Below are 144,179 nucleotides of genomic sequence, written 5' to 3'. Positions count from 1 at the left end.
TAAATAATGGAAGGTCAAATAGAAAGTAAGTATATGAACCAGCTGGAAAACCCATGATTGTCTGTCAACATATTTAAGTGTAAGCATAAGCAACAACGTTCTCATGACCAGAATATACAATATGATTAGAAAAATCTGTGTCCATTTAAGAAAAGAGCTATACAGGGCAGAAAAACCAGTTTTGCACAGAAATCAAATAATTATGGCGGTAACATTGACAATAATTAGAAGTGATCATTGATAATAATTAACTTTGCTAGGAATAATCAATAAAGTGTTAAAGAGCAGAGATACATCTAACTGGAACTTTAATAATGGGTAGATTGTATAAGAATCTTCAAAGACACAATAGACAGCATGTGGATCAATGGTCTTTGACACCCTCATTAAAACTGATCTCAACTGAGGCACAATTTCATCTCTGTGAATCTATGTTTTATTGCAATTATATATCTCCTTATTTTCTTACCAAAATTATTCATTTGTCCTTGACAAACTAGAGAGTGATTATAATCTTGCAAAATTGAGATTTTCAAAGTAGATACAAAAATATTCTCTTCATTTCTAGCTATGCCTTATTTTGTGGAGCTCAGTGCAATTTAGTAAATCATACAGAATGTTTTGGGTCAAAATAATCATCAGTAATGGATTGCGATAATCATAACATACAACTTGCTATTTAAAGCAGTTTATATCAGGTCAGTAATAAGCTATAGCATTTAGTAATAAAAGGTTTGATTCTGATATTTTTATGAGTAAGAGTGCTTTCAAAGTTGAGAATACTTTCCTATGCCTTTGTCTTCACAACTACCTGACAGCTGATTTGTGAGTTTGTGTCACAGTTGGATGGTGTGCACCCATCTAAGAAATAACAAACATAGGGACCTGTTGGAACAGATGGAAGGCACTCATGGATGGTTTCACCTACTTAGGGGATTGGTAAATTAACTGAGGAATTTGGGTTCTGATAGTGAAATAGTTGCTTGCTAGCATCACGGCAGAAGTCATCAATGACAGCTGCTATCTCTAAGTATTTTAACTCTCAGTGATGCCTGAGTTCTCCAAACTCTTCATTTTACATTTGGAAAATAAATCCCTGTAATAATTATCCAGGTTTTCCTGCATGCTTTTTGTTTTGTTTTTTTAAAATTTTCTTAAATGTTCTTATACTGAAGACACAAAATGTTGGGCTATGAGTGGGAATAGAGAGACTGTATTATAGATAAGGAAAAGAGGGGTTATTTACAAAATAAATACCAAAATTTCCATGAAAAGTTCTCATCATATACAATTTCCTTTCATTAAAAAAAGACTGACAATATGAACACCTACTTGACCCATATTCCTAGTTTTATGGAGCCCACAATATGTGATTTGGCTTCTTTCTGCCTCCCACTCTGTTTTTCCATTTTTCTCAAGAACGTCAAGGATTTTTTTTTTCTATAATGGGACAAATTATGTTATGAAGCATCATCTATGATTTTTTTCTAAAAAATTTCCTAACCCTCTGATTACATTCTGACTTTCCTTCTTGATTATTTTCCCCCTAAATTAAGAAGAGTAATCCTTTCAAATTTGAATATATATTTTTAAGATCACTATTTCCACTTTCTTGAATTATTTTTCGTATGAGCCACATTTATACTTCATATGCACTTGAACTACGTAAAAAAAAACTGAGATAGAAGATTTTCATATTTTGGCTCTCTACTGTTTGCTTTTAAAGTTACTAGTGAACTAGGATGTTGATAAGTTTAAACACTTTAAAAATAGTTGTTCTGCCACAGCTGCTTCTTTTTTACCTCCCAATTAATAATATGTAAAGCTATATTTCATGCTAATTAAATTCATGGATAATGCTCAATTGGGAGTAGTTGTTAACCCGAGAAAGGGCAGTAACACAAAAGTGTTATTATGATATGGAAATATGGAAAAGAGAAAACAAGTTTAGAGAATGTTCAACTTGAGCAAATGTGTTTCTTTTAGGTAGAGAAAGTTATTGGACTGTTACCTGCCTTTGCCTTTAGTAAATATGTTTGTTGTGTAAATACTGATTAGAAGCCTACACAGTAAAGAACAGGCAGTGATTGTTTACCAGAAGCTTTTGAAAGTATTATGTACCTTTTGAAAGATACTAGAAGCTTTTGAAAGTATTATGTACCCTCAACCAAAAGTTGGGGGTACATAATACTTTATCTGCATAAGAGACCATGAGGGGTAAATTACAACTATCGTTCACTATGCTGATTGTTAGTTTGCTTTTAGGTTGCATTTAAGGTACAATTTATTTCTTTTTTGAATTGTATTTTAATTCTATTTATTTTATTTAATTTATTCTCAAGTTAGCTAACATACAGTGTAGTCTTTCCTTCAGTAGATTCCAGCAATTCATCCCTTACATATAACACCCAGTGCTAATCCCAGCAAGTGCCCTCCTTAATGCTCATTACCCATTTCCCCACCCCCAACAACCTTCAGTTTGTTCTCTGTATTTAAGAGTCTCTTATGGCTTGCATCTCTGTGTTTTTATGTTAATTTTCCTACCCTTCCCCTATGATCATCTGTTAAGTTTCTCAAATTCCACATATAAATGAAATCATTTGATATCTGTCTTTCTCTGACTGGCTTATTTCACTTAGCTAACACCCTCCAGTTCCATCCATGTTGTTGCAAATGGCAATATTTCATTCTATTTCTTCACCAAGTATACCACATCTTCTTTATCCATTCATCAGTTGAACCACATTGGGCTCTTTCCATACTTTGGCTATTGTTGATAGTGCTGCTGTAAACATTTGGGGTACATATGCCCCTTCAAATCAGCACTCCTGTATCCTTTGGATAAATTTATAATAGTGCTACTGCTAGGTGGTAGGGTAATTCTACTTTTAATTATTTGAGGAACCTCCACACTGTTCTCCAGAGTGGCTGCACCAGTTTGCATTTCCACCAACAACGTAAAACGGTTCCCCTTTCTCCACATCCTTGGCAACATCTATTGTTTCCTGAGTTGTTAATTTTAGCTACTATGACTGGTGTGAGATGCTTTCTCAATGTGGTTCAATTTGTATTTCCCTGATGATCACCAATGTTGAGCTTCTTTTCATGTCTGCCATCTGGATGTCTTCTTTGGAAAAGTGTCTATTCATGTCTTCTGCCTATCACTGGATTATTTGTTTTGTGGGTGTTGAAATTGGTAAGTTCTTTATAGATTTTGGGTACTAACCCTTTATCTGATATGTCATTTGCAAACATCTTCTCCCATTCTGTCAGTTGCCTTTAAGTTTTGTTAATTGTTTCCTTTGCTGTTCAGAAACTTTTTATTTTGATGAGGTCCCAATAGTTCATTTTGCCTTTATTTCCCTTGCCTTTGGAACACATGTCAAGTAAGAAGTTGTTGCGGCCTAGGTCAAAGAGGTTGCTGCCTGTTTCTTCTGTAGGATTTTGATGGTTTCCTGTCTCACATTTAGGTCTTTCATCCATTTTGAATTTATTTTTGTGTATGATGTAAGAGAGTGGTCCAGTTTCATTCTTCTGCGTGTTGCTATCCAGTTCTCCCAGCACAATTTGCTAAAGACACTGTCCTTTTTTCCATTGATACTCTTTACTGCTTTGTCAAAGAGTAGTTGGCCATACATTTGTGGGTCCATTTGTGCGCTCTCTATTCTATTCCATTGGTCTATGTGTCTGTTTTTGTGCCAATACTATCCTGTCTTGATGATTACAGCTTTGTAATACAGGCTAAAGTCCAGGATTGTGATGCTTCCCACTTTGGTTTTCTTTTGCAACATTACTCTAGCTATTTGGGGTCTTTTTTGGTTCCATACAAATTTTAGGATTGTTCGTTATAGCTCTGTGAAGAACGCTCATGCTATTTTGAGTGGGAGTGCATTGTATGTGCAGATTGCTTTTGTTAGTATTGACATTTTAACAATATTTGTTCTTCCAACCCATGAGCATGGACTGTTTTTCCATTTTTTATGGGTGTCTCCTTCAATTTCTTTTATAAGCTTTCTAAAGTTTTCAGCATAGACTTTTACCTCTTTGATTAGGTTTATACTAGGTATTTCATGGTTTTTGATGCAAGTGTAAATGGGATCAATTCCCTGATAATCTCTTTCTGTTGCCTTATTATTAGTGTATGGAAGTGCAACTGATTTCTGTACATTGATTTTATACCCTGTGACTTTGCTGAATTCATGGATCAGTTCTAGCAGTTTCTTGGTGGAGTCTTTGGGTTTTCCATGTAGAGTATCATGTCATCTGTGAAGAGTAAAAGTTTGACTTCTTTGTCAGTTTAGATGCCTTTTATTTCATTTTGTTGTCTGATTGCTGAAGCTAGGACTTCCAACATAATGTTAAACAACTGTGGTGAGAGAGGATGTCCTTGTCATGTTCCTGATCTCAGGGGAAAAGCTCTTAGTTTTTTTTCTCATTGAGGATGATATTAGCTGTGGGCCTTCCATATATGGCTTTTATGATGTTAAGGCATGTTCTTAACGTCCTTCTATCCTGACTTTCTTGAGGGTTTTTATTAACAAAAGATGCTGTATTTTGTCAAATGCTTTGTCTCTGCATCTATTGACAGGATCATATAGCTCTTATCCTTTCTTCTATTAATGTGATGTATCACGTTCATTGATTTGTGAATATTGAACAAGCCCTGAAGCCCAGGAATGAATCCCATTTGATCATGGTGAATAATTGTTTTAACGTACTGTTGAATTTGATTTGCTACTATCTTGTTGAGAATTTTAGCATCCCTGTTCATCAGGGATATTGGCACGTAATTCTCCTTTTTATTGGGGTCTTTGTCTGATTTTGGAGTCAAAGTAATGCTGACTTCGTAGAATGAGTCTAGAAGCTCTCCTTCCATTTCTATTTTTTGGAACAATTTGAGAAGAATAAGTGTTAACTCTGCTTTAAATGTCTGGTGGAATTCCCCTGGGAAGCCATCTGGCCCAGGACTCTTATTTGTTGGAAAGTTTTTGATATCCGATTCAATTATTCTTCCCCAAATTAGGGAAGTTCTCATCTATAATTCATTCAAATAAACCTTCTGTCCCTTTCTCTCTCTTTTTCTTCTTCTGGAAATCCTATGATACAAATATTATTTCATTTCATTGAATCATTTAGGTCTCTAATTCTCCCCTTGTGGTCCAGTAATTTCTGTACCCTCTTTCTTTCAGCTTCACCATTTTCCATAATTTTATTTTCTATTTCACCTATTCTCCCCTTTGCTTCTTCCATCCTTGCTGTCAATGCATCTAGTGTCTTCTGCATCTCATTTAGACCATTTCTTAACTCATCATGACTATATCATAGATCTTTGATCTCTGCAGCAATACATTTTCTGCTGTCTTCTATGTTTTTTTTTCAAGCCAAGCTATTAGTCTTATGACTGTTAGTCTAAATTTTTGTTCCTCAATACCTCAATATGTCAATATACAAACAACGTATCTGTTTTGAGCAATTCTCTGGCTGTCATTTCTTCCTGGATTTTCTTTTGAGGAGAATTCTTTCATTTTGTCATTTTGGCTAGGTTTCTGTCTTTTACGTGTTTTAATATTTTGTTATGTGTCCTGCACCTGTGTGTACTACTATATTAAAAAAAGGGTCATACACTGTCCAGCACCTGGCACCTCAGGAAGTGTTTTTGGAATGTGTTGAGTGTACTCTGTTATTGCATTTTGGTGGCTCATTCCCCTGGTTAGTTTTTTTGCAAAGCTCCTTCCTCCTTTCTTATAGTGGTGGAGTGTTTGTATTTTCCACCTGATGTGCTTTGGTTTGTTCATTGCAATAATGCTGGAAAAAAGGAAAGTGGGGGGGGGGCAAATGGGAGCCTGATCCCATAAAAAAAGAAAAATGAAAGGGAGGGGGAAGACCAAGAAGAGAATCAAAAAAACTATATGGTTTAGTCCAGAGAGAGATAAAGGAAAATAAAGAAGGAGATACAGAAAATGTGTAAAAAAGAATAGAGTAAAAATGCCTGATTAAGAATTGACCAAAAACCAAATCAGAAAATATGAACCCGATTCCAATAGAAAAAACACCCATGTTGGGGTGACTGGGTGGCTCAGTAGGTTAAGCTTCCAACTCTGGCTCAGGTCATGATCTCATGGTTTGTGAGTTTGAGCCCTACATCGTGCTCTGTGCTGACAGCTCGGACCTGGAGGCTGCTTCAGATTCTGTGTCTCCCTCTCTTTCTGCTCCTCCCCCACTTGAACTCTCTCTCTCTCTCTCTTCAAAATAAGTAAACATTAAAAAGAAAGAAAAAAAAAGAAGGTAGGAAAAAAAAGAGAAATGAAGAAAAGAAAAGAAAAGGAAAGAAAAGAAAAGAAAAAAGAAACGGACAGAAAAGACAAAAAGACAAAAAAACAAATAGACAAAAACATAGAACAGTCATCTGGTGGTGCCTAGGACTGGTGGTTGTGCTGGTCTGGAGGAGATGCCTTCTGGTTTGATCAGTGTCAGTCCCAGTCCAGGAGATAAGCAGTTACCAGGCACAGAGGGACAGGGTTTGGTGTAAGCGGGTCCTGCCTCCACTGGAGGTCACTGTGATGCTCCCTGAAGTCACACCCTGTTGGTGATGGGGAGAAAAATAGCGACACCCCAATCTCTTTTCCACAGACTAGGTGTCTCAAACCACGCTGTTGGGCAGCCCTCACAGAGTAGCGTGTGCAGGTTGCTTGTCCGTCCCACAGTCTCCCATATCTTTCAGGTGCTAGGCTAAGTCTCAAAACCTGACTTCTTAAGGGCTCTGCACTGCATGGACCCTGTTCTGGAGTAGCCACTCCACCCTGCTGATAAAAGGCCTTTGGCTAGCACCTACCTGCAGGGTCTTTTGTCCTTGGGGAGGCAATAAACCCTCTTCCCACACTACTCAAGGAAGAGGACTGTTCTCTTCCAGTGTGACCCTGAGCTTGCTACTGTGCCCAGGGCTGGTTCCCCTCCCCGCCAGGTGCACACACATGATGACAGCTCTGGTTCAGAGAAAGTAGTACACTATTGAAAACTCTAATCTTCAGCTCCTGATGCTGTTTGCAAAATTGAAACTGGCACTTTCTATATTTCTTGTTCCCCAGTCCATAGTCCAGAGAGGTTTTCCTCTTGTACTAACTCAATACCTCAATCCACAGCCTCTCTGTCTTTTCCCTTTGTCTCTCAATAGAAGAGGTTCCCTCCCTTCTGTGTCTATGTGTTTTATCTCCTCCCAATTCACATACATGCACCTTGGTCCACCAAGCCGTCTCCCTCCACCTGTGGAGATCTTTCTGCCACTTCACAGAGAGATTTCCTGGGTGTTCTAAGTGATCGGACCTCAACACAGCTGTTTTTGAGGGACAAAGGAAATCCCTGTCCCCATACTTCTTCACTATCTTAACTTCTCAGCTATGGCATTCTTGTTACAACAGCTCCAACTAAGACACTAGCTCAGGGCTCTGTCCCTATTTCTCCTCCTTCTGGGTCTCAAGCTGAAGGGACAAGCTGTACCACTCGTGGTACAATTTATTTCTAAGCATAACTCTTTTTTTTTTTTTTTAATTTTTTTTTCAAACGTTTATTTATTTTTGGGACAGAGAGAGACAGAGCATGACGGGAGAGGGGCAGAGAGAGAGGGAGACACAGAATCGGAAACAGGCTCCAGGCTCTGAGCCATCAGCCCAGAGCCCGATGCGGGGCTCGAACTCACGGACCGCGAGATCTTGACCTGGCTGAAGTCGGACGCTCAACCGACTGCGCCACCCAGGCGCCCCTAAGCATAACTCTTTCTTTTTGGGATGATGAATAAGATCTTTAAGACAGTATATGGAGCTTGTAGCATTTTAAGTTAACTTGATTTGTCTTAATACTCATGACATTTATTTTTGCCTAAACTTCCCTATGATAGTTGCTGTAAGGAAATAGTGGGGGATATCATGTTTTATTTGCTAATTTTCCCATGAGAGTTATTTCAATCAAAAGCATTAATAGACATCTAAATGAGTGGCATAATTTCCTATGGTTATTGGGATTATGAAATAAGTAATAGTATCAGAACATAGTAGGAACATAGTAAGTGATTACGAGAGAGAAAATGAATGTGTACAGCAAACAGTAAATGCATACTAATTGAGATGATTATGAATCATTCTTCATTTAAATATGAATAAAAAAAGTAAGTTCAGGTAATAAAATGATAAGAAAGTCATGGCATTTTACAAATGAAATAGCTTATTTTTAAAACAAAGAAATTTGAGAGCTGAAAAAGATGTAGGGATAATATAGTCATAGAATAATAAAATCTTATATCAGTAAGTAATCCGTCTCAAGAGATATGTAGCAGGGGCACCCTGGGTGGTCAGTCGGTTAATTGTCTTACTCTTGATTTCAGCTCATGTCATGATCTCGTGGTTTGTGGGATTGAGCCCCATGTCAGGCTTTGTGCTGTCTCTTTCTTTCAAAATAAATGAATAAACGTTTTAAAAAAAAGATTTGTGGCAAAGAAAGAAGTAACTCATAGTTTATGCCTAGAACTAAAACCAGAACTTAAGTATTTTGATTTGCATTTTGATGCTATTATGACTGTACCCTGTGACCATTATACTGCATTTCTCAGGGTTAGGATTTTCCTTATTCCTAGATATTGGCAACCTTCAGTAAAACATGCATTGCTCTTTAAAACACTGGAAGAGGGATTAATCTGTCGACCATAAAAATATCAACTTTTTCTCAGCAACTCCCGACAGACTACAATGAACATTATCTAAGGGATGGAGACACGTAAGATGGCGTTTCAGTTTTGAGAAACGTGCAACTAAGCTTTGTAGATAAAAAATACTCAAAAAAGTACAATAATAGGAAACACTTTTAATGCTGTTTGAGTATTAAAAATAAAATATTCTATTGCATTTCAGAAGATGAAGAAATCACTGAAATAGGTCCATTAGATAAATGGGCTTCAACGCATAAACCTTATGAGTCAATAGAAAACAAGAGAACAGCATTATTTGTGGAGGGATTCTTAATTATAAAATGTTTGGATATTGGAAGAATGATTTGTTCGGTATGGATAATTTCATTAAAATAGACATTGTTTTAGATATAGCACTAGAATAGTTCATAAGACACTTCTAATTATAGAACCATTTATTTAAACATTCAGATTACTCTTAGTAAGTTTTGAAATGTATAATGCAATGTTCTAAGTATTGAAAGGAACTTTTCTATGTAGGAAGAATTTATGAGTAAATTTTATATCTTGGTCAATCATACTACATGGACCTTTAGCATTATGAATGATTTCAACAGCAATGACTTTGAACGTTGACCCATGAAAGAAAATGATCTCTTAATTAGGTAGTGGCATTACCACAGAAAAACATTCTTGTAGAGCACGGTGAGTTAAGCAGATATATACCTTTGGTATTTAATCTGATGGATTGCCAAGCATTAAACCAAACAGAGCTCCCTAAAATGAGACTTTCAAAGGAATCCCATGTTGCATCAATTATTTGTGGCCTTTAAGAGCAAGTCTCAATCAGTACAACACACCTTTGGAACATTTAGGAACCAATGTTTCTTATCATAATGTCACTAACTCTTCATTTTCTATTTTTCTTCAGTATCATCCTTGACTTGATTACCATGCTCCACTTATCTGGCTCTTTTTTTACTGACATTTTTGGCTCTCACCATCCTGAATTAACTTATTGTTACAAGTCCTTTATGTATAACTATTAAATTTCAAAACCTGGTCCCACAGGCCAAGACCAAAAATTGCATTTGACATATTTATTACTTGCTTTCTTCACCTGCCTCATGTTCAAGTACAGCTAAATCTGCAACCATTATTCATTATTCAGCCACTAAACCTGATTTAATAACATGGAGCCCTTTCTTATTTACAACCAGCCAACTTCTAGCTTCGATTAGTAAATTGTCCTAGTTTGAACCTTGACATTTAATATAGGCATTAAACTTTTGTAGGCATGAGTGTGGAACAAAGAAAGTTACGTCTTATAAGATGAATGTATCTAAACATACAGAATGGATTAGAGAAGAGTGGAAAAGGAACAAAGTAAACTATTACAATCGTTCAAAACCAGGGTGACATTGGCCTGAGGTAGAGAAAATACAGTGACTACACTAGGAAAGGAATAGATGTAGATGCATAATAATTTAGAGAGAAAAATCAACAGGATCCAGTGACTAATTAAATGGAAAACAAAAAAAGAAAAATGCTGCATCGTTTTAGAACCCAGCAATTAAAAGACAAGAGTATCATGAAAAGAAATTAGAAAGCCCAGAGAAGAATGTGATTATGGTAAAACATGGAGTTGATTTTATGCTTGCTTAATTTGAGGCTAAAACATCCAGATGGAGAATTCTGTATGAAAATTCAAAATCAGAATTCTGAATAAAAGTTCATGACTAGATATTTATATTTGGAAGTTATAAATACAGGAGTGATTGATAAATCCATTATGGTAGATGAGACCTAAAAGTAAAAGAGAGAATAATGAAGGGGGATAAAATATAAGGATTTCATCGATATTAGGAGGAAGAATGGAACCAGTAAAATAAAGAGAGAAAAGGCCAAAAGCACAAGAGGAAACAAAAATAGTGGGACCTCCAGAAGACAGAGAGCTAGAGGGAGAGAGGGAGGGAGGGGGCAAGAGAGAGAGTGAGCCAGAGAAAGAAATGAGATACATCAACGGCAGGGATGTTTTTAGGGAATGAGGGCTAAGGAAGACCAGTGTCTGTCTATCTAGACACCAAGAATAACACTGTAACTTTGAGTGTAACAGTTAAAGTTGACCCTTGAACATGCCAGGATTAGGATTGCTGACACTGTGCAGCTGAAAATATTTGTATAACTGTTGACTCCCCCTAAACTTAACTACTAATAGCCTACTGTTGACCAGAAGTCTTACCGATAACAGATATTGTATGTTGTATTATATACTGTATTCATACAATAATATAAGCTAGAGAAAAGAAAATGTCATCAAGAAAATCATAAGGAAAAGAATATACATTTACAGTACTGTACTGTATTTATCAAAAGCAACATGTAAATGGACCCGTGCAGTTCTAAAACACATTGTTCAACGGTCAACTGTATATAATTAAATCTCCATGTTGGTTAGTGATCATGCCTAGAAAAAATGAACAGCTAGCATTAATACAAAAAGAAAGAAAGAAAGAAAGAAAGAAAGAAAAAGAAGCTCTATGAGACATAAAAACAATCCTCAGCAGTTACATTGGTTGGTTTTCATCTTAAAATCTCTAGGTCTGCTTATTTAAGAAGTTCAAGGATGTCCACTCTTTACAATCCAAACACCACTAGATTTATTTACATTTTTTTCTATTAATGTTTTTATTTTTAAGTGATTCTTAATAACAAGATTGTAGCTTACAAATTTTGAAATTAAATGTAGTAAATTGGGATTTTAAAACAAGTGCATGGACTGCTAGGAATTTATCCAAGGGATACAGGAGTACTGATGCATAGGGGCACTTGTACCCCAATGTTCACAGCAGCACTCTCAACAATAGCCAAATTATGGAAAGAGCCTAAATGTCCATCAACTGATGAATGGATAAAGAAATTGTGGTATATATACACAATGGAATACTACGTGGCAATGAGAAAAAATGAAATATGGCCTTTTGTAGCAACGTGGATGGAACTGGAGAGTGTAATGCTAAGTGAAATAAGCCATACAGAGAAAGACAGATACCATATGGTTTCACTCTTATGTGGATCCTGAGAAACTTAACAGGAACCCATGGGGGAGGGGAAGGAAAAAAAAAAAAAAAAGAGGTTAGAGTGGGAGAGAGCCAAAGCATAAGAGACTGTTAAAAACTGAGAACAAACTGAGGGTTGATGGGGGGTGGGAGGGAGGGGAGGGTGGGTGATGGGTACTGAGGAGGGCACCTTTTGGGATGAGCATTGGGTGTTGTATGGAAACCAATTTGTCAATAAATTTCATATATATAAAAAAAAAATAAAACAAGTGCATGGAAATACAAATACATTAAATAACAAAAGATATCTTCTCACGGGAAGTAGCTAACCAGTTTGATATTAGTTTAATATGAGAGTCTCTGAAATATTTTGAAACAAAGAAGTCACTAAACTCTTACTATTTAATTTTTTTAAGTTTTTATTTAAATTCTAGTTAGTTAATGTATGTGGTAAAAAGGGTTTCAGGTGTAGATTTTAGTGATTCATCACATATATAACACCCAGTGCTCATCAAAAGTGAACTCCTTAATGGCCATCACCCATGTAGCCCATCCTCCCACCCACCTCCTTTCATCCACCCTCTTGTTCTCTATCCTTAAGAGCCTCTTATTGAACTCAAAACCATATGGTCAATTAATGAATGAATTAAGGAATGAAAATGGACCATTTTTTTAATTCCATACACAAAAATAAATTCAAAATGGATGAAATACCTAAATGACAGGAAACCATCAAAATCTTAGAGAAAAACATAGGAAGTAACCTCTTTGATCTAGGCCATAGCAACTTCTTACTAGACATGTCTCAGGAGGCAAGGGAAACAAAAGTAAAAACGAACTACTGAGATTTATCCAGATAAAAAGCTTCTGCACAGTAAAGGAAAAAATCAACAAAACTAAAAATGGCCTATGGAATAGGAGAAGATATTCGCAAATGACATATCAGATAAAGGGTTAGTATCCAAAATCTATAAAGAACTTACCAAACTCAATACTCAAAAAATGAGTAATCCAGTTAAGAAATGGGCAGAAGACATGAACAGATGTCTTTACAAAGATATACAGGTGGTTAACAAACACATGGAAAGGTGCTCAACATCACTCATCATCAGAGAAATACAAATCAAAACCACAATGAGATACCACTTCACATCTGTCAAAATGGCTAAAATTAACACAGGAAACAACAGATGTTGGTGAGAATGTGGAGACAGGAGAACTCGCTTACACTGTTGGTAGGATCGCAAACTGATTCAGTGTGGGGGACAGGCTTAGGAATCCTCCAGGCTTACACCAACGGGTTAACAAGGCCTAAAGAAATACAAAGCCATGGAATGCTCACACCCGAGTTTGGGTAAACCAGATTGGCACCCCAAGAATAGGGGTATGCAAAGGCACCCCAGAATAGAGAGGGGGTGCAGAGCCCCCATAATAGAGAGGGAGGGGCAAAGGCCCAAAATAGGAATGGGCACAAAGGCTCGCAATAAAAAGGTATATGAGGTAAGCAAGATCAGGCATGCAGGGCAAAAATGCTCCCCAATTTAGTACTATAGTAGAAAAGCTGCTTTCACAGGAGGAAAGGGCCAAGGTGGTAAACTGGTGAATTGGACTAGGGACCGCTGTGCTGCAGGCAAAGCAGCCCAGAGCAGAGATGGAAATGGTTAACAAAAGAAAAGGTGCCTTATTAACCCTGAGGTTATTCCCTCTATCTGTCTCATCACCTAGGCTAGCTAAGGTAAACAGACACGGGGCCTCCCGTCTGCCATTAACAACCATCTGCCCATCTGCCCGGCAGCAGGATTTGGTTTTATACTGACCCAAACCCCAAACACCGTCTATCTTCAAAAACCCCCTTTCCCTCACATCCCCAAGTTAATGTTCACTGTTCCTTTGTCTCTTTGCGCATGCCTATCACGTCTGTAAGCCTTCTGATCTGAATAAATACAGGCAAGTACCCTTACTCAGCCTCTTGTCTTTTCCCAAACATTAGTCACCTCTCACTTTAATCCTGAGTCCCACTTTTTTGCCAGCCAAAAGAGAACTTTAGACTTAGAGTCTACGACAATTCAGCCACTGTAGAAAACAGTATGGAGATTCCTCAAAAAGTTAAAAATAGAACTACCCTACAACCCAGCAATTGCACTATGGAATTCCACCAGAGATTTAAAGAAGAGTTAATACCTATTCTTCTCAAATTGTTCCAAAAAATAGAAATGGAAGGAAAGCTTCCAAACTCATTCTGTGAGGTCAGCATTACCTTGATTCCAAAACCAGACAAAGACCCCACTAAAAAAGAGAATTACAGGCCAATATCCCTGATGAACGTGGATGCAAAAATTCTCAACAAGATCCTAGCAAATCAAATGCAATAGTACAGTAAAAGAATTATTCACCACGATCTATTCCTGGATGCAGGGGTGGTTTAATATTTGCAAATCAATCAACATGATATACCCATTCATAAAAGAAAGGATAAGAACCATATCATCCTCTCAATAGATGCAGAAAAGCATTTGACAAAAAAAAAAGCATCCATCCTTGACAAAAACCCTCAACAAAGTAGGGACAGATGGAACAAGCCTTTAATATTTTAAATAAAAATATGTTGTCCTTAGCTTGAGAAAATGTGTATTATATTTTGAAAATTGTATAAGATGATTAAAAAATAGTTCCAGGTTCAACAAAATAAGCACATAATAAGGAAAAGATTTTATATTTTCTAGTGACGATAGCTTACATGCTGTTATTTATATCTCAAAAAGATCCATCCCCTGATTCACTCTCAAACCTGCTTTGAGCATCAAGCACACTCACAAAAACATAGGTAAGATTTTTAAAGAGCAGAACAATAGAAAAGGCTAAAGTCACATCAGAAGTTGTAAATTTGATTAAGAAATGATCCTATATAATTTTTTGGTAGTAAAAGAAGAATCCTATTTCTGCATTGACCAGAGCATGTGTTAATCTTAAACACATTATGCTAGATGAAAGAAGCTGGACCCAAGAGGCTACCTGCTGCATAGCTGCATTTAAATGATATTCTAGAGAAGAAAAATCATTAGGTATAATGAACAGAATGGTCATTGAGAAATGATGGGTTTGGGGGTCATGGGATAAAATGCAAAGGTGCTAAGGAATTTTTTGAGGCAATAGGCTTATTCTATATCTGGATTTTGGTGGTGGCCACGTGCCTATATACAGGTGTCAGAACCCAGTGAAACCTCCCTTTAAAAAGCAGTAAGGTCTATTGAATGTAAAATCTAGTTCCATAAAGCTGATTTCATTTTTTTAAAAAAGTTTTCATTTTAATTCCAGTTAACATACTTTATATTAGTTTCACATGTATAATATAGTGATTCAACAACATAAATCTGATTCTATAAAAAATAAAGATCATGTACTATCAGGTATGAATAAGAATGGCTTATCTGAGTGTTAATTGTGGGAGATATTTATTAGTGGTTACCCTTATCGGTGACCTTGTACTCATTAAATTTTTGATTATCATATAAAAAGATAGAGATGAGATACATATGCACTGTTTTATATGTAAAATTTGAACAATCCTTTTAAGATTAGAAGCTAGACTTCATTTTATAATCATTTTTCTTCATGGCTTATATGGTGAAAAGAACTAATCTGTAAATTGGACCCATATTCTAAACTATTAGCTGATTTCCCAGGTTAACACAAATGACTAAACATGAAGCTCAATATAAAATTCTGCGTTTCCTTTAAAAACTGTTTTTTTCTTTTCTGCATGCACTAAAGCTTCATTAATTTAATTTTCCTGTAATGTCTTATAAGTACGAAATGCTATTCATCTATTTTCTTTTAAAGATGAGTAATTTGGTATTGAAAATAGATTTGCCATTTGTCCAGGGATTGTTACATGGTTAAACATCATTAATATTATTACAATAGCTTCATAAAGCAGATCAAGACTGGGTTTATTACCATCCACCTAATTATATCAAAGACACTTCATTTAGCGCCTTTTTCCACTGTGGGGGTTCTTTTATTATTGAGGCAGTGTGAGAAAGGTTTTCTCCTAATTTATTCCACATTTTATTTTCAACATGAAGTGCTAAACCTATTGAACCATAGACCTTTGGTGAATTGATCTCTTCACTTGCAGTATTTACCGCTCCGGTAAATTAGGTGTACATAATAACCAGCTGTCGACCTCCAGATGCAATCGAGTCAAGCTGCATAAATTCCCGTCCTTTCAGACACACACATTTCAATGACTTTATCTGAGAACTGGTCTACTGCTGCTGTAAATAATTTCATACTGTGGAAACTAATTTCATGCCATCTTTGTTTTTATTTATTTTAAAATAAGGAATGTTTGTGATAAAAGTTCAACTATAGTAGCAATCAAAGTTTTTTAGAGAGGATATTTTGTCCAACCACAGTTCACATTTAAAATTACTTCCACTGAAATTATATAATATCTCAAAGACCACCTTTTCTGGATAAAATTAACTCTATCCTAAAAAGCATATTGTCCAGTCACTGAGTCGCAGCATTGTTTATAAAACTTTGGCAAGGAATATATGACTGGAAGAACCTTTTTAAAAGTTGGAAAAGTCAGTGTCCGAATAGAGTTGATTGGGGAAGTAGATACTATAGAATAAAATAGATGATTATGGCAAGTAAAGTCAATGACCAGGGAAATAAAATTTTCTAACATTAAACTTTCTGTACATTTCTAGGTATGCTTAGAAGAAAAACAATACATTAGACACACACACACACACACACACACACACACGCATACACACATACATACATACAACAAATAGTTTGAACGGCCACTTAGGTACAAGGAATAAAATAAGAGAGTAAGCACACAGTTTGATTAAATCAAAAGCTGTCAGAAGATATATTCACTTCAAAAGAAGAGCACCACTTAATCTGTTGTAGCTCTGTTGAGAAAGAACCTACATCGGCAAAACATTAACAACACAAAAGACAAAGGTCAGCAGAAAAGACATAAGTAATTATTAAAAAGTCCAAACTTGGCATTTTGGAACTGTATCTTAATTTGAAAAATTGATGATATTACAGTTATAAATAGATTAATCAATAAATAGCAAAAGCTGACTGAGACAGTCAAGGGCCAGCCAGTTAGTCTTTTCTCAGTCAGAATGATAAATGCAACCTAAAACCTTATTGGCAATCGCTCCAGGAGGTTTTATGATTGACAATGAAGACATGATATAAAATGCTGTATGAGGTAGATATTCTTGATGATTAGTGAAACATTTTTTAAAGTTATTATTGTGCTAATCATTTGGTAAAAACTGAATTCTCAGCATAGCCGCGATTAGCTGTGTCATTTTAAATAAGGGGTTCTAAAATGAGGGCATTTTACAAAATTCCTAACATCAATTTGAAAGTCACAAAGCTGAATAAAAGGCAACGATGACATAATATCTTCATCTATTTCAGACTGCTAATGGAAGAGGAGAGGCAGGCCACGGGCACAGTAGTGCTAAGAGACCTTCGTTTCCAGCACATTGTGTTCTTCCTACAAGCGCCTCCCAGCATCGCTGCCTGCATCCTGGAGTACAAAGTACATAACTGACTTTATGCATGGATTGAATGGTATGTTGGGGGGCTATTCCTGTCACGGGACAAAACAAGAACAACACAGAACAACAGGAACAAAAACCAAGACAAATAATCATTTCTTGAATGTGCAGAGCCAATTTTTCTAGTTAAGCCAGAATTTTCTCTCCAAGCGACTGATAATTGGAAACTTACAGTGACAGATATAGACTGATTGTGGCAATGATAAACTCCGATTGAGTATGTGTGCAAGTTTAGCCAGAGAGAGGCTAGTAGCCAATGATTAAGTTTTATGCAAATCATATCAGATGTTTGATTACCACTAAGGCTGTGTCACAAATGTCAAACTAATCTTGCAGGGATGGTGAACTCAAAACGCCCGGTGTGGATACAGAATAATGTAGCACCTCCTTTCTCATTTATACAACACCTAATTTTTTAAAAGTACACTAACAAATTATAACATTATATACAAGACATCTCCTTCAGTCCACATTTCTCAACAGACAGGCTTTCACAGGTTCTGTATTAAAATACACCATATAAATTAAAGAACCATCACATTCTTATATGTTCAGATTCTAATTAGGTACTACTGAGATCTTGGTAAAATCTTGTAAGGGCAGGAAATGTTTACTCTCACCAAAAATACTTCCCCTTAACTAAAAATATAATGTCTAAAATAGTTTCAATTTTTAAAATTATAGCAATCCAGATTTTCTCTGATGTTATGTAAGCATGCACACATTGTACAAGTCAATGTAACACTTTATTTCTATTCTATTAATAACTTGTTGTGTTCTAAGATTTCAGATAAACACTGAAACAGATATTTTCAGCACACCTAAGATAAAGTGACTCTGATGAGAAATAGAACAATTAGATTAGCATGATACCACTCATCTGATGAATAGCCGCCCTTGTTGTAACAAACCCTTGGGGCGCCTACATGGCTCAGTCTGTTAAGTGACCATCTTTGGCTCAGGTCATGATCTCAGGGCTCGTTGAGTTCAAGCCCCGTGTTGGACTCTGTGCTGCTTTGGATTCTGTGTCTCCCTCTCTCTCTCTGCCCCTCCCCTGCTTGTGCTTGCTTTCACTCTCAAAAATAAACTTAAAAAAACTATAAAAATCAACAAACCCTTTGGATGAATAGTATCAGGAGTTATGGTACAAAGGGGGTCAGACCTTGAAATCTCGGTCCTTCTAAATAAACTATGTACAGTATTTGGGTCATGCATGGCCTTCTGGGTTCTGTTAGAGATGTTGACAAATATGTTTCCACTTTACATTTCTTTACATCATGGCTACAGCAAGCCAGAAGAGCTTAAATATGTGAAACCACTTTGTTTGTAGTTGGATAAGGGTATGTACCATTTGAATTTCGTTATTCCTCAGAACCTTAATATATGGATTAATATTAGGAAATTGGAAATGACCTTATAAATGGATCTTGGAATGTCTGGTTAGTCCAAAGTCCTTATCATATAACTAGTTAAACTCCATAGCCTCTGTTAAAGTGTTTGTGTGTCGGGGGTGGGGGGTGGATTATGGAGAGAGGATTCTAGCCTCTATGTTACTACCACATGACCATGATTCAAAAATCAAAGGGTGCCTAGGTGGCTCAGTCAGTTTAGCATATGACTCCTGATTTCGGCTCAGTTCACGATCTCACGGTTTGTGAGATGGAGCCCATGTCGGGTTCTGCACTGACAGTGTGGAGCCTGCTTGGGATTCTCTCTCTCCCTGTCTCCACCTCACTCCACTCATGCATGAAACTCATGATAGTTTCTTAAAGTCTGGGCTTGTACTGGTACAGTTTTATTTCTTCCTTGTGCTATTAATCAAAGCTGTTATTAGATACAGCCAATTCAATTGGAAGACAATTTCTATTTCACTTCTCAAGGGGAGAAAAGACAAAGAACTTGAAGTCATTTTTAATCTACTATAGACATCAGTTAAATTAACCTAAAACTTAATTCCAGGATCCCAGGTCACAATGGTCCTATTCTTAATGGGTACTGCAGATTCACAGTGACCAGTATTGTTGGACAAGAGGACCTAGGAAGTGTTGATGTGAACTCCATAAATTCTAGGTAAGTACTTCTTACTCTATGAGGCATCAATTCAAATTATTCTTCATCTTTGGAATCAAGCAACCAGCCAGTGGATTAAACCCTTTACTCTATTGGATACTATGCATAAAGAATTCAGAATGGCTGTGTAATGTTAGCTTCTAAATCAATAGAGCCATAGCTGTGTTCTCTGGTATAAGCATTTCTTCCTTGAATACTACTAGGTCATCAAAACCTGTTGATTCAAAATCACAGGAACAGGAAACAAAATATCCTTAAAGGAATTATTAGGCTTAATTGTGAAAGGGAATGCTGCCATTCCTTTCTTTCTTCTCAAGGTTGTGGAGAAGCGTTAGATCATGTATTTGTCAATAGTTAAGAGAAAAAATACTCATATCCTGTAGGAAATTACCCTGACTTTGCACATGTCATATCTCAGCTGGCATGTTATTCCATTATTCCCTCAAGTCAGTTACTTCTTGTTGATGGACACATGTTAATCTCTGTAAATTTCTTGTGGTTCTATATCATCATGAAATGAGTTTGTGGGGTCAAGGGTATTATTGTGAAGGATATCAAACAAGAAATGTATCAGAGTGCAAGAAAATTGATATATTCTTTGCCCCACGAATATATATTGCTTCTGATTACGCTTGCTGTTAGTAAGGTCAAGAGGTACACACCAAATGTCTGTTATCTATTGTGTTTTGCTCCAGCAAATATACCACATATAGAACCATGGCTGGAATTGGTGTAATTTCAGGTTTAGTTTATAATAATGCATAGTCATTTTCATTACCTGTTTGACTTTTGCACAGGCAAAAGGTGAGGTAGAGAGTTATGGGATATAAATGGTCAATCCTGCAAGTTTTAAAGTCCTTGGTTTTGGCACTAATTTCTGTAGTTATTTTTTTTGGAGATACTGTATTGACTTTTTTTTCTTTTGTGATCTAAGGGGACATAGATGGGAGGGAGTTCTAAGGACTTATTATTTGGCCCTTTCTGTTATAATATCACTCCTGAATTAGGGTTCGATATCAGAAAATTTCCAGTTTTTTTAATTATACTTTTTCTGACAATACCTTCTGGAACTAAATAAGTATCCTTAGTAGTAGTATAAATCATGGCTCCACTGGACCAACTGGGAAACAGTCTCAGACTAACACTCCATAAATTATGAAACTTCACTTGTGGCTGGTGTTAGAGTTTTCAGGGATTGACATCAATTTTGAGTTATTACTTTATAATTCCATGGGAATTCAAAATATTTTATTTTTTATAATAAATACTTTGGTAAATGGTTGCAGGTCTTACCAGGGGAAACTTGAAGAGAGATTCATTGTGGCTACATGGCAGAGTACTTCTTCAAATGATGATCTATCCCCGCAATCAAGGAAACCCAGTTCTATAAGCTGGCTTCAATTTGAAAATGTGATAAGAAAATAGGAAATTTCTGTACAGTCAACTGAGTCGAGTTCCTCCAATAGACCTAAAATTTATGTGTGTTAAATGGCACTTTAACATACTACCAACTATTTCTTTCCTATGGACCCTATGACAAATTATACACTGCTTAAGATTTCTGAGCAAGACCAAGAACCAACCTCTCTACTCTTACTCCCTCAGAACTTCAGTGTTCCCGTTGACCATACTAACCAGAAGACAAGAAAATCTGCTTGGTGCAGAATAAAGAGACTTGTTTCTCAGGCCACATAACACTGAAAGATGGAATATAGAAATGCAAAAAAATACTACCCATCCCAGTTAAGGGTAAGATTTATCTTTATAACTACAATTCCCAATTTAAATAAGCACTTTTTTTTTTACAGTTATCCTTTCATACTTTCTTCACTATTTTGCTTTTATTATGGTGGAAAAGGTGAAAACAAATCATTTCTTTCATGTCCTATCCTGAGAGTTATTCTATTCAGATAATAGATCTAAAAAGATCCGTTTGACAGGAATGGACATTACACCAAAATGCTAATATCATAGCTACATATTCCCTCCTGAATATGGTTTTAAATTAGGTTATCTGGGACATTTTTTATTTGAATGCGAGAGGGAAAAAATTATGATTCTGTGCATGTATGTGTGTCTATATGCCTGACCAAAGGGTAAACAGTAACAGACATCTTTATTTTGATTGGTTTTCAAAAATTTAAACTCATACAAAATGGGGAACCCTGATCTGGTATAAAGACATAGAAAATATGAAGCTGTTAGTAGTATGGCTTCTACCATGTTGAGATGCTCAATTGATAAGTGAATAAAAGTACAATACAAATGAGGAACAACAGATGGGGAGAATATGCCCCTTTACCTTGCAAGTGCCTATTTCCAGTAATAACTGTGACCCAACTATCCCCATGCCCTCACTTGGGAGCAGCAAGCATTCTAAATTAAGTCACCTGTTCACCTAAGCTTGTTCAAAGTAGATATCTTCCATTTACATATGGACAGTAATAAATAATTTGTAGAAGGCAATTTAATCAACATTCCTCATTATAATTATTCAATATTCTTTGACACTTCCAGGGAACTCACAAATTTATATCCCTTCTAATAGATCTCCAAGAGGTTAAGTAACAATTAATGAGGCTTTGCTTCTGATAATTGAATCTTTGACTTATTTTTCATCTTTGACTTGTTGCATTTTGCTAGCTACCATATCTAGTAAAAATTAAAGGTTATTTTAAAATAAATATTACATAATCAAAATGTGTTTACAGGAGTATTAGTTTCTTTTTTAAATTTTTATTCAATTTATTTAAGTTTAAAAAAATGTTCATTTCTGTTGCTAGCTCCCCACCTCTTACAACTGCCCCAGTCTGTTCTCTGTATCTATGAGCTTGGTGTTTTGTTGTTGTATTGGCTTTTATTTTTTTAGACCCCACATATAAAAGAGATAATATACTATTTGTCTTTCTCTGTCTGACTTATTTCATTTAGAATAATGCTCTCAAGGGGCACCCAGGTGGTTCAGTCAGTTAAGCATCTGACTCTTGATCTTGGCTCAGGTCATGATATCATGGTTTGTGAGATGAAGCCCTGAATCAGTCTCTGCGCTGATGGTGCAGATCCTGCTTGGGATTCTCTCTCTCCCTGTCTTTCTGCCCCATATGCATATGGTGCTGTCTCTCTCTCTTTCAATAAATAAATAAATACATACATACATACATACATACATAAATAAGTTTTACAATAATGCTCTCAAGGCCCATCTATGTTATGCATCCCAAAGAAAAGATTTTATTTTTTATAACTGCATAATATTCCATTATATATTACATGTCAGTGGGAAATGTGGGAGTAAGTTTTTTTGGAATGTAAGATTATCATTAAGAAATCTGTATAATAATAGAAATTAAGCAACTGTGCTAGATATTAGCATTTTGATCTAAGGAATAGGCATGTAGCACATACTTGCAGTCCTAGAAAACTACTATATACTAAATAATACTTAGACACATGAATAGACATCAAGTTGCATAATATGAACTGTAGGATACACAAATGAGAAAAAAAAATAGCTCATTTGTTATAACTAAGTTGCAAGAACAAAATCAAAAGACAAAAGTTTGGTACCTCCATCCCAAATCTTCCTGTCTATAATTTATTTCTCCCAACCTCAAAGTCTTACTGTCTTAAGACAAGATTGGTTGTACCATATAGTAGAAGCTAAGTCTATCAGTCAATGGGAAATGTTTTAGGATTTAACAAAAGGATTATCAAGCAATATTTAATCCTCTATCAAATTAGAGACCATGGAGTTATAATGAGTTAGCTTTTAAAAAGTTTTTTTGTGTTTTGTTTTGTTTTTGTTTTGTTTGCTTTGTTTATTTTTGGTGTTGCTTGTTTAGGGATTGATGTTTGAATTGGCAGACTAGATGTCTATGTAAAGGGCTAAGGGAAACCATTTTTGGAAAAATGCAGCAGTCATTGTAACAGTTTTAGGTATTTGTGATTACATTAAAATACACAAGCAATTAGGTATCAAAAGCAAAAACCCATGAACATTGACAATAACCACCAACAGCTACATGACCAGCATGTTATTGATGTCTGTATAGGAAAAAGCAGAGGGAAGTGACAGGACACTTGATGAAAATAAGAAAACTATAAAATAGCTAAAAGATAATTATAGGGAAGTTCAATGGTCAAAAGGAAAATAGCAACTGAAACCAGAAGGTGTCCTGTCCAGTCTCCTACTAGATGAGTTAAATGGGTATGCAGTGAGAAGTGGGCTAGAATAGTCTAGCTCTCACATACTTGTAGGGCTCATACTTCCCATTTGGGAAAATTTTAAATGGCTGAGAGTAGAATTAAAATTGAGTACCGCAGAGAAAATAGAGTCGAAATAAAGAGAAAAGGTCCAGGTAAAAGTGGTAGAGGGAAATAGCCGTGACATCTCAGAAAACAATTCACCAACTTGTTTATCATAGATACACTCACTCACGCACACACACATGCACAAGGATACATGCATAAAAGGGCACTGTGCAGTTAAAAAGGATATTATCTGCCAAAATTTAGGAAAACTAGATTTATAGAAAAATTGGAAACATAAAAGTATTAAGGTCAAATAAAAATTAGTAAAGAAAAATAAGAAGGGAAGTAACATCCCTACAGACAGAGAATGCAGGTCAGAAAAACATGCTAACAAAAGACACAAATCTGTAACATATTATGATAGTGAGTTTAAAGATATTAAGAAAATTATATAATATAAAAATATAAATGATAACTAGACAATGTAGAAAAAGATGTGGCAAAAATTTAGAAAGAATTAGAGTTCAAAGAAAAACACTTACTTTAGAAATGAAGGCTAAACTAGAAGAATGTAAGTACAATAGGTAAGGTATTATAAACAGCAAAGGTGAAAAGGAGGAAAGGTTTAAATATCCAAATATAAAAAGAAGTAAAATAAATTATACAGCAAAGATACAACAGGGCAATTGAAGAGGGGGGGAAAGCAAAAGAACAGAAAAAAAAAAAAACTACTAAACCGAATTAAATAGAGCTTTCTAAAATAAAACATGACTTAAAACTGCATATTGGAAGAACAATATTTACATGATAATATTGACCAAGAATAGCCAACATGAAGTCTAGAGTAAGATTATTGAATTCAAGACAAGGGAAAAATATTTGGGGCATTTACGCAAAAAGACTCAGGCGTCAAATTGAAGAGGCTCCTGCTGGCTAAAATTGGAATACTCTTAGATTTAATAAACATAAGAACCATAAAATGCTTACATTCATGGCTTCAAAAAAATTAGGGAAATAAATAAGGAGCAAACTTCTGAAGATGGCAAACAATTTGTTATCTTGAAAGATGGGTAATTCAAGAAGAGAATCCGGCATTTATTCTGCCATTCTTGGTTGAGTTACATTGTTGTACATCAAATAGTAGATGGAGAAAGCATATTCTTACGAAATTCGTATAGGCAATAAATAAAAACAAACATGGAATTTGAATATCTTCATTTTTACCTCTTCCATAAATTATGGATCTGGATGCGGAGCATTAGTAACTGGGCATGAGGAGAGATACCTGGATATTACATGCCTCCTTGTGAAAGAAAACTCTAAAACCTCCAGTCATGTCCCAGGATGCAACCTGACAATTTGCAGGTTATACAGAGAACAGAGGGCTACAGTGGTTTGCAAAATAGCTATAGAATATGCAAAATCATGAATGTGGGAAACTCTATGCATCAAATGTCCCAAATTCTTCACATAAAATTTAAGGAAATAATAGGTATAGGTAAGGAGAATTTTTTTTAATGAAAATTATACCATGGAAGTAATAAAAATTATTATAATAATAGATAAAATATATAAAAAATAAAGTTATTATTTCACTCTGAAGGATTATGCAATCTTTATGAATTTAAATTATTCTTTTCAAATATTAGTTCCATCTTTCCCAGTAATTAGTATACTGATAGTAGGAAACAAAACACTATCACATTTGAAGAATTTGAAATACATTAAGATTTTTGAAATCTGTATGACAGAAAAATTTATTGGGCATATATCTAAATGGGACTCTTTGATGAATGTTTCAGATTCAAGATTTAACAAAAGTGTTTGTCAGAATTATACCCTGTTAGTTACTTTACTTTTATTTTTATATTTACCAATAGGACTATGTGAATGAAATGTAAAACTCAATATGATAGAACAATTTCAGCTGTTCCTTAATTTTCTTTAAAACAAAACAAAAAAAAAACCATGTTGAGGGGCACCTGGGTGGCTCAGTTGTTAAGCGTCCAACTTCGGCTCAGGTCATGATCTCACGGTTTGTGGGCTCAAGTCCCGGATCTGGCTCTGTGCTGACAGCTCAGAGCCTGGAATGTGCTTCAGATTCTGTGTCTCCCTCTCTCTCTGCCCTCCCCCACTTGCGCTCTGTCTCTCTCTGTCTCTCAAAAATAAAAGACATTAAAAAATATGTTGATCATTTGTGGGGTGGAGGGAACCTTAATATTCTAACCTCATTTTTAAGCCTTTTGGCGGGTAAAAAGTATTTTGAGCTACTGAGTCAAATTGTCTTCGTACAATATTATAGTGAGAATAATAAATATTTATTTTTCTTTGTTCTATACTAAATTGGAATTTAAATTTTTTTTTAACGTTTATTTATTTTTGAGACAGAGAGAGACAGAGCATGAACGGGGGAGGGACAGAGAGGGGGAGACACAGAATCTGAAACAGGCTCCAGGCTCTGAGCTGTCAGCACAGAGCCCGACGCGGGGCTCGAACTCACGGACTGTGAAATCATGACCTGAACTGAAGTCGGCCGCTTAACCGACTGAGCCACCCAGGCGCCCCATAAATTGGAATTTAATATATGACACAGAGACATGGCAAGCTTATTGTAGGTTCAAACAACATTGAAATTATTTGATAGATTAAAAGATTAAGAAGAAAATAGTTAATGGCTTCCAAATTAATCATGAAGGAAAAGTAGAGATTAAACAGCTTTCACTATTTTTTTAAATTATGGGAGTAGTGTTTCTATGAGCACAAGTACCATTGAATATTAGCAAGTAACAGCTCATCTTTAAAGAAGAGGTGTTGCAATAAGAAAAAAAATCTTGGGGCGCCTGGGTGGCGCAGTCGGTTGAGCGTCCGACTTCAGCCAGGTCATGATCTCGCGGTCCGTGAGTTCGAGCCCCGCGTCGGGCTCTGGGCTGATGGCTCGGAGCCTGGAGCCTGTTTCCGATTCTGTGTCTCCCTCTCTCTCTGCCCCTCCCCCGTTCATGCTCTGTCTCTCTCTGTCCCAAAAATAAAATAAAAACGTTGAAAAAAAAATTAAAAAAAAAAATAAATAAAAAATAAAAAAAAAGAAAAAAAATCTCTTAGTTGTTATAAAACCTGAAAAAAAAATGCTGAAATAAGTTACAAAATGCAATCGTCTTACATAATATCAGACCATAAGGCTGGCTTAATTATAATTATGTTAAAATTGAGTTTTGGAGGTGGAATTGATATGAGAATGTTGTTTTAAAGACTATAATATACTTTCTGTACTCAAAAGCAAACTTACTGTTTTGCCATTGTATTTTCTCACCAGTAAAATCTAGCTCTTCATATTTATGAGGATTTTCCCTCTCTTATTAGTAAATGATATGTATATTTCTTGAGATGATAAATAAGTAAGCATTATTTTCCCCGTTTTGAAATTTTCTTCATGACTGAAAGTGCATACTGCACATCTGCACGTGTCTTATAAGTAATTTCTTATTCATATATATATGTACATACATATACATATACCATGACTACAATTGGAAGTTTTATTTTTACTTTTTATTTTGTGTAATTTAAGAATGAGTTAAAAAAGATGATTCACTTAAACACACCGGAATTCATTGGGATATTTGTATCACTAAGAAGGAATTTGAATTATTTTCATGTGTATGTAATTTCCCAAGAGAGTAGAAAGTAGGTTGAATAGTTTTCCATGACTTAAGAATTCTCTGGAGTGGTTGAAGAGAGTGTAACTTTAAAGAACGGAAGAAATATTTCTTGCTTTGTAAAATACAAAGGAAAAAAAAAGTACTGCCCACAGCGCTGATTTTTGCAAACTGGCTCTAGAGCAGACAACCACAAGAACAAGAAAGTTGGGTAGTTTTACAATTTACTAAACCCAATTCATCAATTAAACACTTTGACAAAAAAATATTGCACATTTTTTTAACTCAAATTCATAGACAGAGATTCTCTTTCCTTTAGAAAATTTGAGATATCAAAGAAAATGGTATCTGTCCAGTTTTAGAAAATACTGCTATGATAATCTCTCTGAATTAAATCACAGAACAAAAATATTTCAAAAGCGGTTTGTAATACTAATAAAGATACACTTTGTGAAATTAAAAAAAAAAAACAGGTCAAACATAAATGATATAGGAGATGTTCGCACTAGTGCCTTTGTCAAAGAACATATTCATATTTCACAAGCCTACTTAAAATGTAAATTAATGATATTTTTGTCCTTTCTGATTATTTTCTGCTTGATAACTTCCTTAAGTAATTGAACAAATCTATTAGATACTTGTTTTCTCATCTGTCTTTTCTCCTCAGTTCTCTTTCATATGATCTTGATCCAATCACACATCATGCCTAAACTGCGGATGATTTCACTGTGACCTCAAAATCTATGCTTTCTCATTTCGCATCCATGTGATATATTTCACAAAAATTGTCAGTTCTAAATAGTTTGGCTCTAAGTCCCCCATTTACAGGTTAATAAGTCTTGTCCAGGCATAATTACTCACAGTACCATGTTTCATTCTGAAGTTACCACGATTCTCAGTTTTGTTGATAAATTATACAGTCACCCTAATTTATAAGCAGGGTTGCCACTCCCAAATTAGTGTTCTGAAATTTCTGTCACATTTTTTCAAAGTACAAGATTATACAATTATATTCAAAGCTAGAATTTTGTTTTGTTTTGTTTGTTTGTTTTTGTACCTTCCATTGTTCTCTGAAAAACACCAGGATCATTCTGACTTTAGAATGTTTTTCCATTTTCTGGTATTTGTTGTAGGTTACTCAACAAAACTAAATTAAGATCCTCCATTTTTAAAGGACTGTTTCTTCACTAAACAATCATTAAAACTTTCCTAATTTATAGCTCTGGGTTTTCTAGGGTAGGTATCCAAGAATGTGATAGCTAAGAACTCATGTGATATTATAACCACTTTCACCACGATATTTCAAATCACCAGTGATTTCAAATAAGTCTGTGCTACTATGACACTTATATCTATATTTCAGACTTCTTTTAGAGTAGATATTTTTTATCTTAAATTTTATTTAAAAGAAATTTTTTAAATACAAAAACTAGAGAAGGTAAAAAAAAAAAACAAAAATAACCATATTCCTGTCATTCATAATTAATAATTTTAACATTTATGTGTCCTTCAAATAATTGTTTCAATGGATAAAATAAAATATTATAGATATATATGAAGTGATCTTTGACCGTGATTTCTAATTATTTTCACTTCATCATTCCCTCAAAAAATATTTTATCTCCTCAAAAACAAAAAGAAAAAAGAAAAAACAACTAAAATAAATATTGGATATATTCCCCCATTCATATATACAAATATAGCATATTTGTATCTATGCATAAAATGTAATATTATAATGTAACTCTAAATTCTTATGATGGTTTTCAAAATACAGTTGAGGAAATGTGTCCTTTTTATAAGTTTTGAGCTGTGTAATTTTATTAAGCGTTGGTCTGGAGCTGGCTAGCATTAACTTGAAAAAGCCCATTACAGCATTTTCACATTGGTAGCATGAAATCAGCCGTAGTGGGAGCATTTACAACATGCAAATTGGCAAACACTACAAACTGGGATGTTTTTATCAGATAGATTATAAAGTGACTGTATTTCTACTCCATCTGATTTTCCATTTAACTATTATATTTTATCTTTTATAACAATGCCAAAATTAAATTAGCTATTGCCTTGTTAATGGAACTTCATGGTCTTTTCTTTTGGCCCTTCCTTCCCCCCCACCCCCCTTATAATTTCCTATTATACACAATGTCACCATGTACATATCTTCTGGGACCACATAAGGAAAGAGGAATTGCTGAGTTCTAGAGTGTGCTTCCTTAGGTTTCAATATTGATGTGGGGAACAAAGGCAAAAGAAAACAAATTAAATTTCCTTACAACTTACAGCCCATTGAAAAGTCCTTGAGAGAGGCAGAGTGACCTTCCTCTAGGAACTCAACTGCCTTGATGTTAATACTTTGCTAAGGGCAAAAGGCAATCTTAGCTTAACATTAGCCTGACCTCCAGGATCCTGTAAGTTTCTTTTAATATATAAACATTTCTTTAGAAACTTCCTTTGTCTCTAAGCCCCCAAGATACATGTTTGCAATCAACCTCTAAACATATAGATCACTGATAGACATCTACAGGGTGTCAGGACTAAGGTTTTTTTACCTTTTCCTGACAACAGTTGGCTCCTTAAGGTCCTGGAAACCTCGCTTCCAAAATTCCTTAGAGACTTAATGCTATCCCTGACCCCCTCCTAACTTGAAAGTATACAGTCAGTCACCTCTCACAACCCCACTGTAGCTCTTTTTCTGCCCGGGGTTCCTGTCCCTGTGCTTTAATAAAACCACCTTTTTGCACTAAAGGTGTCTCAAGAATTCTTTCTTGACCATTCTCTCTGAACCACAACATTTCCACATCAAATATGACTGTAGCTAAAGCACTATCAATACACTAGTTCTCATTTCTCACATCTTTGACAAAACATGACATTTTTATGCTTACTGTATTTTGTTAGTCTTGTGGATGAAATGTTGTATTATTTTTGTTTCATTTCTATTTCCCTGATAATAATAAGGCTGAACTCCTCTTCATTTACTTATTTTAAATTTGTTTTTCCTCTGTTGCGTGTAAGAAGAAAATAACTTTCGTAATGTTAAACTAGTTTCATTTCTTTAAACATATACAAGTTAACTCTTTCCCTCTAAGACCGAACGGATTGAAATCAAGAAATCTTTTTAGTTTTGTTTTGTTAAACATACTTTTAGTTTTGTTTGTTTTTCACTAGGAGAGAGTGTTAGTTCATGAAAGTTGTATTCTTCACTACTTACAGAATACCATCACAATTATTTATCCTTTCACAGTTCACTTATTCATGAAATGAATATTTAATGAGCACTTTTATGGTCAGGCACTATTCTAGATGTTTGTTGAGAACAACAATAACAACAACATTTTAATAAAGGAAATCTCTGAATGGAGTTTCCAGTCGTGTGGTGGAAATCAATGTGTAAGTAAGATGTATCAGGAAAACACTGTAGCTTAAATAGTGGTGAGAACTTTAAGAGAAACATAAAACAGGAATAAAGGCGCTGGGGAGGGCTGCATTTGAGTGGCTAGGGAATATCTAACAGTGAAGGTGACATTTGATGAAGCCTGGAAGGATGAAAGGAAGCAAGATATATACATGGGGTAGTACCTGTTAGTAAGAATGATCAGCAAGTTCAAAGATGCTGTGTGCAAAATCTCTTTTTAAAATTTTTAGCAGTGATAGCACAATAACTCTCTTTTGAGACAAACAGTTAAAAATATGTCATGAAAACAAACACAATTCTTCTGAGAGATCAAAAACCTAATCTTGAGAGGGAAATTTATTCATCATTACTATGGACATATTTGGAAAAAAATAAAAATTCCTCTGTGCCATGCTCATATGCCTGTTTCACACCATTTTACCAATAGATTATTCCTTTAGGTGGAGGTAGATATTGTAGTACAACTAGTCTCAAATTAAAATATAATTTTGGGGGCGCCTGGGTGGCTCGGTCGGTTAAGCGTCTGACTTCGGCTCAGGTCATGATCTCACGGTCCGTGTGTTCGAGCCCCGCGTCGGGCTCTAGGCTGACCGCTCAGAGCCTGGAGCCTGTTTCAGATTCTGTTTCTCCCTCTCTCTCTGCCCCTGCCCTGTTCATGCTCTGTCTCTCTCTGTCTCAAAAATAAATAAATGTTAAAAAAAATTAAAAAAAAATAAATATAATTTTGATCCATTATGATTAAGGTCAAGTGGCATAAAAATTATTTTTTTGTAAGTATTACCCTGTGCCTCTTCAGCTATGCCAGTCAAACTTCTGATATGTCACCATAAAAGGGAGCATTTGTATATACAGAGAAAAACAGACACAAGAAATCAAAGTCCTCAAAATCTTATTACAATAATGCAAGAGGAACATTCCTCCACCCACCCCTACATACCTAATGTTCCTCTAATTTCTGACTACTCAACTTCCACGTAAAAGTTTCAGCCACATCCTTCCTGTTTCGCTGGGAAGAATTGAAGGATAAGGATACCAAGTAAATTAAAATTCTCCATCTAATTTAAGTACATAGGACACTTAGCATCCAATCAACCTTGGCTCTAACTCTGCTGTGAGTGTGTACTTTTATTTAGCCAAGCCGTGAGCATATCTGGTCATTTGGAGTATGTTTGGAAAACGTGATTAGTGCTAGAGTTCTTTCGGCACTTGTTCGTTTTTTCACTGACTTCCACTTTTCCAGATGTATGACTTCATTTCTACCAAGAAAATATGGTTAAGATACTCCTACTGGGTGCTTGTAGCTATGTAACTGCCTCCTGGCCTTCATCTCTGCATTACCTCTAGCTGAACAAAATAACCACCAACAGTTAACATCAATAGCTTTCAACCACCTGGTGTCATCCTTTCCAACACACTCTAGATCCTAAATACACTATTCCTCCACACCGTGAGACTCAATCTGTTAGACACATCTGATTTCCAAAACATGGTCCTATTTTTGCCTTCCTTAGGTCAAATATAAGATATTATACCTTCTTCCAATAAATTATAAGGCATTCATACATCTAAAGAAGAAGAGTTAAAAAGAATTTTCATCACTTCCCCCAAACTATATGAATTCTCTTAAAAATTTCCCCTCATATTAAACTTCCTGCTTAAAGTAAGAGTTAGTAGGAAAAAAATAGTCTGAAATTAATACTTCCCTTTTAAAATAGCACATTTGTCATATATATTACTAATTTGCTTTTTCCACATGATACTAGTGGTTATAAAATATTAATTCTAGTTTTATATATGCGTGTCCATGCATACTTGAGGGTTTTGTATTGATTCAGATTATAAGTAACATATAATGTTTTCTTTCAAAATTATTTAGAATAATAAAATAAATTATGGTAAAATATAATCCAAATAATTGTATGATGTCTACTCAGTTTACTTAAAAATAGCTGAGGATTAATCAGAGTTATTTATTCCATGCTCTATAGGTAGCATGATAAAATGAACTGCGTGAGTGCTTTATTTTAGAGGAAACAAGATGAATATTAAGGATTGGATCATTGAAAGTAGGTCACTGTTATTTATAGGTTATTTCGCAAATCACAATTCAGCTTTAAATGACAGAACACTGTATTAGTAAATGAGTCTGTTTCTTGCTCTATTTGAAGGTTCTAACCTAATTCACTTTCATTGACTAAGACAATTCATAGAAGTGTCTGCAAATTCAAATTAATGGTCAGAATACTAAGTGATACTGTTTGCATGCTCAGGACCTATTCCCCCTTATTCTGTACTAAAAAAAAAAAGCCATAGATTTCTTTACATCTGTAGTTTTTACACCTAAAAAATATTCATTTTTCTATTCCCTTGCATCTTTAGATGACTGTAAACAATATAGTGTAGAAAGTTAGTTCACACAGAATTCCCTTGAATGACGACACTTGCCTTTTCCAATTGAAAGGCAAAGACTTTATAGGGAAAGCGTTTTAGCATTCTTTGGCCCACCGTCTCCACCTTCCTTTTCCAAATAGATGTTAGATCTGTTACAATGTTATATTGTAGGACTATGTTGGTTATGTTGTTAAAACTTTAATTCACATGTGTTATAGGAACTTGGATGATGTTTATGAGGTCGAAGTGATTAAATATAAATAAGTGGCATTTCATACTTCAAACACAGAAATATTAAGACATCAATAATAAAATGCATGTTTAACAATATTTCTGATAATGATAAATGGCAAAAATGTATGGAAAAAATAGACATGTGGTAAATACTCATTATTATATTGGTTGTTTGTAGCAAAATTTATAAATATTCATCTTATGACTATGATAGAGCTTCATGTCATCAAGATTTTATATAGTAAATATGGAGCTGTACTGTGTAAACTAGTGTTCCACTTGGTCTGAATAGGAACTTTAGTGAGAGAAGCACCACAGTTGTGATTCAGCATGAAACTTAAAAAAATTTAATACTAACCCATTTTCTCAAGGCTAGACAGTACAAGCTAGAAATTTAACTCATTTGCAAATTTATCATTTTTGTCATTTATGCTTCATGTCTGGCAATAATTTTATTGAGATGTAATAGACATATTGTTTTTTGGTGTACAACATAATGATTTCATATTTGTATATATTGTGAAATGATCATCACAATAATTCTAGTTAACGTTCATCGCCACACAGTTACACATTTTTTATGATGAAAACTATTCTCTTAGCAACTTTCAAATATACAATACAGTATTATTAACTATAGTCACCATGCTGTACATTAAATCCCCAGGACTTATTTATTTTATAACTGGAAGTTTGTGTCTTTTGACCCCTTGCATCCATATTGTCCACCTCCCTACCACCTACCTCTGGCAACCACCAATCTGTTCCCTGTGAATTCCATTTTTGTTTGTGTATTTGATTTCATTTGTTTATCTAAATTCCATATATAAGTGAGATCATGTGATATTTATCTTTCCGTGTCTCACTTATTTTACTTAAGGGTCACCCATGTACTTGCAAATTTCAGAATCATATCATATTTTTTTATTCATTTCCATCAGTGAACACTTAGATTGTTTCCATGTCTTGGCTATTATAAGTAATGCCACTATAAATATCGGAGTGTATATATCATTCTGAGTTAGTTTTTTCATTTCCTTTGGATATATACCAAGTAGTGGAATTGTTAGATCATATGTTAGGTCCAGTTTTAATTTTTTGAGGAAACTTCATAGTCTTTCGATAATGGCTCCATCAATTTGCATTTTCAGCAACAGCACACAAGAGTTCCCCTTACTTTCCATCCTTGCCAACACTTACTTTTTGTCGTTTTGATAATGACCATTCTAATAGGTGTGAGATGATGTCTCATTGTGGCTTTGATTTGAATTTCTCTGACTAATCTTTACACTATATGAAATCCAAGCATAATATCAATGTGTTATAAAACTACTTATTTAAATCTATTATTTGAATTTTCTAGGGTTTTATAATAGTATAATATTATGAACTAATGGATTCAATAACCAAGTTTTGATAGTTCATTCAACAATCAGCCAACTCACAATGAATAAAATTCCCCATAGATTGATTTTTGTGCTGAAGTTTAAAAGTTAGTGAAACATCATTAGTTTATTCATGAAGATGAGTAGTTGTAGATTGATTAAAATGTAGATAGCTGAATGCGATTACTCAGTTTAATATGAAATAGTAAGATTAAGCTTTTTTAATTAGATTTTAAGTTCTACAGGAGAAAGATACTTAATTGAATAAATATATTCAATGCTATATAGTTCATTTTTATTATCCAGATACTTATTTGAATAACATAGCCACTATAGTTCAATGTATATTATTAATTGAATATAATGTGAATGGGGTATATATGAAATCATATATTTCATAAAACATATTCTTCCATTTTAGCTTTAAAAATAAAAAAAACATATTAATTACATTAGTCAATCAATAGGTCTCTTTTGAATGTATTGTGGCAGTAAATACTGCTATGGTTCTGTGATATGAAACATAGCCCTTCTTAGCAAATAATCTGGTTTATGAGATAAAAACAGGCACTATAAATAATGAAAAAGCAATATAAGTCAGTTTATAATTTTGTATGCAGTAGACTGTTGATTGCCTGTCTATTAGTATTAAATATCTGTCTGGGTTTTGAGGTAACATCAAATGAAGTTCAGAGTTAGTCATCAATAAGCTTAGAAACTAAAAAAAGGAAGATAGCAGTTATTCGGATTCAGAATGCTGAATTATAGTGAATTGGAGGAGATAAGTGCTGGCTGCAAAAGGAATATAGGACAGGAGGCCCTGTAACTAGAAGACTTTCAAGGGGGGAAGGTTATGGAAGATTCCCTCGGGTAATCATTATCAAAATCAATATTTAAGGCAAATAGGGTTTCAAGCAGAGAACATGCAAAAAACTGTAGTTAAATAGATGCATAATTTCTACAGATCCTAAATAACATGAGTACATGATGCTCATTCAATCGTACCTTCTAGACCCGGTTCTGATATTAATTAGTTACATGAGAGTGGGAAAGTCAATTGAACATTTTGAAACTGAATATATCTATCTTTTAAAAAGTGTTCAGATTAAGTTATTTCTTCACTCCCTTCACTCCTTTAGTTGTTCAGTTTTCTATAAACAAGAAAAAAAACAGACATTAGGACTCCTGAAATTAATTTTAGCCTTTATATTGGCCTTAGATAACCTGAAGCATTCATAATGAAAGTTTCCTCTTCTGACTGTCCTTAGCCAGTTCTGCATTAACCTCTTCAGTTCTAAACAAAAAGCTTTCTCTCCACGATAACTTCCCTCACCCCAAAGGCAAATATAATGACTGCATTCGTGAGTCTGTATAGGTTTATTTCACACTTCCTATAAGAGAATTCTCAAATTCTCCCTGGTATTATAATTATTTTTGTACATGTCCTTTTTCTCCTAGGGGAACTTCAGGGCTCCTCTTAAGTAAATTACTGAAGGTCTGATTCATCTTTACATCTTGTTGAGCATAATACCCCTAAATAAGTGTTTGTTGAAGAATCAATTGCTAACCACTTAAACTCACTTCTTAATAACATATTTATATTTAATCTTTTAACAAAAAGTGAATTATGAGGCATATCTATTGATAAAGTATAACTTAAAAAAGCAAAAACTACACTTGTTCAATTAATGTTTAATAAGATTCATTTATCACTTTGAGAAATATTTTTATTACAGATTTTTTAAATGACCAAGATAACTGGCTGAAATGAGGTTCAAGTAATAGTGTAATTAGCTGACTTGCATTAGAGAGAACACGTATTCGATACCATTTCTCTAGTACTTCTTCAGATTAATTTTTCTCATATTGATGCATGTTAGTAATTCAAGTCAGTTGTTTTATTACTGCCTTGCTTCCAATAAAACTCTAGAGGTTGCATGAATATAGATTGAGTGAATACAATTTCAAACCATTATGTGTAGTCATAGTAAAAAGCAGGGAATAAGAGGAAAACGTTGATAATTGTACTCCACCCATTACAAAATTTAAATTGATTTGACTTTAACGTGAGGGCTAAAAGCATATTCAATGAATTAAAAAGCACAAATCTATAGTCTATTGTTCAGCACACTGTTATTACTACGACTACATCATTTTCCCTTCAGACTTTCACTTCAAAAAGTTCTAAGAAAATGATTGCACTCAATCTTTTAATAACTTGAGTGCAGTTCTAAAATCTAATATCCATAGCTGAAGGAAAGGTCTTTAGTTTTTCTTTGCCTCAGTTTACTTATGTAAAAAGATAATTTTAATTAGATCACTAATTCAAAACTTTATTTTTTTTTTCCTCCCAAAGTTATACCCTTACCTTTACAACCAACAGTGCCTATTGGTAGAGAAGAAAGAGAACAGAAATGATAGTAATTTACTACCCTCCTAACCTTGTCCATTTCAAACCAAGAAGACCTTTTTATTTCATTGTAAGTCTGGGTCAGATTTATTGAGTACTAATTTCTGTGGAAAGAAAGAGCAAGAAGAAAAAAGAAAGGAGGACAGTAATTTAAACCACTGAAAAGAATCATATCTCAGATTTAAGGTATTATTATTATTATTTAATTAACAAAGTCACAAGTTTTACTGATGTTTCCTGAACTAATTATTAAATAAATAAATTACTCATTATATATAATTAAGAATTATTTACATCATAAAAGTGTATATTGTATTTCAGTACTTTGTTTTTTCAGTAATAAAAATGTATTTTATATTTCATTAAAGGTAAAAAAAAGATTAAACCAAAATACATTGTCATTGTTTTAGTTATTTTATATATCGCCCTGGGATGTTAGAAACGCGAATTAGCCTACCAGTGAAACCTGGTAAAATTTCGGGTTAATCATTTTTGTCCTATCAGCTTTATCCATTGTTGTCTTTTTTGGGGGGGCAGGGGGAGGGGGAGTAGAACAAGGCAGGGGATTTATACAATGGCATCCATATTTAACTGACTCTTAAAAAATAATTTTTTGCATATAGCCTTTTCCTTCCATCAACAGGTTTATTCTACTGTGTATATTTGGTTTGTTGTTATTGTTTTGTTTTGTTTTGCTTTTGTTTTTGTTTTTGTTTTTGATCCTCTGAAACTGTTTTTAAGGAGAAACTGGGGAAAGGTAGTGTCTGGAGAGCAAACACAGAATAGTTAGCAATTTATCCCTTTCTCCTCTTTCCTTATTTTGATCTTCTTAATGCAGGAATTTCTTGGATCCCTGATGTTTGAAAGCAGATGAAAAATGTTTTCATAAGTTAGCAGTGTGATAGCATTGTGTCTGGTTGCCATAAGGGAAGCAAATTTGAGGACATGGTATCCAATCTAAAACATTAACTAGATCTTGGAAGTATGTCTGACTTTCTGTTCCGATGATTTGACTTGTTTAATAGGTAAGGAAGCGTGGAGAAGGGCTGCCCTCCTTTAACGGGTGGGACCATACCTGACTCACCTTGAACTTCTCAAGCATATACCTGCATCTTGAATTTGAAGACAACTGTATGCTGATGGTTTCTAGATCCACTTTCTTTCCTTTTTAATACATTATTCAACAGTCAGATTTCAAATGATTTTTCACAGTTGCAACATAGTCCAATATTTATTCATAGCTGTTAATCACTCCAATGCAAACACTATTACACCTGAAATGTTCACTTTATCTATTGTCTCTTGTTAGGCATGCTAATAATTCCTCTATTAAAACACATATCCCCAGACCACTAGTGACGTTTATTGAATGTTATGTATCAATTCTTCACATCAACTCCTTCTGTGAGTCAGTTTTATAAAGAATTCACTATTTAAGATGTTAAATCCTAACTAGCCTTAATGTAGAAATCTACATGAATGGTATTATTTCTCTGCTACAAATGATGTTAACCCGTTTAGCATATGCACATTTTCTATGTGCCTGCACATAGTATTTTCTGAGAATTTCTCTGAATATTAAAGTAATTCATTGATCCTTCTTCCCACTCCAACCCATTACCTAGTCATGGTCAAGAGACTCAAATAGAAGCCATGAGGTCATCTGAGACAATGAAACACTGACCATCACTCACTTTCAAAAATGACTGTGATTGTTTAAAGTACTGGGTGTCAATGGGACTTGAGAAGTTAAAACAACCTAACAAAAAGGAAGAAAAAAAAAACCAGTTCTAGCCCTAAATATATTGTTTACATGTCTCTGGACTTTTCAGAGGTACTGCAGTAACCACCACAGTTCAAGTGTAATTTTTCCCTCTAATTTTTATGCCATTGCTATCATAGACTGAGTTATTTAACAAAGTCTCTTCTGACTTACCTATAGGAAAAAAGAGGTTATTGTCTGTATTAAGTATAAAATTCCTAAAGACAAATCCAAGTCCATAAAAATTCTGAATGGTAGGTTCAACTAGTTCAGTTTTTGAATGACATGGATATATATGCTTATGTATGCAAATAAACATATATATGTATGTGCATTTATATTTATATACATATATGCTACTATAATACATTATATACATATAAAATACACATGTACTGTCCATTTTATTATTTGAGTCACTATCATCATTATTACCTTAGCAGAATGAATAAAAAGTTAATTTATATAATTTAAGCATTTACATTCTGAAATTATTTTTAAATTCTACAGAAGGCTAAGAAGGCAAACAGCTTTCTTAATGATGTTCTTCCACAATGCATTTTGCAATTTGTCTTTGAGATCACTTCTGTTTCAAATAATATCTGTGGTCTTCAAGTTGTACTTACTAAGAATCCACTATGGCAGATTCAGATTTAAACCTACCTACTTATTGCCATCCCCAGACACACATGCCATATGTTTCATCATACTCCTGTTTTCTATTGGTGAATCATACAAGTTTAACTAATACTTTCTCTGGATCTTGCCCCATCTACTTTAGACATTATATCTTTATTAATTAATATCTAAGGTTAAGAAATCGAATGCTGCTTCTTCTTTACTCCCTTTTCCTCATCCTCTTCTGGATTCGAATGGGGCAGAATTTCTTCTATGTATTATCTTTTGTTTAATCCAACTTCATATCTACGGCTTCATACTTAACAGAGGACTTGCCTCAAAATAAAGGAAAAAGTATGGTCTACGTTTTCCAAACTTATTCTAACCATCAAATTTTAGTTCTGCAATCTCTTTGGTCATGCAGGTAAGTATATATGAGGCCAGGTGCTAAATGAAACATAATTTGGGGTGGGAAAGCAAATAAATAGAATACATTAATTTATTATTTCACTATTGACATCAATATTAAGCTTTCCTCAGATTCGTACACCTGCTTTGTGATGGGGATGGGAAGCAAGGGAGGTGGCATCCCTGGAAATGGGTAACAAGGGTGACGTCTTTCCAGGGTTTGTGGAAATCCAAACCTAAGGAGCAAACCTATTGGAACATTTAGTGAGATTTTTGACTTGCTATCACATTTGTTGTAAAGAATCCTATGGCTTTAAAACCCCCCTTAGAAAATGTGTTTTCTGTGATCGTAATTACTATACAGTGGAATAGAAAACCCACTTGAGAACCTATTTTAATGAACTTAGTGACAATGTTTACTTTCTGCAAGTTTAAATTAAATGGAGAGAGATGTTCTTTCAACACCTATATCTACATTTCAGTAATACCATTTCTAAACGGTGTTGACTCTAAAATATCACTCCTTATATGCTATGTGGTTTTTTTTATCTGTTTTATTAGAAAATCATTTGCTCTTCACGATCATTACCAAGATGACATTTTTGTAAATCAATATATCAGTTTTTTTATTTCCCTAATATAAAACGTCGAATGGTAAATTGAATTGATCATATAATCATGTGTTCTCAATGTAAATGTTAAATTCATATATACTTTATGTACAGTATTAATATGAATGGAATATTTATTATGAATCATGTTAAGATCAATATTGCATTACACATTTTTTCATTTCTTAATGTTTTATTTATTATTTAAAAATTCTTAAGTTATTTTTGAGAGAGAGAGAGAGAGATCATTTGCGGAGGAGGGGTAGAGAAAGAAGGGTCAGAGGATCTGAAGAGGGCTCCGTGCTAACAGCAGCGAGCTGGTGCCAGCTCAGACCCAGGAACCATGAGACATGCCTGAGGCGAAGTCAGACACTCAACCAATTCGGCCACCTGGGCACCCTGCATTATACAATTTAAAATTGTGCTCCACCAATGTTGCCTACTGGAATTATTGGAATAGGATAGCTCATTAGAGACTGTTTCTTGGTATGAGAAAGATTCTATAATGTATTTTAAATCACGTTGGAATGAAAAAAATTCAAAGTACAATTTCTTCTAAGACTTCTATCTCATCTTTGCAGAAGAAGAAAATAAATTGTCTATCAATAGAAAGCTCATTGAACAGCAGTGTCTAAAGAACAGCCAGTACTTCATTTCCTCCATTTTAGTAATCTTAAGCAGATGGATAACAACAGACAAGCAAATGGAGCTAGCTAATTAATAAACGTATTTTTCTGAACATCAGACTGTATATTTAATAAAGCCCATCCTTCATTTATTCGTATAATAAATATTTAGCCCCTAATGTCAGTCAGGCAATATGTTAGGCATTAAACAACAAATAATAAAAAAACAGGGGTAACACAGTATGGTGGGAAACAGATACATATAAAATAATCACACAAAGGTAAAATAGATATCTGAACTATGCTGCAGATGACAGTAATAAGGTATTATCAAATTTTAATAAGTGAGCACAGAAATATTATATGATGTACTTAGTCATCATAGTCATCTTAGTAGAGTGTCAGAAAAATCTCTGCAAAACCTGATAGCATAATATATTTCATTCTTTAAATATGGTAATAGCTATGCTCACTTGCCTTTAATTTGTTTGTATTTCACCAAGACATTTGGGAAATATTCAAAACACACATAATGTCTCAAGTTTCACAATGTAGACAAAGCTTCTCCACTGCTGGAGTTCAGATATGTGGACATATTGTACTTGCAAACTGATTGTCATGTTGGTAGAAATCTATCTTCATAAAGAAACTTGGATTCCCCTTGGGGCGCCTGGGTGGCGCAGTCGGTTAAGCGTCCGACTTCAGCCAGGTCACGATCTCATGGTCCGTGAGTTCGAGCCCCGCGTCAGGCTCTGGGCTGATGGCTCGGAGCCTGGAGCCTGTTTCCGATTCTGTGTCTCCCTCTCTCTCTGCCCCTCCCCCATTCATGCTCTGTCTCTCTCTGTCCCAAAAATAAATAAACGTTGAAAAAAAAATTTTTTTTAAAAAATAAAAAAAGAAACTTGGATTCCCAAACAAAGCTTTTGTTATCTCAGGATAATAATGATTCTAAATGTGATGCCATTCAAATTTGCCTTCAGGCTAAATCTTTAAAGTTACATATGGTACCTGGAAAGCAGAGAAGGATGACAAACAGAAAGAAGTATTCCACTAATAACTAGAAAGCACCCGAGACCAAGTGACATTTTATGACCCTTTTCCAGGGGAGGAGATGACACCATATTTTTTTTAGTTATTAGTGAATTTTTTAATATATTTATACATTTATATACCACGTATATATATACAAATATATGTGGTATAAATAGGTAGCAGATATATTACAATTTTAATTTAAGTTGTTTATAAACCACCTTGGTAGCTCCTCATCCCTTCTCCAAACTTGCATCTCCTCCTGAATTTCCCAGCAAACTGAGTTGTCCCGCAATTTAAAACTTGGACTTCATATTTTACTTTTCCTTCTTTTTGTTAGTCATATATAGACTAAGTAGGATTCTACTTCCTTACGTTCCTTTAAAGACCATACTATTTTTATTTTTTTTTTAATTTTATTTATTTATTTATTTATTTATTTATTTGAGAGAGACAGAGACAGCACCAGTGGGGTAGGGATAGACAGAGGGAGAGAGAACCCCAAGCAGGCTCCATGCTGCCAGCACAGAGCCTGATGCAGGCTTGAACCCATGAAACCATGAGATCATGACTTGAGCTGAAACCAAGAGTCAGATGCTTAACAGAGTGAGCCACCCAGGCGTCCCAACCATACTACTTTTAAATATTCGATTTCACTTGTGGAATTTTCACCAAACTCAGTACTTCCCCAACTCTCTGTAGTGAAGGATCAGTTACCCCTTTCCCCAATTCAATGTGGAAAAATAATTTTGTAAAATGCAATAAATACAAATACTAAAAAAATAAAATACAAATTACAAAGACATAAAATGCAAATTCTATTTTTATTAGATGCAAGAGAGAAAATCACATTATAGTAAATATATTCAGGACAAATATAAGAAGAAAGAAGTATAAATATTTTATAAATTATTCCTGTAAACTATGCATGCAGGTTATTAATATAGATAATTGCTCTACAATTGATACATCTTGCCTCCTTCTGTTATAAATGAATTATTAAATGCCTACATGCACACATTGAACAAGCACATCTATCACATTAAAACTCAAAATACTGATATCACTCAACATATTGATATACATTGTGTTTGTCCAATGTGTACACATAATTTGACAACTATAACTCAAAAGTGTATAAAATCTTGCTTGTTGACTTAGGTTGAAGACAACATCACTCCTAAAAAAAAAAAAAAAGAAGAAGTGAATCAATACTCTATGTTTTGTTTTAGTAACACTTATATTAAAACAATCAGTCTCACATAAACATATTGATGGGTAATGAAAGAGATTTTAAAACAACTTCAAACTTGTGCTATTCATTTTTAACTTTAATGCAAAATGAGGCAAGTGTTGCTGTATTTTTAAAATTCATCTTTGAACTTCCATCCAGTTTCAGTAATGTTTCTGTTCTTTGATGTGTGAATGTGGGAATGGAGGTTTTGTCCTTGGACTCCCCACCGGAAGATTTACGTGGGGATCTGCGCTCCAATAAACACCGCCAGAGAAAAGTAGCTTGCACAAAGCAGTTTATTAAAACGGAAATACACTTTCAAGATAGGTCTCTCTGGTGGGATTGGATATTATTGGGTCTCTCTGAGCTGGGAGGAGCTGGGAGGTACAGTGGGGTGGTCCTTAATGGAGGCTGTTTCCAATCATTTGGGAATCTCCTCCCACAGGTTGGTGGGAAGAGATTTTGACCCTACAAGGTTTGCACCTAAACTGTCAAGGCAGCTTTTCTGCATTGGGCGGAGCTGTCCCTACAATGCAAATATATTATAATGAGTCTAGGGGTTAACCTGAAGCAGAGGTGGAAGAAGAGAGCGCTTGTTGCACACCGGTGGCTCTTGATCTGTCAGCCCCCAACGGTCTTGGAAAACACAAGGTCAGGATTTGGTGCCACCAGCTTTTAATTTGTAGCTTATTTATCATTGTTCTTGCCTCTAGCTCACAGCTCTGTCATTCCCCATTCCCGTTCAAGGACTTGGGACCCTGCCAGGGGCATTCCTTCCACTGTTCCTGTCTAGCTTCTACCTAACATTTCCTTCCAATTTCAGTAATGTTTCCTATATAACTATAATTAAGTGTAAAGTATCTTTCCATGAAAGAAATGAATACCAGATTTTATACACTTTGAGTTACAGTTATAAAACCGGCCTTTAACTGTTAGAAATTAAAGAATGATCCTACAACTGGTTTCTAGTAAGAATATTTTGCCACATGCAACTGTCAGATTGCTATAGAGGTTTCCAAATGATTACTCTCAATTTATGTGCTTATGCCCTTGCAATAACAAACTGTTTGCGTACCAGTAATAATTTATGAATCATGCTTTGAATAGCACTGACCTAGAATACAACCTCAGCTTTTGGTTTATGCTTTCTTCATCGTACTACTTCAAGTGATTATAAAACTGTAGTTAGAGTTTCCATTCCACTCCCCAACCTCAAATCCTTAAGTGGCTCTGTAGAAAGTGGCATTTCTTGCACATAGATACAAAACTAGTAAAGTTTAAAAATTACAAATTACAGCACAAAGAGTAGGCTTTCTTTAATGTATCTTAGTGCCACTCAGGTTCTTGACCAGGAAGAGAAGTAAACGCACCTGGAAAGTAGGTCAATTTCTTAAATAAAGACATCCTTAGACTGGGCTGGGTTTTTCTTCCCTGGAAGTTGGGACAGAAGCAGTCTGAGAATAAAGAATTCTTGTTCCATTAATGGTTATAAATTCTTCATTATTATATGCATGCCTTGATCAAACAGATATACTACATTCTTCCATTCCTCTTTTATTTGATCCTCAGTTCTGTTTTATTTTAATTCTTGTGTGCATATTAATAACAGGAAACGGGGAGAACGTGGGCTAAGGCATCAGTGGTCAGTGGTGGGACACCATAAATGAAACAATCCTGCTTCTTTTGAAATGAAGTGGTCAATGACTGATTAGCATAAGTCATGCTAAAATCATTTCTCTTTGTGATCACTTATTCACTGGAATTACCCAGTTTTTAAACTAAAACTTAAGGAAAGTTTAAAGTTAGGTCAAATGTATGATGCTTCCCTGGGATAACATTATTTGTATTTGTTGAAGATAAATTATTACAGACCTCTTATATCCTTTCTGTGCTGGATAACTCCCACTTTCCCCATCAGGTTCCTTCTGTACCCTTCTACAAACCTGTTCTAGCTCCACAAAGCAGCCCTTCAGGGAGTGTTTAAGTGCCTTCTGGGTTCCTTGTTGTGTTTGTTCAGTGAAAGGTGCTTACAGGCGATGAGGAAGGACAGTGAGTTTGAATTATTTCCCTGCTTCCTATGTGTCCTGTTACCATGCGCAGACTATACCACATCATAGCTTCTGTTAAGCAACCTTCTCACAGAACTTTCTTTTTGCTCCACGTTCCAATAATTGTTTCCTACTCTTGCCTCTTCAGGCCTAAAGATGGTTAAAAAAAAAAAAAAGTCCTACTGTTAGTAGTCCCAAGATACTACATGTGCTCTTATGGTTTTCCTATACTCTGCCAACAATATATAAAAAGTGAAATTCTCTATGAATTCCCTAGTTTGATTCTGTACCTTGTCTTCTGTAACTTGGTAGGTCAACTGATATAGAAATTTAGTATGAGGAGTGGTTTCAGGGAAAAAAAAATCCCAAAATTAGATTATGTATTTGGCTTACATACCTGTTTTAAGTTCACAGAGATATATTCCTTATGAAATATTTTAAAGCTATAATAAATGGTGCAGTGTCGGCCCACCTATAGAAAAAGAGGCCCATAGAAAAGAGAACCATGAGACTGATTGACATATACACAGTAATCTGATTTATGACAAGGAGCCACTAAATTCAGGAGGAAGGAATCGTGTTTACAATAAATGTTTGACATGAGTCAGAGACTCAAATTTGAATGACTATTGGAAGCATTGGGAAATATCATAATGAGCTTTGCATAGGAAACTATTTTTAAATAGGTCATATTAAAAGCACTATATGTAAAATAAAAGAATAATGGGTTTGACATTCCTAGGACATAGTTGCAAAGCATAATTCAGGAAAAAAAGACTGGTATATAAATTTATAAAGAATGCCTGCAGGTCAAAATATAATGCCTGACTGTGATGGTGAGTTTTGTGTATCCGTCTGTACCCAGTTATTTAATCAAACACAATCTAGCTGTTGCTGTGAAGGTATTTTGTATAAATGGTTAACATCTGCAATCAGTTTATTTTAAATAAAGATTACCTTCAATAATTTGGATGGGCCTCATCTAATCAGGAAGGGTTATTTCTCTGAGAAGAAATTCTGCTTTGACACACAGCATCAACATCTGCCTGAGTTTGCAGTCTGCCAATATGCCCTACAAGTTTCAGATTGTCCGCCTCCACAATCGTGTGTTCCAGTTTCTCTGGAGAAACCTATTCTCTAGAGAACTCTAGTACAGATTTTGTAGTAGTGATTCAGAATGCTTAACCATGGCATTCATACTTCCATAGTTACCCTACTTCCTGAGCTACCCAACAGGAACTAACTATTGTTTGATCCGTGAAGGCATAAAGTTCAGCATGCATAATAGCACTCCATCAACCAATGGAAGTGGTATACACAATATCAAGTTCAAACAGACCCTCAAGGCACAAGCAAGTTACTGTGGAAAGTGGTCAAAATAGCCCTAGCCCCAACTGTTACTATACTGCTTTCTCTTTCCCAGTCTGCACCTATGGCCACATGAGGAATTCTTTACAGTTAATTGGTTTATAGATGGTTCCATGTGACATTGAGATACCTGCGAAAAGTGGATGGCTATGTTAAGGGACATATCAGAATAACAATGGTGAACATGTAAACCAGTTGATTTTAAGTTAAGTTCAAGGAATTCCTCTTGATAATATGGGTGGATCTCATCAAATCAGTTGAAGGTCTTAAAACCATAAATAAAGATTTCCTAGAGAAGGAATTCTGCTTCAAGACTGTAACACAGAAACTCTGCCTAAATTTCAGGCTGCCAGACCGCCTTACAGATTTCAGACTTGCCAGTCCCCACAATCATATGAGTCAACTCCCTAATGTAAATCTCCTAATTGTGTGTGTATGTGGGTGTGTGTGTGCATGCATGCACACTGCTCCTCTGGAAAATCTTGACTGATATACTAACAATCCAAAAAAAGAGAATGGGGAGGGAGATAAAAAAGTAAATATTTAAACATAAGCACTTCAGAGAAGTAGACATAGAAATGGTCAATAAACATGAAAAGGTGCTCTATCTCATCAGTTATCAGTAAATGCAAACTAAATGCAATAAAATCTCATTGTACACCAACCAGAATATCCAAATTTAAAAGGAAAAGATTAAGTGCCACTGAAGTGGTTGAAAGCCAGAACTTGCAAACATTATGGTGGAAGTATAAATTGGCAAAAACATTTTAGAAAACAGTTTTTCAAGTGCAGTAGAATGAATGCATTTATTCACCAAAAGACATGCAAAAATGTACTTAGAAGCATGTTTGTTATAGCGACAGACATGATCCAATCATGTTCATCAACACGGTTACACACATACGCACACACATCTTACATGAAAAAAGTAATTATGTGGGGATTGTGGTGATCTTTTCACAATGTATACACATATCAAAACATCAAAGTTGGATAGCTTAGATATATACAATTTTTATATGTACACAAAAAGATAGTAACACGGCTATGACTGTCCTTTCTACACTTTCTACACTTTTCGTTTTTATATTCTCCACATTTCTTAAAAACAATGAAAGAGTGTACGTGTGTGTGCATGTGCATGTGTGTTTGAGGTTTATAAGACCACTTTTTCCAATATCTTCTCTTCAGTTTGAATATAACGGGCATAAAATTTATGTGTGCACACTCCAATGCACTCATGGAACCTAGGCATGTCAGGACGAATGAGAAATTATTTCCATCTCGTACAAGCACACAAGCTGCCTATCCTATACTAAGGCTTTGAGACCTCTTCAGTCAATAGAAAAATTAAGTTTTCATTGATTGTTTTAAAAATTTCTTTAGAAAGAAAATAATCATAGAGCAGTAAACCAATTAACATAATGTAACCTAAGGACATGCTTAATGCCACTAGAAATAACATTAAAATCATTAAGTTAGAGAAATGTTATGGAAGAAATTATCTGAAACTTTAAGTTTGGGCTATGACTTTTGTCTTCTAATTTAAAACTTGCTTATCTTTCATCTACTCTATTATTGCTATTAAAAACTTTAAATAAGGGGCGCCTGGATCGCTCAGTCATTTGAGTCTCCGACTCTTGGTTTTGGCTCTGGTCACGATCTCATGGCTTCATGGGTTTGAGCCTTACATCAGGCTCTGTGCTGGTAGTGTGGATCCTGCTTGGGATTCTTTCTCTCTTGCTCTCTCTCTGCCCCTCCCCCACCTGCATTGTCTCTGTCTCTCAAATAAATAAACTTAAAAAAATAAAAAATAATATAAAAATTTTAAATCAGCTCTAGAGATCTGCTATACAACATTGTAACCATAGTCAACAATAACATATTGTATACTTAAACATTTGTTAAGAGGGTAGATCTCATGTTAGGTACTCTTACCACAATTAAATAAAAATTTAAAAATTCAAATTAATTACTTTTACTTCAGGTCTAGAAAATTACATTTAATTTCTTTTATTTTTTACTTTTTATTTTAGAGAGAGAGCACAAGTGGACAGAGGGAGAGACAGAGACAGAGACAGAAAGACAGAGACAGAGAGACAGAGAGAGAATCTTAAGCAGGCTCCATGCTGTCAGCACGGATCCCATTGCAGAGCTCAATCCCAGGACCCTGGGATCATGACCTGAGCTGAAATCAAGAGAGACACTCAACTGACTGAGCCACCCAGGCACCCCTTTCAATTTGCTTTTGATGTTATCTAGAAAAATAATTAAAATATTTTTTTAAAGTTTTACTTAATTATTTTGAGAGAGAGGGAGCATGAGCAGGGATCTGGCAGAAAGACAGGAAGAGAGAGTGAATCCCAAGAAGGCTCCACACTGTCAGTGTAGTAGGCTTGAATCCAAGAAGCTGTGAGATCATGACCTGAACTGAAACCAAGAGTCAGGGGCTTAAGGGACTGAGCCACCCAGGTGCCCCAGGAAAAAAAATAATAATAATAATTTTTAAATTGTTTAATGGGAGGGAGAGTCTGGTAGTAGTATATAATTTTAATGTTCCTGTTCTCAATAATAGATTCCAATTTCATGGGAGCAGTGATGTCCCTTACTAAAGCATTGTATTTTCCAGCCTCTCATTTCACAATGTGGGCATATTCTGATCAATTAGATGAAGTCAGATAGGTTATGTGTTACTGCTCCTTCAAAATAGGTAAATTTCTTTCCTATTCCTAGTTTTGAATTTAAAATTCATTTACTTTTGGGGCACCTGAGTGGCTTAGTCAGTTGGGCGTCTGATTTCAGTTCAGGTCATGATCTCATGGTTGGTGAGTTCAAGCCCCATGTCTGGCTGTGTGCTGACCCCTCAGAGTCTGGAGCCTGCTTTGGATACTCTGTCTCCCTCTCTCTCTGCCCTTCCCCCACTCATGCTCTGTTTCTCTCTCTCCTTCAAAAATAAATAAACATTAATTTTTTAAATTCATTTACTTTTCATTTAAACTTTGCCAAATAAATTTGGAGATTTCACATAATTTTCTGTTTTTTGTCATATCTCCCAGTTTTACTTGTGAAAAGGAGTCAGGCAAATAACTAAGGATTGTAATATTTAATCAATAGTTTGGCAAATATTGGATGTCGGTCATTGTATTTTATGCTTTTGGAAGTAGGTTATTTATTAGAGATAGATATTATTATTCACATAATATAAATGCAAGATTACTGTATGAACTACTTTTAAAAATTAAACAAAACTAAAGAGCTTAAAAATATTAGTAAGAGAATTAGTCTTTCCAGTTGAAGCAAAGGTGATTAAAAATTTATAAAAATAAATATATATTGTTTACTGAAAAAAGTTATAAACTAGCTACATTTTTATAATACTAAATTATGCTAGCCTTATTATCTAAAAATGAGGGGTCCTGGTGGTTCACTTGGTTAAGCATCCAACTCTTGATGTCAGCTCAGATCATGATCTCAAGGTCTTGGGATGGAGCCTCTTGTCAGGCTCATCACCTAGTGGAGATTCTCTTTCTTCCTCTCCCGCTCTCTCATGCAATCTCTCTTTCTCTCTTAAAGAAAAAAGTACAATCTGCTTATTCCAGAAAAATCAAATTATAAAAATCAAATTAAATACATACATACATACATACATACATACATACATACATAAACAAGGGTTTAGGTTTAGTGCAAAATGTACCACAGATTAGTTGATATTTAAAATATTTTCTAATTTCTGTATGTATTACTACCTAATTACCAATAATTCCTCATTCACAAATAACGCTTATTGATAACTATTTTCTAGACACAAAGAAGGTAACTAGATTCATGCATATAATCTCATTGCTTATGAGGACTTAAGGTTTTTATTGTTTTGTTTTTTTAAGAGACGGTAAAAAATAATAATGACAAGTTTAATTTTAACCCTCAGACTTTCAGAAAATACCATCCCCATACTGTATTCCTCTTACAAGACTTTTTCATATTGATAATTTTCATCACTGCTCAGTTTACACAATCAATCTACAATTATCATCTTCCTCCTAAGTCCATTATCTTCTGAGTTTCTCTATCTTAAGCTAGGAATTTCTTAGTTTTCAGTATAAAGCAAGCACTCCCATAAGCCCCATACTCTTATGAGTCACATTTTGTAATATATCTTGACTTCACCTTTTCTTCATGTTCAATATTCTGAACTACATGTAATACCAACTTGCTATTTCCTTACCATGCTCATCGCAACACCTTAATAGATACGGATATGAAAGCAACGGTTTTCCTATTAATTTTCTTCTTTAGCCTCCTCTCCAGCAAATCCATTCTAACACATCCATTGCATCCTGTCATTCACCTGCTTAAATAATACCAATGTCTTTGCTGCAAAAATGACCCAGGTCAAACTACTCAGCTCATCAGTTAACACTCTCCAAAATTGAATCCACTCCCTAAATAAAAAATGACATACCTAAATCTAGGCCTTTCTTGAAAGTCTTGAATGTCTATCTTACATATCTAACTGTGGACATTTGCTTAACCAAATACGACTTCAAGTTCTTATTTAAACATTATTTAATTATCCCAAATTTTTATAATATTCAACTATACTAATCTCCCTTTATTCAACCTCAGGTTACATTTTTCATACATAACAAGACTTTGGGGCTTTAATTATATAATATCTTGCATTATTAAGTGCCTAATTAAAGTCTTAGCTACTCTATCAGATTGAACAAATAGACCTGTGTTCTATTTATTTTATTTTCATTATGACAAAATATAATTTCTTTAGTATTTAACAACAAATAACTAGTTGAATAATTTATTAATTATCCAAAGAAAATTAAGCATTTTTATATTTTTCACTGAATATCACTTCTTTTTTCTTTAAACTGCTTTATAGAGATAGGACTGTCATAAAAAAAAGCTGTAAGTCATTAATGCACACAACTTGATGGGTGTAAAACCATCACTACAATTTATGCAATAAACATATCCATCACTTTCAAAAATTTCTGCCTGCAGACCCTCAGGATCTCTGACCACTGACTGGTGAAGGGGTTAGTTTCTTCTATACACATATTTTCCCTCAAAAAATTTTCATGTCAAAGTGGATTCAAGATTGTAAAGGTAAATTTTATAATGTAATTTAATTTAATTTGATAAATATGTGTCATATTCAAATGCTGTAAATGGCATTTTCTTTAACTCAGTCTGTTTTGTTGCACTCACTTATTTTTGTTGACATTACTAAGTCACATAGGCTTTTAAGGTAATTTTTGTCTCTCCCATATTTTATAAGTGTCACTCACATTCAGTGAATTGCCAAGATCCACAGTTTCTATCTTCAGAATATTTTATTTGCTTCCTGTATGTGGAACCCAAGGCAAAAGTTCATCAATGTGAGTATCAATTCCAGCCTCTGAGTGGGCTCTTGGTCCAGAGGTGCTGGAGGGCGGAGCCCCTCCCCTAAGTCCCCAGTACCTCCCCCACTGTGTTTCTGCCCCAGTGACCCCTTCCGGAAACTGTCCTCCCCGAAGCCAGTGTGGTCTGCTCACACCGGACACCCAAATGATTTTTTTAAATAAAGGAAAGAAATGAAACCACAAAAAAGAAAGAAAAAAAAAAAAGGTAATGTACTTACTCTAACTCAACTTAAATGCCATTAGTCACTGTTGTTTAGATATTTTATTTATATTAATATATGCCACTGCTCATTCCATTTCATATTTAAATCCAAACACCCATCAAATTTCTACCTATTATTTGGACTGTATTTGGATTTTTATTCCTATTGTGAAGCCATTCTTGATAGTTCAACCAGATTGGAGTAACCCAGTATTTAAGCTCACATTTGAGGATTTGAGGCAAATCATGATAATGGTGCTCAGTACTGATTTTTAAAAAAATGCTTATTTATTTATTTTTAGAGACAGAGAGAGAAGAGAAGGCTGGGGAGGGGCAGGGAGAGAGGAAGAAAGAGAATCCCAAGCAGGCTCCATGCTGTCAGTGCAGAGCCAGAGGTGGGGCTCAGACTTGCCAACTGAAAGATCATGACCTAAGCCAAAATCAAGAGTCAGATACTTAACTGACTGAGCTACCCAGGTGCCCCTCAGTATTCTTCACTGTATCTTCTACAGTCCCTAGCTACAGTCCCCCTGTATCATTTTATTGCCTAAATAATATTTGTTGTATAGCAATATTATACACAATATTAGCTACACAATATTTGTTGTGTAGCAAATAATCACAAAACCTTAATGGCATACAGTAATACACATTTACTGTGTTCACAAATGTGTGATCTAATCTGGGCTTAGTTTGGCTAACCTTTTGCTCATGTGTCTACAGGCAGATATAGAATTTAGGAACCTAATTTTGGTTCACATGCAGACACGCAGGCTCCAACTGATGTGTACCATTGTCCCATCACTAGTGAGATTTAAGTTCTTACAGACCTAGGAAAAGACTGATCATTCTTTATTCAAGGTAGCATTGTAGCTTCCATATAGTTCAGTCAAATAATAATAACTTGCCTCAGTGCAGAATCAGTCCCTCACTTTGAATCTCAGTCAGGAAAAGAGTCACACCAATGAACAAGTCTCTAAGTACAACTATGGAATAAGAACAGTTTCACAAGAGGAACAGTGTAACTCCAAATGATACAAACTCACACCTCTAAAATGCACCCAACCTATGAACTCCACACATGGCCAAATTCCTACATAAGATCCGCTAACTGCTCTGCTTGGAACAGCGCAGCTCTTCTTCCTAGGGTAAGCAATGCACTCAGCTTTGTCCCTTTTACTTTAGATGCCGAGTGGGGATCTTGTCAACATCCCTCTAGTTATAGCAATACCAGTCTCTTGTTACATCTGGAATAGCAACTAACTGCAGAGATTCAAAGGTAGAAGGCTATTGTAAGCTTCCTCTTTTTATTCTTCATATGTTCTAACAATTTTTTAAAGGTTATATAGTCTCTGCATTAAATCCCTTTAAACCAGAAGCAACTAAAGCCTTCTATTTTCTTTCATTGAACTCTTAAGGACACCGTCTAAATAGTGTTTGATCGTCATTTCCACACCTTTAAAAATTTATTATTCACATAGACTTGATTGACAAGTGAAATGTTATCTTAATTTTTTTTTGATTTAGCTAGCTGCTATTTACCTTCCTTTTCTATTTTTTCTACTTTATCTTTCAATCAATTCCCCTAGTCAGTCTTTTCTTCAATTCCAATGCCATCTTGCTGAATGTCCTAGCTTCAGGCCCCACAACAGTTAAATCACGTTCTCCAAGACACCCATAAACAAAATTAATAAGCAAGAAAGCTGCGGTTCCTCTCATCCAATGTGAAAAAAAATGGCATTCTCAGTATAATTCTACTCCACTTTGTGCACATATACCTTACCACAAAAGTTGTAAGATACAGCAATAACAGAAAAATAAAATTAAATATTTAAATTGCACAACTCAATTCTAATTCTCATGAAGTATGCAAGGAAAACTTTGTGATATTTGTCTTAATATAAATGAATTACTAGTTTGTGTTTCTGTTGAATTACAGTTTATTTTATTTGATTTTTCTAGCTAGCACATTTTTCTATATGTCTTTACAACACATATACTTTCCAGAGCTACACTGGGAAATACGAACTAACCATGATATAAAATAAAAACACAAATTTTGTATCTCTTACAAATGCTAAAACATGAACTTTATTATTATTATTAATTATTTTGGAGAAAGAGAGAGTGCTTGAGTAGAGGCAAGGGGCACAGGGAGAGAGAATCATAAGCAGGCTCCACACTCAGCCCAGAGCCCAACACAGAGCTCCATCCCACGACCCTGGGATCATGACCTGAGCAGAAATCAAGAGTCAGATGCTCAACCAACTGAGCCACCCAGACCCCCTTGACTTATTATTATTTGTTCTTAAATAAAATCTCTTATTCTCTTAACTATGACCATAGGCAGTAATTTCTGATAAATTTTTAAAAACAAATTATAAACTTTCAATGTTATTTCAGATTAACTTATAAATACATACATAAATTCATAAATAAATATTTATAAATTTACAATATAGAATTGTAACATATTGTCAGCATGAATTTCTGCTTTATATTCAAATAAAATGTGATACCTAAAACATTTATTTTTCATTTTTTATTTTGTAAGAATAATGATATTGATATCTGGAAGGTTTTTGGGAATGCAATGAAAACAATTGCCCTCTCACAAGAATTTTTGTATATTGCATTGGAGTCAGGGAAAAGCAACTATCTTTGGCCAAGTCACTCTGAACAAGAATCAATGGAAAGGTAAGAAGCCATCTGTTTTGACGAAACAGGAGAAAATATTGTTCCTCTTGTCCCAGAGGCAATAAGAGTAGCAATGGTGAGTGAAGAGGCCAAAGCAGAGACATTAATCCAATCAATAGGATCCTAAAACGCAGTAAGTAGCAACAGCAAAAGGTAGTTTGTCTTTGGCTTGAGAGATACCACGCTGTGAAGTTCCTTTTAGACATAGCTTGGTTTAGTTTTCTGTGGTGGGATTGCTGAACTATGTTATAAGGAACTGATAAATCCAGTAAATAGGAGAACGTTTAATTCTTGGAATGATAAATACAAAAGTAATTTAAAGTATTCTCTATTCATATGAGAATAAGACAAATTAACTTTAAGCAGCTGAAATTATGAAAAAATGTTAGTATTTTTTAGAGGGTAAAATGAAGAGGAACTCCTAAGTGGTAACACCACTTCTACGGACTTCTAGATAGCACAGTGTACAATTACTAAAATGAATCACTGCAATTGTTTACTATTTGGCAAGATAGCCTCCATGGTAACAGCCTGTGCTTTTATTATTTACATTCTGTAAAGAAGGACAAGAGGTTCACTTTTATGTTACATCTCAAGAGCAGCTGATGCGTCTTAATTTTAATCAGTGTCTCTTATGAAAATAAATAAAAAGATTGGAGACCATCGAGGGAACAAATAATGGACAATGAAAGCCCCAGGCAAACAATTTGCTATTGACAGAGGCATTTAACATATGATCTTTGGGTAGTAATTTCATTAAGCAAATATTAATACTACAGTGCATTTGTTACTTTTATCTAAGTCAAGATTTAATGTTTTGAATCAAAACTTAAAGCCAATACCGCTTGATATCTTATTTTTAAAAAGCTAATATTTTTGAGCCAGGTAATATGCCATGGATGCTCTGACTAGAGCATGTTATGTTATTGGATCCTCACATCAGCTCTATGAGGTTGTTACTATAGTTATGTATACCTTGGGGCACCTGGGTGGCTCAGTCGGTTGAGCGTCTGACTTCGGCTCAGGTCGTGATCTCACGGCTCGTGAGTTTGAGCCCCGCATCAGGCTCTGTGCTGACAGCTCAGAGCCTGGAGCCTGCTTCATATTCTGGGTCTCCCTCTCTCTCTCTCTCAGCCCTTCTCCCGCTCATGCTGTCTGTCTCTGTTTCTCAAAAATAAATAAGCATTAAAAAAAGTTAATTATGTATACCTTTTTGATAAAGATTGTGATGGCACAGAGAGGTTACTTACCTTGCCCAAAGTAACATTGCTGTTAAATTATAGGGTTGGATTATGAATGTAGGCAGCTTCCAGAATCTCTCTTTTTGTCAAGTATTCTGTAAGCACTTAAAATATTCATTGATTCCCCAACCTTTTGAACTCAGGAGTGGTCGTATAATTTGCCTTAGTTAATGAATTTGGTGAAAATGGCATTTGCTACTTCCAACGAAGAGCTTTCAGAGCTAGTCCATGGATAGTCATGTGCCTTCCCTTTTCCATGAAACTAGTGTAATGACAGATAAAGGACACTAGTCAGCCTGATCCCAACTTGAAGATAGTGTGGAACAGAATTAGTGCCAATCTGAGATTAACCCACAGGATAAAATTATTCATAGCTATAAGTCACTAAGAATTTGTACTGCTGATTGCTACAGTATAACCTAGTTGTCTCAACCGATATGGCTCATAACCACTATGTTATCTGGATTTCCAACACATAGAATGCAAATACCTAGTGCCAAATCACAATTGATATTTTATTAGTTGATATGTATATCAGGTAAATGATGATACCAGATGATGCTTGCTTATTTTCTATATCTAAGAAAATAGTATAAATTGTTAGCCAATATTAACTAGGTAAATGTCCTTCTGCTTGATCTACTGATCAAAATTAGAGAAAGTCAAATAAATAAGCTATGCCAAAAAAAAAAGAGAGAGAGAGAGAATTTCATGGTACATAATAAAATAAAGAATGTTTAAATAATCCAAAGCAATCAGATCAGATTTTGTAGTTGAGTCTCGGAAATAAATAGCTTATTCTTGCCCCTCATTATATATCAACCTGGTTCTCTCCTATCTGGACATATATTACTTGTATACATTAGGCCTTTATCATCAGAGAGAGACTGACTTGCTTTATCAGTTTTAATATGAAAGATTCCTCAAAAATGTTCCTGCTTGATTCAGATGCATAACGCTGGACCACTCAACTGTGCTACTGAGAATGGGATAATCTAGGCAGCCCATTTTAATAAAAGTCTTCCGCCCCTCCAACACACACACAGAAGAATCCACAGTGATCAGTCAGGTGAGTCCACATAAAAATACTGCAGCCCTCACAGTAGTCATATAAATAGTGATAAAGTTCCAGTTCCTGAGTGAGGAGAAGAAGGATCATTAAGCAAGTAATCTGCTAATGTATAAATTCATCAAAGAAGATTTTTGCAATGATTATCAGTAAGTTAGAGGTTTTTCTCATTATAGTAAAGAACGATCATTTATAAGAGTATCTTGTCATTAATTGGAACACTATGATTTTATTTTCTGGATAGGAAACCATGACAGTTTGACTAGTCTTCTAGTAAATTGTAATTCTCCACTTCCCTCTTCCTGAAAATAGCATTGCATTTCTGGCTTGTAATTTTCTCCTTATTAATTTTCCAGATCCCACTGGCAACTAGAGGTGATCTTGTGACACAGTTCTGGTCAAACTATGTAAGTGTAAGTAATTAGGAAGGACTCTGAAGAAAACATCTTAAATAGCATATTTTTGGCACAAACTCCTTAGTATTTTGACAATTTCATTTTATTTTTTTTTCTGGAATATACATCCAAAACCTGGAGAAGCTGGGGGCCTCTTCATGCTTTGAGAATGAGGATTTTGCAGTAGAATTCTAGTGAACACATAGACCATTCATGAAAAACCTTAACTGAAGCACCAGTTCTGATCTGCTACTCACCCACTTGGAAACCTCTAATGGCATGAGTAACATAAATGCCAGTATATTTAAGTCACTCTTAATTTGATTCTCTTTAACTTACAACCAAATGTAAACCCTAGCCAGAGGAGTAGTTTACAAATTATAATTGTGGCCATGGATCTTACTTTTATATCTCAAACAAACCTTATTTAAAATAGTTTGTTGTTTTATGTAAGTGCAAATGCCATATTAAATCTAAAATGTGTTCATCTTTTTCCCAAGACGTTCTAAAGTGAAGTCTAGTTATTACATCTATAGATAATTATTTATTTTTCTCATAATTCATAATTTCCAGAGGACAGTTATTTCTCCTTTAGTGTCATCATAATGCCAATTTAGACTTTCCGCACAATACAAAAAGAGGAATTACAGGACAGTCATAACAAACATCTCCATTTAAGGGAAAAGGGACTTTTTTTTCCCCAGAAAGATGGCACCAAACATGGAGAAGGAAGCTCTTGACCTTTCTGAAGCTGAAACCAAAGCAAAAACTTTGAAAGCCAAGAATGCAGTTCTTTTTTTTTTTTTTTTTTAATTTTTTTTTTCAACGTTTATTTATTTTTGGGACAGAGAGAGACAGAGCATGAACGGCGGAGGGGCAGAGAGAGAGGGAGACACAGAATCGGAAACAGGCTCTAGGCTCTGAGCCATCAGCCCAGAGCCCGACGCGGGGCTCGAACTCACGGACCGCGAGATCGTGACCTGGCTGAAGTCGGACGCTTAACCGACTGCGCCACCCAGGCGCCCCAAGAATGCAGTTCTTGAAGGCATCTAGAAGAAGAAGAAGAAGAAGAAGAAGAAGAAGAAGAAGAAGAAGAAGAAGAAGAAGAAGAAGAAAAGGAAGAAGAAAGAAGAGGAGGAGGAAGAGGAGGAAGGGGAGAAAAAGGAGAGGAGGAGAAAAGAAGATTCACACATTGCCCACCTTCTAGAAGCTAAAGACACTACTATTCTGAACACAACCCAAATATCCTCAGAAGAGCACCCCCTAGGAAAAGCAAAGTTTTACCACTATCTCATTGTCAAATTCTTCCTGACCACTGAGTCACTCTGAAGAAGATAGAAGACAACAACACACTGTGTTGTCAATACACTGTGGATGTCAACACCAACAAGCACTAGTTCCATCAGGCTGTGAAGAAACTCTATGACATTGCTGTGGCCAAGGGCAACACCCTGATGAGCCTGATGGATTGAAGAAGCATATGTTCCACTAGCTCCCAAGTATGATGTTTTGGATGTTACCAACAAAACTGGGACCATCTAAACTGAGGATAATTCCAAATATAAACTTTTAATCATAAAAAAAGAATAAAAAGAAAAGAACAGAATGATCAAAACTTCATAATATATACCACATTGTGCTAGAGTGAAATACCAAGGTCTTCCAGCTATGAAGCAAAGTGAGTACCTTCACCAGAAATCTATCCACTCTATAATTCTCTGAGTATTTTTTGTCATGAACACAGTTCCATGTTTTCTAAAAGGAGTATAAAGGAGTACTTCATTTCAGCTCTATGTTATTAAGAGTGAGTCTTTTATTTTTTTCCCAGTAACAAGAACTGGGTTGTATTCAGAGCTAGACAAATCATAGATTTCTGTTTGCCAGTATTCTCTGTCAATAATTTCTAAAGATCTTATCAGCTACATAGAATTCATTTCAAATAATTCATAACTAGTAACTTCAATGACAATAATTATCTAATATAATATACACTGAGCCCTCAATATATTTTGAATATGGACCTTTTTCCCCCCTCTTCATTATCAACAAACATGCCTTTCCTGCAGTGGTTAAAAAGTAAATAAGTGTTGTTTCCCTGATCCAGTCTGAGAACAAAACCTATAAAATTTTAAAAGGAGGACTATGTTATAGTAGAATGGGCAGAGTATCCATTTAACATACAAGAATAAGGGAATTCTCACTGTCCTCTGCCCACTTTGATGCAGTCCATTCCTGACTCTATGGTTTGCCATTTATAGTGACCCACTCTGAAATCCAGTTTCTATATTATTAAGGATTTTGTCATCATACATGTTATAAAAACATTTAAATGTAGCTTTGTCAATAATGGAATGTATATCTATGTAACAGAATGTGATGAGAATGTCTACTCAGGTATGACTAGATCTAAGAGCTCAAGTGATTTTATTAGAGCTCTACTTCCCCATCTTGTGGATGTCCTTGTCATTTCTTGCACTGAATGCACCTATAGATTCTCTACAATTGTACCAAAAAGATAGATGCCATCAGCTTTACATTGTTTTAAATATTGATTTTTTTGAGAAAGAGAGAGGGAGAGAGATATCAAGTGCAGCAAGGGAGGGGCAGCGGTAGAGAATCTTAAGCAGGCTGCATGGTCAGTATGGAGTCAGATGTGGGGCTTGATCTCACAAGTGTGAGATCATGACCTGATCTAAAATCGAGTCGGGCCTTAATCGACTGAGCCACCCATGTGCCCCATATATAGAACTTCTAATCTAAAATACAAATTATCTTTCACATTGTCTATAAATTAATTCCAAGGAAGATTTGGGTGATCTTTGCTTGTATTACATGTTTACTTCTCTAGAAGGGATTGGAAGCAACATAATTTGTGACCTGTCCAAGTGACAGATTGTTGCCTACAGGTGAACCTCAGAAAAGATAGGAGACACTTTCTGTTTTCTTTTCTTTTCTTTTCTTTTCTTTTCTTTTCTTTTCTTTTCTTTTCTTTTCTTTCCCTTTTCTTTTTTCTTTTCCTTTTATTTTCTTGTCCTTTTTTCCCTTTTCTTTTCTTTTTTTGTATTTCAGCTTTACTGAGGTATAAAACTGATATATACAATTGTAAGATATTTAAAGTGTACATTGTGATAATATGATATAAATTGTGGTATACACTTTGAAAAGATTCCCCCATCTAGTTAATTAACACATCTATTACATCACATATTTATTTATCTGTTTTGTGGTGTGTATGAGAACATTTAAGTACCAAGAAATAAATCAAGCAATCACTGAAACAAGGAAGAACACCAAAGGCATCGGCCTATAAACTAGGGGCCAAGGTCTGAATGTCAAGGATGGTGGAAACAGCCTTAAAGAGGTTGAGCATGATTAGAACTTTAAAATCAAACATCCTGCTGTCTATTCATATAGATCACCTGAATCAGTTTGTTGCCAATAGCTCTTTATCTAGTACACTAAGTATGTCACACTGAGTATGACCTCTATTTTTTCATATTTGAAGACAGCTGTTAATAGCATCTTTGTTCCATGTTGGGTTTGTTTTTTTCTTTTTTAGTATTTTAACTATTTTTTCTTTGTTTTTGACTTTTACCAGTTTTGCTGTGATATGAGTATATATGTATACTAATTTGCAGTGGCTGTAACATATTACCACAAACCTAGTGGCTGAAAACAACACAAATTTATTATCTTATAGGTCTTGAGGTCATAAGTCTGAAATGAGTCTTATGGGGCTGAAATCAAGGTGTTGATAGGGCTGTGTTGTGTTCCTTCTGGAGGACCTAGGGGACAGTCTGTTTCCTTGCTTTTCCAATTTATAGAGCCCATCTGCATTCCTTGGGCTTCTGGTTCTGTCTTCCATCTTGAAAGGGACTCATTCTAGATCTACTTCCATTGTCATCTCTCCTTTTTTCTTATTTTTACCTTCCCACCTCCTCTTATAAAGACTCTTAGGATTACATTGGGCCCTTCTGGATAATGTAAGATAATTTTCATATCTCAAAATTATTAATTCAAGTACTTCTGCAAAGTCCCTTTTGTCAAATAAGGTGACATAGTCATAGAGTCTGGAGATTAGGACATGAAAATCTTTAGGGGGTATTAGTCAACCCACCAAATCTACTACATGGATGGGTAAATCAGTGTTTTAAACAAGTTTGGGAATTTTTATCCATTACTATTTTGAGCAATGTTTCTACATCTTTTTTCCTCTCTTTTGCAACTATAATTTCACAAATGTTGGAACAATTAGATCAGATCTGTTTTAACAGATTTGTCAGATTTAGTTCATTTTTTTTGAATCTATATATCTTTGGGTTCTAGATTGGATAATTAATCTATAGAAAAGTTCACTGCTTCTTTCTTTTGCAATCTCAGATTTCCTGTTGATTTTACCTGGTGAAATTTTCATTTCAATTATCATGCTTTTTATCTCTAGAAATTTCCATTTTGTTGTTCCTGATAGTTTCCATTTTATGTTAACTTTCTCTATTTGTTGACTTGATAATAGAATAATTTCCTCTCCTTCTTTCAACACATTTATAAATATTTGAAGATTCTTCTCTGCTAAACTAATTGTCTGATTCCTGTCAGAATGAGTCTCTGATCATGGCTTTTATTCCTGAAAATGAGTTTCAATTCCTGTTTCTGTGCATGCCTATGATTTTTTTATTGAAAACTGGAATTACACACAAATTGTTGTTTGGCTTGGATTGTAAATTGTTCTTTGGAGGACTGTTAGTATTTATTTCAGTAGGCGATCATTTATGTCTTTGTTGCAATGCTCAGCCATGGACACCTCTTTTCGGGTTTTGTTTCCGTGGCTCCCTACTCTTCTATACTTGCATAGTTTAGAAGTCACCCAATATCCATAAAGGAATCATATTGAATGTCTCAAAAATGTCCACTTTATGTCACAGAAAGTGTTGCTTGAGGAATGCATTTAAAAGTACACCAAATTTGCAAACTCCCCACTTTCTCAGTTTTCATTAGCATCCTCTGAGGTCTTTTGCCCACGTTTCTAGTTCAGCAGGGACTTAGGGGTGGGGGAAGAGTTGTCACTATTGCTGCTGCTACTGCTGTTGTTCTTTCAAATCTCAGTCTTTCCATGGATCTCTCACTTCTAAAACCTCTCCATCCATAGTCTCTCTTCTGTGTCACCTATTCTGGATAAAGACACCCAGTCCTAGAAGTGTGGGAATAGTCTAAGACAAAATGTCCTCAAACACAATTGTTATTTGAAGTAGTAGTTATTCTTCATGAGGAAACACTTCTCAAGATGTTGTCTATCTTGGTCATTTTCTAGTGTCATGTAATAGTTGTTTTTGAAAATTTGTCCAGTTTTATTTTTTTTTAATTTTTTTTCAACGTTTATTTATTTTTGGGACAGAGAGAGACAGAGCATGAACGGGGGAGGGGCAGAGAGAGAGGGAGACACAGAATCGGAAACAGGCTCCAGGCTCTGAGCCATCAGCCCAGAGCCTGACGCGGGGCTCGAACTCATGGACCGCGAGATCGTGACCTGGCTGAAGTCGGACGCTTAACCGACTGCGCCACCCAGGCGCCCCGAGAATTTGTCCAGTTTTATACTTAGGTGCTACTTACAGGAACCACCTACCATTATGGAAATTCATGCCATCTTTACTGGAGTTATTGTCTGAGTTCCTTCCTTCCTTCCTCCCTTCTTTCCTTTCTTTCTTTCTTTCTTTCTTTCTCTCTTTCTTTCCTCTTTTTCTTTCTTTTCCTGTATTAATGCCAGACATGCATTTTGACAAATTTAGTAATATTATAAGAAAACATGATTGTAGCTTAAATATTTTTCATTTGTTTTTAAGGAGGAAATATATGACTTAATTAATGTTGGAAAACTCAAGCTTCAGGCTATTAAAGAAATACATAGTGATTACGATTTTTTATGTACTACCTCATATAATTTCTTACTTCTGAATACACAATCCCTTTTAACTTCCTGCTTATCCTTATCAGCCCAGGAAATAAGATTCTAAACCATTGATATGCCTTAACATGAAGTAAAATAACCAAATATTTGTTGATTAAAATTTTTTCATCTGAGAGGGAATATTCCTATCCTTATCAGGAATAAAATGTTAATAGTCATACAGCCTGCAATTATCAAGACCGTAGTTAGAGAGCATAAAAATATGTAGGCAAAATCAAGATTAGAGGATAATCATAGTAACATGTATTATTTGTTCACTATTATTTATTTCCTCATATTCTTTGTCAGGCTTCTTCGCAGGCGTAATGTACTTTCTCATGCCATTGAATTGGCACTCCTGGACATCTGACATGCTTTGACTGATGAAGTATGAAAGGATGTGATATTTGTTTTATCTGAGCAAAGGCCATAATGTAATTTTTTCTTAAACTTCATACTCCTGCCTTTCACCATAAAAACATGACCCAGATTGTCACTACCCCTTGAAACTGAGTTCCAGAATGAGAAGGTATGTATAGGTGAGTCCAGCCAAGCCCAGAGAAACCAAGAGAGACCAAAAGAGTTGAGTTGACCCATGCCCCTTTTGTAATATGAGAAAAGAAACAATTTGCAGTTGTAATCTGCTGAACTAGTTATTGGTGATTTGTGACCAAAGCAAAAAAAAAAAAAAGACTAAAATATCAATCTCCTGTAGCTCTTTGAATATTTAAAATGTAGTATATAATGCTTCCTACCTTAAAACATACTTAATAAGAATATTATTAAATTAGGGGCACCTGGGTGGCTCAGTCAGTTAAGCGTCCGACTTTGGCTCAGGTCATTATCTCACAGTTCATGAATTCGAGCCCCACGTCGGGCTCCGTGCTGACAGATTAAAGCCTGGAGCCTGCTTCAAATTCTATGTCTCCCTCTCTCTCTGCTCCTCCCCCGCTCATGCTCTGTCTCTCTCTCCTTCAAAAATAAATAAAAACATTAAAGAAAAAGGATATTATTAAATTAAATGTACAAGTAAGAATTTGGAATAGTGGTATGTTTGAGTGCAAATACATCATCACTATCCTGGAGGTAAAATTAATAAAGATTTGTATCTTATTACTGGCTTATTATCCTCTTATATAATTTTGAGAAAAAGCATAATAGTACTATCTAGATATTTATCCCATTTCTATGGCAATTAATGATATAGCATATTTATATACTTCCATTGGGTATTCATATAATAAATCTAATAAAACTATGATAATTATCAGTCCCCTGCTCTTAGCAACAATAACTTATATCCAAGGTGTTTCTTAGTGGAATACAACAAATAGTAAATTAGAAATAAGAATCCGGGGAAAATGACATCTAAAGTGAAATGTTTAGCTTAGAATATTTCAAGCTAATCATTACTCAAGCAGCATTAGTTCTACTCTTTTGTTGTTGTAGTTCTTTGTTCATGATACTGGAATTGGAGACACAAACAATTGCATTATTTAAGGATGGAAACAAAAAACTGGACGGTACACAGAACAGATCCTCAGACAAAATTCAGGGTAAATAATTTCTAATCATTGCTCTGTCACCGACAAGTTCATAACAAAAAATTATATATACTGTTCAGCGTAATCCTATAATTGTTAAATTAAACATTAATTGATCTGCACAATTTAAATTACAACAAAATTTGAATCATTGAGAAAAGTGGTTAGTATAGATCATGTAAAATATAAAATGTATATATTTGGGGCATTTGTATAATAAAAAAGCCTATCTCATCTGATTCTCCACGGTTATTTTCCATACTAATAGAGGAAAGAAATCTTATGATCTATTTGTATGCAGTTCCACAGATGTAATGTCAAATTCTCTAAACTGTGAGTATTTGGGGCATTTTTCAGAGAGTCTCAGTCTTTGAGGGACTGTATCTGAGATAATTTTACTTGCACTGTATTATCGCTACAAATAAAGAGAAAGCAAGAAGCAACAGCATTGCACTTCCCTCTGTGGGGTGGCAAATACAATGGTAAGAAAATAAATTGCCTTTGCTGTGCTATGTTTTGATGTACTGCTTAACAGTAGGTGGGCCTCCTCTGATCATTGGTTGACTGCCTTTAGGAACAGTTCATGGCAGCTCAGAGAGACACTCCTAGGAATTTTATAATTGGAACAGAATACAAGGACTCTACAAAGCGTGATACCCTGTGGAAAATCTGAGAAGACTGGAATAATCAGAGACTATTTATTACAGGCAAAACAAAAAACAAAAAACCTGAAAACAACTTAAAGTAATCATCTTCTAGTGCATTTTTCCCCTATACACTATATCATTATGGGTAAATAAACTTCGGAATTTTTTGTGCTTAAGCTATTATGATCTTCATTATATAACTCAATTATTCTATATGGAAAGCTACAAAAAAGTTTACTCATGATTTCTGCATACCCATTAGGCAATACTGAAGGTTATAATCTTTACTTTTATTCCAGGATAATTAATCAGAAAATGGTAAACATATATGTACATATTATATGTGTATATGTATATATCATATATTATATATTTTTTTCACTCCTAGGTAATAAATATATATTTGTGTGTATATATATGTGTGTGTGTGTGTATGTATATGTGTATATGTATATACACACATATATACATTTATATACATATATATTTATATACATATATATTTATATACATACATACAATACATACAATTTATATACATATATATTTTTGTAAGCTCCTGCTAGGAATTTTAAATATGTTATTTTTCTCATTATAAACCTCCTTTTCTAGTTTGAGAAAATCAGAGCAGAAGCATAGTTGATGAGCTAGTAACTGCCAAAGTCAAGATTTAAACTTTAATAAGTCTGACTATAAGATTCATATTATTGTCATATTAAAGCAATTATTAACAGGATGCAATATTTTAATATGCATCATTAAACTGGGAGTATGGATGGATATATACACACATACACACACATATACTTGTAAATTCTATTGTACCCATAGTAAAAATAATCTCAAATTTTCACATTTAGAAAAAAGAGTTTTGAATTGCTGATAATATAGTAAATATTAATAAATAAATTTGATATTATAGACAGAAAACCCATATTAACTGATTGTTTTTCTTCTTGCATTGTCTGAGAGTAAGCTCAGACCCATGATTATAACCTTAATTCAGCAATTGAAAATGAATTATGTGTGTTCTTTATGTGGTCCTTTTTGGTGCAGGGTGCCTACATTTTTTTTTAAATTTTCATACCTGTGTTTCTTTTCTTATGTACCACTTCCAAATGTGACACCGGTTTATTTTGTTTGATTTCATTTTAGAAAGAAAAGTACATAGTAGTATCTTTGGGACCTAGGGATAGACATAGAGTTGTTAAACGTGACGCCAAAAGTATAATCTATTAAAGGAATAACTGATATATCGTACTTCCAAACATTTGCTCTGTAAAAGACAGTAGAAGACAACAAAAAGGAAAACAGCATACTGGGGAAAAAATATGTACAAGCAACAGGTCCAACAAAAACTATTATCAAAAATATGTAAGAAGTTGTCAAAAATCAAGAATAAAAACAATCCAATTAGCAAATGGGTAAAGAATAAAGAGTGTTTCTCCAAAGAAGGTATTCCAATGGCAAATAAGTATGTGAAAAGATGCTCAACTTCATTAGCCAGTAAGAGAATGCAAATTAAAAACACAATGGGATATCACTAACACACCTATCACAATGGCTTAAGAAAGTAGTGACAACACCAAACATTGATAAGAATGGACAGAAACTAGATTACTCATACACTGCAACTAGCAATGTAAAACAGAGCCCTTTGGAAAACAGTTTAGCAGCTTCTTAAAAATAATTCATCATAGAACTACCATGTAATCCAGGAATTGCACTCTTAGCCATTTATCCTAGAGAAATAAAAATACATGTCTAGACAAAAATCGAACAGAAATGTTAATAGCAGTTTTATTCACAATAGTCAAAAACTGGAAACAACCCAGATGTCCTTCAATAGATGAATAGTTAAACACACTGTCCTATTAAGACATGACATCAGCATCATGGCAGATAAGGCAACACTCCTTTGTGCTCCCCCTTCCTTTAACAACTGAAATTTGGCTCACAGCCACAAACAAAAGTGCCCGTGTGGCAGTTGTGGGATCCAGCACCATCCACCAAAGGACCCAGGAGGTTTCTAGCCTACCTGTGAATTGGGTAATAGGCAGACAGACCTATTGGTATAAGCTGTGAAACCAGAAGGAACCTGGGAACCAGCCCCAGCCTCTGTTGGCTGAAGTCAGGGAACATTGAGAGAGTGCTGACTTTTTTGTTTTGTTTTGTTTTTTTCAAAGAAAACCTCCAAGTGGCCAAAAGGCACATGAAAAGATACTTGACATCACTAATAATCTGGGAAGTGCAAATCGAAACCACAGTGAGATATCACTTCATGTCTGTTAGAATGTCTATCATCAAGAAGACAAGAGATAACTAATATTGACACAGATGTGGAGAAAAGCAAATTCTTGTGCACTCCTAGTGAGAATTTAAAATGGTATAGCCACTATAGAAAACTTTTACTGTTTTAATAAAACTTTTAGTGTTCAAATAAAAATTAGAACTAGCATATGATCCAGCAATCCAGATCCTTTAGAGGCTAGATCTTAAATACTTTCACCACAAAAGCAACATTATGATTTGTGATGTGACAGAGGTGTTAGCTAATGCTACAGTGGTAGTCATATTACATTATACAAATGTATCAAATCAACAATGTTGAACATGTCTCATGTCAATTATATCTTAAATAAAAAAGTACATCTAAAGCACAAAACAATCTAGTATAGAAGGTCTGGAGTCTAAAGGGTTGAGTGTTTGATAATCATTAGTTTTATTACCTGTAAAATAGGTTAATAATGGCACCTACTTCGTAGGAGTTCCTGTGAGCATTGTTATATGCATATGAAATGCTTAGCATAAAAACTGATCATAATATGTACCCAGTGACTATTAATTGTTATGATTTACTTTCATAATTTTATATATAGTTACTAAAGTATATAAAATGACAAGGGAATAATAGCAAACACATTTATTTATTGATGAAAATAAAATATGTTGTACAAATCCCATATAAATGCCTAGGGAATATAATATTGAAGTGTTTATAGTGACAGGAAGTTAATAAGACTTAATTATCTACAGGAAGGAATTTGGAACCAAGTCTTGAAAGAGATTATTTATATAAATTGAAAAAAAAGAGAGAGAATTATTTAAACAAAGAAAAAAAAAACACCTGTCTTACAGTAAGGGAGTGCTAAGATGCACTAAGTACTAATAGGTACAAACCATGGGTATATGCAACAATCTGGATGAAACTCCAGAGAATTTTGCTGAGTAAGAAATTCAATCCCCAAAGTCACATCCTGTATTATTCTATTATATAGCATTTCAAATGACAAAATTATAGAAATAAACATGTTTGTGGTTGGCAGGGTTTAAGGAGGGGATGGAGATCAGGTAAGAAGTTAGAAAATATAAAAAGACAATATGAAAAATTATTGTGGTAATGCAAATGTTCTGTATTTTAATCAGATCAATGATGATATCTTGGTTGTGATATTGTCCTATAGTTTTGCAAGAGGTTATCACTGGGGAAAACTGAATAAAGAGTACATAGGATCTCTGTATTATTTCTTACAATTGCCTGTGAATCTACAATTATCTCAAAATTAAAAAATAATTAATCAAAAATATAGGAGCAAATCAAAACGAACAACATTGAATTCTTATTTTAGCTTTATGTAAAGCATAACAGTTCCTATCAGTTATGAGTCCCTACATATCTCTATACCATACCACAATTATATACCCGCATGAAGTAATATTGGGTTGTTCTCATTAATATGAACACTGACTTTGCATCAATGAAAATTTTCTCTACCTTCCTTTCTAAATATATGCTATCACTTTGGAAACGATGGGACAAAGGGCTTGAAAATAATATAACACAGAACATGAGTGAGCATCTATATGGTATAACTCATTACCTTCTTTTACAAATATATATCTACCTCTTTTACTGATGGAAAACAAAGGAACAAGATGGCCACATCAATGGTAGAATTAAGAATAAAATCTCAGGTGTCAGACTTTCTCTAAATTTAACAAAGGTATTATGAAGCACAGTACCTAATGCAAATAAAGGAAAAGCATCTCCAAATGAGAGCTAAAATGATTTAAAATGATGTTTTAACAAACTGCAGATAACAGGATGACACAACATTCATAATTTTAAACACTAATTTATGATCTGTAAATGCACACAATTGGATATATGTATCTTTGGAAAATAACTTTGACGACTCGATTTATAGTTAAGTGCATGAATTACTATTAAAAATGTCAAATACGTACATCTGCAAACCATCCATGTCATATCTTAAAAAAATGAAATACACAATATTAATTTGAGACTTATACCAATCTATGGACATTCTTTCAAAAGTGGTTGTTTCAGATGGGGAAATGATTCTATATTTTCTCATAGTGCCCTATTTTTTATATGTTTTTAAGTGTTTAGAGGATAATTTTGCTTTAAAACTAGGCCCAGAAGAATATATAATCTACATACTTAACTCTTTAACCCTCAACTTAAAAACCAAGTAAAATTTCCTTTTTAGCATACAGAAAATGCAATCTCATATTCAAAACAAAAATTTCCTGTTCTACGTGTAAGGAGGTTGTAAGTCACCACTCCATACTGACAAGGAAAATGTCAATGAACAGATGAAAAAAATCAATTTTTCTAGGATCCATACATAAGAGTGGCGAAGACACAGGACAAACTGTAGCCTCCAGGATTGAAGAGACAGACAGAAGAATGCAGGAGTTGGCTTACCAGAGCGGAGATTCAATAGTAGAAATCACTTCAGGAACCAAGGCAGGAAACCCTGCGCTGTAACTGAGGAAATGTTGGAGGCTCAGTGTGAACAACTCTTTCTGAGAGTTAAAATCTCCAAGGACCCAGTCATAAGAAGCCCCACAAATCTGTGAGATTTATGTAAAGGAGATCCACCGGGTTCCCATGGTAAATATCTAGGAGAGGTCCCCTCAAAATTACCAGCAGAAAGTGGGAAAGGGGACCATTTTGAAATATGTCAGACCACTCTGTTCTTAAAAAGGACTGTCTTCAGGGGTAACTAGTTAACCAGAGCCTAACTGGCTGGGGGATTAGCAGAGCCTAATTGACTTGGGAAAAGGGAGGTATCCAACTGCAGCCCACCCTAGCCTTTCACATGGGAGAAGGAAAATACCCAATTCTAGTTAGCTCTAGACATCCTCTCCCACCTAAAAGAGAAGAAAAATAAAACTGAGAAAACACTTGTGAAATTCACAATCTGGAGATATAGACTCAGGAAAAGCCTGAGATCTAATCATAGGACTATTGAAAGCTTCGCCTCTCCCCACACCTTACCATTACATTACTGGAGGTCTATCTACAGCACTTCCTTTTACATGATGGCCAGCTATCAAGAGAAAATTACAAGGCACACCAAAAGGCAAAAAACATAATTTGAAAGGACAGAGAAAGCATCAGAACCAGACATGGCAGGGATGTTGGAATTATCAGACCAAAAATTTTACACAACTGTTACTAATATTTCAAGGATTCTAATGGATAGAGTAGACAGCATGCAAGAACAGATGGCAATGCAAGCAGAGAGACGGAAATCCTGAGAAAAAAATGAGAAATCTCTGTACTTTTGTATCAATTTTTCTGTGTATCTAAAAGTGATCCAAAAAAATGAATTACATAAAAGAAACAATCTTCTATTTTTCTCTCTAAAGACAGTTATCTGCTCAATGTGAGGGGAAAAAGAGGTTCTCACCATGTTCCCTTCAATTGTGAATGTTTTGTGATTCTGTGCATAAGCCTGGAATACGTATAAGAAAATAATTAGAGTTTATGTTTTAAGAATTAAGTGGTATAAACAATGAAAACCTTTTGGGATGCTATGATGCTAATTACTTATAATTCTTAAAGCTATTATATACCCATATAAAATTTGGTATATTTTAATTTAATTTTCCCCTACTGAATATCCATCTAAATTTATATTACATGTAAATATGATAAATTTAATGATTACTATCTGCAAAATTATGATGTCTTATATATTAAATAAATTTATTTTTCTGGCAGTGTTAATATTTACTTAAGAAAAAATTTAAATTTGAAAAGAATATAATGTATCCATTTAAGACAAAATATCATTTCTAATAGGTTATAAGCACTGTGTTAAGTATTTGGAATATAATATTAATATTATCTATTTTCTGATATCATTAAATAGACAAATTAATGAAGGAAATAGGCATATCAAAAACAACTATTATAAAATCATATGTGTATAATATAATCAAAAAAACACTTCTGATTCTACTTCTGGGAGTCATAGGAAAAGACATTTTAAGATGTTTACCAAGAATGAGTAGAAATTCAGACAAAAACCAAGAGGAGACAGTTAAGACCAAGAAAATATTTAAGCAGAGATTTTAGTATGAAAGAGCACTACATGTGTAAGAAATAATCTAAGTTCCTCATGTGGCCAGAAAATATGTTCCATTAATTTAGTAATGGAACTAAAACAGTTGTCTACATTTTGTATTCTGAGATGTCCAAAATGGGTTGCATGTCCACAAGACAGTGCTTCAGAAAATCCATTATTGATGGGGGAGAAACTTATATTTGTTTTTATTTAAAAATGAAACAAATATTACTTATAAGTAATATATGATTTTATAGAAACATTTCAAGTCATCTTGCACAAATACAGTATTGGAGAGGAGACTAGGTATCCCACGGTATCCAGAGGATTGGAAACTTAAGTCTCTCTTCATCTGTTAACCTTTCTCACACATTTCCTCAGTCTGCCTGTGTTGAATTTAGTGGATTTATATTTTAAATAATTAATTCTCAGTGAAAGTATATCTCACTTCATTTTGGAGAGAATTTCAAAGCTTTATTTAAAGAAATTAGAGAAATCCAAGGTAAATGTTTATAAACTAGAATTCTTGGTATAATTGAAATATAAAATTTTCCCATATATATATATATATATACATACACCAAAGATTTTCAATTAAGTAAGTCATATTGGGATGTTTTATAATAAACTGATTTTAATATACTTATAATAAAACCAAAGACTAAAACCAGCCAAAATGATAATTGAAAAGAATAAAGGTAGACATAGGGATGTGCCTTATCATATTTGAAAATATAATGAAAATCATATTTGTGTGAATATTAAAAATTAATTAACAGGACAGACTATAGAACAAACAACTGGATCTACACTTACATGCAAAGTTGATTTATGATAAAGATTCCATTGCCAATAAGTGTGGAAAAGATGGGGGTGCCTGGGTGGCTCAGTCGTTTCAGTGTCTAACTCTTGGATTTAGCTCAGGTCATTATCTCAGTTTGTGAGATTGAGCCCCACGTTGGGCACAATGCCTGCTTGGAATTCTCTCACTCCCTCTCTCTCTGCCCCTTTCCCACTTTCTCTTTCTCTTTCTCTTTCTCTTTCTCTTTCTCTTTCTCTTTCTGAAAATAAATAAATAAGCTTTAAAAATGTGGAAAAGATGAACGTTACAATAGATTCTCATGAACCACCAATTTTCCATATAAAGAAAAAGTGAACCTTGATCATACATAATTCATAAAAAATAATTTGAGGAAAGAATATAGAAAAATATGATCTCATGATAGGAGAATAATTCTTAAGTGACACATAAGACATGTATATCATAAAGGAAATATTTGATTCTACAAAGTACACCGACAGTGCAAAGCTTCCTTGGGATTCTGTCTCTACCTCTGTCTCTGCCCCTCCCTTGCTTGTGCGTTCTCTCTCTCTCTCTCTCTCTCTCTCTCTCAAAAAACAAATAAATAAGTAAGCTTTAAAAAAAATGTTTTTAAAACATTCATACCCATGAATATTAGTCTGTTGGTCTACATTTTTACAGCCTAGTAAGTTGTTTTCTGTCTTCCATTCGATATAGCACTGCCAATGACATTAGAGTGGTCAAATATTTTTAGTTCTATTCCTGCTCAAACTGCACTTACCATAATGAAAGTCCATACTCAGGTGAATATCTGATAGAGTCTTGCACTTGGCTAAGACTATGAACTGTTATAACAAAAATGCCATAGACTGGACAGCTTATAAACAACAGAACTTTTTTCTTTCAGTTCTGGAGGCTGGAAGTTCAGTATCAGGGTGCCAGTATGGTCAGGTTCTGGCGAGTTTATATGTTTTTTTGGGTCATACACAACACCTTCTGGTTGTAACTTCACATAGTGGAAGTAAGGAGGGAATTCTTTCAGGACTCTTTTATAAGGGCACTAATCCCATTCATGAGGACTCCCCCATCATGACCCAATCACATCCTAAAGATTCTACTTCCTCATATAATTTCCTGAGGGGTTAGGATTTCAACACATAAAGTTTGGGGTGACACAAATATTCAGACTATAGCAAGTAGACATGTCCAAAAATATAGCCGAGTTTTTTTTCTTTAACAAAAACATTGGAAACAAGCAAAAGGATTATCTAGAAAAGAACAAAAACTAATTTATTATATACTTATATATTGTAATACTATACAAAAGAAACAAATCACAGAAAACATATAAACAGTATGATATTTATATAAATTATTATAGCTTGGGATATAGCTTGATTCATTTGTCATTTTATTATAAGTGAAGTATTATCCATGATGTGATCCTTTTTACTAAATTGCAAACAACTTTTGCTAAAGATCCAAATCAAACAATGAACTAGCTTATTTCAATGTGCCTTCCTAGAAAACTCAGTGGATATTAAAACTGTGCAAAACTCATGTGCAAATTGTGCAAACTCATGTGTTTTCATGAGTTAAATGAAGTTAGGATTTAGGATCAGATACTTATAGACAATTTTTTTTTTTTACGTACATAGACTATGTATTTATATGATTCTCCTGAGAACTTCAGGAGAAGTGAATCCGTGGCCCTTGCAAGCACATTATGGATAATGATAATGGTATCACAATACTGGTAGCCACAAAAGGTCACCTAAATCTTCTAACATGATCTCAAGTGGTGTTAACATCCTCATGGAGAGCCTCTGCACTAGTTACCAAATAAAATCTAAGTGATTTGGGATTTTTAATGAACAGAATATGGCAATTAGTGATGCAGCTAGAGAGAAATATCAATAGATGAGAAAAGACCTACAGACATTCTAAACATTAGAGATCTTTCCTCAGGGAATTTTTATTTTGGGGTTGCCATGGAAATAAGACTGAAGAAGATATTTTAAAGTTTACAAAAAATATGTGTAAGTTTGCCTCTCTGAGACTAATTTATACTGGGCATTGGTTGATATCTCTAGCTTGGCAGGTGGAATTTCGGCAATAATACATTCTAAGACTGTTTGAGCCAAATCATGTCTGTCTACCCTATACTATCCTGAGCTCTTAAGTTGCCAGGGCTAATGACAGGATTATTGCTACTTCTGGAAACACCTGGGTTTTCCATGGGATGCAGAAACACTGACCTAATGATTCCTGGAAAATTATTTGTACTTTACTTAACGATGTTAAAAATTGAAAAGAAAATATAGGCATGAAAATTTTAAAACTGAAAACTGAAACATGAAAAAAAAAAAAAACCTGTTACACCGTGGGGATGCCAGAATGGCAAGCTGGCAAGAACCTAAGTCTCTGGTGACTTATGTTCTACCAGCCCTGGAAAGGTACCTTCTGATTTTTTAACCGGGAGACTTACACCTCACCAGTTTAAGTTTCTGTTATCTGACTTCTTATTTATTTTTTTCATTCATAGCCACATCTAAACTTAATTCATATAGAATTCCATACCTGGACATAGGTTATTAGGAATGATTGTATTCTACATACAAAATGCTGCACTTAAATAAAAATTAATGGCATTCACTAAGTAGGTATCAAGGACTTAAATATTGTAAACTGAAACATGATATATGTTTTTGTCCTGTAGAAAAATATTTGATCAGTCAGTACCACAGTACTATGGTCTGAATGTTGGCTGCTTCTACTCCATTTTTGTAAAAATCTAGCACTAGTCAGTTTGTACGCAGAGACGAAAAGAACATATTTACACAGGATAGAATGGTCACTGGTCTACGATCTGAGTGTTGGTGTTTTAAAATTATCCATATTCCAATTAGAAACAATAATAATCAGTAGCTCATAGTGGCAACATTAACATAATGATGCCTTAGAAATTTTTTAAGCACCTTCATAAGAGTTCTAAAGCAGACAGCAGGAGCCAGCATAGCAGCAAAGACCATTTTACGTTTTACTTTTTTACTTTAGATGGCCTCAAAAGAGCTACCAATCAGGTGTTGGTGGTAGTGGGAATAGCACAGAGTGCAGTAAGTAAAAGACCACGTTTTCCATCTTCACATCTGTACAGCCATTTTTGTTGGTTGCTTATTTATAAAACTGACTACAAGCAAGTAAGTTGAAGCCTATTAATTTTGTGGGAATTTATTGCCACTGAGACAATCAATCTAACCTGAAATATTCTGTAACTGTTCAATCCCTGAAGAAACTCTTGAGATCTCAAAAATATACCAGGAGGATATAAGTCATAAAGGTTTTGTGGCTACAGAGACAGGCAGACCACTCAATGTCTACCTCAAATTCAGCCATGGAGTTACTGGGGAATGGAGACCTTCCCATAAATAAGAGTCATGGTCCCTGGAAGATGTTTGTGAAGGGATTTCTTCCCAGAAAAGGAGCAGGCTGTGCCATATGGGCTAATCAAAGAACTTCTTCCATTGACATAGAAAGGGACCTTTACTATTTCAGCTCAATGAAATTTGATAAGGTCATTGGACAACTAACTGCTCTGTGTTTCTTATATTCCTCTCTTCCAAATAGATCTTTGCAAGTACAGTTATTCTCTTTCTCTGTATTAGGGACAAATGACATATCCTTTATTATGTAGATCACAAGACCATAAGGAGTTATACCTTATTGCAGAGGAAGCCAAATATAATCCTGAGATCGTGAACTTTAAACTGGACGTGGTAACTGGATGAGTATCTTCCTTGTGAAAGTAAGAGCAGGGATTGATGGGTATCTAAATAGACAGGCTGTGGCAGAGATAGCTAACTGTTCGTAATCTCTGTTCTCTTCTAAAATCCCAGAATTCTATCTGAGCACATGACTGCCCCAAATAAAATCCATGCCTTTGCGTTCTTAGAAGCTGGATGTAGTCATGTGACAATGTTCTGGCCAATTTTTGGTAAGCAGAATTGATGTGAGTAACTTCCAGGAAGCATTTTTTTAAAGGAAGGGATGTGCCCTACCTTCCTAAGGACTGGACTATGGACATGAAGCCTGGAGGTGCCACGGTCACTTGAAGCAGGAGAATAACTGTCAGAGCTTAATTATCACAAAGCAGAAAGGTAGACAGTTCTTGGTTCTTTGACACCCTTGTGTAACTGCCACAGCCAGCCACAGAAAAGTCATCGCTGGATGGACATGAGAGACAAAATTTAAAAAGAAGAAAGAAAGAAAGAAAGAAAGAAAGAAAGAAAGAAAGAAAGAAAGAAAGAAAGAAAGAAAGAAAGAAGAGGAGGAGGAAGAGGAGGAGGGGGAGGAGGAGGAGGAAAGATGTTTTTCTGCAATTTCCAAACAGTAGATTTTATTTCTTTATGTGTCTCATGCTTCAAATAGGCAAATAGGCTCTGGGGAAAACAACAACAACAAAAAACAACAAACAAACAAACAAAAACACCTCTTTTAGAAATATCAACAGGAAACAGCTACTTAAGCAATTTGACATTGGTCCGTATTTATAAATTTAAGTGCCATTTGCTTAGAGCATTTATTCAGGATATATAAATGAGGTGTGACAGAAACCCTATGGCTATTATTGATAAACAGTTTTGAAAGCTCATATTTTTAAACTGTTGTGCTAAATTACCAAAAACAGTGACTATCACTAAGGTAATGTGTCATCCAAAATGGAAGCATAGTATTGAGCTTAAGAGGATTTGAGTGTATATTTATATTATTCTCATTTTTTTAAAAAAAGCATGGTGATTTGTCTATTAATTTTATATGATAAATTTCCAAAACAGTCAGAATAGAAATATATACTAAGCAATGGTATTTTCATTAAAATGTTTATCCACTTTCATGGGGTAAATAAATAAAGCCTAGAATAGTCTTTATATTCTCTCTCTACTGTGCTTTTCAACTGTACCACATTTCTTCTTTTAGCCTGACTGTTTATTTTTTTTATTTTTCCAATTGCAGATTCTTACTCTAGCTTCAGGATGATAATGAATCTATGGCTCTATGAATAGTTCAAAAGGAACTGCCAATAGCAGTTATTATATTTAAAACCACTAGATGCAGTAAAATATAAAGTTTCATAAAAAACTCAAATGCTTCTCAACTTTTGATTTAGATAGCTCAACTTTAAATAGGATAGGGCAGAGCAGTTTAATGAGCAGCCTTTGGAACAAATATACTATATAATTCACTCTTTTGCTCACCCAGAAAATTTGTAGTGCAGGTATTAAAAGTTCTTCTGGTTTCCAAATTAAATTATTTTTGAAAGTTCAAGTAAGTCTTTTCACAACTCAGAGGGTTTACAATAATAATGAGAGAATGAAGTGTGGGACAAGAAAAATATAGGTATCTGGTCTTATTTCATTTAAATCTGCAAATACTGATTGAGTACATACATCTAGTTTATAAAAAAGGTCCTTCCCTGGAAATCTTTGGTAGCCCAAAATGGGTGTGATTTATGATTTTTGAGATTTTCCTTGATATCACTTGTAAGGGGTGAGGTCATGGGATATGGAAGAAATTATGAAATCACAGTTTTTCAACTTTGTAATGTTTATTTGTGAGGGAATGAGGGAGGGAGAGAGAGAGAGAGAGAGAGAGAGAGAGAGAGAGAGAGAGAGAGAGAGAGTGAATCCAAAGCAGGCTCCCGGCTCCATGCTGTTAGCACAAAGCCTAATGCAGGGGCCAAAACCCACCAGCCAGGAGATTATGACCTGAGTTGAAGTCAGATACTTAACCAACTGAGCCACCCAGGCACCCCTGAAGGCACAGTTTTTAATTCAGATACACTTAATATTAAAATTGAAGCCAATAGTCACACAATTTTCAGTAGCAAATACCTTGAAAGAATGGGGATCTTGATGCCTTTTTTAATGTAATTGTACTTATCATTATTATTACACTTTTTAGACAAAGAGAACACAAGTGGGGGAGGGGGAAGAGGGAGAGAGAGAGACATAGGGTGAGAGACAGAGAGAGAGAGAGAGAGAGAGAGAGAGAGAGAATCTAAAGCAGGCTCTAAGCTCAATGTAGAGCCTGAAGTGAGGCTCAGTCCAATAACCTTAGTATCACGACCTGAGCTAAAATCAAGAGTTGGACACTCAACCGACTGAGCCACCCAGGCACTATGGGGATTTTAATGTTTTTAATACAAGTGATTTGATACATATACATAAGGGTAAAAGCTGTAGTGTAATTTACCTTAGAGACACTCAGATATGGGTATTAGCCAAGGAGGGACAAAAATACTTCCTTGTTAGATTAATTGTATTTATTTCGTATCTTTATACCACAATATTCAGTCCTGGCTACTCTTGTTAGTAATAATTCTAGACTTTTGCAAGTCTCTATGTTGATTTTGTTGTTTTTGTTGTTGTTATGCAACACTTGATCTTGAGACCATGATGCTTATGTGTGTGTATCCTTGTAGGATCTTACATTTATTAATTGTTTTAAATAGGAAATTTATTTTTTAATGTTTATTTATTTATTTTAAGAGAAAAAGAGAGCAGGCGAGGAGCATAGAGACGGGGAGAAAGAGAACCCCAAGCAGACTCAGCGCTCAGCACAGAACCCAACACAGGGCTTCATCCCATGACCCTGGGATCATGACCTGAACCAAAATCGAGAGATGAACACTTAACTGACTGAACCAACCAGGTGCCCCTGGAAATTTAATTTGAATTTACTCATTAACCTTGTAATTATTAACCCTTAATAATTCCCATATCTGTTAATAATTAAATTAACCAATAAAATATTGTTCCTATTATCCTGATGTTGGGAGAAATTCCCACTGTTCTTCCATCTAGTATCAATTGCAGTGAACATTTTTTTAAAATTATGGTTATTGAAGATACATTTAAAAAATACTATAAGACCTTCCATTTTTGCTTGATAAATAGAGGAATGGAATTCTCTGGAATTGCAGGCTCAATGGTACAGAGTACTATCTTTTAAACTTTTGGGGCGCCTGGGTGGCGCAGTCGGTTAAGCGTCCGACTTCAGCCAGGTCACGATCTCGTGGTCCGTGAGTTCGAGCCCCGCGTCAGGCTCTGGGCTGATGGCTCAGAGCCTGGAGCCTGTTTCCGATTCTGTGTCTCCCTCTCTCTCTGCCCCTCCCCCGTTCATGCTCTGTCTCTCTCTGTCCCAAAAAAAAAAAAAAAAAAAAAAAAAAAAAAAAAAAAAAAAAATAAACTTTAGATTAACTTTGGGAGAATAACCAAATGAAGATTCTCGGGCAGCAACCATATTAACTGATTGAAATCTTTATTCCGTGGGCCTGAAATCTGCATTTGTACAAACTCTCAGTTTCATCATCAGGTTCACTGAATTTGAAGAATAATCATTAAAATGCAAACATCTTTTGTTGTTTTTCTTCTTCTTCTTCTCCTCCTCCTTCTCCTCTTCCTCCCCCTCCACCTCTTCCTTCTCTCCCACCTCCTTCTTCCCCTTCTTCTTCTTCTCTTTCTTCTTCTTCTTCTTCTTCTTCTTCTTCTTCTTCTTCTTCTTCTTCTTCTTTTTCTTGTAATTTTATTCTTACACTTACACTTAAGCACTGTAATTTCCTCTAGGAGAAGACAGATTACCCCATGCAATTTGCTACTCATATGCCATGTGTAAGTGCCCCATGTTTGTTTTTCCTATTCTTTATTCCCTCCCCTTATCTAATTATGCATTTATTAACAACACACCCAAAATGGGATCTAACTTGACTGTGGCTGGTGGAAATCTCTTCTAATTTTAGGGACATGAGTAGACTCTCAAAAGAAAGGTTTATTTGGAAGGGAAAGCTCCATAAGTATATATAGTATTTCATATCTTACCTATTCCTATTTCATTACCTGTACATATACTAATCAAATTTATTTTTATAAAATAATCACAAGTTGGCATAAAACTCTTAAACTTATGTCTTTTTTAAAGTTTATTTATTTTGAGAGAGAGAGCACAAGCAGGAGAGAGAAAGAGAGAATATCCTAAACAGGGTCCTCACTGTCAGCACAGAGCCCCATCTGGGGATCAAACTCACGAACTGAAAGATCATGACCTGAGCTGAAACCAAGAGTTGGATGCTTAACCGACTGAGCCACCCAAGTGTCCCTAAACTTATGTCTTTTAACATGAATTTTTCAATACTGAGATTTCACATTTTATCTGATTGTTAAGTTCTTTAACTTTAGGTCTTTAAATTAATCTTACATTTCATGCTGATATTCCTATTTTTTTAAATTAAACTTTAGTCCTTATCAGAAGACTAATGCTTTCAGAATAAATGCCACTTTAATTTTTAAAAATTTTTTTCTAATTTTTCTATAATTTTGTCAACTTCTAAGTCTCTATTTATAATATAAAAAATAATTTCCCATCTCTTATTTTTCCTTTTATTTGTACACACCGATTTTTTTTTTTTTTTGGTCTTGTTTTGTATTTTGGTTTTTGTTTGTAACAAAAGATGACAAGACACAAGACCAGAATGGTAGTGGCAAAGGAAGCGGCCGACATCATGAATTAGAAAGTCTTCATTCCCTCAGGTTCTCTCAACACACAGCTCCTTTGCTTTTTTCTTAATAGTTTTGCAAGAAAATAACAGGGTTTTTTTTAATATCACTATGGTTCTAGAGACTCACTGTTCATCCCCACCCCTCAAGTGTATTCTTCTTGGAATTGAGCAAACTGTTCATAAAGTGACTTTTTCCAGCTATTTCAGCCTGTGTAAGCATTGCAAATACAGCATCAGAGTCAAATTCCATTCTCTTCAACAAGTGCAATGAAGATTATAAAAGGTGACAAAATATCTGCAAAAAGGTCTTACATGCAAACTATTTGAAAGACATATTCTGTCATTTAATCAATGACATTGCTGATGTTACCTAAATTATTAGACATCTTGAGAGGGAGGAGAGACAATCAAGATAATTTTGGTTGTTCATTTTTAGTCCCTTTTTAGTAGCTTAGCAGAGAAATGGTTCAGCAGGTTTGAGGTGAATCAAGAGGAGAGCAGGCTGATTCCAGTTGCCGAGTTTAGGAGAATGCCCATTACTCACGAGGTTACTCCTTGGAACAAGGACTTCCATTGCTATGATTCTGAATCTTTTCTACTCCCCTCAGTACATTCATGTAGATTATTATGGAGCAGAGTCTCTCTCTGTTGGGATACTTACTAATCCTGGCCCCTACAGATCACCTGCAGCATTATGAAAATGTGGGAATTTGTGTGCTCTACTGATTTATTACTAGTAACACTTTCTGCAAATAAACCCATTATATATATATATATATATATATATATATATATATATATATATAGTGTAGTGCTAGTGGTATATGGAAGCTCTGACCCATATGTAAAAAGGAAATAAAAAGATGAACTTTTCTGAGACTGATCTGCTAAGCTAGCCTCTCAGAGCACAGGCTGTTACCCTCCCAATGAGATCAGTCAGGACCTGAAACCCACAAGACTTAGGCTCCACTGATTGTCAATCATTTTTATAGAATATTGGGTGGTTTAGTAGGATTGGAGACTGAGGGTCTAATATGCCATAGAGTGGCAGGTCCTAGGCAAGGACCCTAGCCCCTGATATATTAAAGAAGTAACTGGAGCTGCCTCAATCAAGTGGATTGAAAACCTGACAACCTGAGGTAGAATGCTACGTGTTAGTCAGAATGGAATGGCAAATCCTGCTACCGCTGCTGCTCCTGACCCTGTACAATTCTCCCAATAACAGTTACATGTGGAATATATGCCACAAGATAACTCACCATAGTTTGTTTGACAAGATGTCTAAAATGTATATACCAGCATGGTTCAGAGTTTGTAGCTCAAAAACTGAAATCAATGTCTGACGATAAAAAGCTAATACAATAAATAACTATGCATTCATTCATTAAGATGCTATGAAGCCACTGAAATAATGTTAGTGACACACGCTAATTTTAAGTATAACCAAATTCTATAGATAAAACTATTAGATGGAAACTTGTATGTGTTTCATGAGTCCATATATACAGAGTGCCAAAACATTAACACTGGGCTATATGCAGATTTTCATTTTATCTGCATTGTCTAACATTTTACAGTAAAAGTGTGGAATACTGCAGAAATTGTCTTTAATGATAATTTAACTAATATTCGTTTTTTAGAACACTGATCTCCCTGGTTTGCCTATAATCATTCCAATTTTAGCACTGAAAGACCCAAGAAATCTCATCAGTGCCAAGCAAACCAGGTGGCTCATTACTCTATATACGTAGGACAGTTGATAAGCATTACAAGTACTAGAAGTCGCTTAATAAATATTTGTTGAGTGACTTCTTGTTAAATTAATGAACTAATCATTCCTGGAACCTGAAGTAACAAGATAGGAAGAAGATTCAATAAACTCTATTTCAGATCAGAAATTACTGTAATATGTCACCCAGATTACTGAGTGCTCACAAGATCTCTTTCCTCTTTTTTTTCCTATATACGTAGCCACATTACATTTGCAAGCCTACTTTGCTAAGTTTTGGGCTATAAAATGTGAATATAAGGAATGTTGGAGCCTGGCGCATACAAACCTTCTGTAATTTCTGCCATGTTTCATTGCCTATCTTTTGGCTAATGCAGAGTGTCTAGCCTTAGCAGAAGGCTCTGAAATTCTAGGTGATAGCAAAGCCCCAGTTGGAGGGAATATGGGTCACTGAATGACTGTGTAAAATGCCACAAGCAAATCAAGAACAATACATTAGACTTTGCACGAGGGAAAAGAACCTTAATTATATTAGCCACTGACTTTTAGAGCTCGGTTAGTTAAGAAACTAAAGTTATGTAAGTTATGTACTTAAAGAATCATTGGAATTTGCCATCTGAAGAACAAATGAGCCTTCCTAATTATGATGGATAATTTATTTTTCACTGAAGTATTTATGATTATGTGATCTATAAGAATAGTTTACAAGTAAGAGTCAATATATCCCTTTTGTGCTTTCACTTTTCACAGAGTGTAAAAATAATTGGTCTAGTATTCTTATTTCTATATGTCTATGAAACATCTTTGTAAACATTTTTATTTAACAATGAGAAAATTAATTCAGTTTTATCTTCGGAGATGCTCTGTCTACAGGGTAGAACTGTTTACACCTGATCTGCCCAATTAGATCAAAGTAGACAGACTGTATAATTTGTGCAACTTTCATCTAACACTAAACAGAAATCCATGGACTGTCAGATCTTGAAATGTTTGTAACATGGCCCATTTGAAAAGAGCAGCGATAGTACTAAGGTCATGACAGACTAAATGAGACCATTTTAAATGTTTTAAGTGCCCCACCTCACTATTCATATATCCCAATATAGGTGCTGAATGGCTCCTCTTTTTCTGTGTTGTTTGAATTTAATTTTAAGACTTGATTTCCATAAAGCCTAGCCATTTTGCCCTTTGTCAAGCTCTCTAGTCAAAAGGTTGTCTGTCTCATTTCCATTAATAAAAAGAACGTGCTTTTAAAGTTTAACTAGATTATCTTAAGGGCAAAAAATGAATATAACTGTGAACTATGTTTTTCAAGTAGCTAGATTTCTAACTCAAAATGATTGATCACTCAACAAATGTGTTTTTATATCATTTTTCATTGTTTTTAAGTATTGAAATTAAAAAGATGTGTAAGTAGTGATTTCAAAATCTGGGCTCTAATCAATTTAAATAATCAAAATATAATATAATGATAACATGAGTAGCTTTATAAGTATAGTTATTTTTATAGTTAATGTTATGTAAATATACATATTTTACATTTGCCAGTAGGAACAAGTGAGTTGAGTTGTATTCTATAATAATAAAATCTAATTTAGAGAAAAACTTAAAAATTCTAGATCTGGAGGGTAATTTTCATAGAGGGTAACTTCATAAAATGTATGAGTTCTTAACCATTTATTTATTACAAATACATTTAATCTTATAACACTTTTATATTTGTAGGTATATATTATAAACATTTATTTTTAAATGATTAACAAGTATATCATCTATATTGGTTGTCCTGATGCTTACAATATACTTCTTTAACTTGTCATATTTACCATATTACATTTGGGACCTCAGTTGAGGTACATAATCTTTATGCTTGGATATGAGTATTTCTGTCAGGTTGTTTGGGTGATGATTGAGTCAATATAATCAGAAGTTGAGCTTTCTTTGTTTTTACTGTTTATTTATTTTGAGAAACAAGCGAGTTGGGGGAAGGGCAGAGAGAAGGAGAGAGAGAGAATCCCAAGCAGACTCATGCTGTCAGTGCAGAGCCTGATGTGAGGCTCAATCCCACAAACTGAGATCATGACCTGAGCCAAAATCAAGAGATGGATGCTTAACCAACTGAACCACCCAGGTGCCCCTGAGCTGAGTTTATATTGTGTTGTTACTATCATTACCTTCAGTACAGCACATATTCCAATGTCCTCTATTAGCTATTTCTTGTCTTTAGAGTGGGGGGTGGGGTCCTGAGGTTTTTCTCTCCATTTTGCTGCTTTTGCTTTCAGCTGTTACTGTTCACCTGTACCACACGTGGGGTTTCTCTTCATGCAGTTGGCCCTCCTCCAGGGGTAGGTAACTGTTGCGTGATTACTTGGTGCAAAGCTTGTGGTAAGGGCAGGGGAATTCTCTGTTGTCATGGTACAGTTACAATCTTAGGTGGAGTCCAAATTCCTTCTTGACATTATTTTTACCCTTCGCCCTCCTCCAGTCCATGGTAGTCAAACTCTTTATTCTGTTTCTATTTGATTCTGGGCAAGAGATTCCTGCTTCTCTTATAGGAATAGAAGACCCCTGTTTGGTTTAGGTATAGGATATTTTGCCTAAGATCCTTTGTTGTCTCTTCTCCAGAATAAACATTTGATTTTCTTTCTTCCTCCGAGCTTCCAAAGAAGTTTGATTTTATCCTGGGTGCCAGAGAGTTGCCCTTCTATAAAAACTGAAGAGCTTTGTTTTTACTCATCTTATAGTATCAATTGATTTTTTTTTTCCCTCTTCTGGGTTCTGAAAGACAATTTGAAGCTTCTCCCACCACAGTTTAAATTTTACTTCTTAGGAGAAAAGGTCACAGTTATACGTGTGGGGCTTTGTGCTCATTCCCTAGCAACAGCCAATCACCTACTGAACATTTGTGTCACTGAGGGAGGCTCTCCATGAACTCCTGCATTATCCACTGTCTTTTTCATGAGGACTCAGTAGAATCACAAAGAAAAGAACTGTGTGACTGTTTGGGATTCTCAACTTGTATTTGATACTCAAGGATTTTGCTAATTCTCATGGCAACTCAACCTTGGCATTAACATAGTCTTTAATATGTTTGCTGACTTTTTTCCAATTTGCTTTCAAGATGGCTGCCTTCCACTTTCTCCCTTACCTTGGCACAATTGAAATGTACTTGTCACTATTTCAGAAACTTCTCCTTCTTTGGAAGTCAGGGTGTTTTGTTGTCTTCTGAAGTCCACTGTCAGCTAACTTTATATATATAATTATATATATATAATATTTATAAATATATATAATATATATAATTATAATATATATAATATTTTTCTTATGTTTGAGTTAGAGGCAACATTATTTACAGTGTTCCATGCCCTAAATTTATAGTTGCCTTTTAGTTTTTTTTCTCTGATTTTATTAATTTGATTATGATGTATCTTCATGTGGTTTTGTTCATGCTCTTTCTGCCTGAGGTATGTTAAACTTATTGAATCCATCAATAGGTGTGATAGGTCGAATAATGGGCTCCCAAGATGTCCAAGTCCAAATCCACAGAAAATGCTAAGATGTATGTTACATGCAAAAGGGAAATTAAGGTTGAAGATGGAATTAAGTTTGCTAATAATCTAACTTTAAGAGAGAGAGATTATTAGAGATAATCAGGAGGGCCCAATGTAATGTTAAATTAAGTATGAAATGGAGATTGGACTTGAGAATTCTCTGAGCAGACAAAACAATTTAAGCAAAAGGAAATCTAGCTTATTTTATAAACATAAGCTTACTTTGTGAAACTTTACTTAGGTTATTTCTTATAAATGCCTCTGATAATCATAAGAGAAACTTGTCATTTTCCTAAAAATGGTGTAGAATAATCACTTTTGACCAATCCCCTGCCATCTGGGAATCTCCATTGGAATAATCAATCATGTAGAGATCAAACAACTTCCTCATTTGCACTTTTTGAAGCCATCCTATAAATTCATGTCTCTAAGCTTCATAACAGTTTTTATCTTTTGAAAGCTCCCATTTTGAGGACTGTTCTTATATGCACAATAAATTCTTATTAAATACTATTTATTAATTTGGTGGTTTAAAATTTGCTATTTCTGGATTTTTGACAGAACTTATAAGGGTTCTTAAAAGTGGAAGCTGGAAACAGAAGAGTCAGTGTTAGGGTGATGCAGTGTGAAAAAGATTGGATTGAGCATCATTGGCTTTGAAGCTGAAAGGGCTCACCGGGCAAGGAATGCAGGCAGCTTCCAGACAATGGAAAAGACAAGAAAAGTGATTTTCCCCTAGAGCCTCCAGAAAGGAGTGTGATACTTTTGACACCGTGATATTAGCACAGCCCCACATCAGAATTCAGATCTCTAGAAATTTTAGATAACAAATTTGTATCATCTTAAGGTTTGTGACTGTTAGAGTAGCAATGTGAAATTGAGTGGGCCAATGTTTTTATCAGAAATATATCAATTTTTCTTCAAACAATATATACATTATTAATTCAAATAGATTTTCCTCTCTCCTATCCCCTCTCTCTCATCTTCTGGGATTCTGATTATGTGATGCCAGAGCAACTGATGTTAACACATAATTCATTGCTGTTCTGCCCACTTTTCCCTTTTTCGTTTTTTGTAGTTTATTACATACCTGTGATTTATTTATTTTTCAAAGTTACATTTATTTATTTATTTATTTATTTATTTATTTATTTATTTTTATGAAATTTATTGTCAAATTGCTTTCCATACAACACCCAGTGCTCATCCCAACAGGTGCCCTCCTCAATGCCCATCACCCACTTTCCCCTCCCTCGCACCCCCCATCAACCCTCAGTTTGTTCTCAGTATTTAAGAGTCTCTTATGGTTTGCCTCCTTCCCTCTCTGTAATTTTCCCCCTCCACCTCCCCCCTGGTCTTCTGTTGAGTTTCTCAGAATCCACATATGAATGAAAACATGTGCTTTCTGTCTTTCTCTGCCTGACATACCTGTGATGTATTTGGTCAGGTTCTTTTGTAGTACCCTTTAAGTAATCTTTTCTTCTGTGGTGTTTAATCTGCTGCCATCCCCGTTCAGTGTATTTTTCATTTCAGATATTGTATTTTTCACCACTGTAGTACTTTTTTTCTGCTCATCACATTCATGTTTTCTTTTACTTTCTTAAACATATGGGCCATACTTACAATAGGTTTATTATATCTGTGTCTGTCTTTTCTACAATCTGGGCTTTTTCTATGTCCATTTCTGCTGATTGATGTTTATCTTGGTTATGGGTCTATTTTATTGTTCCTTTGGATGAGTGGATGCCATACATTGTGGATTTTACTCTGGTTGGTGCTAAATTTTGTTAGATTTCTGAAAACATCATTGAACTTTATTAAAGTATAGTTAGTTTACTTTTCATCCACTTGATTCTTCAGAGATCTGTTTTTAAGCTTTGTTAGGGCAGGTCCAAAGCAGCCTTTAGTTGGAGCCTGATTTTACAGCAGTAGTGAAACAAAACCACTTTGAACATTCTATGAGGCATCGCATATTTTAGGAGGTTTTTCCATCCAGCTGACTGGAGCATGAACTAGTCACCAGTTTGTGTGAGCTTTCAGGATTATCCTGTTTACGTATACATGGTTTAATTTACGTATTCATCTTCTGTGGTTCCTTCCGTGGCTGAGGTTAAATTCTTCCCCACCATGCATAGTTCAGAAGTCTGCTCAAGACTCAAGTGGACAATTACACAGATCGGAGTTTCCTCTATTGCTGTAGCCTCTTCCTCTCCACCACTGTGCCCTCTCACTCCTGAGTTCCGAAGCTTCTCATCAAAAAGGTAGTTCCCATCTAAGCTTTAATGACCTCCATCTCCTCAACTCGGCAAGTCCGCCAAACTCTGTTTGAGGTCCCCCATTGTTTTTTATAACACGGAAACTCTCTCCAGGCAACAAGCCAGACCAGTGAAGAGCTCACCTACTTCATTTCTCTTCTTCCATGGATCAGTTTCCTGTGCTTCCTGTTTTCTAGTATTTAAAAATGTTTATTATGTATTTTATTGACTATTTAAAGGAGAAGGGATGTGCCAGTCTCAGTTACCACATGGTGGTTAGAAACACAAGCCCTCAAATGCGAAATAGTTTTATTTTCTTTCTTTAGAGAGAAAAAAGAAAAAAGAAACTATTTTCCTCTGTTTATCTAGGGAATATAAAGTAGTTTTAAATAGCCTAAATAGAATGAAATTAAGATAACAAATCTCTAAATGTTACCAAAGATCTTAATATGTTTCAAAAGCACATAATGATTCCATTTATTTTTGTAAAAGTCTCAACTGGAAACTGGAGAGATGTGCTATTCTAGTGTAACACATATATGCTAACTTATTTCAAAGAATATATTATATTAATAAGCCACAAGAGTGTGTCTCTCCCTAGAAGAGAAGAAATGATGCACAGTGACACTGTAAGAAACTTATTGAATGATGAATGCCAAAAAGTTCACTAATTTTCCTAACAGTTTGAACCATGTATACGTAAATTAAGAAATCTTATTAACATTGATTATCATCTAAAATATTATCTAAATCTAGTGAGATCTATCAAGAAAAGTATTATGCAGTGTTAATAGGCATAGTGTGTGAGATACAGCTATTATATCATAATAGGTATTATTACATTATAATAATAGCTACAATGAGTAAAATAAACACTGATCATAAAAACACTGTGTTCAAAAATACTCTCATTTATAAGGCTATTTCTCTTACAAGAAAATGGGGCAAAATAACTACTTAGATGATATTATTGATAAAGTTAATGATTATTAAGACAAAAATTAAGTTTTAGTTTTCCTAAATTGTGTTGGATTCAATTATTACACAACAATGACATAGGTAATAATTTCACTGAGATAATGTTATAAAAATAACATACTAGTTTTGTAAAGATAACTTCTATTTTTATCTGACTTGAATAATTAAAAGCTCTATAAAAAAAATTCCTAAACTCAGAAATTAGCAGTGCAGACAGAAAATACAATTGTATATGAGACATCCTGGTGTGAATATTAATAAATAAATTAAAACATCCTTAATTTGAATCTTTCTGTACCTACAATTCCACTATGACTATATATAAACCAAAATACAGAGATAATCGAATTAACTCACTGGTTTTAAAAGGCACACTACTTTCTAGTCATTGGACGTACACTATAGCTAACTGATTGACTCTTTTGCTATTAAGGGAACATAGAGTCATGATATCTAATGGTAATAGCCAAATAACTTAAATACTTTCCTCTCTCTGGGAAGGCTTCTACTGTTTTAGCAATGTCTAAACCTTTGTAAAATATTTATTAGTGCTATAAATCTAAACACTTATCTGAACAAGAAGAGTAAATAATTTATTCTCACCATAGATCCTAATGATGAGTATGCTTTTTCTTCTCCTTTATGTTCTCTTTCTTTTTTCATGAAAATCTATATTTTCTAGTGAAGTCTGAATACATTCACTGAATGCAAATTTTGTCTTTTCAGGCTATTTGAAATGAAATTAGTAAAAGTATTTTGGTAATCCTGAGGGAGAAAGTTTAGGGGAGTGAGGAGAAAGGAGTCCAAATGATACGTAATGTTTTCAAGACAGAATATTCTTTCAAGGATCAGATTTGTCAATTCTTTGCAGACACATAATTTGTGAGAGATTCTTCTACGAATACTTTCCCTTTAGGAAAATGTTCTCTTCAGCTCCAGATAAAATTTGTGTTTTTATGGCATTATTTGAGGGAAGTTGGTAAAGCTTTCATGAATAAAATATGTATCATTCTTGGTGGATCTTCATGGGGAGACCTTGACATCTCCAGTTGGCACCAGAAAGGATGTAAGCCCTACTGAAAACTACATCAATCAGCTCAGCTGAGTCTCCAGTTGACAGCAGTTAGCTAATGGATTGATTTCCACCTCATGAGACTCTGAACCACCATCCCCATCTGACCTTCAGAAACTGTGAGACTCCAGGTGTTTATTGTTTTAAGCTACTGAATTTTGGGGTACCCTTTATGTATCAACAGATAATTAATACAACTCATAATTAATTTGCAAATTGAGGCAGAGAAGAATTAAGTGACTTCCCAAAACTATTCAGGCATTCAGTGACTATGTTAGGTAATATTACTTACCTAAAAATAATCCATTTCCCCTACCATATCTCTTAGTGATATAAACCCAATTAAGTTGTGCTTCAGAGAAAAATGAGCAAACGTAGGCAGTGATTCTTAATTTATCTAAATCAATCATGGTAATTCCGCCAGCTATACTGGATGAAATTTTACAGAAAAAGATGTGGCAAAATATTGGCCAACAAGAAATTAGATGAAATACATCTGAGTAAGGTTTTCTCTGATAAAAAGAGATGCTAAGGGGAGCCTGGGTGGCTGAGTTGGTTAAGCGTCCAACACTTGATTTCTGCTCAGGTCATAATCTCACTTTTCATGAGTTCGAGCCCTGCCTCAAACCCCTGCTTGGGATTCTCTTTCTCTCCCTTTCTCTCTGCCCCTCCTCCTGCTCATGTGCTCTCTCTCTCTTTCAAAATAAATAAACATTGAAAAAAAGAGAGATGCTAATGTAGAAAAGCTTCTTTTACTCCTACTTGACAATATTATACATGCATTTGACAGCCAGAAATTACTGGCGGACATCTGGAGACATTGAGAAGCAGTAGATTTGTTACGGACTGAACATTATCCTCCAAATTCACTTGTTGAAGCCCTACCTGTGAGTGTGATGGTATTTGGATGTGGGCACTTTGGGAGAATAATTCAGTTTAGATGTGATAGGTGGGGCTCCCATGATAGCTTTGTATCCTTGTAAGAAAAGGAAGAAACCAGAGCTCTTTCTCTCTCTCTCTCCACTGACTTACACTGAGGAAAAGTTGTGTGAGGAGACAGACATAGTGAGGAGGTAGACATTTGCAGGCCAGGAAGAGAGCTCTCATTGGGAACTGAATCAGCAGGCATTTTGGACTTCCAGTTTCCAGAACTGTGAAATATAAAGGTTATTTTTAATTTGTTTTTAATGTTTATTTTTATTTATTTTTTTTTGAGAGAGAGAGAGAGAGAGAGAGCAAGTGGGGGAAGGTCACAGAGAGAGGGAGACACAGAATTCAAAGCAGGCTTCAGGTTCCAAGCTGTCAACACAGAGCCTGATGTGGGGCTCGAGCCCATGTATGGTGAGATCATAACCTGAGCCAAAGTAGGTGGCCTAACCGACTGAACCTCCAGGTGACCCAGAAATAAATGTTTTTTTTAAGCCACTTAGTCTCTGGTATTTTATGATGGTAGCCTGAGCTAAGACAAAGCTTAATAAGAAAGGCAGAGTGAAAAAAAAATAATTTAGGATTTTCTGATATTGGATATGTTAAATGATCTAACAGTGGAATGACTCTAAATCTATCAGATAATAACTTGGCACATTGGTTAAGCCATTTCTGTTTGTGTCTTTTGTTAGTCAGCTAAAAATACCTTCATGGATAAAAATGTTAGAGTTAAGAGAAGATATAACTACTAATATGACTACATTTTTGTTATTCAACCACTTTTCCTGTACTCCAGCATTCTTCTGTTGTACCAACTGGCAATTTTCTGCAAAATGCAGACATTACAAGCAAAAACAAATATATACAGACATTATGTGTTATAGACTCATCAGCTAGCTTTGTAAAAATTGTCTAGGATGAATGGTAAAAATTCTGCTTTCCTGCTTGTGAGATCCTAGGCATCCCTGAACAAGCCAGAACACTCACGCTGACCCGAGGGAGAGCTAGGGTCCCTCTGAGGGGTCCTTGGGCAGTGGCCATAGCCCTCAGCCCTTCTCCTGTGCAGCTGTGAATGCACAAGTACAAGCACAAACACAAGAGGATGCAAGATGACCAGAGACAGAGTGAATCACAGGCACCATTTCATGACCATGCAGAATGGAACATGGTGGTCATCCTGAAGTCTCAGTGCCCTGAGCTCCAGAGCCACTCCCCCTACCCACACCGACCTGTGCTTTCACTCACTCCTTCAGCCTGTAAGGATCAGATTTGTCATTGATATTTTTCTTTTGTATTTTGATAAACACATAAGAAGCTGGAGCTGTTACACTTTATCTTGGGGAAATCCTAAGAACTGGTGTATTTGGTGTCATGGAACCTATTACTGCTTTCTGTACACAATTACTAATCAACTGTTTTGTATACTTGTTTTCAGTTCTCATTTTGACAAGCAAGCACTGTAACTGTAGCTCTTAGAATAAAATCTCTTAACTATTTAAAAAATGAAATGAAGTAAAAATAATCTATTATCTTTCCAACAGTTGCTATCTTGCATGTATGTCTATCCCTGATGTCTTTTTTGTGTTTTTGTTCTTATCTATTGAGTCTATTTTCTTTGTGCTTGACTATAAACTAGTCACTGAATTAGACATTATATGTTTAAGATTGGTTTTCTTTGTTGCTGTTGTTGTTTTTAACCTTACTAGGAATTTAATTAAATACTTGGATGTGTAAGCTAATGTTTTCATCAAATTTGGGAAAAAATGCCTTTGTGCTTCTTTTTCACAAGAAGCCAAGATCTTTTATCCACTTTTCTGAAATGTCAACTATAATTCTGATATGAATTTAAATTCTGCTATTATTTTTCCCGTTTGATTTTTTATGATCAAATACATACCTCATTACCTAGACATAAAAAAGATCTCCACATACATCCAAAAGGAGTCCCAGAAAGAGAAGACAGTTAAATGAGATAGAAAAATGTTTGATGTATTAATAGCTGAAAATATCCTCTGGGCATATATCTCAATGTATCATCTTTACATGTTTTTTTTTTTTTAATTCTTCTCCTGTTAAATAAATATACTGATGAATTTTAATGAGGGCAGAGTGATCTCATTTTTTTCCTATTAATTCTGATAGTAAATCTTATCTCAAAACTAGAAAAGTACTCATCATCTTCAATGCACAGCTTTCTTTCTCCTCTATTTTGTAATCCATTGTTAGTTTCAGCAAATGTTATTTTACTTTAATTTTTGGCTCAGTATTTGGAATAGGACATCTTTATTTAAGGTCAGTTTTGATATCAAACATTGTATTTTTTTCCTTTAACTGCCATGCTAACAAAATCCTTTCCTTCTGAACTAAATATTAGTGATGGTTTCAGCAAAAAATATATATATATGTGTGTGTGTGTGTATACATATATATATATAGAATGTTACAATTACTAACTAGAATTGCTCTGCATAAATTGAAGAGTACAGCTAAAGTGTGTTAGAAGATATATCCTGTAAGCGAAGCAGTGTTTAGATCTTCCTGGAAAAGCAGATGTACAAGTAACCACCCCTGCTGTGCACTATTCCTAAAACACCTCTTCCTTAACCATTCCCAACTTAATATTTCAGTGTATATTGATTTAATATCTGCCTATTTTAACTTAAGTATAAGTTGCACAATAGAGAATTTTTGTTTCTAGTATTATTGCAATAGAGGGTGTTGTTTGTTTTAAGTTTCATGCGTGCCCTATTCAATTTAGGATGAAATAACAGAAGACCATAGTCTGGGTGGCTTATAAATAAGAGAAATGTATTTCTCAAATTCTGGAGGCTGGAAGCCTGAGATCAAGATGCCAGCAGATTCCATTACTGATGAGGTCTGAGTCCTAATTGCACACTGCCAACCTCTCATTGTGTCGTCATACGGTGGAAAAAAAATGAGGGGTCCTTTTATAAGGCATTCACAAGGGCTCAATCCCTATGACCTTATCACCCACTAAAAGTCCCACTTCCTAATACCATCACGTTGTGGGGTAGGATCATTTTGAGAAGACATTCATTTTGAGGGTATTTTCCTGAGATACAAAGGGAGGAAATTGGGATAGTAAACTATTATCTAAACACACACATTTTCTGCTGATTGTTTTCAGCTATATTTCAACAGACACTTCTATGTGGCCCAAAATGACCATGAATAATTGTTGCTTTTTTACAGTGCTGAAGTGAAACCCCTGACAGAAAAGGCAATTCTTAGTAAAAGGTAAAAAGGCTGTTTCTGGAGTTCTCTGCCAGGACTCCTTGTATTGAAGTCTCAGGTCCATCATGTTATTAATTGGATGATATGGTGCAAGATAACAATCCTGAAATTCAGTTTTCTCATCTGTAGAGTGAGAATCATACTGGAATTTTAATTCTGAGGCTGTTGTGAGGTTTAATGAGGCAACTTGTATTCTATGATCATAAATATGTCCAAAACATGGTTGGCCCTTAATATTAGTAGCTATTATTTTTTGTTATTTAGACAGCCTTATCAGCCTCCATGGAAGGATGGTCTTTCAGTGAGAAATAGATCTCTCTCTTCCCATGGCTAAGCAAAAGCAAACATCTCTTCAGATATTATTAGTTTGATTAGGTTCAGTAATTGAACCTGAGTTACATGTAACAAGGCCATAGAGATAGCAAAAGGAATATTCAATTCAGACTCTGGTCTTGTCACTCTAAAGTTCACCCTATTTCCACTGGATCATTGCATCTTTTTTTTTTATGTTTATTGTTTTGAGAGAGAGAGGTGGGTGGGGGGTGGAGGGCAGAGCTTTTCAGTCAGTTTAAAACTTAACTACTTAACCATTTAATTTTTTAAGTGTTTTGTGTATGTGTGTCTGTGTGTGTGTATGTGCGTGTGGATATTATAGGAAAATTTTTAGGAAGCCTAGAGATCTACAGTAGAAATAATTGTACAACATCATGCTGCCTTCCTAGCTGACAAGTATTTAACTTTATTAAATATTTAATGGTTAAGTGAATATTACAAAGATGTCTCTAAGCTTTGACTAGTATGTCTCAATAACTTAAACATTCTAAATCTCTGTATTATGATATAATTAATAGAATAGCTCTCTAAAATTGATGTAATATTTTAATAAATGGTATTATTAGAAAAAATGGGCCATATTGATTTAGAAATAGGTAGGGAGTTATTTCAAATTATGTAGGTATATCTTTCCTAAGCGGTGTATTCTGTCATTATAAATGGTAGGACACAATTTTGTATGTGGTCTATACACACCCATAATTAGACATACTAGTAGTAAAAGAAAGAAATGAAAAACAGGACTTAAACTTACTTTATCCATAGTATCATGTAAAACTTATAAACCAAAACACAATCTATACCTTGGAATTGGTAAAAGATTGTTATTTTTCTAAGAACATTATTTTTCACTGTTTTTTGATCTACCATGTAAAAAATTTTATCACAAAAATGATTTATAAAAATTCATATTCCAATCCATATTTTTGAGAAAGTCATCTTCACGTGGAGAAACAGCTTTTTAGTTACTTAAACTGTGTTTGCTTTACAATCGTAAATTCAATTCACTTATATAGACTCTTTAAAATACCATATTAATAGTTGACTCTTTTACTTTGTTACAACAGAACTTAAAACTATTATTTTTTTGACTCATAAGAAATACTTTTTATAAATTTGTTGTCAAGTGGTGACAAAAACAAATCTTTCCAATTGGGCAAGCATTTTCTTATTAGAAATATAAACTCATGCAAAAATTATCAGTTATATCTTTCAATAAATGGATGAAACTTGCTGCAAAAAATATCAAGGCAAGGTTTAGATTTTTTTCTAAAACCAACAAAGTAGAAAGTAGAATTAATTAGGTTAACGCATAGAATATTTCTAGTTACATTTAAATATTTTGCTGATGGTAAACATTTCTGAACTCACCATGCTAACAAAAAGCCATCTTTCACAGAAACTCAAGAGAGATATGTTTCTGTTGCCTCCAAGAATGTATCCATTCTTTCCTTTATCTGACAAATAAATACTGTTGCTTTATCTGACAAATATTTGTTGAATACATACTGCTTCATGGCAAGTACTGTTACAGACAGTGGGTGTACTATAATAATATCCTTTAATCTTTGAACTCCTGGAGTTTCCAATTTAATGGAGTAGAAATAAAATATACAAATAAGCATATAAATATCAAGTTCCAAGTGCAGTGGAGTAAAATGAAAGAGGGTAAGATGATAATGAATGTCAGAGAAGGAAATTACTATTTATATCAGGTGGTGAGAACAAGTTTTTCATAAGTGACTGATCGTAGGGTTAAAAGAAAAAAAGGAAGGTATATTAAGGAATTTATTGGGGAGAAGAGTATTCCAAATGAAGTAACAAAAAGTGAAAATATGCTACAGTATTCTAGATGAAAGGGTAAACCTTAGCAACTTGAGTGTAAAATAACCAGATGTTGTTATTTAGTATCTGGTGTCATTCTTGGAAAGGACTGGTATTGTGAAACTGTTACATTCATAGGAGCTCATTCATAGGAGTGGTACAATGAAAATGTGCAGACATGGAAAATGTTACAGGATCAGGGCCTGATAGCATGGCCAAGTGAAGAAAAATTACCTGCTTGGTCATCAAAAATGATGAGTAAAGCAAGTTGATAACTAAAAATGGCCCACAATACTTGGGCTTCCCATGCAACTTTTAGACATAAAAACTTGTTATGTGAAATAAGTTTGTCTAGTAATTAAACTTCTGAATACCATTCAATGCTAGAACTGCAAAGCACTGCCCTAGATATATCCAAGTATCAAATGTACACTGGCAAAATTCACAACCTGGAACCTTCATAGCATACATGTTAAATATCCTTCATAAGGGATGCTCCCAAAGCTGAGTACACTAACTACTAAAATATTTTTAACCATCATATTTATACATATTGTAACTCAGTTTTATGCTATCAAAGTAAATGTACAAGCACCCACTCTCTTGATTAGGCAACCTTATATTCTATTTAACCATTAGATTGATTTTAATACCTTTAATTTCAGAATATAAATGAAAATAGCTCATGAAAATGTGGACTATTTTCTCTCATGGCTTTATTTGTCATATTCATGTCACTCCAGCACAACCTGTCCTGAAGTAATTGCCTCTTTAATGAATAAGAATCTGAACTTAATTCCCTGTGATTAAAGGATTTCAGCAGGATTGCAAAAACTTTATTAAGCAGAAAGTCACCATATAGTTCTAGCTAAACTTTTGATGAAATTTTATAGTTTGTTTTTTAATCTAGATTAATATTTGGGGGTTTGTCCTTTCTGTTTTGGGTTATTTGGTGCTATTTTTATTGAAATTAAAGCTTAAAGCCGATATACGTTAGCTATAAATTATCAGTCACCCTTCTGTTGTTTGTTCACCATTTAGTACTTGGGCATTCCTTAATTTTGGCAAGAATACTATACAGTATTATGTCCTGTGGCATCTATTTAAAAGACGATATTAAATCTCTCCTTGTTGACGGACATATTATGAAAACAGAAATGCTCAGCACATTCTCAGAGCGTTCTTCCATAATTTCATAATATTTAAAAATTTCCACGGTATATAACTATATAATCTGAAATCAACTTTACACAAACATTGTAATCAGCCCAACACTTTTTTTTAAGATGAGCTATTTATTTATTCATTCATTTATTTATTCACTTACTTACTTGCTTATTAAGTAAGCTCCATGCCCAATGTGGGGCTTGAACTCACAACCCTGACATCAAGAGTCACATGCTCTATCGACTCAGCCAGCCAGGCAAGCCCAGATCACTATTTTTTTTAGTCTATGTCTTCCACATTCTGTAACTGTGGTTATCCCATAAATAATATGGGCACAAGATCAGAGAAATTGCCTTCTAGTTTCAAGTCCACCATTTATTAACATGATTAGCTTAGATTTCTCCAACTCTCTTCTATAAAGTGAGGTGATAATAACTAAAATACAGAAACAAATGAGATATTATTCATTAGAAATCATTAGATAGTAGATGATAAACAAATGGTGCTTCTGTTTTCACCTTAAACATTGAATAACTATTCTATGAAATGTTTGCCTTTGCTAACTTCAATTTCTGTACCTGTACAGCATACCTTACGAAATGTCTCTTGTAAATACTCAAGAAAGTTAAATCCCTCTCCTCTTTACACATTGCTTTCAGAACTTTGATCATCTCTTCCTAAAGACTTATTTAGTGTGTAATCTAGTGACATTGAAGGTATTGATCTTTGGAAAGAAAACTGCGTCATTACAGATTGGATCCTGAATTAGAGCAAATCACTTCACTTTTATGAAATTCCAATATATCACTTGTTAGTCCTGTTAACAATGTTTATCCATTTATAGCTTGATTCAACTTTACAACTGAGTCTGTTTCTTAGAGTTCAAGGTGCCTTTAAAGTCTAGTTGATGCCAGGTACTATAGATGTTTGCAAAAAGTACATTGTTCTTCCAGTGTTGAAAGTATTAGGAGGAATCATATTTGAGGAAAGAAAAAGCAATATAAATGTTTTAAATTAAAATATTCTAATTATTATCATTTGATATAATTAATAGTAAAAATTTACAGTAACGTTTTTATTAGCATAGTAAATCGTTACAGGTTAGCCAACATTATATTAAGTATTTACTACTAAACATGTAATATCTAAACAAAGTAACATTGAAAATTAAATATAAGTCATAATTTCAGTACACTTTGTGTACATAATTTGCACACTTTGCGTTCTTTCACATAACACATGGGTAATGTGCCTCAAAAGCATATATAACTGTTTAGAGGAAGATGCTATTGAATTTGGTACACTTTTCTCCAAAATCATTGGTTTGTGAAGTTTTTAGTTATTTGTCGAGCTTGCTCAACAAATCACCCCACACATAATAAAATGAGGATATGATAAAATAATTATTGATATATTACTAAAAGTATAGAAACTGTTGTTTAAAAAAAAAGTCAGAGAACTTATACAATAAAAGTTTATTTCTCATTATGCAGCAGTTCAGTGTAAGAATTTATAGTCAAGCGGCTGTAGGAGAGGCTCTCCTTCCACTTTGAATTCCTAAACTCGTGTAGGTCCTAGCTGATCAGGGTATAGAAAAGAACAGCCTCGTTCAACTCAATTCAACCTCAATTCAAAACAGCCTCATTCAACCTTAATTCAAAACAAGCAGTTTTTCCAAAATTCAGGCTTCAAGTAATTGTGCAAAAATATGTCAAAGGTAAGTTAACTGTATGCCCAGGATGAAGAAAAGAAGACAGATATTGACAGCAGAGCTACCTCAGGCATACATATAAAAAATATATGTCTCCAAGTTCACTTGCTGCAATATTAATGGCCATTTTCATTGCATGTTGGACTTAAAGGTGCTTCACATTTTGTTTATGCATTTTGATATTCTCCAAACATTTCACAGTTAATGCTTATTACTTTTATTACGAAATACAAATGCATCTCTCTTCTTTCCTCCCCTCTCCCTCCTCTTTTCCTACTCCTGATTTTTCCTATTTCTTGCTGAATTCACCCTTCTTGTCTCCCTCTTCCTCTTCCTTTCCCCTTCTCCTCCAACCCTCCCACTCTCTCTCTTTCTCTGGAGAAGAGACAGAGTTCCTTCTTAATTCAATTTAAGTTAATAGCATTTTTGCTTATTTTGTGGTGTTTTTGGAATCCTTTTAAGGCTTTACAGTAGAATCTGCAACATTTTTTGACATTTCAGGAAGTGATAGGGAAAAGACATTCTTCATTCACAATTAGCTGTTAAACTGAACCATCTTGCACTTGAAGTTGCTAATTGACACCCAGACATATTGGACTTACCATCATTGAACTTGCTCTCAATCCAGTTCTCCCTTGTCAGTTCAATTTACTCCCTAGTCTATAAATTTTCTGTTGGGGTTTAACTTACTCAATACGTGTATTACTAGATCATGAGCTCCTTCAAGTGTGTGTGTGTGTGTATATATATATATATATATATTTTTTTTTTTTAATTGGGTATATACTCAGTGCCTAAGTTAGGCACTGCTGTTAAACACACACACACACACACACACACACACACACACACACAGAGTTATTGAACAGTACGCTACATAGCAGCCATTTCATAAATATTCGATAAATGAATAAATAAAAGACATACCTTCTATGACTTAAATCATCCTTACATATAAAAATAATCACTTTGTATTTTATGTATTTTATTTTATTTTATTATTTTTAAATCACCGTGCATTTTAACTGATAAGATAAATACCTCAAAAACCTTAGAAACAGCTAAACCTTTTATACCTTTTTTTTTTTTTTTTGGTCACATCTGAATGTCATGTAAAATTGCTACAAATGTGCCCTGGTATATTAATAATAAAAGCTTCATATATCACAGTGAGTTGTCCTCACAACTAAACCCTTAAGGATTCACAATTTTCTGTTTTTTATCTGACTGTAAAATTTACTCTCTTAAGAAATACTGTAATATAGTCTTTAAGACTCTATTATTTTTTCCATCTAATTAAAGATGTGATGAGTCAAATAACAGCCTATGAGTTCAGAAAGTACCTCTGCTTTCTGCACATAGGTAGTATTCTGGTGCTGTTAATATTCTCTCATTTTTTTGACTGAAAAAAAATTTCATACACTAGAACTTAATTAATTTGAAAAGTTATAATTATATTTTTACATAAGAAATCATAAGTTAGATTTAAAAAAGAGCTGCTATTAACGAAAACTGTTGAAAATACACAACACTGAGCTAAACTTGATATCATTTGTTTAATCTCTTGATGATGACAACAGTTATTTTACTGAATTTTTACTTTCTAAAGTAATAATTTAATTGTTTTTGTTTTTTGATGAATTACACAAATATCTCAAATAAGAATTCTGATAAAGGTTGGGGATCCTGGGTGGCTCAGTTGCTTAAGCAACCAACTCTTGGGTTCGGCTCAGGTCATGGTCTTGCATTTCTTGAGTTCGAGCCCCACATGCAGCTCCAACCTGACAGTGCAGAGCCTGCTTCGGATTCCCTCTCTCTCCCTCTCTCTCTTCCCCACTGCCACTCACTCTCCCTGTCTCTCTTGAAATGACTAAACTTAAAAAAATGAAAAAAAGAATTCTTAAAATAATATTTGCTACTAATAATAAATAAAAAGATGAAAGAAAAAACATCTCTGATTTAGTACTTGCCTTTTTGTTTTGGATATTAATTTCACCTTTCATATTAAGATAAATAATTAATATGTGTCACTCTCATAATATATTTAAGTTATTATAAAATTATCTATGTGCTTATGGTTATTTAACTTTTTCCTAAGTATACATAACATTTAATCCTTCGTGTAGAAAATAAATTTAGCATTTCATCAGTACTCTGACACTTTCCCCGTCACTTTTGAATGCTGTTAATTATTTGTTTAATTTTATTTGTTTATTAAGCAAAAATATTCTCTTTTGTATTATAAAATACCTTCTTTAGGATAAAGAAATAACTTATATCATACCTGTCAAATGGACTCAAAATAAATAACATAGATACAAAAGTTCTCAATAAAATGCTAGCAAATTAAATTTGACAGTATATCGAAAAGAATTTGCACCAAGACCAAGTAAGGTTTATCCCTGGGATGAAAGATTGTTTTAACATATGCAAACCAATCGACATGATATACCACAGTAACAGAATAAAAGACTAAAATGTCATCTTAATAAAAGCAGAAAAAGCATTTGAAAAGTTCAGTATAAATATATATGATAAAAACTCTCAACAAAATAGCTATAAGAGGAAACCTCCTCAATACAACGAGACCATTTATTTTAAAAATCCACAGCTAACATCATAATTAATGGAGAAAAAGTGAAAGTGTTTCCTCTAAAATTTTCTATAAAGCAAGAATGCTTACCCTCCCCACTTCTATGTAACATAGTACTGAAAGCACTAAGATGAGCAACCAGAAGAGAAAAAAAGAAAAAGAAATAGAAGGCATTCAAATTGGAAAGTGACAAGTAAAAATATCTGCTTGCAAATGACATAATCCAAAATGCAGAAAACTCTAAAGTCTCAAAAAAAAAAAAAACAAAGAAACCTGTTAGAACTAATAAATTCAGTAAAGTTGCAGAAAACAGAATCAACACATAAAAACCAGTTGCATTTTTTATACCAACAAAAGGAAGTCAAGAAAACAATTCTAGCTGATCCAAGTGCAGTGGTGTTTACGATTAATTGATCACAACCAGTTACAGATTTATTTCTTCTTGACTCTCACTGCTTCATTTGACTAGCCTTAGAAAAATAAAAGCAACCCCATTTATGAACATATGAAGAAAAAAATAAAATAGGAATAAACTTATCCAAGAAGGTGAAAGATGTACACCAAAAACTGTAAGATACTGATAAAAGAAATTGAAGAAGATTCAAATAAATGGAAGGATAGCCCGTGTTCACGGATTTGAAAATATTGTTAAAGTGTCCATACTAGGGGCGCCTGGGTGGCGCAGTCGGTTAAGCTTCCGACTTCAGCCAGGTCACGATCTCGCGGTCCGTGAGTTCGAGCCCCGCGTCAGGCTCTGGGCTGATGGCTCGGAGCCTGGAGCCTGTTTCCGATTCTGTGTCTCCCTCTCTCTCTGCCCCTCCCCCGTTCATGCTCTGTCTCTCTCTGTCCCAAAAATAAATAAACGTTGAAAAAAAATTAAAAAAAAAAAAAGTGTCCATACTACCCAAAGTGATAAATTCAATTTAATTCTTATGAAAATTCCAATGGCATTTTTCACAGAGATAGAAAAGCCAATTCTGAAATTTGTATGGAACTACAAAAGCTCCTGAATAGCTGAAGCATCTTGAGAAAACAAAGCTAAAGGCAACACATGTCCACTTACTACTTCTTTTATAACAATGTCCAGAATATTGATAATAATGGGCATGCTAATTGCAAGAGGGTTGGGTTAAGTGTTAGAGCCAGGTTACTTCCAAAAAGAACCCTCTGCACATGTCTCTCCCATTGCCACCACTGTCTTGACAAATCTTTTTATTCATTTTCTCTTTTGACTTCTGTTTTCTAAAATCTCTGTTTATTGGAGAAAACTAACTATGGGCAATTACAATGTTTCTGCACTTTCTTGCAGTTTTCCTGCTTATAGTGCATTTTACACAGGGTCCAACTGTAGAGTTTATTTGGGCCACATCTTTGTGTGATGTCTTTCCACATTTGGTGATATTAGTAAGATTTTATGCAAAGTAAGATCCGAACATTCACACAATCTGTTCCTGGGAAGAATTTCTGCCATGATTACCTTTCTCTTTTTTTCAATACTACTGAATTTGCTGAAAGCCTTAGAAACTTGAATGTTCTTTTATTTCCATCACTTCAATTTAGATTTCAAGGCAATCTTACAAACCCTAATCTCATTTTCCATTGAGAAAGGTTAATCCCTGCCCCACTCTCCCTTTGTCTATCTATCTATCAATCGATCTATCTATCTATCATCTATCTATCATCTATCTATCATCCATCTATCCAAACTGAGGTAACTTATTTGGTTAAAAATAATAATGTAATATTCTTTATTAAAGATTTTTTTAAATTTTATTTTTTAAGCAATCTCCACACTCAATGTGGGGCTCTAACTCACAACCTTGACATCAAGAGTCACATGACTTACCAACTGAGCCAGGTGGGCTCCCCAATAATGCAATATTCTCATTTAGTTGAGCACTTCTTACATATTTTCTGTTTCTGAAGAAAAATTTTGAAAGCACAAGCTGCTCAGAAAAGGGATCACAATATAGTGAAATTAATTAATGTTTCCGGGAGGCTTCTGAACTATTTCAATAAATTACTCATTTAATTTAAATAATGCCATAATAGTCATAAACTTCCTAATATCCAACTGAGTAGAAACCTGTAAATACTGCTAGAATACTAAAAGGGTGTTTTTTAAGCCCTCAAACAACGAGAAATTTAACTTTGTAAGTGTAAAAAACCACTTTGCCAATTTCAAAAGACAGTTTTAATACCCCGTGGACACTGTGAGGGCATTACCCACTAGAAAAGAAAAAGGAAACTTTCATTGAGAACAAACGTCAACAGAGAAACAATTTACTCATGTGCATATCTCAATGGACAAATGTCAGCAAAGTTACACACAATAAATATGCTTATCTCTCTGGCCGCTTTCTCAGTGAATGTAGTAAAAGCATTTTGGGTAAGAAAATGTTTTATTATATAGAAATATCCTGCACAGCATAGGACATTTTGTATCTGAGTTGAAGAAACTAATATTTGCTATTGTTAGAATCAACCACCTCCTTAGCAATACCCTGATTCTACATTGTCAATCCTCTGCCTTTATTCCATTTCTCTTCTGATTTTCTTCTCTTCACAAAATTTGTTAAAATATGCATTTCAACAGTGACAACCTAAACCCCCATCCTCTGATCTGTTTTGCAAACCATTATATATTTATTTCGGTCTTGGGATACAAATGTATGTTAATTTCCTACTCTATCAGGTTAAATTAGAACTTTTTATAAGGAGATAGACTTTAAAATTAATAAGGAACAAGGGACACCTGGGTGGCTCAGTCAGTTGAGCATCGGACTTGGGCTCAAGTCAGGATCTCACAGCTCCTGAGTTTGAGCCCAATATTGGGCCGGTGGCTGACAGCGCAGAGCCTGCTTGGGATCTTCTGTCCCCCTCTCTCTACTCCTTCTCCACTTGCGTTCTCTCTCTCAAAAATAAATAAATCTTTAAAATATTAATAAGGAACACAAAATTTATTACCATCATAACAATTTAATGTAATATGTTCTTCCTCATCCTTATCATATGTATGTGAATCTGCTTCCCAGAACCTAGCTTTGCCATGTGTGAAAGAACCTGGCTTCCCCTCCACCCCCAGCAGTTAGAGGTGTTTCTTAAAACTTTGTAAACAGTTATAATGAAGCATATCATGCATAGAAAAAAGTACATAATTTAGAAAAAAGCACACAGAAAAAAGTACAGTCAGTTAAGCAGTGATGTCGGCTCAGGTCATGATCTCGTCAAGACCCAAGTCAGGCTCTGTGCTGACAGCCCAGAGCCTGGAGCCTGCTTCAGATGCTTCGTCTCCCTCTCTCTGCCCCTCGCTTTGTCTCTGTATCTCTCTTAAAAAAATTAAAGTACTTAATTTATAATTTTACTATTTAAAGAAATATTACAGAGTGAATATGACCTGGTAAATGCTACCACAAAAAGTGTAACTGCAACATCACCCCAGAATCCTCATTTACCCTCTCCTATTAGTGTTCCATTTATCCTGCCCCAATTTAACTGCTGCCTTGATGGCAAACTCCATCCTTTAGTTTTGATTTTTTTAACTTTATATTAATGGAAGCATGCAATACATTCTCTTTTTTTATGGATTTCTTTTCACTCAGCATCATGTTTGTAAGTTTCATTCAGTTTGTTGAATGTGTCTGAAGACTTTTCATTTTCACTGCTGCCTACTGTCACAGAATATGCCTACTTTCAGCAGGCATTAATACTACAAAATATGGATCACACTGTGAAAGGTAGGGTTTTTGTTTTGTTTGCTTTGATTTTAGTTTCATCTCAGAAAGTCATGAATCTGAAAGTCGAAATTTATAAGAAACATTAAAAGGATATTCAAAGATTATTGGGTAGTCAAAGCAAGAGCCGATATCTATTGTAATTATCTTACTAAATTCCAAAGTAAGTTATTTTCATTTTAAGATTTAATTTTGCAAAGATCATGATATTGAATCATTTTTTAACAAAAGAGTTTCTACTTTTATAGAAAAGAAAGGATACACACAAAAACATATATGCACACACAAGTGTAAAGTATCTCGCATTTTATATGCAATAATTCAAAGAATTTATTATAACCAAAATTTTACTTTTGAATACAAGATGAAAGATATAAGAAGATATTTGTTTTTCTAAAAGAGATTTTATTTATTTTTAAATGTTTATTTATTTTTAGAGAGAGAGAGAGTACATGAGCATGCATGCCCATGGTGAAGGGGCAGAAAAGAGGGAGAGAGAATCCCAAGCAGGCTCCACACTGTCAGCACAGAGCCCAGTGTGGGGCCTGATCCCACCAACCATGAGATCATGACTTGAGCAGAAATCAAGAATTGGATACTTACCCAACCAACTGAGCCACCCAGGTGCCCCAGAAATTAAAAGATATTTGTAATCAAATAAAATTTTTATGTTACTTATTCAGTAATCCCTTTATTAAACTCACTGTTTCTGTAGACTATCATATTTGAAATATAATCTGAAGGCATACTTATTAATATTGCTCATTTATTAATATTGACAAAATAATCTCTTTTCTATTCATCTGAGTACATTTAAGTACACAGACTCTTTTTATATAAGACTTATAATCACTTAAACTAATCTTATTGTTTTCCACCAGTATCCACACAAAATCAAATACTTTTCTTCTGAGCAAATCTTAAAATTCTAACTTAAAACTTAACGATGTCTGTTAAAGATTTTCAGAAGCAACTCGAGATTCATGCCCTTCCTTTCTCCTGGAATTCTTAGTCAAGAATAACATTAACAGACCAAGACAACTCTTAAACCAGGTGAATTAAAGGCAAGTTGAGTGAGTGGAGATTGTAGCCTGTGCGACACAAGAGACTAAAAACAGGTTTGCAGTGTGACCAATACCTCACTTTGTGTGCTCTAGTTATGCAGTAAAACCATCCTGAGTCTTTCTCTCAGGATTTTAACAAAGCATCTTTTGAATGCTCCCAAAGAGTAAGTCTACAAGAGTAATCCTAAATTATTTGGGGTCTAAGAATTTGCATGGATTAGCATGTTCATGTCACCTGAAAGGTGAGATTATTGGGTAGGAAAGTATATTGTTTACCTTTATAGAAAACCACCAACCTATGTTCCAAAGTGGCTCTACACTTTGACGTTCTTATGAACTCCACATCTTCACTAGTATCAGTTGTTTGAATGTCAGCCTGTGGAATGGTGTGGAATGGTATGATATCGTGGTTTTCATTTTCACTTTTCCAATGACTAATGATTTTGAGCATTTTCATGTGTCTCTTGGCCAACTGTGTATTTTCTTTGTAACATGTAAGAGACATAGGCATTCCTTATATATTCTAGACACAGGTCTTTTATCAAACCTAAGTGTGTAGGTATTTTCTTCTCATTGCAAAAGTGTACTATCATAAGGCCTTCCCTTCTGGGATTTTTTGTTGTTGTTGTTGTTGTTGGTTTGGTTTGTTTGTTTTTTTCTGTCCGAATACTTTATGAATCACCTCTAGGCCTGTGCCTAGCTAGGTGGGCTTCAGGGAGGGGCTCACCATTGACCAGCCCAGCTGGGAAAATGAGACAGCCTTGGTCTAACCCTCCAGGGTCACTGACTGTAGAATTTAAAGAGGCAGGTCTGACCTTTCCTGAGTTGGCATGGGGTATCCAGGCAGAGGCACAGGTGCGGGCCAACATCCCAAGCTTTCCATTTGTGTGCCACTCTTGCTGTGTTTGGAGAAGTATCCCTTGCTGTTGTATACATTGGGCTTGATTGTGTCACTGCCTGACTTCCAGCCGGCAGGACAAATTTCCCCGTGTTAATTCCTGTACTGGACGGACTTCCCCGTGTTCGTTCCTGTGGTAGACAGACTTCCCCACTCTCATTCCTGTACTGGAAGACCTGGACCAGGTGCAGGAGCTTCCTCCACTGAGCTCCCCACAGGCAAATCTTTGACAGTGATCTGGCGAAGGACACTGCTGCCATCAGTGATAAAAAGGCCCCTGTATGCAATGCCTTCAATCTTCCTTCAGCACACCATAATCTTGGGACAAGCTTCTGGTTACACCTGCCAGCAGAGGGATGTTGGGGGGTGAGGCAAGCTGCCTTCTTTCCTGGGCTTGTTGATCCCCACCAGGGGGATGAACTGAGAGTCGACAGAGACCTCCAACACTTCACAGTCCAGCCTGCGTAAATCCTCAGCATGTTCACTGAAAGCAATGATCACTGTGGGTCACCCAGGCTGAAGTCCAGCAGGTAGACAAAGAGGACCAAGTATTTCCATCTGTAGTCAGAAAGCTTCATCTCCTTGAAGGAGCCATCCACCATGGCAGCGGGCTGGAAATTCAGGGCAGGCTTTCCTATGTGTTGCCAGAGGTCAGCACTGAAAGCCACATGGGCAAAAACAAGGACACACGGACTGACAGATGCACAAACATGCATTCTCAGCACCCCCTTCTCGGAATTCTTTTAATGCTATTACAGTTTCTCCTTTCTTTATAGAAATTATTTAAAATAGTTTAAATTTAAATTTAAACCTAAATTCCAAATCAATTAATATGTGTGTGTAAAGAGGATAAAATGGCTTTTTAGATAATTTAATTGGTTTTGTGTTGTATTCTATTAAAATCCACTGTGTTGAGATCTTTAAATGATATTGATATATACGTGTGTGTATATATATATATACACACACACACATATATATACATATATATACACATACATACATAGGGTTATTCTCAGTTGCTTTGTTGCAAATCTGAATTTATCTCTAGACATGCTTGAACCATAATGCTGATTCATGGCCAATAAAAGGCAACATGTACTGCTTTGTGATTAAAATAGTTCTGTAGCCAAGTTTGAAACATATCATGAGCCAGCCTGTATCTAACTTATATACATACATATATTACATATATTACATACTAATATAACACATATACATATATTACATATATATGCAATATAAATTTCAGTCTTATAGTGTCTGTTACCTTTTAGTTGTTTGAGCTAACTTTTAGTTTTAGCTTTTGCGTTAATTGAGCCACATCATGTAGCCAAGTTTGGACTGTAAAACCAGATAGCATACAAAATACCCATTCTCTAAATCCTTCCAATAATCCAAAAAGGTGTAATTATTATACATAGCATGGTATGTTGTTATATTTTGTGTATTTGGTGAATAATTATTCATTGAACAAGACGATTCCAAATAAGGTTGGTATGAAATTGAGAATTAGGTTATACTTGATAACGGAGTTCTAATCAGAGGAAATTATTAAATATGCCATTTTATATGGTTTTTTTTTCATTTTTCTCATGCTGTCTATGCTGTCTATGTTCTATTAAAACAAATGTCAAAGGTATTTTAATCCTATATATTTTACTTTCATTTTAAACATTGATTAATATCAACAAACATATTCATAATATAAACAATAGTTAAATGATAGACAGTCAATTATAACCTCTGTTGATAATTTTCTAGTAGAAATGGCTTTTTTGTTTTTTGGTTTTTAGTTTTTTGTTTGTTTGTTTGTTTTCTAGAGGCAGCACGAGCAGGGGAGAGGAGTGGAGGGAGAGAGAATCTCAAGCAGGCTCCATCCTCAGTGTGAAGCCCAACCGGGAACTCAGTCCCACAATCCTGGGATCATGACCTGAGCCAAAATCAAGAGTCAACGTTTAACAGACTCAGCCACCCAGGCATCCTATTCTCCCGAAGCTGTTCCAAAATATAGAAATGGAAGGAAAACTTCCAAACTCTTTCTGTGAAGCCAGAATTACCCTGATTCCAAAACCAGACAAAGACCCCACTAAAAAAGGAGAACTATACCACTTTCCCTGATGAACATGGAGGCAAAAATCCTCCACAAGAGAGTAGCCAACCAGATCCAACAATACACTAAAAAATATTATTCACCACGACCAAGTGGGATTTATACCTGGGAAGCAGGGCTGGTTTAATATCCACACAACAACCAATGTGATTCATCACATAGTAAAAGAAAGGACAAGAACCAGATGATCCTCTCAATAGATGCAAAGAAAGCATTTGACAAAATACAGCATCCTTTCTTCATAAAAACCGTCAAGAAAGTAGAGATAGAAGGATCATACCTCGAGATCATAAAAAGCCATATATGAATGACCCAACGCTAATATTATCCTCAATGAGGAAAAACTGACAGCTTTCCCCTTAAGGTCAGGAACAAGACAGGGATGTCCATTCTCACCACTATTATTCAACATAGTATTGGAAGTCTTAGCCACAACAATCAGACAACACAAAGATATAAAAGGCATCCAAATAAGCCATGTCAAACTTTCAAGGATGTCAAACTTTCACTCTTTGCAGATAATATGATACTCTATATGGAAAACCCAAAAGATTTCACTAAAAAACTGCTAGAACTGATTCATGAATTCAGCAAAGTTGCAGGATATAAAATCAATGCATAGAAATCGGTTGCATTCCTATACACCAAAAATGAACCCAACAGAAAGAGAAATCAATCCCATTTACAATTGCACCAAAAACCATAAAATACCTAGGAATAAATCTAACCAAAGAGGTGAAAAATCTATACGCTGAAAACTATAGAAAGCTTATGAAAGAAATTGAAGAAGACACAAAAAAATGGGAAAAGATTCCATGCTCCTGGATAGGAAGAACAAATATTGTTAAAATGTCGATATTACGCAAAGCAATCTACATATTCGGTGCAATCTCTATCAAAATAACACCAGAATTCTTCACAGAGCTACAACAAACAATCCTAAAGTTTGTATGGAACCAGAAAATATCCAAAGCAATCTTGAAAAAGAAAAAGCAGGAGGCATCAGAATCCCAAACCTCAAGCCGTTTACAAAGCTATAACAATCAAGACAGGATAGTAGTGGCACAAGAATAGACCCATAGATCAATGGAAACATAGAGAACTGAGAAATGGACCCAGAAAAATATGGCCAACTAATCTTTGACAAAGCAGGAAAGAATATCCAATGGAATAAAGTCCGTCTCTTCAGCAAGTGGTGCTGGGAAAACTGGAGAGTGACATGCAGAACAATGAACCGGGACCACTTTCTTACACCAGACACAAAAATAAGCTCAAAATGGATGAAATACCTCAATGGAAGACAGGAAGCCATCAAAATCCTCGAGGAGAAAGCAGGCAAAAACCTGTTTGATCTTGGCCGCAGCAGCTTCTTACTCAACATATCTCTGGAGGCAAGGGAAACAAAAGCAAAAATGAACTTCTGGGACCTCATCAAAATCAAAAGCTTCTGCACAGTGAAGGAAACATTCAGCAAAACTAAAAGGCAACCGACAGAATGGGAGACAATATTTGCAAATGACATATCAGATAAAGCGTTAGTATCCAAAATCTATAAAGAATTTACCAAACTCAACACCCAAAAAACAAATAATCCAGTGAATAAATGGGCAAAAGACATGAATCGACACTTCTCCAAAGAAGACATCCAGATGGCCAATCAACACATGAAAAAATGCTCAACATCAGGGAAATACAAATCAAAACCACAATGAGATACCACCTTACACCTGTTAGAAGGACTAACATTAACTCAGGCAACAACAGATGCTGGTGAGGATGCTGACAAACAGGATCTCTTTTGCATTTTTGGTGGCAATGCAAGCTGGTGCAGCCACTCTGGAAAACAGTATGGAGGTTCCTCAAAAAACTAAAAATAGAACTACCCTATGACCCAGCGATTGCACCGCTAGGTATTTATCCATGGGATACAGGTGTGCTGTTTCGAAGGGACACAGGCACCCCCATGTTTATAGCAGCACTATCAATAATAGCCAAAGTATGGAAAGAGCCCAAATGTCCATCAATGGATGAATGGATAAAGAAGATGTGGTATATTCCTCGGCAATCAAAAAGAATGAAATCTTGCCATTTGCAACTATGTGGATGGACCTGGAGGGTATTATACTAAGCGAACTTAGAGAAAGACAAATATCATATGACTTCACTCATATGAGGACTTTAACACACAGAACAGATAAACATAAGGGAAGGGAAGCAAAAATGATATAAAAACAGGGAGAGGGACAAAACATAAGAGACTCTTTATATATAGAACAAACAGAGGGTTGCTGGAGGGGTTGTGGGAGAGGGGATGGGCTAAATGGGGAAGGTGCATTAAGGAATCTACTCCTAAAATCATTGTTGCACTATATGCTAACTAACTTGGAGGTCAATTAAAGATAAATAAATAAATAATTTAAAATAAAGGAAAATATAACAAACAGCCAGGAATTTATCCATGTATATATGTAATAAAAAAAAAATGCTGAAGGAAACAGAAATCAAAGCATGGGAACACACGACAGACTTGTAGGCACTGAAAAATCACTCCAATTTACTTATTTACAAATGAGGACAATCTGTTTCAGAGGAGGGAAAAAATGACATGTGAAGGCCTTCTAGAATTAGAACTCAGTTCTCTACTCTCAAATTCCTGATTGTTTGCACGTGGGGCATAATACAGCATCAGCAGCTCCGAACTGTAGCTTATCCCCTAGAGCACAATATTCATGAAGTGTTTGTCATTTCAAAAGTTATTTCACCAGTTGTTGGCTTAGGGTCTGGACTTTTAGTCAGAATCGATTCACCTGAAAAAAAAAAAAATTTTTTAAAAAAAAGGGGCGCCTGGGTGGCGCAGTCGGTTAAGCGTCCGACTTCAGCCAGGTCACGATCTCGCGGTCTGTGAGTTCGAGCCCCGTGTCGGGCTCTGGGCTGATGGCTCAGAGCCTGGAGTCTGTTTCCGATTCTGTGTCTCCCTCTCTCTGCCCCTCCCCCGTTCATGCTCTGTCTCTCTCTGTCCCAAAATAAATAAACGTTGAAAAAAAAAAAAAAAAAAAAAGAATCGATTCACCTGAACCACCATATCAGAACTTAAAGCCAGATTTCTATGATATTTCATCTTGTGATTACTAATTTATAGATATGGAGATTGAGGGTAAATTTTTTAAAAATATTGTTTAATGGAATATACATATTAAGAACTTGGCTAAAGTAGATAATACTCAAAACCAAGGCCATTTTAGTTGAACTCTATTTATTTTACAAGGTATCCCCTTGTCACCCCAAACCCCCAGGAGAACCCTTTGAATTAAAGAAAAATCCCATCAAGAGATATAAAATAATAAAGTAAAAGTTTCTTCATTTTACCATTGTTAATAGAAGACCGAATGTATAACATTTGCTTCCAAAATTTTAGTAAATGGAAAAAAATATGTGGGGGAAGACATAAAATTGAAACAGAAGTTAAAAATCACATTAAATATTAGCCTCGACATCCAATTTATTTTTGTATTTTTTGGCAATATAATGCATTTAGAAAACTCAGGTGCACATTGTTGTAAATAGCAATTGCTTTTTAAAGTCATTGACCTTGTAATTTCAGGATATTTTTCAGTTAAATAAAAATGACAGGAAAAAACTTCATTCTAAGAGCTGTGTAAATAAAATAAAATAAAAATAAAAAGAGTTGGTCACTTAACCAACCAAGCCATCCAGGCATTCCAATTTTTCACCATTCTTTTTTGTTTTTTGTTTTTTTTTTTATGTTTTTATGTACTTTTGAGAGAGAGAGACAGACAGACAGACAGAGCATGAGTAGGGGAGGGACAGAGAGAGAGGGAAACACAGAATCTGAAGCAGGCTCCAGGCTCCGAGCTGACAGCACAGAGCCCCATGCGGGGCTTGAACTCGTGAACCATGAGATCGTGACCTGAGCCGAAGTCAGACGCTCAAGCGACTGAGCCACCCAGGTGCCCCAATTTTTCACCATTCTTAATAGAATGGTTTCTCTGCATGTATACTCAATTCTGAATACACTAATTGTTAAATTCTGGGGTCCTTCCCTTTCTTCCTAACTAACGTCTGTAGGCAGTTATTGATAATAATCATGCCTTTTATTGTTTTACTTTATGTCATTGTTATTATCCATTTTGCTGCTGTTTTTGTAATTAGACACCTAGTGACAGCATAACTTGCAATTGGTCTTTAATTTTTTTGTGCAATTGAACAAACAAAACAATAGGCTGCAGATATCATAGAGCAGAGACTATTTTTATTTTCTTCTATTCCACAATATTTATCAGTAGCCTAGCACAGTGCTTGGAACATAGTAACTGTAAAATATCTGTTAAACATATAGATGAAACTAGCATATCTAGAGTACTATTTTTGAGAGAATCTGTAAAGAGAATGTTTCTGGATTTCCAAAGTTATTCTTTTAGGCTTCTTTGAATATATTATAGAAACTTTTACAGATATAGATATTATAGATAAACTTGTCAGTGTAAGTTGCCTAATCAATTTGAATAAATATTTTAGTTTTTTAAAATTATCATACAATGAAATATTGTTAATAATTTGAAGTTGACATTAACTTATTTATTGTGTGCAGTAAACTGTCTTGTTTTACTTAATTAGCTCACATAACACTTAAAATGACATTGTGATCCAGCTTATGTTATGCCCATTTTATAACCATGTATAGTTGTGTATGAAAGTTTATACAGTTAGAACTGTGATTTAAATTTAATTTTCTATGACTTAAAATTGCTCAAAACCTTAGGCACTTTACTACCAGATCTCTTTAAATAACTCTGAGAATGAATTCATTTCTGACCCAATATATTTTGAATCTGTACACACTCATCAACAGCTAGAAAAAAAGATATTTTTTGCTAAAACTGATTATTTTTTTGAATGCATTACTATTTTTAATATAAAGGTAAATGTCACTGTACTGTCAGTTTTTGTTGGTCTTAGTTTTTGCGACACTGTTTTTAATCAAAGAAAAAATATCTTTTGTACCAAAGTGGAATGCATAGCAGTATTTAGTGAATTCTAAATGCAAGGATGATGCATGTCTTTCTTTTTTACTTTTTAAACCAGAACATATTATTTGTAAGTATTAAAGTACATAATTATTTTGAAGCACAATTTAATAGGAGTTTCTTTTTACTGATGCAGATTATTTTAGAGAACTTTTCATTTCTCATTAAAAAAAAATTCATCTTGACCTAAATGGGAGACAGAACATTTTGCATAGTGCAGATGCCCTGCTGCCAACAGTAGAATGGCAATACAGCAATTACACATCAGAGAGGCTGAATGCATTTTTAAACCAGGAAGCAAGCTGGATTTCCATTAATATTTATAAAAATAATGAACAACTTGAATGAAAAACTAAAGTAAAAGGTAGATGTCTACCATATTTTCTGATTTTCTCATGATTTAAAGCAACTGTGTACTAATTTCTTGTAATTTTTCCAGTTGTCATACTTACCTCTTTGTCTCAGCTTACTAGTCTGTTAAAATCATAATAATAATTTATTGAGTGTTGTCAGAAACATACTAAGTGCTTCAGTAGTAGCAGCGATGGGAATAGTAGCTGAAATAGAAGCAGCAGTGGGCAGTAGTGGTGGTTATTCAGCAGTAAGGGAATAAAAAGCACTTTATATTCAATGCTCAGGGAAGGGCACTTAAAAATAGTTACAAACAATCTTTGTGGTGTTGCATCAGAATGGAGTGTGAGGTTTGGGAGGGAGGGAGCCCTTTCCCACCCAGTTTTATCCCATACAGGGTAGGGATTTTTGGTAAGAGAGGGAGTTCCGTGCACTAAAATTAAGTCTTCCTTTTAAAAATGTGTGTTGTGTAAATAGTGTAAGAGGATTCATGGGGCTTTTTTGGAGCTGTTATGAATATGCTTGAGGTTCATTAGGCTTTCAAGATGCTGTTAATGTGCTGCTACATTAGAACCCAGGGACTGTGGTGCTTACTTGGCTCGAAGCGCGGGTGCAGAGGGACCACTCAACTTTCTCATGAAGTGAACCAAAACTGCTCAGACTGAATAGTCTGCTTATGAGGTTAAAAAAAAAAAAAAAAGGAAACTACCCCATCCTAAGAAGCTACTAATTTTATTTTATTTTTGATCATATTGTTACAAGTTTTGTAAATTGTAAGCTGGACACGAAACTATTCTCGGAACAATATCCTAGACATTCCACACTTGTAGTATGTGGCAAATATGTTTTAGTCTGTCTCTTCTTAAGTGAGATTCAATAGATCAAAAGTTTAAAGTGAGAGATTGAAGAAAGATTAAGTAATTTTTAGCCTATAAATATAAAAGTTGAGAAACTAAAGGTGTTGTGGCTAGCCGATATATAGTATTATACCAAATTGTTACACAATATTATACTTGACTTGCTCCTGGAGACCAGACTGTTATTAGCTCATTTAAAAAATGAAAGGTGTGCAGGACATTTCTTGCCAAAACAAATGTACTTACTTTTCTTCCCATTTGCCTTTCAGAAATTTAAACTTAGTTTTCAATGGCATATACTTTTAGGAAAAGAATTTTAGGTTAGATCACAAGGGTGATCTAACCACGGAACACTCCTTGAATCCTGGTAAAGTCATGACATTATCTTTTTTTGAAGGAAGTAATGAGGATCATGTAGTCAAATTCATCCCCAGTGCTAGCTTCTCTTCTCCTACGTCCCCAAGAGATTGTTAGCTACCATGTGACAACGTACATAATACACTACCTTATATCACAGCATATTCTGTAATTATTCTTTTTAGAAAAGAAAATTAAGAAAGGAACAATGTTGGGTCATGAGATAGTTCTACTTTTAATGTTTTGAGGAACCTCCATACTATTTTCCAGAGCAGCTTCACCAGTTTGCATTCCCACCAACAGTTCAAGAAGGTTCCCCTTTCTCTGCATTCTAACAAACATCTGTTGTTGCCTGAGTTGTTAATTTTAGCCATTCTGACAGATGCGAAATGGTATTTCACTGTCATTTTGATTTGTATTTCCCTGATAAGGAGCGACGTTGAGCATCTTTTCATGTGCCTGTTGGCCATCCTGATGTCTTCTTTAGAAAAGTGTCTATTCATGTCTTCTGCCCATTTCTTCACTGGATTATTTGGGGGTGGGGAGGTGTTGAGTTTGATAAGTTCTTTATACATCTTGAATACTAATTCTTTATCTGATATGTCTTTTGCAATATCTTCTCCCATTTGGTTGGTTGCCTTTTAGTTTTGTTGATTTTTTCTTTCCTTCACTGTGCAGAGCTTTTTATCTTGATGAGGTCCCCGTAGTTCATTTTTGCTTTTGTTTCCCTTGCTTCCAGAGACATGTCAAGTAAGAAGTTGCTGTAGCCTAGGTCAAAGATGTTGTGCCTCTTTTCTCCTGTAGGATTTTGATGGTTTCCTACCCTATGACCAAGCAATTGCACTGCTAGATATTTATCCAAAGGATAAAAAATGCTGATTTGTAGGGGGCACATGCACCCCAAGGTTTATAGCATCACTATCAATAATAACCAAATTATTGGAAGAACCCAAATGTCTATTGATTGATGAATGGATAAAGAAGATGTAGTACATATATACAATGGAATATTACTCAGTGATCAAAAAGAATGAAATCTTGCCATTTGCAACAATATGGATGGAACTAGAGTGCATTATGTAAATAAAATAAGTCCGTCAGAGAAAGAGAAATATATGGTTTCACTCATATGTAGAATTTAATAAATACAACAGATGAACATAGGGGAAGGGAAGATAAGATAAAAACATAGAGGTTTCACTTATTTATATATATATACATTTATTTATATTTATATATATAAATATATATAAATATATATAAATATAATGCATATAATGTTTCTAAAGTCTGCTAATGTTGATCCTGTGAATGGGGGGCAGGGGCAGGGGCAGAAGTAGTCTGTAAGACTGTGATTCCCAAGAGGTTGTCTTATTCATCTTCAAATACCCTAACTCTGTCAAAGGACATTCTTACTAATTATTTGCTGATTAAATGCCTGAACTCACATGGCTAAGTGAGACAGGTACAGAAACAAATTTAACAGGATGTTTTAGGGGCAAAATGAGTAGTGAGGTCACAAAGGAAAAATTAAATATATCATGTAAAGAGTTTAGGAAAGGTAAAAAATGAGTTGAATGTTGATGGATGAGTAGTTGCTGGCCAGTAAATAAAGTCTTTTTGGAAATTAAGAATAACCTCCAAAAGGCACCTGAACTATTAAATAAGGTGCCCTGCAGAACTGTAGATAGTTTGATAAGGTTAGATTGGAGAACTCTGGGGTAAAGTAAATAAAGCCCAGCTGGGCACTGGGAGTATCCCCATCATGGAAGCCCTGGTATAATGTGCTAAGAAATTTGGGCTTCATCCTCTAGGAAAATATAATCCTCTGAAGATTTTTAAGCAATGGGGTAATATGGTAATCTTGCATTTTAGAAAAAGCACTCTGGCAGCTATGGAAAAGATGAATGGAGAAAAGCAAGTTAGGAGGCAGAGGGACAATCTTGGAGAATATGACAAAAGTTGAGAGAAGAACAAAATGGGAGTCTGAACTAAGGCATCAGCTGTGGAGGTGCAAGTGAACACATGAACAAAAGGTGTTGCTTGTAGGAACAGGGATAAAAGCATAATAAAGTGGAAAGCTAGTTCCCAAGTTTATTGCCTAAATGATTGAGATGGAGTAAATATCTATAATCGGTAAAAGAAAAGAGAATACTAGGAAGCTATGTATGGCATTTTTACTGGAGTTGTCAAGGAAACATCAGGATACAGAGGATAAAACTTTTTGAAGATGCAATGGACAAAATAAACAATCTTTAAAATCTCCTCAAAGAGATGGTATTTGAAATATGGAAGGAAACAAGTGCAAAAGTGAGGGGTGCATTAAAACAGAATGAGGAAAAGTCCTGGGGGAGAACAGGAGTTACACCAATATATAAAAGAAGCAAGCAAAGAAAGAACATCCAGTGAGTGAGACTGAAAATTAACAAGAGAGAAAGTAGGAGATAAGGCAGGATGTGCTGTACTGGAGGCCAAACAAGGGCATCACTGTAGGAGTACAAATACAAAATCTCACAAGGCATCTACTGACCAAACCATAGGCAGTGATAATACGTATGATTAAGACATCTGAAGTGAAATTCTGTGTGCAGAGAATACTTGAAATCTCCTTTTATTCAGGCTAGAATCCACTAACATTTCATTGATTTGCTAAATCCTCTGAGATTAAATGGATCCCTTTGATCTTTACTAAAATACAATAAAAATAGAAGAGACTCCACCATCTCAGATGCCTAACATCATCTCATTAAGTAATGGGATTATCAGTTGCTTATATAAAAGTAAGAACAATAGAATATGATTAAATGGCATGATATGTTAGATAAGTAAGTGTTGTAGAAGTCCCAGGGCTGAGAAGTCAATTTCAGATGAATCAGATTGAACAAAAACAAGAAAAGAATGCCATCATTTCCTTGGGAATAGTGGTCAGTGGAATTATTAGGTAGATCTCTGGTATTTGTGGAAGGAATAAGTGAGCTAAACAGAACACAATGGAAAAGAAAACAGTGAAAGTATAGGAAAGAATAGTTCTGAGTAATGACCTTTAGTGCTAATTATACCAACAAGTTCTTATGTCCATTGAAATCAGTCATACCATGTGTGAAAGGTGGACAAATCTGTATTGATTCTTGAACCTTGATACATTTTCCATAGTATACAAAAACAAGATTAAAAATATAATGCCAAGACTGACAATGTGCTCTTCTAACAAAGAGCAATATCTCAGAAAATAATTGGAAACCCTTTGTAAGAATCCACTAATATGCAGTTTGATGGGTATGGTTAGATAGTGAGAACAGCCAAAATACAAGAAAATGTGGGAACAAGATTTGAATTCTTTAATGCTGTAAAACAGACATCCACCATGAATGGTTCTGGATGAAGTAGAGTTTGCCTAGTGATGTCCCAAAATAGGAAGCAGAGGAGAGTAGGGAAAATGTTCTTTTTATTCTTTTAACTTTATTTAATTATTTTGAGAGAGAGCAAGCAACCAGAGTAGAGGTAGAAAGAGGGAGAGAGGGCTCCATGCTGTCAGCACAGATCCTGACAGGGAGCTTGAACTCACAAACCATGAGAGATCATAACCTGAGCCTAAACCAGGTGTCAGATGCTTAATGGACTGAACCACCCAGGTGCCCCAAAGGTGTTCTTTTTTAAAACAAGAGGGGAATAAACCCACAGGAAAACTGGATTTTTAAATAATTAAGACTTGGTAGGGAAAAAAGTTTAAAAGAAAGCTGTATGTGAAAGAAAGGAAGGAAGGTGGGAAAGTAGGAAGGAAGGAAGAGAAAGCTGTATGTAGAAACTGGCCTCAGCACAGAATTCTGCAGAAGACAGAAAGAAAAAAAAAAGTGTAATGAAGATAAATGTATCCAAAGTCTTCAAACTGCTGTACCCTCAATTTTTTCCCAGGGTACTTAAACCCTTGCCAGACAAACAAACAAAAATGAACAAATCTCTTGTTCAGAAACTGCAGTGTTATACTCAAGTTTTACTTTCTTATAAACCCCAGAAGTGAGTTACATGACCCAAATCCAAGACTCAGCCATCCAGCAACTTTAATACAGGCTCAATTTCATAAATTCTTTTTCCAGTCTTATGATCTTACGATATATTAACCATAAAAAACAAAGAAAGTTTCTTTAAGCATGGGGACATTATTTGTCTGCTCAAAATTAAATGATTCCCTGATGCTCTCAGGGTTAAGTCCAGACTGCTTGACATTATCTGCAAAGTCCTCCCTGAGTTTGCCCCTGAGCATCTACACAGCCTCATTTTTAGTAACTCTGCACTTTGAATTTTATCCTCTAACCCGTATACAGATCTCCTTATAGATTGGTAACAAAGCCAAGTTCTTGAGCTGCCTTTATGCCTTTGCACATCATCTCTTTATTTCCTTGGCCACTCTCTTTATGCTCTCAACATCCTAAGCTATGTGAATGTCTACTCTTTGAGGATAACACACAAGTATTAGAAACTGAAAGCTTTTGGAACAGCCTCCTCTGGTCTCAATGTCTAGGTTTTTCATTTGCTAGATACGGCACCAACTCATGTTTCCTTTTGAAGATTAAAATAGATTGAATTTGATAATGAAGCATCGCATCTGGCACAAAGCAAGCCCTCAGGAATGTGGTAGCAGTAGTAGTAGGAAGAATTGCTTTTGTGAAAAGTGCTGATACTTATTGGACTGCAAAGCAGAGTTTGACCTTAATAGTGTATTTCGTGTTTATTGGGTTGTTTGATTTATTAGGGAAGTTGAGGAAATGTATGTGATAGAAACTAAGCGTTTCTATAAAAAATAATTTGTAAACTCACTAAGTGATGTGTTTTCACACTACTCTCTATAGCTTAAAACATGAGAAAGTTAAAAAAAAAAACTATCACTTGTTATCAGTTATAATCAGTTATTACCAACTCTATGAGGGCAAAGTTGGTGCAATAAGCTAAGAGTACACTTAACTCAGGAATGAACTGTTTGTGACTTTTGAAATCATCATCATGAGACTAAATGAAGGAAATAAAAACACCACCATACTGGACAGAAAAATAAGAGAAATGTCTTTTCTAAATCCATTAATAATAATATTTATATTAAGCTGTCCTCCCTGCAAAGGAGAATTTTTATATAGTAGATTTCTCCCTTGTTGATTGTCCCAGGTGAGGTGTTCTAGTTATTGGAAAACAGAAATGTGTTTGTGTGAATCATAATGACAGCTTATTTCGCTGAGAAGAAATAATGATGAGACCAGACGGTCCAGTGCAGCTGGTCTAAATTGCTACCTCAAAAACTATCATTATTAAGTGATTATCAAATTGTTCACAATTTGCCCACCACCACCAATCAGGAGACACTTGCTCAAGCCCCATTCCCTTAGACACTAAAAAGTAATTATTTTCTTTAAAAAAAAAAAAAAACTACATCAATTTCACCACAATAAAAGTTACAAATATGGAGGAGGGGGACTTTTTTTCCCCAAATGTGCAGTTGTTATTAGTCTGCAAATACAGATAAATATGATGCAAGAAAACCCCAAATCTCCAATATTAATAATGGCTAACCTGTACTATTGTATACATTCATACACACACACACACACACACACGCACAGAAAGAAAGCTAAACTTAAATAGTAATTTACTGATAAGTATTTTTTCCTGAATGTCCTTTTTTACATAAAGTAACTAATTCAAAGAGACAAAGGTAAAATAAATTAATAATTATCACATTTGCAATGTGTTAAAGTAGGGTTGCGAACAAGCAAATCTAAAATATCTAAAATACAAATAACTATTTTAAGAAATAACTATATTTGTTTGTTTAAATCAGTTATTTTCAATAGGAGGCATTTTTGTCCCCAACAGGCATTTAAACATCTCTGAGGGAAATCTGAAAATCATTGCAAAATGATTGTTGTTAACTATGGGCATTTAGTGGGCAGAAGACCCAGATGCTAGACATTCTCCAGTGCATAAAACCATTTTACACAATGAAGAATAGATCCACATCATTTAGCAATGCCCTCATCTACCAAGTAGGATCACATTCTAGGTCACAAAAAAAAAAAAAAAAAAAAAAAAAAACACCTTATTAAATTTAAAGAATCAAAGTTACTCAAACTATGTTCTCTGACAAAAGAGAATTAAACATAATGTAAATAGCAGAAGGGTATCTGATAGATCTAAAAATATTTAAAAGAAAACAACACCCTACTAAATAATCCATGGATCAAAATGGAAATCTCAAGGGAAAATAAGATATGTTATGCACTTAGGAATAGGAATACACTTAAACCAAGGTTAGAGAAAAATATATAAATGCTCTTTGGGAAAAAATGAAAATCTCAAGTCAATAATGTAAAACTCCACCTCAAGAAACTATAAAAAAAATAACAGAAAATTAAACCAAAGTTAACAAAAGGAATGGATTAATAAATATGGGATCAGAAATCAATAAAGTTGAGAATGAGAAACAGTACAGAAAATCCAAGAAACCAAAAACATCTTGTTTGACAATGTCTAGTTAGCTTGAGTAAGAAAAAAAGAGAGAAGACACAAATCACTTACATCAAGAATGAAATAGAATAGGAATCTGTAGATTCCACAGATATTTAAAGGATAATGAGGTAATACTGCAGAGAAACCCAGTGACAAAATTTGACAACTTAGATGAAATGGATGAACTCCTTGAAAAATGCAAACTGCAAATCCTCATCCAAGAAGAAATAGATGACCTCAGTTGTATTAAATCTGTACCTAAAATCTTTCTGGGGAAAAAAAAATAGGCCTAGATGGTCCCACTGGTCAATTATACTAAGCATTTAAAAAAGAATTCGTGCCAGTTCTTAAAAATGGCTTCCAGGAAATGTGACCGAAAACCACACTTCTCATCTCACTGTATGAGGCCAACATATCCTGACACATCAGAGATGATTTTTAAAAACCAATAGTATTAATAAAAACAAATTGGGGCGCCTGGGTGGCGCAGTCGGTTAAGCGTCCGACTTCAGCCAGGTCACGATCTCGCGGTCCGTGAGTTCGAGCCCTGCGTCGGCTCTGGGCTGATGGCTCCGAGCCTGGAGCCTGTTTTCGATTCTGTGTCTCCCTCTCTCTCTGCCCCTCCCCCGTTCATGCTCTGTCTCTCTCTGTCCCAAAAATAAATAAACGTTGAAAAAAAAAATTAAAAAAAAAAAAACAAATATAAAAATTTTCAAGAAAATACAAGCACATTGAAATAATATATACAAACAATAACACGTCAAAATCAAGAGGGTTTATACTAAGAATGCAAAGCCTAGTTCAACATTTGAACTTGTCAACAGTTGAATATTTTCAACATTTGAAAAGCAATGTGACCCATCACAATGAAAGAGTAAATAAGAAAAAACATATGATCATGGCAATAGATGGGGAAAAAAAGGTATTGGGCAAAATTCAACATTCAGGCTTGAGTTTTAAGAGTTCTTAACAAAGTTGGAATAGAAGGGAACTTCTTTAATCTAACAAAGAAAACCTACAAATATCGATAGCTAACATCATACTTAATTTTGAAAGGCAGTGTCTTTCTCCTACAATACAAAACTAGGGAAGGACATCATTTTTAACCACTCCTACTCAGACCTTTTTAAAGTTTCTATACCCAATTTTATAATAATAATAATTATTATTATATAATATGTATAATATATAATGTATACAATTATATATTATAATATATAAATACATAATATAATATTATAATTATATAATATTTTTCTGGGGTCTTGAGTAATAATTAATATAATATAATATAATATAATATAATATAATATAATATAATTAATATAATATATAACATAATAATAATTTTTATTATTATTATTACTCAAGACCCCAGAAATAACATTGCACAGAAAAAATATTTTTACAGTTTACAGGCAAATATCAAGAATTTGAAGGATAGTTCTAGCACCTATTCTATCTGAATCTTGCGTTCTGCTCCTATAAAAAAAGACTAATTAGCCCAAAGTATTGTTAAAAGAAAGGGAATGCTTTGTACATTGTAATAATATGTTACAAAAAAAGAAAAATGAAGTTCTTTTCATATGAAAATTATAAGAACTCCCAGATTTGATGCAATTTTTTTTTCTGGGCACTGGAAAAGTCATGATAGAAAAGAAAATTAATTACAAAATTTTCAGCAATTATTGGGTGGACTGATTCCATTGGCAATTAAAATGAAATAGAATTAAATTTTCATAGTGGTACAGTAAGAGATAGATCAGTTAAAAGGAAGAAAGTCTAAAGATTGAGGGAAAAAATTATCTTGTGTATGTCAGGAGTTTCAACTCACTGTTGTATATATACAAAAGATATAAAATACCCTGAAGCTATCAAGTCTAAATATACAAAATATGGTAAAGTAAATGAGTATTTGTGCTATTGAGGTTTTTGTTTTGTTTTGTTTTTCCAATTTGAACACATGAGTACATATTCTGGGAAAGAAAGATCCTGAATCACTTAAAGCTTTAAGCATGATAACAAACATAATTTCAATTAAGTGTTGCTCAGTGTTTAGAGTTTTCTCTTGGGAAATAAAATTCTATCACTTTAATAAGAAATTCAGCTATTCTCACAGTTGTATTTTTGTAGTAATTTAATTGAAACCTTAGGACAATATTGTTGCATCATTCACCAATTTCACATTAACAAATTTGCAACAGAAACTGTCAGAGTTTTAATTTTATAGACTATATGTGCTGTTAAATCAGGAAGCCCAAATATAATGTTCTATCTTGTATTATTTTACATTAAATATATTTTCAAATATGATATTTTTAAAAGTATCAAATGTATTTATCTTAGAACACAAGAAATCCTGAGACAATATTCAGGAGCAATCTACCAAACTGAGTAGCAGGTATACAACATAGAGGATTATTGTTTCCTTATAGGCTCTTTTGCGGAAAAAAAAAATTGTAAGACCACTATACATCTAAGCTTAGTGCTGTCACTTTGGAATGATTTATTATATATGACTTTCTTTCTTATAGTTTTTAATTTTTATGCTACAACTTGAGGGTGATTTATTCCCTATGGCTTAAGAAAAAAGATTAGGCAATTTGTGGAAAGCAGTGATAACTCAAATTTAAGAACTTCTAGATTAAAATGGCCATTTCTAATTTGATCATTCCTCTTCAATGCTGTTCAAATCAACGAAAAATTTCAATTACATATGGAGAATTAATAAACTATTAAATTTATGATGATTATTAAAATGATCATCAAAGTTTTGAGGTATAGCTTTACACTGTGAAATTCCCCCAAAATATTCAATCAAATATAATATTCAATAATAAACTTCATCATATTCTATTATATTTGTAACTCAATTTGAGTGGAGACACTTATTTAGAAATGAATAAAATCATTAAGTGGCATATTGTTATATTCACACATTACATTATCAGTTTGTTAGATACAAGAGAATATAAGAAATAATCAATGAATAATTTTCTTTCATAACCATCCACAATTCAAATTTACTAAAGAAAATTCCAGTTGTTTTGTTTGGAAAACATAGTATAAAAAGCAATAGGGTGTCTGAGCTTGAGACTTCATTATTTTCTTGCTACAGCATGAGGTATTACACATATCATTAACACATTTACTCTTGGGAGAAACCTGGAAGGAAATGGTGCAAAATTCTCACTGGTTTTAGGAGGTGAAAATTGTGACAATCTGAATAAATAAATAGTGTTAATTGCATTTTAAAAGTTGCCAGGCTACATTTTACTTCCAAAAGAAAGAGGCTTATCGAAGGGGGAAAATTTTACTTCTCATGCATGATTTATCCATTTTTATTATGAACTATTTCTAAATTTTTTTTATGTTTTTATTTATTTTTGAAGGAGAGAGAGACAGACAGACCATGAGCGGGGGAGCTACAGAGAGAGAGGGAGACAAAATCTGAAGCAGGCTTCAGACTCTCAGCTGTCAGCACAGAGCCTGATGTGGGGCTTGAACCCACAAACTGTGAGATCATGATCTGAGCCAAAGCCAGATGCTCAACCAACTGAGCCACCCAGGTGCCCCAAATTATGAACTATTTCTCAACAAAAGAAGGGATGCGTGATAACAGGATTAGAAGGAAGATAACTTTGGAAAAGTATTATTCAAACAAACCATAAATATGGAAACATGTATTCCATTTTATATGCATTAAACCAGCATAAAGGAAAATTGTAAGTATGTTGGTCATTTGCATTTATTTAATCCTGAAATAAGACCAGCCCTTCACATCTACAGGGGTGGCTAAAGTATAAAATGAAGGCCCACATACCATGTGTCTAAACATTTAAAATATACAAGTCAAGTCATTAAAACATTACATATAATATATTTTATCCGCCCACCTTGAAAATGATACTTCTGTAACAATCTGGAAGGCTAAATTAGGGTTTAGAATTCTTGGGCCCTCAGAGTTCTGTAGCAGAATTGGAGGCATAAAGAAAACTGCCCAGGGTAGACATTATCTCTTTAACCCTAGCTTCCTCATCTACGAAGAATTGAAATACTGGAGGAGGGCCAGAGAAAATCCCTTTAAACGATAGAGTACCGCCGGAAAAGTTGGTGCTATTTATCTTAACAATTTATTAGAGAACAACGAGGGACAGAACTAACTATATTTCATGAGGGTTTGATATTGAGTTCGAAAGCAATGTCTCTTTTATACTTCGGGTCACACAGTGCTTGATTTATATGCTTCCTCCCTCTACCACCCAACTAAAAAGCCCAAGAAATTTTTGATGGGTTATTATCAAATTTGTTCAAATGTGAATGACATACTGTGAATGACAGTATGAACAAACAATGAAGATTAATACCTCAAGAAATTGGGATAAATGAACAATTCAAAACAGATGTGGGTAAATCTAAACTAAAATAAGTAATATGAATGAAAGGCATACATTGCAGATCTAATCAGACGGCTAAAACCAAGCCAAATAATGCCAAAGATACTAAAGGAAAAGTTGAACTTGACTCCAATATTAAGGAAAAATGAGGGAATGTTTGTCCTTAATTAAGTTCCTTGAAATACTCATTGAAACCATGTACTCAGTTGAAGGCAAATGCGCATCCTCCTGAGGTTGCTTTATGTGTTGATTGTTGACTCAAGAATGTTTCTAAATTTTATAAAGTGGTTATTATTATTTTTTTTACAAAGTGTAACATGTAATTTATGACCTCGGCAGCACTAAAATGGCAGCACATCCATAGCCCTTAAAGTGCAACTCCACTGGCATGAGATTTATGTTGGGAGCCTGTAGACTCCTTAGCTTTCCTGTGTTAATGCAATACTCACTTTCATTAGCCTGGTCTCAAGATCAAACACACCTTATTTGGTGACAGTGACATTGGGGATCATATTTATGTGCAGGAGGCCTCCTTGATGCTTTTTGGTGCTGCTCCTGAGATGCTGCTCTGCTCCCTGTTGTGCTAAATTTCTGAAAATTTTACTGGGTAGAACTAGTGTAAGCTTGATGAACAACAGGAAACTGAAACCCACTCCAGTGATCTAGCTACTCCCTCATTGCCTGGAAGTAAAACCTTAAGAGAGAATCCCTTCTCATGTAAGAAACGCAGCATCATCAATGCTCCTGATGGCACAACAGGTGGTATCTGTAGCAAAGCGTCAGAATCAGCCATCAGAAGGTGATTCCGAAGAGATGGACTTCGTGCATGCATTTCAGAAATGCTTCATGTACGTCATGTATATTTTCTTTCCGTTTCTACAGAAAACTCTGAATAACTCAAAAGACTACATTCGATGTCTATCAAATAAAGAAAATGTATAGTAACAGAACATTGTTATGTAGTTTAATTTGTGGCTGGTTTCCTTTTATAATGTACATGAAATAATGACACATCTTATAATTGGCAATGTTTTAGAGTTAATGAGATATAATACATTCAACTCAGAAGCACTACTTGAATACATTTCTCCTTGTAGAGTATGATAATTAGTGATGAGTTGATTATCAGTTCTTCCAGAAAGACTTAGGTAAACATATAACCTGCTTATACAAATATGCCACGAGTTTCAACTTTGCACTCAGTGTGTCTTTTTTTTTCTTTTTTCTTTTGTCCTCTATTAGTCCTGACACATTTTATTTTACTTTTTTTTTAGAGAGAGAGGACACAACTGAGTGAGGGGCAGAGAGAGAGAGAGAGAGAGAAAGTGAGAGAGAAGCTAGGCTCACCCGAAGCGGGGCTCAAGCTCAGCCAATGTGGGACGTGAACTCACAAACCGTGAGATCGTGACCTGAGCCGAAGTTAGATGCTTAACCAATTGAGCCACCAAGGCCCCCAGTCCTGGCACATTTAAAGATTTGCTGTATAGAGAAGCCTGACTCAGTCAGGTTCACGGAAATACTCACTACACTTGTATACAAAGAACAATAGTTGCACATGGAGTTTAAGTCACCATTTTAAAAAGAGCAAAATTTATTTAAAGATTAATGTAAATGACCTCAAATGAGCATCATTTTAAGTTTTAAAATTCAATAAATATTTCGAGTGTCATTAATGAATGTTTGAAACTATATTCCATATTGTTAAGACCATGTTTCCTTAAGGTTATAAATTATCTGATGTTTCATGAAGAAAACTAGCTAGGATTTTAACAGAAGGCTGTTCATTCTAAATGGAAATAAATGATGAACATACTATCATTTCAGGGCATTTCTGCTACTTTATTAACTTAAATTTACAAAATCATTTAAAAGCTTTTAAGATCAAGCACGTGGTTATCAATTTAGCATCTCTGTCTCTAAAAGAACAACTCAGTGTAGTTTGTCTGTATAGGGTAAGAAATATAAAACATTTAGAACTAATTGGGGCACCTGGGTGGCTCAGTCGGTTGAGCATCTGACTTCGGCTCGGGTCGTGATCTCCCAGTCTGTGAGTTCGATCCCCGTGTAGGGCTCTGTGCTGACACTTCAGAGGATGGAGCCTGCTTCAGATTCTGTGTCTCCCTTTCTCTCTGCCCCTCCCCCGCTCATGCTCTGTCTCTCTCTGTCTCTCAAAAATAAATAAACATTAAAACACTTAAAACTAAAGTATATACAAAAATAACTCCAGAATGATCAAAGCATATGAATTGCCCTTTCAATTTTTAAATATTTCTTGCTATGGGATGGTTTTGGTAGACTCATCTATTTTACATGGATTTACTTGGAACACTTAGGATGAATCAATAGTCAACTATGCCACTGATATAAATTTTGTGATCTGTGTGGAAAATCATATTAAAAAATATTTTAGTTTGACTCATTGCTACATACTATTGCCATGGCCACATGAATTTGATCCCAAAGGAATACTATGACAGAAACAGAAGCTATACTTATAATACTAATTAGTTTACAGTACTTTATCAAATTTCTTTTGATTTTGCCATATGCCAAACTAGGGAATTAAATTGGGAAGGGATGGGAGCAATCAGACTCACATCTCAAATATATCAGTGTGACTTATCTTATTTTCATGAGTTTTATATGTATGTTTAAATTTCTATTATACATTTATATGAATATCTAAATCCTCAAAGCTTTTTTGTGCTTCTACCTACTGGAATAGTTCCTTTTTTTCTCAGTCATGAATTGATCATGTGGTTTCTATAATTTTTTCAGTAAATTCAGTACCAATATCCAGGCAGTAACAACAAAATAAGTTCAAGGTATGACTGTGATAATTATAAAATATGGGCTCCAAATTCCTTGACATGCCCTTCTTCGGGTTTATGATTGCTTCAACTAGAAGAATACAATGGAAGAGAGGCTATGTGACCTCTGAGGCCAATTGGGCAGTTGAGGCATCGATTTCTATAAATATTCTTGATTTTTTTTCTTCTTCTTCTTTACAGTTAAGCTACAGGGAAATTGTTCGTTATGTATCTTGATTTTGTGACTTGTTAGGCAGTTCCATAGAAACGCTCATCCTAGGGCTAATTATTACCCACTACTGAAGCAAGATCTTCTTGAAAAGCCTACGTAACACTCTTTGAATTTAGTTTTATTTTAGTCTAGGTGGTGGGAACAGGCACTATTCCTGACCCTGTGTGGGAACTTGGCACTTTTTTATATCCTTCCGGATCATTCTTTCCAGGCTCTTTAAGACTCTTTATGCACATGTTGACCATTTGCGTCACATACTGCATGTTTAAAGGGTAGTCCCTTCAGATTTCTAGGGTGTTGTCTCTCCACAGCTGCCTCCTCCTCTCTGATACTCTTTTTTTCCTAACTGGGGCCACCTTAGTCTCCCTAGAGTCTCAGCTCTGTCTCCTCTGTCCCCTCGACACAGAGAAACCAAATTTGGGCTTCTCTTGGATTTCACCCTTCCTAAGTCAAGTCCTAGAAACTCTCTTAAAACAATAATCAGGGCACATGTAGGTCTAACCTCTTGTTTCCCTTTTTTTTAGGTCTTGCTTTACTTGCTGTGTCACCTGATGCTCAGCATCTAAAGTACCATCATTTCATATGTTTCAGTGTTTTTTATTTATTTGTTTGGTTCAAGCAGGAAGGTAAATTTCATCCCTGTTCATCTTGGCCACAAAGAACAGTCTCAGCAGTATTGATTTGGTTCTTGTCTTTACCTCTCTGCTGATAAATACCAAAGAGAAGAAACAGAATTAGGAAAACATTTTACACACAATATCTGTATTTTGAATTAATTGGAACATGCTACAATAAAAACCATTAAGCAATAACTCTATGACATTTATATGCTATGAAAAAATATATATAAAAATACATGCACATATAAATTTCTTTCTAGGCAAAAATTACACTTAAAAGCATTTGGAACTAGGACACTTGGGTGGTTCAGTTGGTTAAACATCTGACTCCTGATTTTGGCTCAGGTCATGATCTCATGGTTTGTGGGGTTGAGCCTTGCATCAGGCTCTGAGCTGATAGCATGGAGCCTGCTTGGGATTCTCTGTCTCCCTCTCTTTCTGCCCCTTTTCCCTCTCAAACAATAAATCATTAAACATTAAAAAACCATTCATAACTAATGCTAAAAAAATAAAAATGGAAACATTAATGTATAAATGTCAGTAACTATGCTTGTTGGAAATCTTGCTGTTGGCATTTTACTAAACGTGTAGACATTTTATACAGTTTTGCATGTTTTCTGATGAAGACAATGATTGGAGAACAGGGAAATGATGGTTATAATTTTAAAAGATTGTATATGTGTGATATAAGTGATTTAACACAGACTTTCTAAAAGTGTTTGAGTGATGTAAACTAGAGGGTATGGTCACTGGGAGTGAAAAATCTAAGAGTCTGGTAAGCCAGATGTACGGAAAAATCCTCTTTTGTGGATTTGTAAGTCACAGAAGTGATGAAATATTAATGCTGGAGAGAGTGATAGTAAGCCAGGGGCTGTAAATTAGAGGCACTGGCCAGAATGAAGGTACAGGACTGCATTATGATGGACTAGTATGGAACGTACTTCCAGAACCCTTTTTTAAATGGGGTACATCACAGGAAGTGTCTGGAAGTGATAATTCAGAGCAAGAAAAATGTCCACTCTTACCCAGGACTGGAAGTGTAAAGACTATGGGAAAAATAAAATAAAATTGGTTTACTGAGTGAACCACAGGGATTCTTGATTGCCAAAAGGGGTGGGAATCAGGGAGGAAATCTCATTTCAGACAAAGTGAAAAAGTCAAAGGAAAGATTTGGCAAAGTGATTGTTATTAGAGGATTTTTCTTCTTACAGACCTTCAATTTCATTGGGGAGAGTGAATGAATTTTCACCACCCAGACTGGTGGTTGATACTGTGACCAGCTCTCAATGTGCCCCTAGGTACGCAGGCATAAGTGTCTAGGAGATGAGAAGGATTGTATACTCTGGTGGGAATGAACAGATTGATCCTGATGGTCTCTTAGAGTTGGAAATCAACTTCCAATTATTAATTTTGAGGACAGAGGTCTCAGGCAGCTTGTATTTGTTGATAAATAAAATGGCCATACTGTCATAGGGAGAACTTGGTGCCATGGAAATCCTGTTGTATTATGGGACTAAGCCCTATATAATTGGCATACTGGGGGCATTTTTGTTGTTGGATATTTAAAATTTATGGAAAATTTAACACAAAAATCTCAGAACTTAAATTTCTGCAATTTTACTTCTTTCCTTTTCTTTTCTATTTACTTTAAAAATATTTACAACTATTAGGGCACCTGGGTGGCTCAGTTGGTTGAGCATCTGACTCTTCATTTCTGCTCAGGTCATGATCCCAGGGCCGTGGGATCAAACCCCACATCAGGCTCCATGCTGAGTGTGGAGCCTGCTTAAGATTCTTTCTCTCTCCCTCTGCCCCTCTCCCTCCTGCCTCCCCCCACAAAATTTACAACTATTCACACACTTCATTATTTTAGGAGAATTTTATAGTCATGTAGTGGTATTAGTTGGCAAACAAGTGACAATATCTTGGTCATGAGCAATGAGCATGTAAATAAGAGGTATTTATTAAACTCATACCAGGATTCTGGTAAGCCAGTAGCTTACAAACACATTAACATTACTGAGAAGCTTGTTAAAAAGATATATTCTGGAATCCAAACCAGAGATTGCATTTAACTGTTTTGGGATAAGATCTCAAATTTGCATATATACCAATCTCTCTAGCCAATTCTGTTGCAAATGTTCAGGGGGCTGGATTTGAAAAAATTCCCTGCCCCCAAACACAAAGATAGTATGTGTCATGCTCCAAAGTAAATCATCATCTCCCTTGAAAGATAAACATTTTCTCAAAAAGTTAGACACCAACATATGACAGAATAAAGTGAGTCCTTTTTACATATGTAAACATATTGGAAGATGACCTGTGATGTGAGCATCTCCTTGTCCTTGTCTCTGTGTCTGAGTGTTACTCCTAAAGAGGCCTTAGAGATCCCTATCACTAAACAATCCACATTTCCTGTCTGATCAACTAAAAAAAAGAGGAAAAACTGGAAATGATTGGAACCTTGGAACAAATAAAGGAATAGAACATGGAATAGAAATAGGAATGTATAAAATAGGGATGCCTGGGTGGCTCAGTCAGTTGAGCGTCTGACTTCAGCTCAGGTCATGATCTCACAGCTCTGTGAGTTCAAGCCCTGCATCAGGCTCTGTGCTGACAGCTCAGAGCCTGGAGCCTGCTTTGGATTCTGTGTGTCCCTCTCTCTCTGCCCCTAACCCATTCGCATTCTGTCTCCGTCTCTCTCAAAAATAAATGGATATTTAAAAAAAATTTTTTTAAAAAGGAATGTATAAAATAAACACTATGAACCATATGTCCTTGGGACTTGTTTAAAAACTGGCTATTGCACTGTAAATATGTAATTGAACAATTCTTCTCTCTTTCTAAAATGCTTCTTATAATACAGGAAGAAATAATTTAGGCATGATAAACACATTTATATAGAACAGTTACAAAAAAACTGTAGGTCATATCAAAGTCAGTACAAGCCAGTGAAACCATATTTTGTATGCGCCCCTCAAGGCACTTAGCAACCAATAAAGATCTCTTCACTCTGGAGTTTCTCTATATATTTATTTGTGAATTATTGCCAAAAGAAATCATACTGATTTGGTTTTATTGCCCTTGTGAATGTCCCTAGCTTGATATTTCAACAGTCCTACAAGATATTTTCACAATCGCATAAAAGAGTATACTATAATATTGAATTTATAAGACAATGATACAGCGTAACATTTTAACAGAAACGAGGAATTATACGCTGAACATATTACATTTTATTTTTTGACAGGTTTAATCACCAGCATACCATATATGCTTTTTGATGTATAAAAAATGACATTGTTAAGATGTTCTCAATTAAAAAATTACCATTTAATTAAGTTACTCTTTCTTTAATTCAAACTTTTTAAAAAGTGCCTACGGTGTCTGTTGATGGTTGTATAAGTAATAATACAAGGCCCTGACTTTGAGTTTTTACTTTCAAGCTAAGGAGATAGATTAGTAGACATAGGATAAAAAAAATAGAAGTTAAAAACTGCATGATAGATATTAACTATAGGGTATGACAAGACTCTTCAAAATGAAATTGAATTGGTAACTTGGCATTCAGGGAAAGTTGAAATTAGAAGGGTAAGTAGAAGTTATTCTGGGGAAAAGATGGGGGAAGGGGAGGGAATGGATTACAGGAGAGGGGGCTTCTTGTACAAAAGCCAGAGATGCATAAAAGATAAGGCATATTCTCATAAAGACAGACAGGTTTCTAAAATGTTTAGTATTTATTGTAAAAGGTAAAGTAACTAAAAGAAAAGAAGTAGTTAAGTGTGGCGTAGATTTTTAATGTCCTTGTGGACCATAAAATTGACAACTTCTCATAAAGTGTACAGTGAATCATTTCCAACCATCCTGTCATCTGGAGGTGGTTTTCCCCTTATATTTATGCATGTTTTGTCTATTTTGTGCCTATTTCACCCACATCAATGATTCTTTCACTGGTTTTTATAAGAAATCCATACATGCAAGACATATTTCTTACCTATTAAAGATTTTAGTGAAATATTAAGAAAAATAGGATGGCAACATTTCACGTATTAAAAAGAATTTTGTCACTTTGCTATTCCTTTCCTCTCTTTCTCCCTCTCTAGATTTGTTTCCTTCTGTTATACAAATTAGTTTCCCTTGAAACTTGGTGCAAGTCCTCCCAGAATCTAAAATCTTGAAAACTAGAAGATTTATCAAAATATTTGTTCTCAAATGTGGGTCTCTACTTAAACAAAGTATTTGAGGCACTTTGTTCAGAGAATACTTCCTTATCCAACCTATTGTATACTGTCCTGATTAGAACATATATACTACACAAACTCATTGCAGAAAGCATACCCTCCTCCTATACTCTTAAAATTTATACATTAGGGTTTAGTATGATTAAACCTTGCTTAATAAACTGACAGTAGTTTCTTATTTAAAATAAAATCAAAGTGAGCATTTCAAATAGCAATTTATTTTGCAGAATGAAATTTAACTTTTGATCTTCCAAAACCCACTCTTGTTTAAACTCACAAAAACTTTGTTCCAATGAAATCCTTAACTAAGAGAGTTTCATTAAAAAAAAAAAAAAGACTTCCATGAAAACAGATATGGGTTCTCAGACTTGGTATATTCTTTGTTGTAATATAAATTCAGAGGCTTGTTTTCCATATTTGTAATATGATATAATACCTACGCCATAGAGTGATAGTAGAATTACTGATAAGGTATATATAGTTCCTAAGAGAAGGGTACTCAATAATAGAATGAAATAATGCTGTGTTCCCCAAAATTCAAATGTGAATACACACACACACACACACACACACACACACACACAGAGTCACCATTTTAATGCACACATTTTGGAGTAAAAAATATTTAAACCAAGTAAATAACTGGACACATGCCCAGGGAAGAAGCATCCATTTCAAAATGCACTCTTTCAAATTAGATATATTGGTTTTCTAATTTACTGTTCCACATATAAACCAGACGATATAATCAAGAGCTATATGTTAAGGCTCAGTTATTCTACATATATACAGTGACCATCGTTTTCCATATTTTCAGCTCTGCAATGGTATTTAGCTGTCAATAAACTAACAGATTAGAGCTATAACTGCTACACAGAGTTAGAGCCATTCTTTAAAGAGGCTAATTATTTTAATTCCAGGCTTCGGATTTGCCTGTCTAAAGTGAACCACTTTCTGTTGTGATTGCAGGTTCATTTCCATTCTGAAACAGTGGTCATCCATTTTCTGTTTCGCCCTTTGAGCAGAGCTGTTTGAGTGTATTTAGTTCAATTGACTTTACATGTGCTGCAGGTGCCAGATTCTGTTGCAGCTGTGCTCCGCTGCGTACAGATGAAACTCTGCCTGAGCACTGTTTAATTCTCTAACGAGCTATCATTTGTGCCTTGCATATATTGTGAAATGAGCCACCTCAAAACACACCATGCAATGATACATCACATTAAATAAAGATCTATTCTGATTTAAACCGGATTAGTATTTCCAGAAAGCAAAAGAGAGGCTTTCAAGCTCTTAGGCCATCGAAACCTCTGGACGTTGATTACAGAGGTGAGGCTACAGCACACCCTGGTTGTCATAAAATGGCAAAAATGTGTAAAACCATCCCCTTTAAAAGATTAACCAGTGCATAACATTTTTATTAATGAAAGCATATTATATAAAAAGGTACACCACTTTTTAAAGGACTGAAAGTATCACCTTTACAAAGTGCTTTTGCATCAGAATTCTTTTGTTGTAAAAACCATTAAGAACTAGTAACAAAATACCTCTCGTTGTTTCGTGCATTTTCATTTTCTAGAATAGCAGTAGCTATTCTGGCAAAATGAAGTAGTTTATTGTGATTTTTAAAGTTTTCATTTCCCTGCGGTCAAAGGAATCCCACTAAGATACTGTACTTTCTCCCTTATTTTTGGTTCTATATCGATGGGGAGTAACACATGCAGGATAAATTCTGTGGGCTCCAATGTCATCTAGCTTCCAGCTAGATCCACTACTGGGAGGTGTTGACAAAAGATTGGAGCATGGAGTGAAATAGCATTTTCCCTCTTCTCATTTAAAAGTTTTTTTCATTACATTTATTTATTTTTGATAGAGACAGAGCACAAGTGGGGGAGGGGCAGAGAGAGAAGGAAACACAGAATCCGAAGCAGGCTCCAGGCTCCGAGCTGTCCGCACACAGCCCAACGCAAGGCTCGAACTCACCAACCGTGAGATCATGAACTAAGCCAAAGTTGGACGCTCAACCGACTGAGCCACCCAGTAGGTGCCCCTCCTCTCCTCTATTTAGATGGTGTTTTTGACAGTGGCTCTATCTCCACCATGCCTCCAGTTCTTGCTCAGCCGACCACGTGCTAGATTCTATTGGGTGATCCCCGCTCTTGGGATCTTATAATCCACTGTAGTATAATGCCCTACACTGAAAGATTTCCACATCATAATCCCTGGAAACTGTCACTATGTCACCTTATGTAGCAAAATAAACTTTGTAGGTATGATTATGTTAAAGATATTGAGGGGCGCCTGGGTGGCGCAGTCGGTTAAGCGTCCGACTTCTGCCAGGTCACGATCTCGCGGTCCGGGAGTTCAAGCCCCGCGTCGGGCTCTGGGCTGATGGCTCAGAGCCTGGAGCCTGTTTCCGATTCTGTGTCTCCCTCTCTCTCTGCCCCTCCCCCGTTCATGCTCTGTCTCTCTCTGTCCCAAAAATAAATAAACGTTGAAAAAAAAAATTAAAAAAAAATAAATAAAATAAAAAAAAAAGATATTGAGATGGAGAGATAATTTTGAATTATTTGGGTAGGACAAATGTAATCACAAGGGTCTTTATAAGACAAAGGCAAGAGGGTAGAGGAACCAAATAATACATTGAGCTGAATGAGAATGAAATTACAACATATCAATATAGGTGAGATAGACTTAAGGTAGGTCAGAGAGGGAAATTTATTGCATTATGTACTTACATTAAAAAAGAATAAATATCTAAAATCAATATTCTTAGCTCCCTTCCTCAAAAGCCTTGAAAAAGAAAAGCAACATAGATGAGCAAAATAAACCCAAAGGAGAATAAGAGATAAGTAGCAAGATAAGAGAAAGAATAAATTAGTGAAAGCAGAAAAGCAATAGAAAAAAACAATGACCCGGATCTTTGAAAAGATCAATAAAATTGACAAACCTCTAGGAAAACTGACAAACAAACAAAAATGAGACACTAATTACCAATGTCAGGAAGGAAACAGGATGTCATTATAGACTCTGCAGAAATCAAAAGGATAATAAGGAAATACAAATAAAATCTCCACACATATAAATTTAACAACCTAGATCAAATGAATCAATTTTACAAAAAAAAAAAATCCCACAATTACACTCACCAATATGCAAGAGATCATTTGTACAGTCCTATAACTATTGACAAAATTCAATCTGTAATGTAAAAGTCCCCCCCCTAAAAAAAATTTTTTCTAGGCACAGACTCTTTCACTTGAGAATTCCATCAAAGTTTAAAGAATTGACACCAGTTGAATACAATCTCTCCAGAAAATAGAAGAGAAGATAATACAGGAGAATTTCCTTACTTGATAAAGAAGACCTTTAAAAAAAGCAACGATAACATCATACTTAATGGTAAAAATCGATGTTTTGGGACATCACTACAGACCATATGAATATTAAAAGGATAATAAAGGAATACTATGCATAACACTACGCTCACCAATTTGATCAAGTAGAAAACATGGATCAATTCCTTGAAGACACAATTTTCCAAAAGTTACATAAGAAGAAATAGTTAATCTGAATGCTCCTAAATTTGTTAAAGAAATTGAATCAATGATTAACAACCTTTCAAAACAGAAAGCACTGGGACCAATTGGGTTCACTGGGGAATTTTATTAAACATTTAAAGGAAAAAATAATACCAAACTCTACAATCTTTTCAGAGGGTAGAAGCAGAACTAATACTTTTTAACTCATTCCTCATTTAATGAGGCCAGCATTCCCCTAACACTAAAACCAGACAATGACATTACAAAAAAAACAAAACAAAACAAAACAAAAAACTACACACCAATATCTTTCCTGAACATAGATGTAAAAATCTTTAACAAAATATCAGGATATGGATTGCAAGAGCGTATAAAAAAGAATTATGCACTGTGAGTGAGTGGGATGTATCCCAGGTATGCAAGACTGGTTCAACAGAACATCAATTAATTTTATGCATTATAACAACAGGAAAAAAGAAAAAAAATCACATGATAATACAAATGCAGAGAAAATGATGTGGAGTACAAATGCAAAGTAAATGTAGGAAAAAATTAAATTTCCTTACAATTTGCAGTCCATTGACAATTCCTTGAGACAGGCAGAGTGACCTTCTTCCAGGAGCTCACCTGCTTCAAAGTTAACACTTTGCTAGAGGCAAAGCAACCTTAGCTTAACATTAGCTGACCGCCAGTCTCCTTTTAAGTCTTCTTTAACATATAAAAATCTTTTTTGAAACTTTCTTTAACTCTATCCCACCTCAAGATATATGTTAGCAACCATCCTCTAAGCATATGGTCCATTGATATACATCTGAAGGGTCTCATGACTAAGGTTTTACTAGACAGTAATAAATGACCTTTTCCTAATAGTAACTAGCCTCTCAAGGTCCAGGAAGTCCTGGAAGACTTGCTTCCAAATTCCTCAAAAACTTAGGCTATCCCTACCCTCTACTAGCTAAAATGTCACTGCTCACAATCCCAAGCGCAGCTCTTTCTGCCCACAGGTCTTGTCCTTGTGTTTTAATAAAATCACATTTTTTTGTACTAAATATATCTCAAGAATTCCTTCTTGACCATTAACTCCCAGATTGCAACATTTCACACCAGAAAACATTTGGCAAAATCTAACACAATTCATGATAAAAACTCACAGTAAACTAGGAATAGAGGGAAACATCTGCAACTTGATAAAGAATATCTACAAAACTTATAGCTAACATCATACTTAACACTGAAAAACTCAAAGCTTTTCCATTGAGATCAGGTACAAAGCAAGGATGTGCCCCTCACTATCCTTTTTCAACAGTCTATCAGAAGTTCTAGCTAATACAGTAAGATAAGAAAAGGTATTAAATGTATACATATCAAGAAGGAAGTAATATTTTTTCACAGATAACATGATTGTCTATGTAGAAAATCCAAAAGAATTGACTTCTGAAAGAAATAAATGATTATAGCAAGGTTACAAAATTCTAGGCTTAATATACAAAATTCTATCACTTTCCTATATATCAGGGACAAACAAATGGAACTTGAAAGTAAAAAACATAACACTGGGGCACCTGGGTGGCTCAGTAAGTTGAGCATCTGACTATTAGTTTTAGCTTAGATCATAATCTCACAGTTCATGGGTTTGAGCCCCATGGTGGGCTCCATGCTAGCAGTGCAGAGCCTGCTTCGGATTCTTTCCGTCTCTCCTTCTCTCTCTGCCTCTCCCCACTCTCTCGCTCTCTCAAATAAATGTAAAAAAAAAAAAAAAAAGACAATACAATTTACATTAGCCTCCAAAAATAAAGAAATACTTCAGGATAAGTCTAGCAAAATATATATTAGATCTATATGAGGAAAACTACAAAACTCTGATCAATGAAACAAAAAAAAAAAACTAAATGAAGAGAGGAGGGAAGTCAACATGGCGGACAAGCAGGGGTACCCGAAGTTCTCTTGTACCTCAAACACAGCAGTATTGAGGCCAGAAGACTTGAAATTCCAGGAATCTGAGCTACAGAGTGAGAAACATCTCCAGGGGCCCATGGGGACAACCTGGCGGCCATAGGTACATGGTTGGGAATTGGGGGAGATAAAACAGGAAGCATAGGCTTGGAGGGGAGGGATCCCCTTCTGGGCAGAAACAAAGGGAAATGAAAGAGAGTCTGTGGAAGTGTAGGATTGTATTTGAACAAAAGAAAAACTCTCTGGACCATTGACTGGGGAATGAAGAAAATGGAGAAAGAACCAATTTCTAACATGATCCAGGGGTACCAGACTTCCTCCGGACTGGGTCCTGCTGCCCTGTACCTGCACCTGCTGGGTGGGACACCCAGCCCCCCGCTCAGAAGTTAGCTCAGAGGTGCAGTCAGAGAGAGCAGTCCTCTCTCCTGAGTGCTGTGGAAAGAAGGTATATATCTGCTCCAAGGATAAAAGACCCTGCAGGCACCCTCCAGCTAGAGGCCTTTCGTTGGTTGGCTGGGCAGAGTGGCACTACTCTGGAACTGAGGTGAGCAGAGCAGGATTCTTTAAGACATCAGGGTTTGAATCCCAGCCAAGCACCAGGGAGGCTCGGGAGATGGTGGAGCAGGACAAAATGGCTCGCTTGTACCCATGCAGCACTGTGAGAATGGCCTAAACACAATAGTCCAAACCCTTTGGTATGCATCAAAGGCAATCCTAGGAGAAAAATGCATTGCAATCCAGGCCTATCTCAAGAAACAAGAAAAACCCCAAATACAAAATCTAATGGCACACCTAAAGGAACTAGAAGAAGAACAGCAAAGAAACCCCAAAGCCAGCCAAAGAAGATAAATAATAAAGATTAGAACAGAAATAAACAATATAGAATCCAAAAAAAAAAAAAAAAAACAAACACTAAAAAACAAACAAACAAAACCAACAACAACAACAAAAACAGAACAGATCAATGAATCTAAGAGCTGGTTTTTTGAAAAAATAAACAAAATTGTTAAACTCCTGGCCAGACTTCTCCAAAAGAAAAGAGAACCCAAATAGATAAAATCACAAATGAAAGAAGAGAGATCACAACCAACACCAAAGTAATACACACCTTTTTACCTTATTTATGGTATCATCTTTTAACAGTTGTGATAGAGATTACAAGATGCAGAACTGACTCTTAAAATATACCACACAATGTGCTTTACCACTTCAAAATACAGCAGGAAATTTACTTATTTGTAAACCACTTATGGTTTCTCTTATATTGTTTAACTACTATCTGACTTGTAAAGCCAAATATAGTATAAACTTGAAAGTACTTTCGTTTTTTTTAATTATTTTTTAAATGTTTTTATTTATTTTTGAGAGAGGGGGAGAAGAGAGAAAGAGAGACAGAAAACAAGTGGGGGGAGCAGAGAGAGGGAGACAGAGGATCTGAAGTAGGTTCTATGCTGACAGCAGAGAGCCCGATGCTGGGCTTGAACTCATAAACCATGAGATCATGACCTGAGTCGAAGTCTGGTACTCAAATGACTGAGTCACCCAGGTGCCCCAATTGTTATTTTTATTAATGTATCGTTATTTTATATTTTACTTTTAGTTATATTTTGCCTTCTTTAGGGTAATTCATTCCTTCCTGCACTAACAGGCTGAATTCTGAGAATCTGAACAAACCACTACCTTACTGCCTTGAACAAATGAGCTAAAATTTACAACTTGTCTGAAATAATGCAAAGAAACATAAACACATGAAAAGGATTAATGGAAGACAAGAGGAGGTGGAAAAACTAGTGGAACTGATAGTAAAGCCCTAATGAAAATAACGTCAAGGAAACTGGAATTGGTGTAAAATCAGAGGGTGAAAAGAGAAAATGATGTAAGCAGAAAAAAAAAATAACTGGACTGAAGATGATATGTAAATGGTCTAAATATGTTACATATGATGATAAATAGTATTTTCTCCCCAGATATATTTGTATATTTTTAGGTGATTATTTATTGGAAACCCAAGTAGAGGAACCAGAAAATCATGATGGAAGCAGATAATTAAAGTAGAGCTTTGTTAATTTAAACTAGATAATCAGAGCCATTAGCTCTGATTTTATTTGATTCATATTTGAACCAGAAACATTTTAGAAACTTGAATTATAATAATTGAACATTTCTTAAAGTACTGATTAAAGTTTTAAGCAAACATGAATCTTTTAAAATACATTTTGAAAGGCATTTGCAATATTTTACAATTTAAATGTGCTTTACGGATGTTTTAGAAATTCTTGATAGAGATTTGAAGATAAAAAGTGTTCTTAAAATCCATTTTTTTCA

General features: G+C 34.8%; 1 pseudogene; it reads right to left on the bottom strand.

The window, feature by feature from the left end:
* Window positions 1-43,857: 43,857 nt before the first annotated feature.
* Window positions 43,858-109,560, bottom strand: LOC115504846 (annotated as a pseudogene).
* Between the last annotated feature and the right edge of the window lie 34,619 nt (window positions 109,561-144,179).

Source organism: Lynx canadensis, chromosome F1, assembly GCF_007474595.2.
Source record: "Lynx canadensis isolate LIC74 chromosome F1, mLynCan4.pri.v2, whole genome shotgun sequence".
Lineage (NCBI taxonomy): Eukaryota > Metazoa > Chordata > Mammalia > Carnivora > Felidae > Lynx > Lynx canadensis.
This window is presented reverse-complemented; position numbering and strand designations above follow the sequence as displayed.